Source organism: Argiope bruennichi, chromosome X1, assembly GCF_947563725.1.
Source record: "Argiope bruennichi chromosome X1, qqArgBrue1.1, whole genome shotgun sequence".
NCBI classification, from domain to species: Eukaryota; Metazoa; Arthropoda; class Arachnida; order Araneae; family Araneidae; genus Argiope; species Argiope bruennichi.
The window spans coordinates 65,978,500-66,122,678 of record NC_079162.1 but is presented as its reverse complement, the minus strand read 5'-3'; the positions used below and the strand labels follow the sequence as shown (position 1 = coordinate 66,122,678).

The window sequence follows — 144,179 nt, the reverse complement described above, 5'->3', positions numbered from 1 at the left end:
GTCCTTGTTTAAATGGATATTGTATTTTCATGAACTTTTGTGTAAAATTTAATAACACTGAACACTTTTTTGGTATAATTCATGTTAGAAAGTGGGTAATGTTATTTTGGATTTTGTGCGTTAACAAACCTAAACTTGCATCATTCGAAAGCTGATTTTAATTATACTATTTCTGAGTAACTCTCGCAATTCAGTTTATTGATTTGAAATTTCTTTTGCTGAAGTATAAGAGTCGTGCATTACGCAAATCAGTTGATAAAAAAATTTTAATTATAGGTTCAGCCATTTCGTACAAAAAATAAAATCTCGTATGATAATTTTCAACCAAATAAATATTGAAATATTTACAATCTGTAATAAAATAAATTAATCGCTTCTACCGATAAAAAAATCTTTACAGATATTTATATTTTTACTAACAGGAAACAGCTATCTATTGAATTAAATAAGCATAAACAGTAAAAAGAAAAAAATCAAATTAATCAGGTCGAACTTATTGCCATTTTTTATCTATAATTTTAAAACGTTACGACCTTAAAGATTGACAAATTGTAAAATGAAATGACCATATATTGCTTTGTGCATCAGAACGACATATTTTAAATTCTTCCAAAACATTGTTTTGATATGTTACATCTGCTCTCAAAATTTTGCTTGCGATTTGTGATTTTTGTTTGATTCCACAAAATGCCAGATGTTACATGTGGCTTCAGACGACATTTATTATCTTTTGCAGACGACATTTGAAACAACAGTGTATGTGTATGACGATATAAATAAGATTTAAAATAATCCGAGTACCATAAGTTTTATAAAATTGAATCGAATTCTGTTTATCTTTCTAAATGGAGAGATTTTAAGATTTATCCTCAGAGTCTATGCTTTATTCCATTAGATTAATAGAATCAAGAGAAAAGATCAGCATATCAAATTTACAGAGAATTTTGATGGAATATAATTACTTTTTTGCCTGTGTATTAAATATACATGCAATAACATTTCTTTTGAACGCATATAAAAGCAAAATACCGTGCAATTTTACATAAACAATTTACTATATTTATGTGTATATACAAATAAGACATGCTGTTCCAGACTACAAAGCTTAATGTTGCACCATCAAAAATTTAATTTAGTTTTTGGCGAGACTTTTTGATACCAAATTTAATTTTATTATTTTCAGATTTTGTTTTCTGTTCTTTTAAATTTTAATAAATATTAAAGGAAACCATAAATTTTTAACAGTACTACCGTTTTATTTAACCATCAACCGTTTAAATGCCCATTTCCAAACGAAGAAATATTAAAATATTAACTAATTTCAATAAAAAGTTATTATTCTAGAAATAATTTTTAAAAACGAAACAGAAAAATCGATATTATGTATAGTTCAAATTTTAAAAAATTTGCATGAAAAACATTGAATGCATGTTATGCTACAAGAAGAGGAAAAAATAAAGCGGATGTATGGATGAAATAATGTTAGTAAAAAATCACAGATAAACCATTATTAGCTTTTAAATAGAAATTTTCCATCTATTCACAGAAGAATTTATCACTGGCAATGGAATTACTCAATTTTTCATATTGAAGCCTGCTAAAAATTTGCATATGAATGAGAAAGCTCCCCTTATTTCCTATATGTGTAAATAAATGTTTTTGACTAATCTATATCTATACTTATAATAAAGCTCAATGTGTGTGTGTGTGTGTGTGTTGGCGCTCTACAGGCCAGGTCATTTGACATACAGCTACCAAATTTGGTACATGTATACCTTAGAGGTCGGGAATGTGCACCTGGGGTCCCTTTTTTTGAAATTTTAATTAGAATTTTAATTATTAATTAAAAACTAACTTTCCCGCCAAAAAAATCTTCCATTTTCCCCACCGCCAACTTTTCCGCCAAAATAATCTTCCATTTTCCCCAACGCCAAATGATTTAGGCTTTAGTTCTTTTTTTCTCCCAACAGTAATGAGGCTAGGGTTAAGTTTTTTCGGCGGATTATTTCAAACGATTCTGTTTATTTTCTTAATGTTTTATGCATTTAAAATTTAACATTGTTAATTAATCCATGTTTCAGATTCATTCTGAAGTACTTTTGAATTAAAATAACACTGAACAAAGGAAATTAAAAATGTATAATCTGCATAGCGTTATCCCAACTGGCGTAGAAAAATTCACGCATTTGCGTTACCGTAAAAGACGAAGAAAATTCACGCATGCGCACTGTGTTCTGATTGTTGGCATGGCAACCATTAACTACGGACGATTTAAATTACTTTTAGGTTAGTTGTATGCTTTTGTAAGTAAATTGTATTTATGTTAGTTATATATTTTTTTGTATATGCTTATAGTTTTAAGTACATCGTTTTTTAAGTAGTTTTTTTTAACCTGTTTTCAATGATTTAAATTATTTTTAGGCTAATTGCATGCTTTTGTAATTAAATTGTATTTATGTTAGTTATATATTTTTTGATATATGCTTATAGTTTTAAGTACATCGTTTTTTAAGTAGTTTTTTTAAACCTGTTTTCGACCGATTATTTTAAACGATTCATTTTATTTTCTTAGTGTTTGATGCATTTAAAATGAAACATTGTTAATGAATCGATCCGTTCATGATGAATCTGAGAAAATTTTGTTGACAAATTCTTGAGATATTATATAAATTAAGAAAGATATTCTTTAGTGCCCATAAAGTTTAAACGCTCAGTGACTCTATTATCAGTAATCATATTATTAAAAAAATGCTTTGTTTCAGTAAAAAATATTATTATGTTAATTGCAGATTAATCCTTTACACTTTAATTTAAAGCATAAATTCTACGAGGGGTAACAGAAAATTAGAGAGATACATATCACGTTATGACTGAAGGCCTTTATAATATTATGAGTGAATTATATGACTATCAAAATTTGAAGTTTTAAAATATTTTGCTGAAGAATCTATTAAAGTTGGAATTGCATAAAATATTTAATTATTAAAATTTTAACGAACATTAAGATTGGCGAACCGGCTGGTCGCCAAAGGCGGCTAGTATATAATAAAGATAGTTTTATCTGAATGGGTTATTGGCAATAACTGTACTCAGAAGTTTAAGCTGTATATGAATTTAATCTTAATCAAAAACTTGTTTTAACAATGATCTCTTTTTTTCAATTAGCGAAGGGTTTTTGTTTCGTTGGAAACAAATACAAATGAGGCTAAAAATCAGCATGGAAACAACTTTAAATTGTATTTATAGAAAACTAAAATGAGGCTGCTTATCACGATAGAGACTGTGAAATTATAAAGTAGATTTGTGGCATTGATTTCTTTTAGTTTTCCCTTTCAATACTTATACATCTGAGCATTCTTTTCTAAAGCTGAGTACTATTCGCACGCAATACTTCTAAACACTAACTTAAGTTAAAATGAAATCATGAAGTTTACACAGTTACTATAGTAACTGTTTGGGATAGTCACGTGGGAAATGACGTCATCGTCCATACCATGAGGCAACATCGCCTGAGATGGGACAAAATGCTTAGCTCATGCGCAGTCCGATACGGTAACCTTTTCGTTTTCGATTTTCTGTTCAACATGCGTGCTTTTTTTGTTTAAAAAAGAACAAAAAGATGTAAAAGAAATTGACTTTTTTGGATCTCTTTTAAAAGTCAAACCAGTGATAACTTTGAACATAATTCTGATTTGCATGCGCTTTTGCTTTCCTCTGTTATTATTTTTATAGATTTGTGCATTATAAGTTAAAAAATAACAACTGAAATAAGTGTGTTTGAGTAAGATGAAAAATGTATACGAATAAGATTTCAAAGTGAGCAAGCTAGGTGAATGACCGTTGCTTATCAACAAAATATCCAATTCATTCCAAAAATAATTTTTAAAAAATTCAAAGCATTGAACCCTTTTCCTGATCGTTTTACTGATTATTGAATGTAAACAAAAAAGTAATTTTACTTCATTCTTAATACAATGTTTCTTAAATTTTCTTTTGGCAGTTTTATTTTTATCAAAAACACTTTCTCACGATCTCGTACTAAATATATATAAAAAATAAAACTGACTAAACATGAACACGATTAAAAAATAAATTAAAAGGTTAAAAACCTAATTAAAAATCCAATAATAAAATCCAATGTTTATTAATGTTAATTTTAAAAAATGAATTCTTAATAATTATTCGACAGTTGAACTTGAGTATTATGAATAAAGTATAGTATCTTAATTGATTTTGGTTTCAAATATGGAAAAAGATAAAGAACAAGATGGTACGAAAATTTTAATTAAAGTTTAGTTATATTAACATTCCAATTTGAAACAATAGACAGCTGAACTGCCATACCCTCTTCAAACTTCAGTGCCACATCAGATAGAGAACATGTGAAAGTTTTCATAAAAACCCATGTTGTTCCAGGTAACCCCGTATGGGGTCACGAACCACAGTCTATAGCTCTATTTTATGCAACTGCCGTTATTTAATTATTTGACTTGTTTTCTTTTGTCTCATTACAGCAATAGGATTTATTACTGGAAGCGTTTTCAATTATGGCCTCATTTTTAACTCTCTGGATGGTATCATAAATTCAGTGCACACAATAGCCTGATAAATAAAATGTACACATACATCTCTTCCAAAGCATAATAACTATAATAATTAAGATTTTCACAATTCCTATAGTTTGTTAGTGACTAGTTAATAAGGAAGACCATGGTTGAGGTCTTATAATTTATATAAAAAAGAGTGTGTCTGAATTAATTTGCAAGTAATTTGTACTGTGAAATACGAGAAAGAATTAATGGAGAGATTGATAAAAGTTTCACAGAAAAAGGTGAGAATTTATGATAAATCTGATAATTTTAGGAGATTTGTGTTAATTTTTCCATCGTCTATTAACAATTAATTCTTTTTTATATAAGAAAGGAAGATGTTGCCCATCTACAAAGAGATAGATAATAATAAGCTGTTATTAAATCATCACTTAACAAGAACGTCCCCTATCTCAATTTCCTAAATTTTATGATAGGAAAGAGGGGAATGAATTTTTCGCAACCATTAAAAAATGTAGACGATTTTTTCTCATTTTTAAAGCAAATGCAGAAGCAGGTTTTATGTTCATACCAGATCGTATTCATTATGGGTTGCGAAAAATTGAGTCTTTTTAGTAAAACTGGGCAGCGGTGTCCTAGTGGTAAGACTTCAATCTTGAAGTCTGAGGATTCCGAGTTCGACACCAGATTCCGTTAAAGATTCGAGAGTATTTAAAATCCGAAGCTGTGAGTCAAACGTCCTTCCTTTTGTGTGGAGTGGAAGTTTAAAGCGGGAATAGTAACTCATATATCGTCCTCGTTGTCTGACTAGAGCTCAAAATTATGAGATCCGTCCCAAAATAACTTTTGTGTTGCTTTCAAAACGGTACATTAATATAGCTAAATTAAATAAATCATTTGAAAAATTAAATTGATATTTTTCTTTAAGCGATAAAACATAACAATGTATAAGAAAGAAGATAACTTTTGGATCTGGATAAAAGCTGGCCCATTTGTCTTATGAGTAGAAAGGAATTAGAGAAAAACTGTAGCATGTTCCCTTTACATTTTTATTTTGTTAACAGTTATTGTTTGTTATTCACTCAAAAAGGTCTAAATACAAGGCATTAGCAGTAAAGTAACATATAGTAACTCCATCTATACCTTTGATAAAGTAGCATGCAATCACTATTACTAGTATGTTATATTAACGTCCTATTTTGAATCAACATGAGAGTTGTAGCTCAATAATGTTAAACTCAATAATGCATAAAAGAAAGGATTACCTTTGTGAAGAAAATCTTAAATTGGTTCATATTCGCATTACGTAATACGTGATAGACATTTTTATTAAAACGCGAATTTAATTTAATGACCTAGAAAAAAATACTAATAAAGAGCACTACAATATCACATGTAACAGTTTCCTTCTATGAATAGCCCTTAATTTGATTAAATTATTTAGCAGAATGGAAAACAGAAAAATATTTCTCCAAGTATCAGCTGAGAGTACGATACAGAGACATAGTGTGAGACAGTAAAACTAGTAACATAATGCTGTGATAGTGATGACTAAAAATAAAAACTATATAAGTGCCAAAAATATTCAAAGATCGTTTTTCACGTTAAGTATTAAATGAATAATGTTTATAATGTATAAACATGGAAAGTGCCAAATAATCCTCTAATCCTCTAGAGGATATTAATGTGAATTTCTCTAAAGCTAATGAAACATTTTTTTAGCGATGTTTCAAAATTTTTGCTTGTGACATCTATAATATTTATCACTTTAAGATCTCATTTCACATAACACATTTCGGTGATATTTAACTGAAAGAAAACTTCACGGTGGTATCATTTCTATAAATTAAAGCCAAGGAGGAAACTAGAGGATGTGAAAGGATGCCGAATGCAAGAAGGATAAACTCTTAGAATCTATATAATTTAAATAATGGGCAAAACCAAAGAACTGGACTCCAGCCGCAACCGCTGGTCTGATTTTGCACCTTTTTATTTTATATGAAAGCTCATGATCCTTTGATACGTTATCAATGGCCGTCTGCCCCCCCCCCCCCCACCGCCTTCCATTTTTCAGACTAATCTCCCAAATACTGTGCATTTTCTATGGGAAAGCACCTTGCCCCAGTCCCACAGCCATTGTACCGATTTCGTCAATTTTAATTTCATTTGAAAGCTCATGACCCTTAGATCTGCCATCAAGAGTCGGCTATCCCCACCATCCTCTATCAGTTTCTATGAATATCAAAAAAATAAATCGTTAATAGAAACCTCAGCCTCAACAACGAGACCGATTTCGATAACTTATTTCATCACTTTGTACACAGCTAACCAATCAAAACGTTTTATGTTTATTGGGCAAGTAAAATTTAAAATAAGGCTTTTCTTTATTGTTATAAGATGTAGATCAGCTACACTGGCATGACAAAATTAGTACTGTTAATTTGGTGTGCGAACAGCTGGTCGTCAAAGGCGGTTAGTATTGCATTAAACTTCGGTTTGCAGGGACGTCAAGCAAAATCTATGGATGGAATTTTGAGGTTCTTTTAGTGTTATTTTAAACAATCAGATTAAAAAAATCCACAGATTAAAGTTCTACTCATTATAAAATAATTTTCAAAAGTATTTTATTTAACTTTAATACTATTGCATATGTAAACATAGAGAGTTTAAATTTATGATAATTAGATCCGCCTCTTTTATTAAAATCAATTCGCATCTTTTTGAGTTCTCGTTATTTTTATGTTTCCCCTTAACAAAGTGAGGCCAAAATATTAAAATATTTTGGTGTGCAGAAAATACCCAACAATTTTATGTCATAGCACCATTTGTAATTCCAGCAAACTCATTATTTATACTAATAAATAATTTTGTTGCTTTTTAACAAAGAAAGGACAAAAGTCTGCTTAGCATTTATTGCAATGCAAAAAAGTAATTATGAAAACCTTGTAATTGCAATGGCGCAGGAAATGATTGAAAAGAAATTACATGGATATTTCAAAATCCCCCCCCCCTCAAATGAAATGTCAGTAGAAAAATCTTTTATAGGACAAAAGAACAATTCAACGAAATCGAAATTGTTGCTGACGTGCTGATGAAGCTTCATTTTGTAAATCAAACATTTCACTAATGATGAAAGTTATGTCAGCATGAAATCAGCGAATTCTTACCAGACAAAAGAATAAAATGAACTCAAACATTACTCTCTGCTTTGAAGATGCAGATAAAAAATAAAAGGAGACTTTGATGGCAATAGAATTTAAAATAATTAAATGAAATTAAAAATTCTTTTTATAGCTAATAAAACCTTTCTAAAAATATCTTCTGTAATAAAACAGAAGCATCCAGAAATAGAGCAGTTCAGAGTTTCATCGTTGCCGTAGCAACGAAACTGCTTGTTTTCTCAGTCAATTTGAATTCACAATTTTGAGTAAAAATTAAATGCGTATCTTATACTGCTTTTGGATCTTATTTTTGATTGGAGAACGAAATCTCGCCAGACATGTGACTTCAAATGCGTTAAAAGCTTAAATTCGTCTTCTTACCAAAGAAAATACGTATCTATCAAACCTCTGCAGAAACAAGATAAAGTAAAACGGCGGATAAGGCGTTTCAATAAGGAGAATGTGCTTTTAAAAAATAATAAAAAATATCTTGATTGGGCTGTCTGACAGTCATAAAAATGACAGGTAGATGGTAGACAGTCGAAGGATGTTTCCCAGAATATGTGAATTCATTACTTTGTTTATGTCATTATTTGGCGGGGAGTGAGTATCATATAGAAAAGAACTTTTAAAAGAAATTTATGAAAAGATATCACGTAGTTCAATAAAATATTGAATTTGATACTAAAAATAAAGATTTTGGTTGATATGCAATTAAAATTTTTGACACCATACCTCCAAGAGAATTCTATATTGTCCAACAAGGCTACATTCTTTGTGAAACGATCTACAGTATATAGTATTCGACTTACCAATAGCTATTTGACGATGAAGATGTTTGTTGATTAGAAGCTACTATTTGACAATGGAGATTTTCGTTGATTAGAAGCTACTATTTGACAATGAATATGTTCGTTGATTAGAAGCTACTATTTGCAATGAATATGTTCGTTGATTAGAAGCTATTATTTGACAATGAAGATGTTCGTTGATTAGAAGCTATTAAATGCATTAAAGGTCATGGTTCATTATACTCCGTATACTGAAAGTCGGAAAAGTAGTTTCGTGAAAGAAAAAAAAATCATAGGAAACTCTTTGCATTTAAATTTAAAAGTCTAAAAATTATTTGTAGAACAGAAAAACTTAAAAAAAAAGATTGTATCTGATATTTATAGCGATGTTGCTTAGCTTATGATATAAAGTTAATTAGATTAATAAAATATGTTTACACAACTTATGAGAAACATACGTAGAATTTCAAGCGAAATGTACGTGAACGATTTTCCAAATATAAACCAGAAGAAAGCAGGAAAACGAAAGAATGATATTGATTGCATCTTCGATGAAGTAATATATAATCCAAAAATAACTTTAAGCACAGGGACTTCGATTGCTCTTTGATCTTCGTTGTAAAGACGAGTGTCAGCAACACCGTTACTGAGGATAACTTCTTTCTGTCTTTAATTTTGCTATTTTAATTTGACTTTTCTCATGGAAAGATATGCATAATAAAACTTTTTCAGGCCTAATTCAATAAAAATAAATGATGTTTTTATAACAAGGTTTACTTAAATTGATTTTTAAGAAGATAATTGCGCAACTGGACATTCAAAATTCACAAAATTCCGAATTGTTCAAGAATATCATATTTTTTTAATTATATTAATGTTTTGCATTTAATTTATTCGAATTGCATTCGGGTTAGTATACTATCTTAATTCAATGTATTAAATACAATGTATTTAAGACTGTAAGAAATCAGTAAAATGAAAAATCAGTTACTTTTGTCAAGATATTCTACTTCATAATTCATTTTAAGAAGGAAATATTTCATATTAAAATATTAACTAATTAATATATTTGCGCTACAATAGATTTGCATTTTAATTGAAATATGTGCAAATTAAATCTGAATTTAAAAGTTAAACGTTCTCAGGTAGATTTGGAATTTAGTAAAATAGAATGCCATCTGAAGCATCTTCGTCGTTTAATCGTGATTCAAAATTACATTCTCATGTAACATCAAGACATTTTAAACTAGTAAATTAAATTCGAAGAATATATTCTTGTACTTTAAATATTGGTCATTAATTAAACAAGTAAATGAATAAAAAAATTAAATCTTATTCCAAAAGTTTTTTTTTTAATATTTTTGTGTTCGAAACGAAGATTAACCAAAACATCCTTTTTCCAGAACTAAACGAGAATACGAAAAAACGGGTATAAATAACCCGATTTCCAGGAATTTTACTATCTCTTATATGAAGTATTCAAAGAAATAATATTGTAAACATCAAAATATTTTGTTTCCAGATTTTGAGGAATTACCAAATTTCAAATCTCTCTCTCTCTTTTTTTAAATTCGAAAGAAGCACTTTTGGAAAACTGCCTTTGCCTTTTTTCAAATGCAATTATTCAAAAATAAAGTGAATTAAAGAAGTGGAGTTTGACGAGAGATCTTTTAACAAAAACTGTAGATCTGTATAAATTTTGAACGAAATTCTTCAAAGACGTGTAGTGTAGATGCGAACACAATAGTTCGAAAATGATCAAATCGTTCAACGGTCTAAATGGCCGAATTTCAGCAAACTGTTTTATAGTCGAAATTGTTTATTTTTATCAAAAAGTGCCAATCTGTCTATTTATATGAACGTGATAATGAACAATACAGGCAGCTAAATAAATAAAATTTGACTTAAGGTTTTGACTCCTAGATTGTAGATCTGTATCAAGTTTTCAATCCAATCGATCAAAGGAAAGATGTCCAAAATATATAGAAGTCCAAATTTTCTTCACATTATTACGAAATTTAGGTAATATAAAATGTATCACATTGGGTCAGTAATAGATTAACGAGAGAACATATTCACTAGTTTAAAAATTCGATAGTAGGTCGACAAGAGAACATTCGAGCTGGTTTAAAATTCGACAGTAGGTCTACAAGAGAACATTCGAGCTGGTTTAAAAATTCGATATTAGGTCGACAAGAGAACATTCACGTTGGTTTAAAATTCGATAGTAGGTCGACAAGAGAACATTCGAGCTGGTTTAAAAATTCAATAGTAGGTCGACAAGAGAACATTCATGCTGGTTTAAAATTCGATGGTAGGTCGACGTGAGAACATTCGAGCTGGTTTAAAAGTTCAATAATAGGTCGACAAGAGAACATTTACACTGGTTTAAAATTCGACAGTAGGTCTACAAGAGAACATTCGAGCTGGTTTAAAATTCGATAGTAAGTCGGCAAGAGAAAATTCGAGCTGGTTTAAAAATTCGATAGTAGGTCGGCAAGAGAACCTTCATGCTGGTTAAAAAATCCAATAGTAGGTGGATAAGAGAACATATACTATAGTTTAAATTCATCTTAAAGTTCACACCAAGATAATTTACCTTTTTATTAAATATAAGTCGGGCTTATTTTTATAACTTAAACTCATTTATCGGAAAATCTTTATCTTATTAATTGAAATGCGCTTAAACATGAATTTGTTCTATAAAATCTAATATTATATAACTAAAATAATATTCAATAATATAAGAAAAGAATAGTCAGCTTTTCTTGATTAACATTCTTTTAAAATAATATGAAATTACTATTCTAAATGTCGGTTTTCAATTCTTACTTCAAACCAAAGATTTATAGCATAATTCATGTAGTTTTTAAAGAAACAAATAAGAACCCTTACCTATATATTTTTTAACTTTTATAAAATCAAAATAATTTTGTTTTCAAAATTTATCAATCAAACTGCGATTGAAATAGAAATCATAAATCTAAATTAGTAAATATATAAGAATTTTGAATAATATATTTACAATATTTAATGATTTCTAAAATTATTGTGCGATTTTGTGATTAGTTTATTTTCTACATACTCTTAAGGAAATAAGGACTCATTAAAGGAATGATTTTATATTTTTGTCGTTGCATCATTTTGTAACTGACCATTACATAGAAATACTGAAATAATTTCGTGGTTTCATTTCATGCTTGATTTGGCGCGCAAATCTATGAATTTTTTTTAACAAATCTTAGACAGAACTAACGATGAAAATAGATCAGAATACATTTAAAATTTTCATTTCATTTGCTATATTTAGATCATTTTTAAATTCCTTTTATTAGTACTTTAAGATGTGAACAGTTTTTATTGTATTTTTCGTGCAGATCTGTAAATGAATAACGGTTGAAATTTTTATTCTTTCTTGAGAGACTCTATAAAAAACACTCAGTTAGGATTCAAAGTTAAAATTAAAAAAAAATACTACTACTAAGTTTTTATAAACATTTTTACAAAAAAATAAACTTATTATGAAGTCATATGCAAATCTATAATTTCCAAGTATTACTGCACAAAAATAATTTTTACAAAATTTTGATGAATTGTTTCATAATGACTATTTCAATGGACTTCTTCAAATGAATTTAAAAGATGCTAAAAAATATATAGCTGGTATCTTTTTTTAATGATACCATTTATATTTATCGTATAATTTTTTCTCTTTTTTTACTGAAATTACAACAATATATTTTATTACTGCAAAGAAATTCAAACCGTTTTCATTATTTCATCAAATATTTAATCATGTGATTTACTTCCATTGTTCAAAATTAAAGAAAAATTCTGTTTATAATTTATGCAGTTTATATGAAGATAAAGGAACAAAAGTTATTTTACAGCGAAAGTTGACGCATAGTTAGATTACCTGGACTTAGATGGAATGAGAAAAGTAGGGAAGTCATATCACTGACTCTCCGATCCGCCAGAAGACACACGGATAAAAAACTGAATGACCAGACTGCCGCTACTGCAACACTAGCTGGAACTGTGATTGAGTCATAAGGACCATCACAGGCCACGGTACAACTCTTCCCTAAGGAAGTACGTCCCGTCATCGATAAGAGGAGCCAGACTCTCACCTTTTCATGTACCTTCCAGAGTGGTGAGAACCATCCACCATGCCGGAAGCTTCTCATCCTCATTTCGAAGTGCCCCCGGAGGGGAAAGAAAAGTGGGGAGATATTTTTTCTTAAATCTGCCTTAAAAGATAAAATATATATAAAAACAGGCAGTATAAGTGTTGGACTTTTTAATTTTAGAGATATCAGACACGCTTTCAAGGATCGGAACAAAAAAACTTTCAATTCATTCAAAAATCATCCTACAGAGATTGATACATCAAAATCAATCATTCTTGAAACGATGATAATGTTAATTTCATTAAGCAACTACATCCATCCAATGTTTGCAAAGAAAAAGGACAAATTTCACTGAACAATTACCTTCGGCCTATTTTTACAAAGGTATTTCCAAATTATTTCTAGCGCAGACGAAAGTACTTTGTAAAATTTACATCATATCGAAATGAATTGTTTTCCTCCTAAATTATTCTTATTTAATGATGCATTTACTTTCATTAAAACATTGCACAAATTACTTAATTGCGAGACAGACAAGGAGAAGGAACGATCCATTCTAAGGAACAGGTAAACAATGACATGCCCTATTTCACAGAGGAGGATGATAATAAAGACAAACCACGCAGCTCTTCTGTGTAAACATTAAACAAATTATTTCATTTCTGTTTTTTTTTTTTTTCTTCCCTTACTTCTAACCTTGTTACTTAGATTTTTCAGTAGCAATTAGAAAGCTTTGAAAATAAATGTTCCGTACAATCGTGAGAAAATTTTAATTGGTTTAAATAAGGTGGCAAAATGTACTGGATAACGAGGGACAGATCCTCATTCCGAGAAATTGTCGGCGGTTGAAAAAATTTTTTAGGTTTCCAATTAATTTAAATTAGATTTTTGATTAGCAGTTAGAAAGCTTTGAAAATAAATATCCCGTACAATCGTGAGAAAATTTTAGTTTGGTTTAAATAAAGTAGCAAGATGTCCTAGATAACCAGGGACAGATCCTCATTTCGACAAATTGTCAGGGGTTGAAAAATTTTCCAGGTTTTCAATTAATTTAAATTAAATTTTTGATTAGCAATTAGAAAACTCTCACAAGAAATGTTTCATGTCCTTTTGAAAAATGTTTTGTTATGCTTAAACATGGTGATCAAATGTCTCGGATAAGGGAGGACAAACCCACTCTTCGACTATTTGTCGTGGATTTAAAAAAATTATTAAGGGATTGTAATGAAATTGAATCAGATTTTTAAGCAGTAATTAGAAGGTTTGAAAAGAAACGTTTCGCTTTCTTGTCATAAGAATTTAATCTGATTTAAATTAGGTAACTAAATATTCCGGATAACAAAGGAAAGCTCCTCATTTGGTCTGTTTGTCAGAAAATGAAAACATTCGAGAATTTTGTGATTAATTTGAATTAAATTTTTGATTGGCAACAAGAAAGTTTTAAAAAGCAATGTTTTCGGAGCTTGAGAGAATATTTTCGTTAGGTTCATATAAGATGACTAGATGTATCGGACGGACTGTACCGAGTTTCAACTCTTTAAACAAGACTGAAAAACTATCCCTGATTTATAACTAATTTGATTTAAATGTCCCTGATGTTACCTATAAATAAATGGCTCATATTAAAAAAATAAATTAGATTTAATTTTAAACCCACAGGAGCGTTGTACCCTTAACTACGCTATATAGCTCGTTTTCAGCTTTCTGTGACTAATTGGTTCCTACATAATACTACTAATATACATATACGATTTTTGGTTCATTTAATTTAAGTGACCCGGGTTGCCTCAAATTGCAAATTTTGCTTATAAATAAATGACTCATATTAAAAGATGGTGGATTATATTCAATTTTAAGCCAGCTGGAGTGTCCCTCCTTTGACTTTCCGCGTAAATGTGTACGATATGATGCACTTTATGCCTCTCGATACAGCGAAAATGTCGAATATGTATTTGGACTCTTCTTCTTTGACTAATTAGATTTAAAATGTGAAATACATCTACGATTTTAGGTGTTAGACCAAGTACCAAATTTCATTTACCTTTCTTGATGCGTTATTCTATTATCGTTTTCACATACGCATAAAGAGAGAAATAGACAAACAGGTTAGCCATAAATGTATTTGCTTTAAAATACGGTTCTGATCTTCATTTTAATCATAAATTTATTTTCTAAATTTTGTCTATTTAGCTCGTTGTATGTTTGAATTGCAGGGTTCACATGCACTTGGCTACGCAGATAGACGTACATCCCTATCTCTACAATTTGATAGAAATCTACACTTTTGGTTCTAAAATTCAATGCTCAGTTCTTCAACTTGTTTCATTTTTTCAAAATTTGTTGCATATTCATGCTTTTGATATGAAAACACATAATAAATTTTATTTGTCTGGTTCTCTCCGTTTCTGAAATATCGTGTCTACAAATAGAAAAATAGGTATAATTTCAAAAGTAGTATTTTCGGTTTGAAGGAGATCTGAAACATGGAGATTCCTCAAAATCCCAAGGTCAAATATTTTGATGATAACAATTCTTTTTCTGTGCATGAAAGCCCATCTCTAGAAAATAAAAAGGGGAAAGAGAGATGACTAATGAAGTTTAGAAGAAATTGTTAGATAAACATTTGGACGATTTCTCATTTCGGGTTTGTATTCATTTTTTAAAAATATTATCATTTGCAGGCTTAAATGTATTTTCCTTCATATGTAATATTCATATCTGTTTTTAGTAGTTTAAACTTAACTCACATAGGTGTCTGAAACATCGTGAGATCCTAGAAAGCTATTGCAACGTATTGGCTCTCAGCAGTTCTTTAGTTTCACTTTCCAAACAAAAGGAATTTCCATTCTGAGTTGATAACAACTGTGTCTTGAAAACACATCTATTTGGTGTTGGACTTCACCTTTTTGTACTAGAGTCACTTACCAAGAACTGTACCTGAGTCGGCACAGACTCGCTAAACTTTTATATCGCGTAAGCTGAAAAAATTCGAAATAGGCAGATTTAATGTGTAGCAAGCCTACTCATATAGAGGCCTTTTGGCATAGAATTGCAAGCCCGTCAACCCCGTCTCCAAAGTGGTGACCATCTTCGATTTGTGAAGAAACGGTCTCTAATCAGCTAGGTGAAGATTTATTCAGTGTATGTGACGGTTCTATCTGTAAACTTAAAACACTGTATTTATGTCATAAATGGTGCAAATTAAAGAAAGTGAATTAAGAAGAAATAAAATAATAAAAAATGCTGATGAACTTATTAATCGTGCCCATTTCACCGAAAATATTTTATTGAAATCAGATATGATATAGGCAAGAAATAAATCACAAAAGATATTTTTAATTAACTCCAGTATATACAAGTGACAACTGTTTATCGCGGTTTATGGCATCCGATTTAGATTACGCAAAACCTATTTTATTTTAACTGTTGCCGAGATTCGATTGCTTTCTTATAACATAAATCTTTTTTATTTTTTCAAAAGTGTAGTAAAGTAAGAAATCTTTCAATCTGAAACAGCACAAAAGACAATTGCTGATTAAAAAAAATCATATCCATTGGCGAATGAATAAAACAAAATGCATAGTGTACTCGAACGCTCAAAATTTCAAACAATGAGTCATTAACTTTCATTAATCTTTATGCACAGAAATCGATTGACCCTCATATTATTCAACAGATTTCAAACAACACAATTCCCTTTTATATTGCTTGAAGAAAAAATTTCACAGCAGAAGTACTAAACTATCAACTCAAGTATGCTATTTAATTCCATAACGGCAAGAAAAAGAAGTTAGAAATTTCGTTTCTTAATTGAAACTCAGTTTTTTTCCTAAATTGATGGTGTTAGACTTTCCAAATATTATTAAATTACTAAGTGTGTGAAAAGCAATAAGTTATCATCGAGACATTTGGCTATTTCTAGATTGCGCAGTTTTCTTCATTTTCAGTTCGATGTCAGTCATCCGAGTCGCGTTTCACTTGAGTAAATAGTTCCTAGTTTTTACGTGAGTAATCTTGACTTTTCGGGAGAAAATGATTCTGACTCTGCTTGGGAATTCGCAAATGTATCGTTAAAATTCTTCCTGCACTGAGTCTATCAAAACTAACCTGAGTGCTCGCTTCTCTCTAATCATTTATATGCATACTATGGAGCGGCTTCTATTTAGACAATTGCCGTGATGTTTCGTTGCGTTTTTACGTGAAGAAGACTCTGGCTGGTTTTTGTAGTTATCTTGCGTTTTCGGAAGAAAATGCTTCTGCCTCTGCTTCGAAATTGACAAATGTATAGTACTAATTCTTCTTATCCGTTGTCACAAAAGCCAAACAAAATATTCTTCTCTCTATTTCCTCTTATATTTATTATTTTTTTATAACTAGCCGCGTTTTCTGCTTAGTTTCATGGAGTTTTTACGTGAGTAATTTTGACATTTGTAAAGAAAATGCTTCTGAATTTACTTGTAAGTTTTCTTGTTTGTTACCTATCGGGCCTAGCCACAGTGTTTCTCCTTCGATTTTTTTGTATATTTATATAGACAATTTGATTTATAATGTTTTAAATTTCCTTTATAGGGTTTGTTGTGTTTTTGAGTTATATTCACATACACACAAATAGGTAAGCAGACAGGTAGCCAACTCAGTGATGAATTTGGTTGAAAATTTGATACAGATCAGTAGTTTTTGTGAAAAAATTATGTGTTATAGTTTTTTGTCGGCACATTCTGTTTTTGAGTTGTCTACAGATCGAATTTATACGCTTATTACATTACTTTTTGCATTATTTCTTTCCCCAGAAAATAATACACAGATGGATTCCAATTATGAAGGAAAATTTAATTGATGATTTATAAATATAAGGAATAGAAAATGAATGGGAGAATGCAGTTCGGATATAACTGGCATTCAGGATTATTTTTACTTTATCATATTCGAAATTTCCAAATTCCTGCAACAGACTCACTATCTTTCTCAAATTTTGTACGGAGCAAACATATCATGCCGCGATTTCGCTAAATGTAACTTTAACGATAAAAGTCCACAAGGAGGTCAAACTCTTTATCATTTTTTAAATGTTATTACATCTTCATTAGTCTATTGTTTATTCTGACTAAAGAAAATTTAAAAAAAAAAGTTTTTTGCATCAGAAAATCCTATCTATAATTTTATAGATAAGCACTTCAAGGATAATTTGTTTAAAAGTCAAAAAAGAAAATTTTGTAAAAAAGAAAATACCTTATCAGATTTTTTTTTTTTTTTTTTTTTTTTTTTGTACATTCTCTAAAACATTCTCTTCCTGTTACTAGTTCCTCATTTCTAAGCAATTTTAATAAGTACAGAATTTTGAAATGGGTGATCACAATCACCCCTGTGAGTTAGTGTTTCAAATTCTTTGCTGATAAAGCTGGGTGCAAATATGCATGCATGCATGCAAAGGCAGATGTAAGTATTTTGCGGTCCGAGGCTGTACACATCATGAGGTGCCGTTTTAAATAACTGATCCATTCAGTTTCCAATTTCAACATATTTTTAAATTTAATCAACATGTGCTTGATTAATTTTAGTTCATTTTTTGTTTTAATGGATTTGTACATGTATATATATATATATATAGGAAAATTGACTAAAGTAATAAAATTCTTGAAGAATTATCCATAATTATTAGCTAATGATTTTCTTATTAACAAAAAAAAAGTATTTAAATATTTTGATAAGAAAATGATAAACTTCAAACAAATATATCATTAAAAATAATCTTTTCTTACAGATATTACCAAGAATATAACGCAACTAACAAATAAATAAACAAATTCTTATATATGATAAATAACTAACTTTCTACATTTCAATGCATTTAATAGTTTTAATAATTCAATATAATCACATATTATAGTCTTAATGTTTTTAATTTCATCGAATTTGCAAGTTTTACGATTTTTTTTTTATTTGCAACTAGACTTTTAATGCTTTTATAATTGAACTTTTACCTGCGGCCTCTTTAGTGAGAGATCCTAGACAACTTCCTAGTTGGAAATCGATCCTGTATGCATGCAGATATATGTTCTACATTAATGCACTGAATTATTTAAAATCAGGACGGATTTTTCATTCACCTTAATTTTCAGGATTTTTAAAATAAGGTTATAATCACCTCAATGAGACACAGTGTTAGAACTTTTCATTGTTTTCAAGAATGAAATTAGAAAAAGAAATTATGACTAATTAAGTAATTATTGCATTTACTATAAATTAGTGTACTCATTACAACTCGCTCAACTAAAGATATTTTTAGATAAAGCATGTAGTTAAGATAGAACTAATCATCAACGTATTAATTTATTTCGTATGACAATTTGCGGAAACTTTTTTGTTTACTTCTTAAACTGAAGTTTGCAACAAAGAAAATCGAAAAAATAATTATAAACTTAATCGATTATCATTGCTTGTCTTAAAAGGAAATTAAAATCATTACTTAGAGCAAGCAGAAATAATTGCTTGTTTTTTTTCTGATTTAAAGAATTAAGATTGGGGCTGTTTTTTAAAAAAATATTTCCTTCTTCTAAATTATAATCATTATTCAGTTATTTTTTTCTAAAAAGGGAGTGTTAATAAATATAAAAGTGCTGAATGTTTTAACTCTAAAAAAAGGAAATGCTCAATTTATAAAATAATTGTGCATATTTTTATTTAATCCTACAAGAAGCCAATTATTTTGATAAATAAATTTATGCACTTAGAAATGATCTTTTAAAGTAAATAAATCATAATTTTTGGTATATAAGAGAAATTTTGAGGTCGCGATAATATTTTAGCCTTGGAATGTAAAAGGAAATGTAAATAAATAAGAAAATTGGAGGTAAACATAAATAATTACAAAAATATATCAATTAAATGTAAACTATTTTAAAAAATATGGTTTTATAAATACACTAAAATGATTTTTTTATGTTAATTACTTTCTGCTTTTTAGTTTCTAAATTATATCTAAATTATAATTGTTATTAATTATATTATTATTAATTGCATTAATTATTATTAATTACATTATTAATTATGAAATCTTGAAATCAATTTTCCTCACATTCACTAGCAAGTGACACACATGTATGAAATCAAAATTTAATGGAATTATCGATTAGTTGATAATTAAGTGCCAAAAATATTAATATATGTATTCATTCTGCAATTTTTTCAGGATGTCTTCATTCAAACTCTAATCTTTGATATAATCATTAAACTGATATATGAATGTTAAAAATTGATAACTTTTATTATTTTTTGTAGTGCAAATATTTGTCGAAAAATGAGCCTTAATGTAATAATCAAATTAGTTCTGATTGCACTCATTATCTGTATTTCATAATTAATGCATCATGAATTATATTTATAACAGGAGCTATTCGCATATTTTTCCTTATTATTCGCTTTTGAATCTAACTTTACGGCATTTTTTCATTCATATTCTGAGACGTATACTGCCAAAACTTAGCGTTCTCATGGCAGTTTTTTATTACCACTTGCTTGGAATACGAATATTTTCCCAATCGTGTTTAAAATAGAAATGATTTTAAAATAGAATTATCAAATAGACAAAGTAGACAAATGTCTATGGGCAATTTTGGGGGATCAAGAGGTTTCAAATTTTTTTTCTTTTATTTTCAGAGTAATCTAATTTTGGACTTCCATTTGCTTTAGGGGGGGGGGGAGGGCTTTATTCGAACATATTGAATTTAAATTTGAGAATTCTTTAAATTTCAGAACATTATTCTTGGGATTTTTTTTTATATTTTTCGAATACGGGCCAAGCTGTGTGGCGCAATTTTTCGAATACAAAGGGCCATTTATTCGAACATATTCAATTTAAAATGGAGAATTCTTTAAATTTCAGAACATTATTCTTGAGATTTTTTTTTTATATTTTTCGAATACGCAGCGGTCTGTGTGGTGCAATTTTCCGAAATTGGCTAGATGACTCTTAAGTTAACAGGCCTGATGAATTTTCATTCAAAGTGCTTAAATTGTATTAAAAACGTTCATTTTTTTAATACTATTTTGTTAGAAATACTTTTAAGTTTAAAATAGAAATTTGTTTATACATTTTTAAGAGCAAACATTTGCAAAAAAAAAAAAAAAAAAAAAAAAAAATGTTTATATATTTGTTTTTGTCGAAATTGGTTTGAAAATTCTGAAATCAGTTCTCTTCAAAGTGACGCACAATTAAATGTTTTATTATTTCAATTTGTCTAAAATCTGTTACTTAAATATTCCTTTCATTGATATAGAAACACGATCAATAAAAAATATATTTGTGGAGCTCCTGACGGGGAAAAAAGTCCCTGAAACTCATATTGTCTAAAGACTCCTGCTTATCTTAATCTAAACCTAAATACTTTCCCTGCTATGCTCTGAATAGGGTTTTCCACTCATGTAGCATTCTAACCACATAGAATTTTAAGACAAGCATTTTTTTTTTTTCAAATTAAGTCTCTAATAAATCAAGCTGTCGAGCATCAAAAAATACACACAATTTGAAAAGACTTTTCATTAAAATTGTGTCTTTTGATATTCTCATTTCTGTCTGCATCTTCTTACCTGATTTAATAGACTAATGTCCGTTTCAGAGGTACTCGGAAGCTATTTTAGAAACGATCTAGCCTAAAGTCCGATGGCATTAATGACATCTCCAGCATCCTATTCTCCATTTTCCCGCCACATCATTGTATACATAATCACAAAAAAGTAACCTTCATCCTGTCAAAGTACTCCAGATAGACTGAATGTCTGTCGTCTCTATAGCAAGAGGCAGAAAATTGAGATTGGGCCCAAAAGTCCATTCTCAGCTACGATACAATCCCTCAGTCGGTGATATTTCCAGTCATTGTAGTTGAAGTAACTCGATCTCACAACATTATCTCCGCAAAGGAAGTGAGAATCATACCACTGAACTAGCGACTTGTGGCAAGCGCCAGTGGGGTCATATATAAAAAGTTTCCCAAAAAGTCGGTTAGGAACCTTAAATGGAGTTAGACATACAGAGTCTAGTCATTTTTACAACAGAACATGGAAACGCAAACACAAAGAGGGCCGGTTACTGGGCAGAATTTAATCAGTGAATTAAGTAAGAGAATATGCCGGATAAAGTGCACTGTACAGATTTATTCGTATAACTATGTTGTGCTATTGTAAATTTGCATTCCATCAAATCTTTGTTGTACATTTCATTTAATATATCCTTTTTTTATGCTTAATTCACTCCTAAGGAGCTGCCTATACGCCTCAATTTGCGTTTGCGATCGAAGATTTTATTTTAAAAACAACTTGTTTCCATATGCCGGACATACTCTTAAAGTTTGTAAATGACCTTTCGACACACTCTGTATATATCCCGTTTCGACCACTGAGTTCCAAAACGTGTGCGTGGATGGGGGATTTTCGTATAAATAAGAAGGTTCCCACTCTCCAGGTGGGCATAGCAATGTTGTAAGATCTAGTTACCTCTACTCTAATGATGAGACTTACTTCCATTGATTGGGAATGCGTCATAACGTTGAATACAGTTGTTTAAGTTGTGGCTCTTGGGACTCCAACCTCAGTTTCCCGCTTCCTGCTGTCAAGGCAATGATCTTTCAAAAACTTCGAAGTAATTCCGTAACCCGAAAGTAATTCCGATATAGTATACACCGCTTCTATGCCACGAAGCTCTAATTGCAAATCTGATGAACCAAGCTATCTTGAATTGAATGTTTCCGACCTTTCAACCTTTTCTCGAAATACAGCATGTCAATTGCAGAAAGTATATACATGAGTAAAGTTCTTACATAAACATATGTATTTTGAACAGTTTTTTAAATTTTTTATACAGGTTTAATTATTTTAAATTCTTATCCTTCGATATATCCTCTGATTTACTTCCTATCTTTTCTGAGGTTAAAATTGCTATTCGCATTAATTTTTAAACAAATTTTCAATTTCCCCCCCTCTCTATCTTAAATCAAATATCGTTTATAGTTAACTCTTCCCTCTTATGATTAGGTTTTGCATAATAGTACAGTAATAAATCTTGATCAATAAAATTTTTATGAATAAAGCAATAATTTTTTTTCTTTGTAAAGCATTTATGCTGCTTTCTAAATGATAAAAAAATTCGGGAGATTTTTTTCCTTTCCGAAATAAATTTTCGTAACTTTTATGATTTTTGTAGTGCTAAGAATTTTGTTGAAAAATAAACATACATCTTATCATCAAATCAAATCTCACTTGCTATTAATTTCTAATTTTATTGATTTCTTACTATAGTAATTATTTATTTATAGTTGCTATGCACATACTTTTAACAACATATGTGATCAATAGGAATTATTGTAGAGATTTGCTAAAAACGTCCAACAATGTTTATTGCCTCTCATTATTGTTTAAACAAACCGTTAAAAATTTAAGCACTCTTATAATAATTTTTCTTATAAATAATTTTTTCTAAATAAGCTGATTTACTCGTAATTTTTTCGAAAACAGTTTTAAAATCCTAATATTTTGGAAAACCCATGAAACCATGCAAGATATTAGTTTTAATCAGAAAAAAAGAGTGATGTTTAAAATATTTTGGGAAAAAAGAAAAATATTTTGAATTGAAAGCTGATTTTTAAAAAAAATGAAAGTATTAAGAAGATTATTTAAAAAGACTCTCTTATTTTGTTACTCGATTTAAATGCCAGCAAAATAATGGAAAAGATGTTTAGAGATTTGAAAATGGTAGTAGGAATACAACGAGAGGTAGCAAGAAAAAAAAAAAGAAAGTAAAACGTGAAAAAGAATTAACAACTTTCTAGTAGATTTTCTACCAAATACCTTTTAGCTATGCAAATAAACAAATAGTAGGCATTGACTGAATTGATTTAAATATCTTCCTTTAAATATTGATATTACTTAAAAGTGAGGCTTGTTGGTTAGAGATAGCACTAAGCTGTATATCCTCCATTGCATTTCAAAGCAGTCTTTGTGTAGCTGTTTCGCTTCTAGGCAGATGTTTCCCCGCTTTTTCTAGATTAGAAGCTTTATAGAAGAATAATTCACCTCTGTTTTGCAGTTTCAAACATCTGTTTATTAAGAGATAGCCATTTTTGGTTTACTGTCTTGTGAGTTGCTTTATTTTTAATTAATTTATTTTGAATTGATTTAAATAAAACAAGCGAGTATTCTGGCAGTTCACTAAAATCATTTTCCTTCTCATTATCTTGATTAAAATTCAATACTCTCTTCTTTAAATCGTATCATTGATTGTTATTGATTTTGAGTTTTCATTGATTGACTTTTTATGCATTAATATTAGTTCATCGAAACAAATGTCACGTTTTACATCGCTTATGCACATCTAAGGGCACTTAGGCACTGCAACAAAGTTATTTAATTTTGAAGGTGACATGAACTTCTGCCCCTAAAAATGTGAGTAACTATTATACTATAATAAAACATATCAAAGTTCCATGATTAAAATTATTTCATATATTGTCATCGTGAATTATTCATCATATATCAATTGAAGGCCCTTCTTGGTGATTTTTGGTGAAAATATGGTTAGAGTGAAAAGGGGGGATTGCGTTTCACCTTTTTCATATGTTTGGATCTTATTTCTTATTTTATTATTTGGATCCCTATATATAGAGAGAGCTAAGCCTGAAATGTTATATTTTAAGATCAGTTGCATTCAACTAGTTGAAAGCAGATATTTCAGCAGACTGCGTTTAAATGACAAATGATGTGTTTGTCGACTTTTGCAAGAACATCGGCCGAAATACCAAAATTAAACTAAATTAAGACAAATGTTTTGGTCATTTTCGATAATCGACGAGATTTACATATGTAATAATTTATCTCGAGAGAAATACTGAGTAAAGAAATTTTAATGTACAATCTTAATGTAATAATTATTCAAACTCTATATGACATTTTCGGGATATCTTGTGAAAGGAAAATAAGTTTGTCTGAGGCCCGTCCTGAAGTTATGTGAAAAAAGGAAATCTTCCCTCCCTCAAAAGCCGCCAATTTCGAGAACTTTACAATTATTCGTTCCAAATTCTTAGAAAAACTGGAAAATGATTGGAACACCAAATATAAGGAACAATGTAGTTAAATATAATTTTTAGTGGGTTTATGTTACACCCAATAATTTGAATACTGAACATATGAATAGGTTTTACATATATTTTTATTAAACTTATGAACTTATTTTTTAATGTTATGTATTTTTAACTGAGCACTGTGATGTTGTCTTATTCGTGACAGCATATTTTAAATCCTATTTTAAGAAAGGTGATTTTGAACTGGCATAACTTTTATAAAAATCCAAAATATGTTTTACCTAATTTACAATTTGCGTTTCAATATATACAAGGAAAAAAGATTTTAATTAAAACTTTGAACTACTTTGTCAACAGATTCATTAAAATTTCCAATATTCCATTCTACTTCTTGTTTCATGAAAGAAAAAGAATACATAGGGGTAATTAATAACATTAAAAAACGGACAAAAACATTGTCTAACGATTATGTTTACTCTTTTCCTATTTTGAATTAACTCCAAATGTGTTCTGTTAACATTCACACGCAAAAATGACAAGAAAGAAAAGATTAGATGAATGTCCGAAAAAGTTATTCTTCCCTACCCAAAATACAATTTTAATAAATAAATCAATTTTGAACCATGCTCAGTGGAAATAGAAATTATTCAATCGATGAAAGAAAAACCCACGCTATCGAATACAAAACAAAAGTTTCGAATGACATTCGATGCAACGAATTCTCAGAAACCAATAAAGCACTCGTTTTGTTTTCATTTTTTTTTTTGTGTTTGAGTTTACTTTCAGCTGCTATCATATTTTTCATTGGTGAATGAATATGAAGTGAAAGAACGAATACCACGCCCGCGTGTATCTAAATAGCCTCTCTAACAGTTCGAAATTCTGTTTGACAGCACTGAGTGATCAGTTGTTTGAGCGGAGAGGGGAAAAACTGAGCACATTTTCCGTGACAAGTGGTTCTGAGCAAACAATAAAACGCTCGAATTCATATATCGATGTTATTTCAAACGATCGCCACGCCATCTCAAGAGTAACCTTGATATTGACTAGTTCGTGTCATTCACCTCTTTTTAGGGAGTAACTTATTTTTCTATCTTCTTAATCCGGAATACAAGGGAAAAGAAATATTTTGTATCCTTTCCATCGAGTAGGTAGAAAGAAACAAATGTTTTTAATGGATTCTTGTTTTTCAAAAACAAAATCATTAACTCTTTGATAGTGATAACTGCATTTGGGACGCTGCGAAACAAAACAAAACAAAATGTAATAAATGTTTCTGCATTAAAAATGCAGTAAATGTTTATGCATTATAAAAAATATGGAAAAATACATTTTTACAAAAAATAATAAGAAATAAATTTTAGAACATCAACTTAACCAGTCAAAAGTTTTATTTATTAGTATTTCTAAAGCATAGTTTTTTTTTTTTTTTTTTGTAATTTCCAGAAAAAGATTCATAAGAGTCGAGGATTAAAACTCTACAAGACCTTTTGAAAAATACTCTGATAATAATTTCGATTCAGAAAATATATGTTCAGCTTCAGTCGGATGATTTGTGTAGAGTACATTAAATAAAATTCCATCTTTTCTGATCCTATTTGTTTATGTTGTCCGTGATTATTTTAAGAAAGTAGCGAAATCAAGTTTATGAACAAAGAAGCGTCTAAATATTTGTATATAATGAAAGGATTTTATAAGAAAGTTAAAATATTTCGAGGCTCACTATGTAGCCTAAAATTGTTTTGTACAACTTGATTGCAACAAAGAATTTTGACAACAATTTCAAGCCTATTCTGGCCCTGAAGTGCTGAAAAAAATCAACCAAACCTTCTGGTATAGGTTCGATCAGCGCGAATCTAATCTATGAGCTGCCAATCAAAAATTAAGCAAAAATACAGAAAAGTAGCAGATTAATCAGTAATTATTTTTGAAGCAAAATTTTAAAAACTTTAAAGCAAGAAACGTTATAAATTATGTAGATGATTCGATATAATGATATGCATAGTTCCTATAGATGCTGAAAATTTTCATTGCCACTAATTGGCAATCGCAGCTTCAAATTCGTTTTCAGTTTTATATCTATTTATCTACTTTTGAGTCTTGAGTGAAATGGCTTTTCTTATAATTTGCATTTGCTTTAGTTTTTCGAATTTTATTAATTCATATTGATTATTAAAAGAAAAATGAAATTATTATTAAAGAAATTTGAAATTTAAAATAAGAAATAATTTATTGATGTTATCATTATATTTTTATTCATTAGCATCACTAATAAGTTAAAAACTATTTTGTTTTTAACTGCATGAATAACTACACGAACTTCATGGTTTTTAAATTATTAAAGAATGAGATAGAATGATTTTACTAATATTTCACTGATTCGATATAGTGATATGCATAGATCCTATAGATGCGGCAAATTTTCATTTCCACTAATTGGCAATCGCAGCTTCAAATTCGTTTTCAGTTTTATATCTATTTATCTACTTTTGAGTCTTGAGTGAAATGGCTTTTCTTATAATTTGCATTTGCTTTAGTTTTCCAAATTTTATTAATTCATATTGATTATTAAAAGAAAAATGAAATTATTATTAAAGAAATTTGAAATTAGAAAAATGAAATTATTATTAAAGAAATTTGAAATTAGAAAAATGAAATTATTATTAAAGAAATTTGAAATTTAAAATAAGAAATAATTTATTGATGTTATCATTATATTTTTATTCATTAGCATCACTAATAAGTTAAAAACTATTTTGTTTTTAACTGCATGAATAACTACACGAACTTCATGGTTTTTAAATTATTAAAGAATGAGATAGAATGATTTTACTAATATTTCACTGATTCGATATAGTGATATGCATAGATCCTATAGATGCGGCAAATTTTCATTTCCACTAATTGGCAATCGCAGCTTCAAATTCGTTTTCAGTTTTATATCTATTTATCTACTTTTGATTCTTGAGTGAAATAGCTTTTCTTATAATTTGCATTTGCTTTAGTTTTTCGAATTTTATTAATTCATATTGATTATTAAAAGAAAAATGAAATTATTATTAAAGAAATTTGAAATTAGAAAAATGAAATTATTATTAAAGAAATTTGAAATTAGAAAAATGAAATTATTATTAAAGAAATTTGAAATTTAAAATAAGAAATAATTTATTGATGTTATCATTATATTTTTATTCATTAGCATCACTAATAAGTTAAAAACTATTTTGTTTTTAACTGCATGAATAACTACACGAACTTCATGGTTTTTAAATTATTAAAGAATGAGATAGAATGATTTTACTAATATTTCACTGATTCGATATAGTGATATGCATAGATCCTATAGATGCGGCAAATTTTCATTTCCACTAATTGGCAATCGCAGCTTCAAATTCGTTTTCAGTTTTATATCTATTTATCTACTTTTGAGTCTTGAGTGAAATGGCTTTTCTTATAATTTGCATTTGCTTTAGTTTTCCAAATTTTATTAATTCATATTGATTATTAAAAGAAAAATAAAATTATCATTAAAAAAATTTTAAATTTTAAATACGAAATAATTTATTGAAGTTATCACTATATTTTTACTCATTAGCATCACAAATAAGTTAAAAACTATTTTGTTTTTAACTACATGAATAACTATACGAATTTCATGGTTTTTAAATTATTAAAGAATGAGATAGAATGATTTTACTAATATTTCACTGTCAAGCAGGTAAGCAGGCTTATACCTGGCAATTTTCCATTTATTGTCATTATCAACTTTCATCAAAGTAATAGACTTTTAAATTCATTTGTTAAATTTTAAATAAATGACATTTGAGAAGCTTATATATTATTTATTGAAATGGATTTTTTTTTCAAATCTATCAAATTAGAATAGCATAAAGAATTAAATAAGGAATAGAATTAATTGGATTTGTATAAAGAATTTGAAATGTGAAATTTGGATAAGTGATATTTATAAAGTTTTAAAATAGCAGCAGTACCTCAAAAATCTATTTTTTAACTTCAAGACTGCTGATGCCATGTATTGGAAAAGAAACAGCTACTGTTTCGAAATATTTAAAACAAGTACTAACTTTCGGAATAAAATTTAAATCTTTCAAAGAATTTTAAATCCTGTTTCTTAATTTAAACGCTGTCGGAGTAAGTTACTATAAAACTACTAATATACTTTCTCTAATGTGAGAATTTTCGCCAAAAATAAGAAACTATAGCCTAGATTAGTAATTTCTCTCAGCGGGATTCTGTTAAATACGGTAAACGTGGAATATGTAATGAATTATTTTATCTATTTTTGGCTTGATTGGCATAGATTTGAATTCCCAGTCTCAAAGTCCTCTTATTCAGGCATTTTTCAGTGATTTTTTTTCAGAGAGAAAGTATTTCCAAGTAGGAAGTGATCTACTGGCGAGAAATTCTTTCAACAACTTTTGCTCCGTGACAGGTGAATCGTGAAATTATGCTCCACAACTGCCTTAGAGTTATCCATCATTTCTTTCAGTTCGATTGTTTCTCTGATGAAAACACAAAATATTTCTCGAAATCAGCGAATATTTTCACAAACTAAGTACATGTTTGCACAGAAAAAAAAATAATTATATCTAATAAAGAAGTAAAATATTATTTTCCTTCGAAAGTAATTTATTTTTGTCAAAAATGTCTGCTTACAGTTCGCATGAAAAGGCATTTATGACACATAAATGGAATATTTTAACACTTAGAGTTTTACAGAAGGAAAAACAAGTAAGGTTTGAGAAATTTAAAAATGTCAAGAAAGCAATAAATATTTGTCTTTTCGATCATATTGTTATTTTCAGTATGATTTCTCGAAATGATCCTTTTTTGCTCAAATTCTAACTGTAAATGTTAAAATAAAACAATGAAATATCAATATTTTTGTCAAGAAGAACTATTTCTTTAATAACGTTAGTTAATATTCGAATAATTTTTGTTCTGTAAAGAAGTTTTAATTTCATGGAGGAAAAGTTTCAAGACTCGGTTCAATTTTTTTATAAGTTTTAACTCGGTTAAAATGTTAATTTAAAATAAATAAAATTCAAGATCATCTGAATCACATTAAAAATAACTTTGAGTAAAATACATTTTAAAATTCATAAGTCCATTAGTTCCAAAAATATGTACTTAACTTCTTAGAAAAAATGCAAAAATTACGTTTCAAAGCATATTTATCAACGGAATATACAATTAATTGAATTCAAAATTCCCATTTGATGATATAATTGAATAATAATGTGTAAATATCTGATAACAAGGAATGTTAGTCGCCAATTTAACAACGCTAAGTCTTTTTACAAACAAATCACCAAAACGGCGTTGGGGTTTTAATTAAGGGGCAGGTGTTACAGTAGACTTCAACAAAGTCTCTAAAATATCGTTTGATTGATCACTTCTCTCTTAATCTCCATGTTTAGGCGAAGTACGCGAAACGCTGAAAGTCCATTCACCTATTTTTTTATAATCATCAATTAAAATAACTATTCTCATTACACCTGTAAAAACTTTTCAAGTTTTTCAAAAACATTCAATAATTTCTGTTTAGATTTGTTTAACAAAAGCCTACAGAAGACAAAAAGAGATGGATATGGCTATGAAAACTAAACATACTCAGAGTCTCAGTCTTTCAGTAAATCTTAATCCGTCCAACTTTTTCAAAACTTTCGAATAAAGTGTTTATAAAAAACAAAAGTTCAGGAAACGATCTGAAGTAATTATATTTATTACCTTGGTTTTAACACGGAACGATATAGATTTTGGGAAGCAAAGCCGGATAGTAAATAAAAATTCGTGATTCTGAAACGTTTTGTTCACTATTGACGCTATTATTCACTAAAAGTAGGCGACTATATTCAATGCATGCAAAAACATGTGAAGGATAATCTTCCGAAGTTAATCTTACAAAATCGTATCAAATGAAACTTAGTAATTTTTTGTAATTTGAACTATTTAATTATAAGTGAAAAAGGAGACATTTCAAGATAATTTACTTAAAATTGTGATAAATGTGAAACTATTTTTTTCCAATTCTGTACAAACAACTTGAAATTGGGAATATCCTGGCAAGTCCGGGAATTTGGTCACTTTATTAAAATATTAATTTAAATAAGAAATTTGATCCTTCTGATCGTTAGATGTGAATCTATTACATATTATTTCATCGATAATCTGTTATCAAAATATAAAAATATTATTTACATACAGTTTATAGAATTTACTGTCATTTTCGATTATATTTTAAAAAAGGAGTCTTTGCTATCCAAAATATTTTTTTTAAAGAATTCCATACAGAAATCATTTCTCTAATCTTTAAAAAAATTGATTATATGTTAAAGATTCGCAGCATAGAATTATATATTTTAATCTTGGAGTATAATTTTTTATTTAGTTAACCTTTTTTTCTAAATTTTGCTATCACATGACATAAATTATGATTTAAAGCAAAAATATGTGGAAAAGCAAATTTTTTTTCTGGGAATTATTTATTAGCCATTGCTTAGAAATTTCTGAATCAGCTTTTAATGGTATTATCTTTCCTTCTAATACAAACCTGAGTTATTTACGATACACATTTGTTAACTATTAGTCTAGATTTTAATTACTTAATCCTCTCTCCACGCCCTGTTAATTCCCACTTAATTTATAACTCGACACGATTTTTTTCGAGAACTGGATAATATAAATAGCAAGGATCAAATACAAACCAAATGAATTTATTTTGTAGAAGATTTTTTTTTCTTTCTTTTTTCTTATGAAAATATTTTCCTTTTTGAGCTTAACTAATTTTAATAATGGCCTGAATGTCAATGACCAGCTTATTATTAATAAGCTATGGGTTATTAAAAAGGTACTTTCAATTTCCTATTTGAAATATTGAGAATTAATTTCCAGATAAAATTATATTTGACGGCAAACCGAAGAAGAATAATTCTGTGTTATAAAAACTGAACAAGAATATCTACTGAAATCGTTGTTGTGTACTTGGCAATTAATAAACTTTTTTATTAATTCACGCTTTCTGTTCAGCTCTGGATAAAATTTACAGATACAGTTTTAAATAAAAAAAGAGGATAAAAATATAAAAATATGAAAAAAAAATTAGATTTGTATATTTATTCTTGCTTTTATATTTTTTTCGGCAGCAGCTGATACGGGAAATATCTGTCTGATCACGAGGAAAACAATAATAAGAAATATTTTACTTATGAAAATATTTTCTTGAAACTAATCCTATTTAATTAATGCATAATTATTCTAAATTCATGAAGTTAAATACTCATGACAAGGATAAAATAAGTCAACGTGTGCTTAATTACGCGTGAGTTAGAGAATTAGAAGTACAGTCGATTGAATTAGTTTTATTTCTAATTTGCGAATTTGGATGATAGAAAATTAATTTATTCATAAGTGAATTGGGTCACTAAAAAAACAAAGGATTGATTTAATTTAATCACATATGAATTAAGTCATTACAAGAATTGAAGACTGTTTAAACTGTCAAGACAGTGGTTCCCGACCGATGGTCCACTACACCTCCGGTAGTGTTACGCTGAAAGGTCTGGCAACATATATAAAAAAGCATATAACAAATAAATATATTATAAATGTGCCTCAAGATGCGCTTTTTAGCATCCTTTCAAAACTTTTCAAGGGAAGGGTGGGTATCCTCGTACTCCCTGAATGGTTTTCCCTCCCTTAAGTCGGAAGTGGAACATAGTTCAATTTTTGACTCAGTGGTCCTCAGATTTCTGCGAGTTGGGAATCACTGTTTTAAAGTAACGTATTGGAAGAAGGCCTTTCTAAACAACTTCCGGGTGAACCGATATTCGCATATTTCAAATGAAACATTTTTTCTTCTTCATATTATACATAAAGAAAACTATAAAAGCTTCACATGCCCTGTATAGTTCTAGCGTAATCTATCCATTCAGTCGTACATTCCATCTAAAAGTTTTTCAAGTGATGCTAGTTACAAATTTCGCAGAATCAAACAGATGGCATTCTTCAAACCTGCCAGAGATCCACTTCTCAGTCTTTAACGGTACAGGATACGATCCTTCTCATTCGCGCGTTAATAGTATTATGTACTAAATAAAAGATCACTTGGACTTTAAAAAATGAAACCACCTCATGACTGTTTCTTATATTAATCTAGAAATTTTGCAGAATCTCGACTGTAATAAGAATACTATAATATATCACTCATTAAAAAACTTCTTATATAAGAAATCAATTTTCCTCTTATAGCTCAACAAGTCTTTCCAATACCTTTAAGTTCAGCCAGCACTTGACAAATATATTGCAGACACAACCTACAGCTAAGATATAAGCATTTTTTCAAGGTGCAATTAATACCATAAGGTAATACCTAGGATAATTCTGTTATTTGTTGAAGCGAATTTACTATGAACTTAGCTAACGACGTTGTCTTATATCTGCTTCCTACAATGAGCAAACAAATAAAAATGCTCGACTGTAACAACCAAACACAGAATTTCACATTTTTTTTATTCATTTAAAAAAATTGCAATTTGAAGCGAATCTCATTTTTTTCCTTATTATCAAACCCACTGTACGTTTCCCTTAGTATGTGAGCAATTTTGTTTGAGTTTTCGCTTGTATTTGTGTATTTTATTGTTCCCCCCATTTTTATTTGCATTTGTGCTTGCGTTCTTTATATTTGAAATTTCCTCCACTATCAATTATGTACTGACTTACGTTTGTAAGCCTTGTGGTATGCTATGGCACACAAGGAGCTTATAAATCGAGATTCAAAAAAAAAAAAAAGTAACAAACCCAAAGATTTTTCGTTAATTTCACTCCCAAATAATATCCAACTGATTCATCCCACATATTCAGTTATATTCACCCATTTATATCTTAATAAACAACGTCTTATCTAATATAAGAAATAATTCTCATGTATTGAAAGCAAAATTATTATGAATTTATATAGTAAAAACTTCTTGTATCTGTTTTTTACATGAAACTGAAAATTTCACAGAATTTCCCAGCTGGTCTGTAATATCGTTTATCCGCACATTTTTCTTTTTTTCATTCAGAAACTTTACAGTTGGGAAAACGCCTTTTTTTTTTTTTTTCACAAATCTTACCAATTTCTCTTAGCTCGCACCCAACCAATATCTATTTGAATCATTTCGAAAACTCAGATATATGTGCTCATTTAAAGCAAAATTAATAATATCTATTTAGTATCAAAGTGAATCCTGTTATATATTAAAACCAAATTACTCTGAATTTATATAATAAAAACACATCATATATCCTTTTTATATTAAACTAAATATTTCACAATAGCAGCCATCCACGCATTCTTCTTTCATTCATTCAAAAACTTCGCGAGTGGGAACGCATTTCAGCTTTTTCTCACAAAGTAACAAACAGTACCGATTTCTCTTAGCCCACACCCAACAAATATCCACCCGACTCATCTCAAAAGCTCAGATATATGCGCTCATTTAAAGCACAATTAATAACGTCTCGTCTAATATCAGGGTTAATCTAATCAGAGGCCGTCAATGAATGAGCAGAGAAATCATCGTTGCTGCGAGGCTGGGGAACCGACCTGCACTCAAGACGACAGCAAAGTTTTTCCCGTCACCTACTTACAAAAGCCTTAGATACTGCCGCGGGCCAATGCAGAAATAGGTCTCACTTGGATCGGCCACTGACATCCCCAGCTGCTTCATTCATCCTCTAAACACAGCTGACAGATACTTTAATATCCACTGGGCTGTCGAACCATCAACCATACGCGCAAGCTTCATACGGATTACTATTTTGTATGTCTGGATCGGGTAAGTTCACGCTTTAGATAAATACTTATATTAGGATGTAGATTATTGCTTAGAAAAGCAAGCAGATTTTATATATACTATATATATTTTAAAATTTATCATAAATTTAAAAAAAATGCATAACTGATTGCCTATACATGTTTTTAAAGACTTATATTATATTAAAGATATAATATTGTATGAGATGGATGGGATATATAATATTAATTAAAGGTTATATCGTTTTTAGTTTGATGGTTTAATTAAAGAAACCTTTCAATCCTCATTTCAAAGTTATTCCAAATTTGTGATATCAACAACTTGGAGATTTAATGGGACAGAAAAGTTATTATTAAAAAATTGACATATCAATTTATTAGCATTATGGTATTGACAACATTATAATTCATTAAACTATTTTTCAATTTTTTAAAAATTATAAATATAAAAATTTTAATTTATGCCTAATAAGTTTTTAAAATATTAATGATCTTAAAATCTTAATGATGTTCATTTCATTATTTATAGACAGTTTCTGAAGATATCTGGAAGATATCAATAAAAAAGGGCTTATTTATTTTAATTATATAAATGAATTAAGTTTTGTTAACATCTTGGAATCAACATCCAACCATTTCTTAAAATATTTTATATGTTAAAAAAATGGCAGCTAATCAATTATTTGAAAAATTTTATAGCATTGCATCGGATGACTGTGATTTGGATTATTAAAGAAAAATATTTAATACTTTTAAATAAAATTTTTAGAAGTTATATAATATCGGAAGCCAAACATTTATTGGATATTGAACACCTAATTTTGATGATTTAGTATTGATCAGTGTGATGTTTATATTTAAAATTAATTTTTTATTGAATTAATTTAATCATATGAATCAAAAATTTAATTGCTTTTTATTTCTATTGCATTCACTTTTTAAAATCTTATAATATCGACTGTTTAGCAACCAGTTCGCAAGTTTTTAAAGTATTTTTTCAAGTAAAGAAAATTTAGATTCTTAAATTATGTGATGTCAATTTTGCGACTTTATGTTACTAGGAATTTACTTATATATTTAAATACTTTTATTGACAAATGACTAAAAAACGGAAACCTTTTTTTGTTGAAACTTGATTTTCCTGTTGAATATTATTTAATGGTATATTTTTTCAAGTGATATTAAATTTTTAAACTTTATCGCATTTAAACTTTCTTTTCTGCATCAAGTATGTGAGATTTTGAATATTATTCAATTTCAATGGTAGTTTGTAGGAGATTTTATGTTACTGGAATATAAAATTATAGAATTTTCTGCAATATTCCATGATAATCAATCAAATGAAATACTTATGAATTATTTTAGATGAAGAATGGGTTGTAGATCATTTTATTTAAGTGAAGTATCAAATTTTAAACATGGTATAACTATGTCTGTAAAGTAACATGTTAAATTTCGTATATGCCAATAATAGAAATATAAATTACTGTATAATATTAGATTTTCAGGAATTGGTAAATTTACAGGAATGTTTATTGGTAGCTGAACGGATTATTAAAACTTGTCTTTGCAATTTGTTGTCTGTTTTAATTCATTTTTAACTAAAACGGATACTATAAATAACTTGACTTTCAGATACGTGTTAATAGCGATATTTTTTACTATTTGTGTCATATTAATCCTAAATTGCGCATTTTTTATTTTTTAAATGCAATTTTGTAAATCGATATAAAATCAATTTTTAAACGAAGCAAACATTACAAATAGTTTGACTATCAGTTACACATTTTTAGTGACATTCTCTTCTATTTTTGCCGTATTAATCTTATATTGCAAAACTTTTTTTATTTTTTGCTCTCAATTTCATAAATTTGTATAAATAGTTTGATAAATTCATTTTGAGCTTACATTTTTAATAAAAATTAATTAATAAAAGGACAGTAATTGTTATATTAAAATCTTTTTATTTAAAACATTCCAATTTTGAGTTAAAATTTGAGAAATAAATCATTTTATTAATTAATCATTAGGTTATATAAAATTAATTATTAAATAAGGCAAAAATGTGATTAATCTAAATATCCCTTACAGTTAAATGTAAGGTTAAATACTCTGTAATCAATTTTGTTCGAAAAATTCAGAGTATAATTTATACTTTCTCACTAATTTGGATAGTCCATGCAACTCAATTTATGACTACGGTAGACTCGTACCCGACAGAGGATTATCCATGGTCCACTACAGATAAAATGTTATTGCAAAATTTCAATCATAAATTATAAAGAATTGCTTTAACACACATTAAAGTAAGTAAATAAAATAAAATAAAAACAAAAATAAGCGACTATTTTTTTAAAGGAAAAAATAAACCAACAAATTTGTAGATCCAGAAATCAACTGTTTAGGAAATTATGAATGTATATGCAGCCATTCAGCTTGAAATAAAAATTGTTCAGAAGTATTCTCATGTGGATTCATGTCGTTTTTCGACTATTTTGCGTATTATCTGGGGAATTCGCTAATGCATACTTGCCGCGTCACCCATATCCGTGGATAATTGGGAATTTACGGTATTTAATTATTTTCCTTCATAAAATTATCATCTACTTAATTCTGTAAAAAGACAAAGTGTCAATGCTCTAAAGAAATACGGTCTCAATTCTTCAGATTTTCAATAAACTTGTAGATATTTTTCTGTTTACATTTTCTAATCAGATTTTATTTTCATTTGCAAAATATCAGCTGCGAAAAAGAATTGTAACATACATAAGGTATTACATTAATTCTCAATTGAATTATGGAAAGACAAGCAGCCTCGGCTATACCAGTAAATTTAATGGAAATATTTTGTTAATCACTATGCAAATGTTTAGCTCTTCACTCTCAGTCGAAGATGTGATTTAGAAAAAATTGTGTTCACGGATATTCGTTTTGAAATGTTTTCGACGAGAATAAATAATCAAACTCCCTTTCGGAACTACCTTTTCCCACAATCAGAGTGGAAAAATTTTCCTGAGAAATAACATTGGAAATAAAATGATATTAAAAAAGATATTAAATTTGAAATATTTATCAAATAAAATTAAATGAATTTTTTTTGAAGTTCAGATGATTTTTTAGCTATTTTTACTTCCAAGTGTTGAATAATCTGAAAGAGTATTTTTACCCTCATTACCGTTAAAGGTTAACAATTTGCAATTTAACTCTCCAACACGCGTTAATTTATTACATTTGCTACTTTTTTTTTTTGCTACTTTTTTTTTTTTTGCTCATGCAATAGATACTAGCATGTGCAATAAATGTAGTATAATAATGCAATTAATTCATTGGTATAATCACAAAAGGCAAACGCACTAGCCAGTAGAAATTGAGAGTTATGCAATTGGAGAATTAGAAATCCTTTGACTGGATATTATTTAAAGTACATTTATCTGCATTCAAAGCGTAGTGACCAATGGGAAACGTCACATATTTCTTATTACTTTTCAATATTTTAAAGCGATGTCGTGGTCACTTTCCATAAACATTTAAAGCGATGTCACTTTCCATAAACATTGATTTCATAAGAATTATCTTTTTATTTTAATCTTAGAAAAGTTTACAAAATTATGTAATCTTAACAAAAAAAAATTAATATCTGTTAAACTTTTAGCAAACCAATTTAAAAGTTTTTAAATGTATCTATAATCCATTTTTTTTAATTTTGAATTTTCATTTATAAAGTAATTTTAATAAAATTGAGCGATATAATAAAAATATAAATAAAATGATTGAATAAAATCTAATAATATTATTAAATTAATTTTATGCATACAGAAGATGAAAAGATATTACATTTAATATGTACTGAAAGGATCAAAATTACAGAAAAGTACGGGATATTTGTAAGTTATTAAACTTCTTGTTTGAAAATACTTGTAAAAATGGTTGATTTCAAAGTATTCAAAGTATTAATAATCTCACATCTAATACTTAAAATATCACTAGATAAATATCATTGTATGTGGTCTTTGATTACATAGGTATCTTGAAAATTCAATCAGGCTGCGTGCGACGATTGTACTAATGATATTACTGTTCAATATAAACACAGAAAAGAATTGTAACAAGCAATATAAATTTTGCTTGGTAATTTATTTCATCTCTTAATTGAAATTTATTCAAAAAATTTCCTTTTAGCAGAAAAAACTTTTCTGCTAATTTCTTTCTTTCTGAGTCAATATTTTTTCAACCACAGATTCCATGGGAAACTGTAATTTCTTATTCTTAAAATATTTCCTTTTTTAATTTATAATCACAAAATTTCTAAGGAGGCAAATATCTTCAGCTACAAAAAAAAAAAAAAAAAAAAACGAATTTTAAGTATGCAACCATTTTTTTCTTCTATTTTACTTTCAAATGTAAATGAACTCATTTGGATTCTCTATTCATCGTTGTCTTAATTTAATCTCGTTTTTAACAGAGCTATAAATTCCAAACTATAAATAAGTTGAAACCATAATAAAATAATCATTTGTATCAAATCTGAAAGCCTACACAGTAAATTATGTATTCTCCATGCTTATGCATTTTAAAACTGTCATCTGTTTTGTTAACATGTCTCAGTTTACAAAAAAAAAAATGAAGTGGCTTGACCTTTTTAATCAAACAAATCAAAAAGAAGAACTCGCTTCTACTGTTTTCTTTTGTGAATTTAGCCGTATAAAATAAGGCTTCGCAAACTTTTTCCAACCGTGACCGCTTTTTAGACGGAAAAAGTTTTCGTGACTCTATTTCCGTCAGAAAAACGTTAGATGATTCCGAAATAAGAAACTTTTACGAGCAAAATTTCTAATCAATTATCAACAGAGAGAATTTTTAATTTCATTATTTCTTAAATTTCAAGGAAATATTTCGAAACAAGATCATTTTCCTAATTAATTTTGCTTATAGATAAAAGTTTGTGACAGTTTTTCCGAGTAAAAATCTTTTTGAAACTCAAATTAGGAAAATTTTGCAAATAAAATAAGATTTAATCAGTTAAAGACTTTGCTTATAAATAAAGTTTTTGACACCTTTTCAGTCAAAAAGACTTTTTTGCTACCTAAATTAACGAAATTGTGCAAGGAAACGCAACTCTTATCAATTATCCACACATACACAAAAGAAGGTTTCTGAATTTCATTATTTCTCAAATCTTAAATAAATTTTTAAAGTAAGATGACTCATTATTGACTCTTAATTTTTTGCTTACAAGAATTGGAAAAAATTCGAAGAAGAAATGGTGAAAGAGTTCTCGCAATCCTGCTCTTGTTTTTGACACCTTTTCTGTTAAAAAGACTTTTTTGCTACCTAAATTAACGAAATTGTACAAGGAAATGCAACTCTTATCAATTATCCACACACACACAAAAGAAGGCTTCCGAATTTCATTATTTCTCAAATCTTAAATAAATGTTTAAAATAAGGATGACTCATTATTGACTCTTAATTTTTTGCTTACAAGAACTGAAAAAATTTGAAGAAGAAATGATGGAAGAGTTTTCGCAATCCTGCTCTCGCGTCTATCAGAGCTCGTTTGGGGACATCATTCTGAATATAAGAATGAAATTTAATAATTTAAAAGGATGGTTGATAAATAATTTTAAATATTTTAAATATATTAAGTAAAATATATTAAAATTTCTAATCAAATCACCCCCACGTTTTACAAGTAGACCATTCTAATTTAACTTTGGTATCTACTGCGCAACATGGGTCGCAGAGCAGCATAGGAAAGCGTAGTTATTGGTTAGAAGATATAACAATTACGTTTATCACGTGACTGTGACGTCAAATGATGTGGGCCATTGGGATAACTGCAATTAAAATTTTTAATCAAAAAAAAGTAAAAATATTAAAGTCTGTCTCATATTAAAAATATGAGACTCAAAGAGTATTGAATTGCTATATCCATACTGCAGAAGGGCGAAATGTAAATAAATAAAAATATGAGAATTATGAAAAGTAATTAAGAGTTTTTGGACTAGTACATTAAACAACAAATGTACTAGCCCAAACTTTAAAAAAAAAATTCCAAGATTTCAGTAGAGACACGATTTCAAAATAAAAACGCGAAAAAAAAAATGTTTAACATACGTGATATGAAAAGGCTTAAAACATTTATCAAAAAGTGAATCACTGGATCGAGAAAAAAGGTATAAACTTTGTAGTTCAATATGCTTAGTTTAAATTCTTTTTATTCTTTTATGAAAGTGAATTAGATCGGTCTATTTATCACTCACAAGTGAATGATTTGTTCACAAAAACATTCATTTTCATTTAAAGATCATTTATGGTTTTATTTTTCAAAAACTAGTTTTAACTTTTAGAGAAATGTTCGGTATTCTTTATCTAAACCGTGTGAAGGAAAGAAAATGCTTTCGATTGACATAAAATAGTCTTGGTTTTCGATGTTAATCTCAGATTTGGTATAAGTGATTTTTGAAACTCGGTTCTCACTGTAAATAAGATATACCTGAGATTAATATTCCACTCTTACTTCAAATCTAAACTGTCACGGTTGAAAAGATGAAAAACATAATTTTTATTCTCTATTCTTTTAATTCTTTTTTAATTTTTTGTTTTCACTTTTGATTTTCATTTTTTAATCTGAAATTCTCTGAATACCTTTTTTTTTAATAATAGTGTAAATCTCCTATTTTTCTCAATAAATCCATGTCTGCTAAGCTTAATCGCAATTAAGCTAAACAAAGCAATGATAAAAAGACAAATTAGTTATTTTTATGAAATTTATTTTTATTTTATTTGCATCTTTATTTCCATTTGAAAAAGAAATTCAAATCTAATAAAAAGAATTCCAAAAGAGCATTCAAAATCTTTACTAATTACTAAAAAAATTCAAGCAATTAAAAAGTTTGAAGTCAGGAAATAAACGAAATGTGGCAGTATGAGTATTTCAGTAAAATGCTCATGAATTATGAAGGAATAATTGTAAGCACGTACTGCAGCCATTAGCGGCTTTTTTTAGTTAGGTTTAAGAAATCTTTTGTAATTCTGGCAAGAACCACAAAGTTCTTAGCTTTTTTTTTTTTTCAGAATAGTAGAGCCATTTTTTGGTAGTAATTTTAATTAACTCTGAAACTGCCAAGTAATCATTTTACCCTCAAACACATTATGAAATATTTTAAATTTTAATTTGCCAGCAGGTACCTAACATGATACCCAAAAATACTTACTATTTATAGAATTAAATTGTTTATATTGTCACTGAAAGGACAATCTATAAGAAATGTATTTTTAAAACTCTTAACAATGAAAAAGGTAACAAATAAATAGGAAATCGTTGAGTGAATAAGAATTGCTTTTAAAATTTCTTAATTAAGGGAATTCGTAATTGATGCGAAACATTCAAGTTGAAAATAACGATGAAATAAAAGAAAAAAAAATGAGTGGATATAGCTAGTCAATTTAACAATCATAGTAATTTAATTCAATATTTTCCTTTTCGTTTTTGACAATTTTATTTAATTATAATTAAAAAATGTATTAAATCAAGAAATATTTTCTTAATAAATCTCATGCTTATATTTTCAAATATTTATAATTCAAGTATTTGAATAAATTATCGACAAATTATTGCTTGGAAATAAATTTTTTTTTTCATTGTAGCAAGAAAATTCGATATCATTGAAAAACTAACAAAAGTTTTCTCGCGCGCGCGCGCGCGTGTGTGTGTGTGTGTGTTTTCACGAATGAAACGTAAATTCCACGAAATGAAATTCATTTTAGATTAAGATTACTATTTCTTTTTCAAACAACTGTGGTCTGTTGGAGATTAATACAGAGGTTTCTAAGTAATGCCAGATAATTGAGACAAAAAAAAAGCTGACATTCCATTGTCCAACTGTTTACACAGCATTCGCATGTATTGGATATTTTACACACGATGTAGCTTAAAGCGCCCTAGGCCTACAAGCAATGCAGGTTCTTTGTGGAATGTTTGCTCGAGCACGCAATACTCCAAACAGGAAATAGAGCACTTTAGCAATCTAAAGTGGTCCCCTCTATTTGAGTGAAAGAAAATATAAAAATCCTACCAGAAAGATTTTTATTTTTGTTCATTAATATCAAAAATTTGATAGGAATTTATTGATTTTCGAATTATATCTCCAGTTTCTTCATGATAGCGAACACAGTTAATGTGCAACAGATTTCATATCATATTAGATTTTATGTTTTTTATCATAGTTTTTCCCTCTTTTTTTCATATTCTTTTAAAGCAAATTCTCTTCAACAAGTCGTTCAAATTTACGCTCCAAAATAACACAGTAATGAGATTAACATACTATTGTAGTTGCGACTCAAAACACGATAAATTAGTTGCTTTAGTCATTCAGTATAATGGCATTTTTTTTTATTAGATTTCATGTTCATGTTGATATATTATTACGCTAACAATTTCTTGCAATAATGATAAAATTTTTAAATTGCAGCTTTTAAATAATTAAACAGCACATAGTGATAGTTGCTGCATTTTTCTTGTCATAACTTTTTTCGAATAAAACCAGATTTTTCCCTTCTTGCGTTTTTCTCCTGTAACATAATCAAGACATAATTCTCATCATTGCATATTTTACTATAATTTCAATACAGTTTTATCCGCAATAAAATGGCTACCTTTACCGCAATATACCTTATTGGTTTTTGATTTTCCTTCTGAGAAATTTCATAAGGAAGTACTAAAATTTCAATTTTGTCAGTTTCGATTGTCATGTTTCGATTCTAATTAAATTTTATTAGCTTCAATTGTCCTGTGTTACACAAAAACATCATTTATTCGGCTATCAAACACCTTTCTGCTCGAAATGCCAAATAATTTTAACGGTTCTTTATCTTTTAGTCGAATGTCCTGATTTTAATCACCATCGTATAAGATTTTTTCATGCTTCAACAGTGGACAAATGCTTGTGGGGGAACGTCCCCACAAAAATCTTTTTAAATTTGTAAAAGTAACTGCCTTTTATCATCTTATTTGATATTTCATTTTATTATATCATTTTTTACATCTTGTTCATAATATTAAGAGACATTGCCAAGAAATTTTATCAATTAGTTTCTACTTTTACATATTTTTATATAAAGACAAGTTTTTATATTTTAACCAAATGTCTGGCGCAATATGGTCAGGTATGGCACTTGAGCCACTAAACCTCACAATCAATTGTTCTGTTTCGATTCTAATTAATTTTTTTTAGTTTAGATTTTCATGTTTCGATTCTAATTAAATTTTGTTAATTTCGATTGCCATGTTTCGATTTTAATTAAATTATGTTAGTTTCGATTGTCATGTTTCGATTCGAATTAAATCCCCTGGAAGTGATTTTATGCACTTAAAATTTTTGTCTGTTTTTGTTTTAGGAGATGTACTATCAAATATTTGTGATATTATAAATATTTTTCTTGTACTGAAACATACAAGAAATAATTAAAAATTAAGAAAAAGCGACGTACAAACAAAAGCTGCGTATTAATGAAAGATGTGCTAAAGAAACTAAACTGCAAAAGGATTTGAAAAAAAAAAAATAACTATTTCGTCAGCTTTTACTCAGAACATGGCAAAATGGATCTTTTTCTTCTAAGGTACTCAGAGATGGCATTTAAAAAAAATAAGGTTCAACATTTGACCGACAACATTCAATAGAAATTCTGACGAAATACTGCGGAATGCAATGAGTAGGGAATTCTAAAACCAGCTTGGAGCCTTTTAACGGTTATGCTTTACCCTTGAGTAATTTGTTACGTGAGAAGACCTTAACACGAAGCACTCAAGTATCAGATGAACATCATGGATCATTGAAATATAGCTCTAGGGGCATCTCAGATAGAAGGCAGGAAGAGTATCCAAAAACTAACTAAAATAAAAATATATATATATAAAAAAAAGAGCTTGTTTGAGGGTCTGTTCCTAGAAACAATTTTAAAGGGATTACCGTGTTATTTGCTATTTTAAAGCATGAAATTACTAATCAAAAATATAGGTGGTTTAAAGAACACATAGTTAAAATTTGTTTTACTATGATCTTGTTCGTTTTATTTAAATCCAAAGAATTTTGTTAAAAAACATCCAATAAAAAAATCAGAGTTAAGGATAAATAGATAAGGAGTTTATAAATAGATCTCAATTTTAGAGCGGCATTGGTTAACAAAATTAAATATTAATTTAAAAATAAATTAAATATTTACAAAATCACTTTTTGTTTAATTATTAATTATATCCTTAAAAAACTAAGCAATGCAAGTTTTAATAATTAACAACGTAATAACATAATAATGAAATTAATTAATATTCAAAAAACAACCGCAAAATTTCTTAGACATAAATTTTTGTTTTTGTTGTCCTCTAATATTTAATTTTATATGATCTTACGATATTCTGAGATACATGTTCTTTTGCAGCAAAATGCGCAACATTAAATTGATGTGGCATCTTTGATATGCTTCACAAGAGCATGAATTGATTCTATTTCAAATCTAACATAATTTTTTCAATTTTTCAATCCAGTCTTATAATAACCTGTTAAATAAACTACGTTACACAACAACTTCAAGACTCTCTAAATATTTTTTGATAAAAAATGTTGGCATAAATGTGGATTAATACCTATGATTAAGTATTGTAATTACATTAAATTTACTTGATAAAAAAATATTTACATAGAAAATGAGTGCTTTAGAATTGAGTGAGTGAAAACAAAAGAATTGTGCAAGTATTGATAGCTTATTCAAAGATAAATAAAAGAATTATGCAAGTACTGACATCTAATTCAAAGATAAGATATAAAAATACATTTCCCTCTAATTTTTTTTATGATAAGGTATATGAATAAACTTTATGCAATTTGCTAGAAATACTATGCAACCACGTAATAATCTCGAACATCTTGCGTCATTATTTTTTTATTTATGGCGTCAAGTTGAACATACTTTTAATGAAATACATTCATAAAAAACTTTAAACTCAAATGTCAAGTTCTGTAAAATATGTAATGCGACTCTTTAAGCCGAAAATTCACGTAGTAAAATCCGATTTGAATTATATCAAAAAGTGACTGCTTATATTTTTTTAATTTCAAAAGCTATTTTCTCATTTCTTATTAATATTCAGAGATACTTCTCCAGTTTTTGAATTCAGGCTTATCATTTAAAAGAAAAGAGAAAAAAAATATACTTAAATTTTTTTTCTTGAAAAAATAATGCAAAATATAAAAAAAATGCAAAAAATCTAGAAATATATGTTTAGGCACGTTCCGTTATTTAATTGGTTTTTATTTCAAAATTAATTAAAAGAATGTCAATATAATTCTAAAATATTACTTGATTCTACTAATTGTTACTAACCACGGAGCAAATTTCAAAGATTTCTAAAAAATAAATTGAATTTTTGTTGTACATGGAACGTTATTGAATTGTAAAATAAATTAAAGCAGATTTACATGCCTAAAACTATTAAAATGTTGTTAAATATAAACCTACAGCGTTGAAAGAAATTCCTATAGAATTGAAAGGTTGGTAAATATAAGTAGAAGTAAAGTTTAAATTCTTAAATAAAATCCACAAAAAACATTAAAATAAATGTTTAAGAACAGATAAATTTTGCATCAATGTGAAATAAAATTTTGTAATTACCTTACTTTTTTATAGACCCCTTTTTTCAATTATGAATGCTCTCACTCTTCCTTAGTAAACTTCAAATAACGTAAAGAAAGAATAAACGAACACTATTTGATTTTAAATATGTGATGGAATGAAAAAAGGCAGACGATATTTTTAAAAGAATCAAATATAAATGAAATGCAGATAAAATAAATGAATGAATCTTTAGCAAGTGAAAAATAAATTTCAGATCATCGTGAAATAAAAGATATAATAATTTTATTTTTTATAAAATCCTAGAGATTGCTATAAAAATCATGATTTTATATTAAATTATGTTCTCACAGCTTCTTTTGAAATAAATAAAAAAGAATTCTACTCCATGCAAAGTCTATGATCGGAACAACAAAAAGCAGACGATATTTTTAAAAGAATCAAATATTGGCAAAATTCAGGAGAGATGAAAATGATAAAAAAGCAAAAATCATATTCATGGAATTAAATAGAAGAGAAAACAGTTTTCTCTTTGCAGATACATGCTTTTTTTATATACTTTCCTTCTTAGAAAGATTAAAACAATGAACTTGTGTTGAAAAGTGAACATTAGAAACAATGATAAGATCGTTTTATTTTATCCATTAATCCATTAAAGCTGCTTGTATTTCTTCTTTTATTATAACTTTTATTCATTCTATATTTTTACTTTGAGCATTGAAGGAGTGAATTTCACGAAATTATTCCTTAAACCAGATTATCAGATCTTTCTGATATGAATGCTGTTTTTATTTAAATTAGCGAAAATCAGTTTCTTAAAGATCATGCAACATTTTCCGCAAGCTTAGCATTGCGATTAAATTGGTGATACGACCGATTTACAAAACTTATCGCAGCTAACGAGGATAAACGTACTACTTTAGTTTAAAATCCGTGTTTAAGAGATGAAGAATGATATGAATTCATTAAAAAATACCATGTTACAGATGTAGGTAAAAAGGAATGCTGCACGATCATTTCTCTCGCAGGTCGTGAACAGTAATTGAGGATAAAATTCACTTAATCAAAAATAAAAATAATCTTCGAAAGTTATTTGCATTAGCCACGTAAACAATTTAAAATAACTAGAAAGTCTACTATCTGAATCAAGGGATTGAGTTCTAAGCAATCTAGTTTACTCAAACGGTAAATAAAAATAAAAAGTTTGTAAAAACTGTTTTTATTAAAGTATTAAAAAGGGGAATATTTTTTATCAAAAATATGCAAGCCAAAATAAAATTATAAAAGAATTATGTGCTGACTATGAGAATTTTAATCGCATTTGATAACATATTTTAATTTTTAAGGAATGCTTCGGAAATTTCTTTTGATATTCGTTTCTCATTTAATTTTTTCACAGGATTTTTATCAGAAGTTTATGATTATGATGAAACCTCATTTATGATTTTGTTTCTATGCTCTTATTTTCTCAATATTGTTTTTTTTGTACGTTTTAGTACAATAATTAGATTGTATCTTTAAAGAGCTTTGTATTTTATCTGCTCTCTAGTGTTTAGCATATTTCTTAACTCCTCATTATACCTGTCATGGTGCCCTGTAATTAATTTTCTGAAATTTACTAGTAGATGGAACTATATGTATTGTATCAAAACCCAATAAAGACATTTAATTGATAAAAATATCATATTGTCATGGAGACACGCAGTTACAAATAATTTCAGAACTCAAGTGCATGAAGAAGAAAAGGAAAAATTGGTTAGAAAATTTTATAAATTCTGTATTTACAAACATGAAACAATCCAAATGAAATGAAAGCACGTAAGAACCAATATAAATATCAAAGTTCATTACAAATCAATACCAATACGTATATATATATATAGATATATTATTTAAGTTTGTAAGGAATTTTTTTTTTTCGGATCAAAAAATTTTAGTAGCCCTACTTTTATTTCTACATTTTCGCGTCACAAATACATTGCACATCGCATACATTGTTACTTCAAAACAAAACCTGCCAATGAAGTTAATTAAATAACAGACAAATGAAAAATGACTTTAAAACATATATGAGATGAATTTTAGTGAAAAATTCCAAACCAGATAATCTATTAAATAATTACCAATATTCAATAATCGGATTATAGGCTATCCATTTTCTCTGCCCTAAAATGATATTGATTTGGGGATAGCAGTCCAAAACTGAAGAATCCCTGATGTAAGCGAGAATAAATACAATTATAAAATCTATCAATCCTTACAAAGAATTCAGCCATTTTTATTCTAAATCATTCTGAACGTTAAAAACTAAGTTGAACGTTGTGATGTTTTTTTTTTCTTCTGATATTGTCATTCCCTTATGAAATAGTTTTTCACAGATTGAGTTACTATTGAATTTCCTAAGTAATAATATAGTACGAATAAAATGCCGTTACACTCAAACAGGAACTGTATTGTTTTTAATCTAATTCATTTGAATGCTGAAAACTAAGTTAAATACTGAAACAATATATTTTATTTTTACATTTTCTCTTTCGTCTGCTCAAGGTTCCCACCTTGTGATGCATGTACCCTCTGGTGGTATGTAATGGATTAATTCTGGGTAGAAGAAAGTGGTTTAGGGAATGACGGACACAGATAAAAGATAAAAATAATAATAAAAACATCTAGAATTTTATTTCCCCAAATTCGAGTGAGAATTGAACATAGCTGCACTTGGAAAAACCTACTCATGAAATAAAACCAGCGGTAATGGTCTCTCTAATAGTTACGAAATAACCTATTAAACAGCTATTTTTGGCGATTAAATGTTGAGATGGGGTTAATGCAAAACTATCAGAAAATCGAATGGGGTTTTTGAATGTCCTTTTTCCGACCCATAATTGCAGTTGCAATCACAAAGTCACATATCAAATTTTATGTATTAAATCATTGCATTTTCGAGAAACCGAGAGACAACCTTTTGATGAATAGGGTTTGAAATTTGATACATATTCGCATATTAAGTGTTAAATATACTCAATTTTATTTATCCAGATCTCTTTTTTTTTTTGCAGTTATAGGGTTTACTTATATTCCGATAGCCGGGCACATAGACTTCCTCTAAACTGATTTAAATCAAAATTTGATAGAAATCAAGAAATCTACAAATCTGGAATGAAGATTATATACCAAATTTAATCCGTCTAGCTGAAATCTTTTTTGAGTTATCGTGCTCACAGATAGAGAGAGAGAGGCATATATAATTTCAAAAACGTAAAGAACGTCAAAATCTCAACATCAATTTTTTTTTTTGACAATTACAATATTTTTGCTTTAATGACTTCATATACTAGAAAGTAAAAAAGAAGGGATTAAATTAAAATCTAATAAATGATCTAATTTGCTGCTACTAACCCACTCACCATTAATAATATAGAACTAAAGTAGAACGAGCTATTCTTAAAAACTGAGTAGAATATAATTGAAGCATAGTTTAAAAGAAAAAAAAAACTTTTCTTGCGAGACTTTCAAAAATTTGCACTGCAAGCATCTGAATAATATTTATAAAAATTACCTATGCATCTTTTTCCGATGAACGATCTTTGACAAAAGTAAACAAATGTGTAAGGGGGGATACGGAAGTAGAATTGAAACTATAAAATAGCAAACGAGAGACAGCAAAAGAAAAAAAAATCAAGAGAGCGAATTTAGTTTTTGATATGAGGTAAAATTTGGTCTTTAGAAGTTGTCGGCAAACTCATTAGTCAACAGAGCTAATTATCAACAGTTCAACGATTGAAATCTCTTTTGTGAGCCACATTTTTTAAAACTTAAAATATATAGTTAGTTATAATGTTATTCACTTAATTGGGGTACTCTTATTCTGGCTTTTACTAAGAACGTCCTCAATCAGATCCTGACTCGCGAGCCACGGTTTGCTGACCACTGGCCTATAGCCAAACCTGAGCTGCAAATACTTTTAAATTCTCATTACTAAATTCAAGGGAAGAAAAGCGGTCTTTTGGTATCCGATCTGTCTTTTAGGGATGCGAAGTTAATGAATTTTAATGCTTTCGAGAATACATTGCCATGCAGGTACATGCAGCATGTGAAGATACACAGATTCCAGGCCTGTGTATCTTCACATGCTGATTCATTTTCTGCATTTTTTTTTTCTTGTTCATTGAACTTCCAGTACATAACCCCCCCCCCCCCAAAAAAAAAAGATTAAAAATGAAAGGGCAAGTTTTGAAAGGAGTGAACTGCATTCTCATGGACGATTCACGCTGATTGTACAATTATGCATAGGTCATCCAATAATTAACAAAAGCTGTAGCTTTATTAAGCTCCACTGTTCTTTCCGTCTTTTTCCTTTTAAACTTTATTGCCCGAAAAATTTCGAATTCGCTCAAGGCTTCTTGTTTCAACGTTTTTGCTAAAACACATTCAAAAATTGATAATTGATTATTATCATGAGTAATTTTTCCCAACATAAATACTATTATAAAAATAGAATAAAACGCAGAATCAAAATTAAATCCTGTAAATTTCATTAAGTTCGTTCACGTCGTTTGACCTTTATGCTTACTTAGGCTCGTAGTATTATTAATATTTTTTTTTGTTTTGTTTTTTTTCGTCGTGGGATGGTTTGGGGAGATATAACAGTAGGAGGGTACTCCAAAATAAAAGGATTAATAAAGGGGAAAGGGAGTAAAAAAGAAAGTTTGGGGACTGTTTCCCTGCTAGGCAGTTTTTTTTTTTAAACTTCTTAATTTCGTGGGAAATGACAAAAGAATCAAAGATGAAAATCATCCCTGTAAATTGCAATAACCATGTAATCCAACTGAAATAACCAGAAATTCTATTCGTGAGCAACAACAATGATTTTGAGTAACCCAGATCACTCTGAATATTAAAATCGAGGTTCAGTAATGAAAAACTATTCTTATCAAACATTTTCGGCCATATAAAAATATAGCAATTATTGCCAAACACGATTTAATCGTGCGACTCTAACTTATCAAAATCAAATCTAAAAATAAATTTTCAAAAATATTTATATTATTTACGATAAAAAAAACTAGAAAATCTATCGCCTAGAATAAAGATTTAAGTTCTTAGTTATCCAAATGACTATATATAAAAAACGAGGTTGAACATCAAAAAGCTATTTTAATCAAACATTTTCACTCTCTTACAAGGCAATTTCACTCCGATTGCAGAATAATGAACTGTTCTAAATGTTGACATTATGGAACATCAAAAAAAGAAAGTATTGCTTATTCATGACCTAAAATAATCTGTTGAAGATTATTTACTGCAGAAGCTGATGGTTGCTTCAATAAGGAAGGAGTAACAAATTGGGTATTTACAGGTCATGTTCCAGACGGTAAACTAAAATCTCACAGCTTGCGGTCTGTCTGCAGATGCGAGTTTTGTAGGGCATTCAAAAAGCTATTTTCATTCTCAACTTGTATTTCAAATATTTTTTATCACTTTTATCTTTTGTATTATTACTCTAAATACATTCAATAAGAGATAATATAATTTTAGCCAGAATCAACAGCGAAAAACTAGAGAAAATATGTAGACCACGTTTCGATCATGTCATCTCAATCTTATCATATCTGGTTTAATTTGATTTCATTTGTTAGATAAATATCCCGTCTTGAAGCCAGAGCTTTGGGGGACAAATCTCGTAATATTTTGCTCTTATCATATATCCTGACTCATTTTTTTCAGATAAGATATGGGGTCTTATCGAAATTAAGATATGGGCGATAACGAAATTTTGTAAAATTTTTAAATGTCGCTAACTATTTTAAGTAAACATTTTGCATTTATTTATTTCGAGCCTAAGTATTCATTTAATTCACATAAAATATTCTTAAAATTGTTAAAATATTATCAATAAATTAACCATATAAATTACTTATAAATTATCAATAAATTAACAGATGACCGTTTTCCTTGCAATTTTAATACATCTGTGAAATGTTAGCACTTTTAGGGTAGATATATTTTCAAGATAAATAACATCCTGCACATCTGAAGGTCGAAGTTAAATGTTATGAATATACGAATAACATGAAAAAAACTCAAAATGGCTAGATTTTTGTGATTTTATATTTTAAATGAAAATTAGATTACCTACATAATATTACAAAATTTCGAAATGTTTCACTTTACTAAGTACCAAATGCTGGAATATTCGAAAAGAAATTTTATTAGTTATATAGAACCTGCATTCTGCTGAAAATCCAAAATTAGTATTTTAATCTATTAGTAATTCTGATGTTTTCATTAAATACTAATATTTTAATCTTAATTAAATAATTTAATTTAGATTAAATACTTATTTTAATACTAAACACTAATTTTAAAATATTAAATACTAATATTTAAGATTAGATTAAAGATAATATTAAATATAATTATCGTATTAATCTTATTAAGATAATTATCTTACCATCTTATTAAGATTAATAAGATTTTTTAAATATAAAATTAATATAATTATTAATATTAAGATAAGATTAAATATTAAATACTAATTTTAATCCTAAATTAATACTTTAATTTTTATTAATTACTAATATTTTACATATTTTAATAAATTACTAATATTTTACATATTTTAATAAATTACTAATATTTTAATCTATTACTAATTTATTAGCATTTTAATCTTTAGATTTAAGTACGAACTTTCGAAATGTTTCACTTTACTAAGTACCAAATTCTGGAGTGATGATTACAATATGCTACATATTATATGAAATGATGAATACAAAATTAGGGCTGTTGTTTTCCAAAGCGCATTTCTTTGAAATATTTTATTAAAATAATTAATATTGTTAAGTTGCTTTTTGTCGCTTCTTCTATCGGTCATTTATTTCGCACTAAACATAGCTAATTAATATATAAGAAACATTTTCAAGGTTAACAATAACCTTAACATTTGCAAGGTGGAATTTGAATAGTAAAAATATGCTCATAACAGATAACAAAAGCATTAAGGATGACTAGGTTATTCGTGATTTTATATTTCAAATGAAAATTTGGTTACTTATGAAGTATTGCGAATTCTGTAAACATTTTAGGTAATCAAAAATCAATCGCCGAAGTCTTCTAATTGCATTTGCATCACATTTTCAATGTAAAGTCTTTCGTTTCTTGTAATAGTTTCAATGTTTACAATTCTTCGACAGATAAATGAATGTTTTCAATGTTAAAATGTTATTTCCTGCACCTTGGTTTCATCAACAATTTTGTTTTGTTTTTGTTGCTGTTGCTTTTATTGCATTTTTAAATCAAATAAGTGCTCTTTTTAAAAAACACCTTGAAAGAAGTTTCATATTTTCAAAAGAATCGTCAGACGTATTTACTTTTTTTTTATCTTCATTGAAAACTGAAAATCTCGCACATTTTGCAGAGTTCGTTTTTCGTTAAAATTATGCTTTCTTCCTTTTTTTCATTCTCTTAAAAATCATGCATTCAAATCGCAAATCCAATACTTAATATTTTATTAGCTTTAATTTTTCCAATTTGTAAAAGATTTATTTCATTGCAGTTCATCAAACCGATTATTTTGAATTTCGGCTTATTATTATTTTAAGAAAAAGTACTAATATGTATTTTTTAAAAATCATCAATTTCAAGACTGATATATTTAAATAATACTTTATTTGCATTGACGAAATCTGTAACTAACTCTTTGACATCCTATTAAACTAATGCATCTTTGATAAATAGCTTTTATTTATTAAATTTAATTAATCTTTTTCTTGTGGAGTTTTTAGTGTTCTGTTGCTTATCTTTGAATACTGTAAAAATATTGTTTGAATACTGTAAAAATATAGTTTTTTTTATTACAGTGAAGATAAGTTTTGTAAATTAATTAACTACATCGAGCTTGATTAACTATATACAGCTAAACTTCTGTATATAAAACTTGAAGATTTCTGAGAAAATAAATCCAACGTATAAAAATTTCAATATTCAAAAATGTATATTTTAAATTTTTTATCATTCCTTTATTGTAAACAATCATGCAGAGATAATTTTTATGCTCGAAGAAAATTTAAAAGTATTTAACAATCAATGCAATTTATTTTTCAAAATATTGATACTGTACTTATTAAAATTTCATTCTTTCTTGGCTTGTCTTTTTCTTCCATCCCACTTTTGTTAAACTGAACTTCTCACTGGCTCTTTAATAGTTCTGTTTGGAAGCCATATTTTATAAGAGGATTGAGCTAAATTTTATTTAAACTAAAAATTATCTTAAAATTATTACTAAAAATTTACTATAAATTAGAAAAAGATTTATAGAATAGAAGCTAAGAATACTGTTTGGCTCATTGGTAAAGATCTGTTATTATTTTTTATAAATACTTAAGGTTTTCTGGAGATTTCTACTGCAGTAAGAATTAGTGAAACAATCTTTCTTATTTAATTTATTCCCTTCCTGTGAATGAAATCAACAACCACTTTTTGATTCCAATAGATATACATAATTTTTATGGAAAGAGTTTTGTTTGATACACAAGAGACTGTTGAAAATCCAAAATTCCTGAAGAAAGTTCGATACATAGAGATTTTAGATAAATGGAATTCCACATATGGGAATTCCACTAAATCTAATATCTTCGAACGCATTTGAAAATTAAATACAATGTCATAGAAAAAAAATTATGAAATCAAAAATATTCTGATTCGAAGAATGAAAATCATACTTAAAATTATTGGAATGTGATTTACACTGAAGAAAAAAACAAGGTTTGAATAACAAGTTTCAATATGAATTATCAACCACGTACATCGACTGAACTGTCCTGCATATTACAATAACTATAAATCGAACTTTATACTGACGATTAATTTAGAACACTCTATAAAAATGATTTTATTAAAATTTTTAATCTTTAGAAATGAATTCATATTAGATGTCATAAAGATTTAAAAGCGTTTGTAACTGACTTTTATTTTAAGATAAACTTGAAAAGACCGCAACAAATTTAAACATTTTTTTTTTTATCTAAATGTGCATCTACTTATACACTATTGCCACACGTACGAAATGAATATATTTTTGTTATAAATATGAAAAGAATATAATTGTTGATATACATACGGAAAGATCATATTTTTGCTACAAACACGAAACGATAATATTGTTGCTACTGAACGAAAAGATTGTAATGTTGCTACTAATACTAAAAGAATATATTGTTGTTATATATATATGAAAATATTAAACTGTTGCTGCGGATACTAAATAATTACACTGTTATTTCCAATACGAAATAACAATGATGATAACACTTATATTAAAAATAAATTATAAATCATTAGAAGAGATTATTTATTGGACATCATTAATTATATTGAGTAAAAACACATTATTACTATGGTTATTCAAAATACAATTACACTATTATTGCAAATACAAAAACCACTTACTTTAAGTAGAATTTAATCACTTGGGATTTATTTTTTTGCGATATTTTGTATAAATTCTAAAGAAATAAAATTGCTGTCGATACTTTTTTTTCTCTTTTTTTTTTCAAATTCTATTTATTTAATTGGAATTATCCTTTTGAACTTAATACATTATATTTTTGAAATTGGTAATATTATATGAAATACTTAGTGTCATAACTTGCCAAAACACATCAGTATATCTCCAAGATATTAAATCTATACTTATAATAAAGCTCAATGTGTGTGTGTGTGTGTGTGTGTGTGTGTGTGTGTGTGTGTGTGTGTGTGTGTGTGTGTGTGTGTGTGTGTGTGTGTGTGTGTGTGTGTGTGTGTGTGTGTTGGCGCTCTACAGGCCAGGTCATTTGACATACAGCTATCAAATTTGGTACATGCATACCTTAGAGGTCAGGAATGTGCACCTGGGGTCCCTTTTTTTTGAAATTTTAATTAGAATTTTAATTATTAATTAAAAACTAACTTTCCCGCCAAAAAAATCTTCCATTTACCCCACCGCCAACTTTTCCGCCAAAAAAATCTTCCATTTTCCCCACCGCCAAATAAGTAAGGCATCAGTTGTTTTTTTCTCCCAACAGTAATGAGGCTAGGGTTAAAATTTTTCGACGGATTATTTCAAACGATTCTGTTTATTTTCTTAATGTTTTATGCATTTAAAATTAAACATTGTTAATTAATCCATATTTCAGATTCATTCTGAAGTACTTTTGAATTAAAATAACACAGAATAAAGGAAATTAAAAATGTCTAATCTGCATGGCGTTACCCCAATTGGCGTAGAAAAATTTACGCATTTGCGTTAACGTAACTGGCGAAGAAAATCCACGCATGCGCATTGTTCTGATTGTTGGCATGACAACCAACGGACGATTTAAATTATTTTTAGGTTAGTTGCATGCTTTTGTAGGTAAAATGTATTTATGTTAGCTATATATTTTTTGTATATGCTTATAGTTTTAAGTACATCGTTTTTTAAGTAGTTTTTTTTAAACCTGTTTTCGACCGGTTATTTTAAACGATTCGTTTTATTTTCTTAGTGTTTGATGCATTTAAAATTAAACATTGTTAATGAATCGATCTGTTCATGATGAATCTGAGAAATTTTTGTTGACAAATTCTTGAGATGTTACATAAATTAAGAAAGATATTCGTTAGTGACCATAAAGTTTAAACGCTCAGTGACTCTATTACCAGTAATCATATTATTAAAAAAATGCTTTGTTTCAGTAAAAAATATTATTATATTAATTGCAGATTAATCATTTACACTTTAATTTAAAGCATAATTTCTACGAGGGGTAACAGAACATTAGAGAGATACATATTACGCTATAACTGAAGGCCTTTATAATATTATGAGTGAATTATATGACTATCAAAATTTGAAGTTTTAAAATATTTTGCTGAAGAATCTATTAAAGTTGGAATTGCGTAAAATATTTAATGGTACGACCGGAGTTTAACCTCCTGCTTGCGCAATTTTTAAAAATCGCCAACAACGGCCTTGCGAAATGTTCAAAAGCAAAGGAGCAGATGTTCAATTATAGTGCATAATAAAGATTGCCAGCTTTGGGTCGTTATCGCAACTTGGCGAAGAAGGGGGTTAAACTCCGGTTCAACCTATTTAATTATTAAAATTTAAACGAACATTAAGATTGGCGAACCGGCTGGTCGCCAAAGGCGGCTAGTTATAAATAATGTAACTTACTTCCTATATATAAAGTATATAATGAAATATATACTTACAAAATAAATCTTGCTGAAGCATTAATACTAAAATCCGTTAACCAAAAAAAGGATTTAAGTCTTACTTAAATATTTAAAAAGTGATTTAAATTCCACGTAATATTAAACCTCTTTGGAAATACCTCTATTTTCAATCATCATCCCTTTTAAATAAATAATTGGAGAACAGGACTCTGATTCTTAAGAAGAAATGAAAAACCTTTTTTGCAATTGCTTTGAAGAATATCTACTTATCAAGCATAAACGTATTCTTCTGTTCATAGAATATACTAGAATTGCTTATTTTAAAAAACGAATACTATTGAATCCTGAATATTATAAAATGATCCTAAAAACCATTTAAATCTTTTCAAAATCTGAATAAAACGATTTTCGTTTCACTTACAATCATTTCTCCGGGTTTTTATATATATATATATATATAGTCAGCACTTATAACAAATAATTAGAAAAATAAGCTTTGATTCTAACGAACAAAATCAAATCAGCAGTTAATAAAATTATTGCCATTTATTTAAAAAAATATTCACTTATTCCTAATATTCACTAATTAAAAATCTTCACTAATTGAATTCTTCTGAAAACAGAATATATAATAAAGCACTTATTAAAAACATTAATATTCTAAGATAAATTTACCAAAAAGCAGTAAAGTCTTTCCAAAATATAAATAAAATAACTTATATTCCTCACAACAATCAAATCCCTTTGGAATTCATTTACTTTCAGTCAGAATCACTTGTAAATAATTGAAAATGCTGACGCTGATCATTAAGAGCAATTCGAAATATTAGTTTTAAACTTTTTGCAGTTTCCTTGTAAATGGTTTCACTTATAATTTCAAAATTTAATTATTTTTGATCATAGAATATATTATAAAAGCTATATTTTAACTAACACGTCTTTCTGATTCATTAATTTAAAAAAATGAATTTACCAGAAATCAATTTAAGTTTTTCCAAAATATGAAAAAAAAATGACTTACATTCCACGTACAATCAAAAACCAATGAAAATTCCTCTGTTTTCTCTTATCATCACTTAAAACAAGTGATTGAAGAAGTGGGCCTTGATCCTTAAGAAGAAATCAAATCATCAACAATTAAACTTTTGCAGCTTTTTTGAAGATATTTTTTTCTTATTTAATATTAACGGCCAACTTTTTTCTTAACTACAAAGATTATAACAATATCCGTTATCCCTTCGTTCCTCTCTTGTATATATACTCTTTGACGAGACTTTTATAGATTATGATTTTACGAGAGAAAACATAATCATAATCTTATAGATATTCAGTTTGTGTCTACAATGCGCTTCAGAATTGCAATCCGTGCAGACTCCAGTTCTTTTTCATGCCACGCCAGAATAACACATAATATTACCATAAGATTCTGAAAATCGTGATCGAAGTGACACTCTAAACCACCTATATTGTTGGAGAGAGTGATTTAGTCACATGATTCATCTTTTATTTTCTGGACGATAAAGAAGAAAGGAAATAATATGCCGTACCATCAGGCCTACAAATTGCTAAGTTGCCCGGGATATTGACCTTTTCATTGAATTAATTTTTTTAAGTTAATGTATCATTTCGAGAAGAATATAAACAAGATTCTAAAAACGAGCAATAAATGCTGCAATGGCACAAAAGTTGTATGAAACATAGGAATAAGTTATTTCTTTTTCATTCAGCCTTGATTCAAATTCGCATTGCTTTTATCTTTGTTCTTTCCATTCATTTATTTTATATAATTTAATAATTGATTAATTTAATTATCTAATTACTGCATTTTTTATTTGAAAAAGAATTGTTTAATTCTATTTATGTAATTTTAGTTACATGATTAATGTTCATGGAGTTCAAAATTAATTTGATGAATAATTTTTTCTGCTTTCTTTCTTTCAGCAAAAATTCATGTTTGCATCGCTGCTATTATCCCTCTTTCTATTAATTTACTTTGGAATAATTTAAGAATTTTTTAATATAATTATTTACTTACTACATTAATAACATGAAGATAATTTGTTTAAGTATGAAATTATAGCTAAACGACTAATGTTTTTATTAATTAATTTTAATTTTAATTATTTCCTGAAGTTCAAAATGAAGTTATTGAACTATTTTTATGGAGTTCTAATACCTTTATATATATATAATTACTCAACATTTATTTAAAAAAAGCATTAATGCGGTGTTAACTTTGTGCCATATATTATTTTCATTAAATTAATTCGTAAATCAATTTCATATATTTTACTCTTATAATTTATTGATATTTATTATGATAATAATTTACTGCATTTTTTTCCAAGAGATATATTGGCAACTGTTATAACGTACAATAATGCTGGAAATTGTACCAGATTGACAAAAATTGTGTTTTTATTACCATTTAAAACATGAGAAAATTATGTCCGTTTTGTTCAAAACAAGCATTTTTAATTCTATATTTCACAGTTTTCTATCTTGCAACAAAATTTGTGTGAATCTATATAATCGAATGTAAATAATGCTGGAAAAATATCTAAAATTTAATTTTAAGCTTAAATAAAATTGATTATTTAAAATCAAAATTATTCATTAGAAAATTTTTCATTCTTCAAGTAAGAAAATGTAGTAAATAAATAATTCATTTGTCTACTTCCGTCCTCGTATATAAAGAAATAAGAAACTGGAGAGTTAAAAGATTTTTCCTATTCTTCTCTGACAACAATCTGGTTATTTTTATTAGTCAAATCAAACCATCAGACAGAATCACATGACAAATGCTACATGCACGTCTTTTAACATTTAATTACACGTTGTTCCTTTAACGCTGTTCTTTATCTTCGCGTCCTTTTTTCTCCTATAAGACTAACAATGGAATCAAAAATCAAATTAGCGTGACATGTGCCACATGAGCAGGAATTAATTCCATTAAAATGTTTCTTTGGCATTTGTTATTATTATTTTATCCAAGCGCATTTGATTTGCGTTTGACCTATAAAAATGAATCCTTAAACATACTAAAAAATCTTTCACATTCAAACGCTTTGAGGTGCACGGATGAAATTTGGTATATGTCCTTTACACCAAATTTCTGGACTTATATCCAATCATGAACATTATATTTCTGTCTACTTTAGTATACTTTAGATCATGAAAATTATCTGTTTGTCTACTTTAGTACACTTTAGATCATGAAGATTATCTGTCTGTCTAATTTAATATAAATGAGAATGATAACTACAAAATATAGACAGTTAGATAAATAAAATTTGATATACAGTTTTTGCACCTAAAGTATTGACCAGTATCAATTTTTGAAACAAATCCGTTTACGGGTTGATTGTTTATTGATCTGTAAATTCGCATAACCGTAAAGCGATCAGTCAAAAGCGGAACGACTTTATATACGTAAAATTTAGAATGTGTCCTTCTCGCTAAAATTATAGTTTTGTGTCAAATTTTGATTTTAATTGATCGAAAGGAAATTCTCCAAAATGCATACTTGGTTTTCTTCACTATACAATGAAGTACGAAATGCTCATGTCAGAGACTCTGCCATTTCACACGAGGATCGGGAGAGTATGGAAACATTCCTTTCTCTTTGTCCCGCATTTCCGATTCCTTTTCCAGGCCCACGTGTAGTTCATAGTCTTGCCGGAAGTCTACAGTACAATTTTCATTCGGGAGAGGGCAACACCCTCGTCAGGGTGTATGTGAGAACGTTTCAAGGAGACCATTTCAGCAGGTTGGTTTTGTCTCCCTTTCTTGGCAACAAATGATTGTCTGGATTTGAAATAAAGAAAATTTGAAAATTATGATTTTGATCTAACTAAATTCAAACATTTTCTTACTTTGATTTGCTAGAGAAGCCTATTATGTATAACTCAGCCATGGACTGCAGATGAACATGATGGTAATTTCAAATTATTGTCAGATGAAATTTGATTCATGAATTAATGTCTACCTCTAACCTATACCAAATAGAGGATTTTTTATATCTAAGAAAATTCTCAAGACTTTGTTAAAACACATTAATGATGTAAATTGTATTATTATAGCTTGAGACTCTAACTACAAGTTCTCATTTGAGAAGATATGTAATGTATATGATAACATTCATACATATATGTTTGTTAGCAATTACTTAAATAGAGTTAAGAAGTGTGAAGTAAGACTTTTAATACAAACAGAAAATTTTAGAGTATCATGTCATTCATATTCAATTAATATAAGGAACAATCATCAATGAAATAATAATGAACGAAACCAGTTCGATGAAACAGTGAATTTATATGTTAACTGATATGGGAAAATAGCAACAGCCAGAAAACCTTTCAGATAAATTTTGATGCATCCTCATTTAAGCTATTTATGATAAAATTCTAATGGAAAAAAAGTAAATAAAACAGACAGTAAATAAAAAAGTCATAGAGCATAATATGAAGATTAAACGATGTCTTAAGACATGAATTTTCTCTCGACAGCAGAATAATATTTTTCCACGATCACTCCTTTTAATTGAAGCCAAAAATTCAATAGTAAAGACCCAAATGACGGAATGAGTTGATGCACATCAGTCATTATGAATAATCGTTTGATGATGAGCAAGCAGAGCAGGAATTCATTGGAAAAAAATCCCCTAAAAGTCCTGCAAATGCATCGACATAATTTTCAGCTCATCCTCATTAAAAAATTTGTAGGAGAAAAATATGATTGCATAATTCATTATTCATCAGTCTTTATGAGCTACAAAATTGGAAATACAGACTCAAATGGTCGAATTAATCATTATATCAGCAATCATTATAAATAAATATTTCCGAATGATACGGAACTCAGCGGTTGGTTGGGAATAAGATAAAAGTTCTGGAAATCTTCGGATATAATTTTTGGTCCGTCCTCGTCTAAAATATTTATATCACAAAAATATGATTGCAAAAAGTTTTATCAGAGAAATACAGACTGTTTTCCAGACTGATAATGATTATCTGTCATTTCACGCAATGCTTTTCACGCTTTATATAATTTCACTGGAGAGCTTCTGTTTATGTTCGCTTTTATTGTTTTCCAAATATAGCGTCAAGTTCACAAAGAAAAGGCATTGTAAAAAAATAAATTTAATAAAACCGCTGAATTAAGGAAAGAAGAGCTGAAATTTAAACCAAGTTATTAATAAATATAGTATGTCATTAAGAATTCGATATTGACAAATGAAAACAAACTTTTCTTTTGTTTACCTTTAAAATTCAAATCAATGTCTTTCCTTATGTTTTAAGAACTGATGCGGGCTAATAAAACATATAAGTAGAAAATTTTATAATTATTTTTATTCATTTTAGTCTGTAGTTTTTTTGTTTTCTTTATTAAAGCATTTAGTTACTAATTTTAAATAAAATTATTATTCGAATTCAGTCATTTTATTATGGATACTTGTGTTGAATTATATATATATATTCATGTTAAATTCTTCCGCTAACGTAGCTATTAAATGCCTCAATTATGTCAGATTTGATATTCCTCTTTCCTATCTATTTAAAGTTTTAAAAAAATTATTGCAGTAAATCATTCCCATTCCGTAATTTTTTTTTCTTCTGACTTGATTTATCTTTTCGTCTTCGCACAGTTATGGCCATATGAAAATAAATGGCCATGACTGTGTGTTGTACGTGCTTTTAGATGGAATATTTGAAATTTCTGATGTAAAAGGAAAAGGAAATTAGAAGTTTTATCTACTTCTGGACTGTTTGTGGTTAACCCCTTCGCATGAAATGACGTGTTTGACACATGTATCAAAGGACGCGGTGGCCTGATTCTTTGACTGGTGCTGAAGTGTTCCAGTCTCGAAGCGCAATTTCATTAACAAACTATCGATAACTGATTGGCGCTCGCCGCAAAGGTCATTATTTAAAAATATTTCAAATAATTTCTCTGTAAAATTTGATCTTTTAGTCATGAATTCTTATGTATTTTTGAATATCCACTCGATCAGGCCTGCTTAAATGGCTACCATTTCTAATTTTATACCTCCAATTGGAACCAATTTTTTTTATATTAAATCTTTACTAAGCACGGTAAAAAAATATGAAAAAATGTAACAGAAGCATAAAAAATAGTTATAAAGTTTCTTGATGCTTAGAAAATTTAAGCGAAATGAAGTATCTTAAGATTTTTTTGTATAATCTAAATGTTTTCTACAAAGTTTTATAATTAAAATGAAAATGTTTGCACTTGCTTTTAAGTTAGAAGCATTAAAAATTGTGAATCAGCCCAACGCAGTTTCAGTTAAGCCAAATTGGGTGTTCTTGGTGGAAACTGTAACCTTTCTGTCAAGCAACGACTTGTTTCATTGCCCGATCGCAGCTGAACTAATAAAAGTTGCTAATCGCCCTAATTCAAATGGTATGTCTGAATAGATACTCTACCGAAAGGATATTCTTGGATATATTCGAACCTTTTGTTCTGGCCGTGACTATCCACTCGGCTTAATCCATACCTATAAGACGCTAACTGACGCATTCCAAATTTTAGATCTGGAGCAGTTTTAATCATTCAAGTGAGAATAGATTGCTTCACGTTGCGATCTAGACGAAGATATTAAAAGGACTAATGAGCGCATTCCAAAATATATTCCTAAGTACACTTTGACTAAGTATTCTTGGAGCAGTTTTAATCTTTTGAAGTCAGATTGACATACTTCTCTGTGCGATTCAAGCCTAGCTATCATAGGTTGTTCAACTATCCATTTCAATTGACAGATATTAGATAAATCAGGTTAAGTAATTTTGGAGTAATTCTAAATTCACATACTAGAAAATGGACATTTGATGTATAAATTATTTCATTCTTGAAGCTGTAGCATCATGGAATTCTATATTTTTTAAGTTGCTAATTTGGGCACCATGCCAAATATAGAAAATTAATAAATATATCATCTTAAAGATGCTGAATAATTGAAGAAGAACTAATAATTGGGATTTTCCCCCTGCAGAAAATTTGCTTTGCGGATAAAAAAAAAAAGGATAAGCATGCTGACAGTGAGTTTTCAATGGTTATCAACTTCGTGAAAAAGTTTTAATTCAAAATCACAAACTCGTGAAGAATAATTCGAAATAGTGACTTATTCTATAGCAAATATACAGATAGTGTTTTAATATAATTTAATGCAACTTTATGAGCATGTGGTTTCAAAACTATATTCATCTTAGAATAAGAAATAATATGGCTTTTATCCGGTAATAAAAAAAAGATATAGGAGTTCCTAGACCATGAAATATATCTATGCTGCTCTTAATTAGGAATAGAAGAGTGAAAACGTTTAATTAATATAATGAAAACTTTCAATTGATCAAAACTTTAAAATTATGATAACACGCCATTTTTAGTATTAAGGAAAAAAATTTTAACTGCTCATTAAAATTTGAAAAGCATGTTCGTTAAAATCATTTGCGGACTGGTTTTCAAAACTTCGCGTGTCTCCCAATTATCAAGAATATTACCTGTTCTGAATGTTCATTCAAGCTCAACATTACGGATGTATCGATATTAATTTTGTAAAATTCGTTCATTTTCTAGTTAATTTATATTTTGTAATTAAACTTATAACGTGACTTCTCGCAACACAATCTTTTCGCTTCGATTAACATACAAGAATTTATGTGTAGATGCAATGAAACGAACGTGGCTAACTTTCTATTACGTTCATATCAATTTGATAGCTTGACCACAAACATTTAATGCTATAGAAAGCAACATATCACTTCGTTTTCTAACAAATTTATATTTTGCAATGAATATGATGACACAATTTTTGACAGCAGCAAATTTTCGCTAGAAAGCATGATCAATGCATAAATTGATATTAAATTAATGTAGTTTATTTTCTTTCTGTGTTCCTTTTTAGAGTGAAAAATGGTTTCATTACGTTATAAAATTCGAGGACTAGAAATTTAATAGTAGTAACCATATATTTTCAGCTGACACATAATTGACACTAGTTTGACCTTCGATGTAGTCACGAACTGCTTGCTTCTACTGATCTTATTATTGCTTCTGAAATTATCGAATACCTGAAACAGTACTTGTTGACGGTTTGGATGGAGCGGTCTATCGCTTTAAAAATTCTGAAACTATTAGGTAGGCACTCATGAATTATTTGTTTGCTCTTTATAGATGGGATTTATTCTTGCCCCTATGGTTATGTTGAATCTCTAAGAAGAAGGAACCACTTTGTGGCTTTCGCTACTGAATTGTTTCAAAAATTCTTTTATTCTTACATTCTTTAAAGTTTATTTTTACAGAATGTAAGAATAGAATATTATTCTTATTTATAGAATGTTATTTTCTATCTATAACTTTCTAAATTATCTAAATCACTATCTCAATTATCTATCTAATAATATAATTCTATCTAAATTACTTTCTACCATATGGTGAGGTTTTTTCTCAAAATGATATACACTAGCAAATGGAGCTTATTTGCAATGGATAAATTGTTATTTCGTTTAGCAAAAAAAAAAAAAAAAAAAAAAAAAAAAAGCTGTGGTGGCCTGGTGGTAAAGTCGCGACTTCGAAACCGGAGGGTTTCAGTTTCGAGACCTAATTACACTGAAGAACCGCCCTGTAAGCGGGTCTGATACACGTTAAATCCGTCGGGGCCAAACGTTCTCCCGCTGGTGTGATGTGGAAATTTAGAGAGGGGACTGACATCTGAAGTGGCGTCCTCGTCATCTGACCGCGTTTGAAGATTGTGAGGTCCGTCCTAAATTAGGCCTAGTGTTGCTTTAAAACGCTACGGAAACGCTTTAGCAAAAATTTACTTTACAATTACTTGTTAGTAGTTTCAGAAATGCAGTAATTTTAATAATATCATCCTCACAATTTGCACAGAATTCATACTGAGAGAATCTTTCCTGTATGAACGAAAGCCACGTCCGCTCTCACGAAACGATACGAGCAATTGGCAATCAACTTTAAAATCAAATTGAAAATTAAGTTTAAAGGCAAAAAAACACAAACAGTTGCAACAAATACACCCTATGAATTTTGTTCCATATTGAAAACAATAGAAAATGCTCACTTTCTTTTCTCATATAGTATAAAAAGAATTTATGCAACAGGAAGTGTTTGAGAGCATTAAGGAAAAGAATTTCCCTCAATTAAGGATTCAAGTTTTGCTCGGCCTTTAAAATATCGGCACCGTTTCCTTGAAATTTAATTTATTTTCTTTTGAATTTTCCTCGTATTTGAGTTATTGCTTTCATCCCATTCGATTACTCAATCATGTTATTAGGGTGAAAACATATTTTCTTGCTTCCGGTGCCAAAAGAGATTTATTTCAAAACGAATGTTTATTTTTCCTTAGAGTAATAAAAAGAAAGCTTTTTTTTTATTCATTTTGTTTCTCAGCTTTCCCTTGAAAGATGTGGCTTTCAACAAGGTAGAATAAAGTTAAAGATCAAAACGTTTATTTTCTAAAAGATTTTGGGAATTAAAAGTAATATATATGCAACTCGCTTTACTTTTTCTTGATGCATATGTGGAATGTAATCAAACTTTTCTTTTTCTTCCTTCTTCTTAGCGAATAAAGTTTAAATCAGAATAAGTGAAATAAAGATAAAAACAAGAATTTTCATACATACAAAAAATTATTCGGAATTGAAGATGAAATATATAATACTATTTGATATGATTTTTCTTGATTTTAATGCTGAATATAATAAATTATTTCGAAATAAGAATGTACAAATCAACGAGAGATTAGAGATTCAATGAAACAAATGCAACAAATCAACAAGGTATTAGAGATTTCCTTTTGATTTACTGTTCCGGAGATTAAATTTACTCATAAGTTTATTTTAGACGCTTATTAAAAAATTCATAACTTAGATTTTTTTCACTTCATGTGATTATAAATAAACACAAACATAACTTCTTACTTAGTTTTGGGAAAACTGATAAAAATCATTAAATAAATTATCAGAAATCAGAGCTAAAAATTAACATTCAAGAAACTTTGAAAAAGTTTTATGTAAGAAAACTTAATAACTTTTAAAGAGACAAACTTTACATATTTAAAGACCATCGGGAGTAGGATAAATAGAGGTCTTATTATTTTCCTCACAGCATAAAATTGTGGCCCTTGGGTAATACCACGAATGCTTGCATAGCATTGGTGGATATTAGATACGAAATATAAATCTTTGTCGTTAATCTAACATTTTTTTCTGAAACAATCGTACGTAAATATATTTTTCCGACTGATTGAAATCAAACTTTGATATTTAACTGCAGTTGTAGTTATCAAAACGAAATATACTGGACATAATTGCAGTCAACTACAATTCTGTTCAGTATATAGTTAACTGCAAGCTGAAATTGCATTGCTTTCTTCAGTTGTGGCGTTTACATGCATCCGAAAGTACAGACGGTTAATTCTTCGAAATATTAATTCAAAAGGTGGTAAGAATCTATATTTTAGATGCTAAATCAGTGTACCAAATTTTGTCTACCTAACTATTATACGTTTTGTAGATATCGAAAACGCTAACAACCGCATAGACAGACTTCTTGGGAATGAATTTCGTTCAAAAGTTAACAGAAATTTACAAATTTGATGTTTGACAAAAATAAGCAATGTATTTTAATAATTCCAGGTTATTTTAATTTTCTGCGCTTCAGTTATTTTTAGAAATTGCAAGCAATCAGTTCGTTGAAATCAAATGATACTTGAAAAAACATTATACATTTGCAATCCGTTTCATAAAATGTAGTTGCAATTCTGTTAATTTTCGTTATGATTTTCGTTGTGCATATATTTTTTTAAAGTTCTTACTTTTTTCCTACTGTAAAGAATTTAAATTTGTTTCTTTTATTCGAAAAATACCACATCAGTTAACTGGTGTCTTTAGAAGCTAAAAATACCATTAAAAGTAAACAAAATAATTTAAAGAATAGATGAACAAAAAAAATTGGTTATGATTTTGGTTGTGCATATATTTTTTTAAAGTCTTACTTTTTTCATATTGTTAAGAATTTAAATTTGTTTCTTTTATTCGAAAAATACCACATCAGTTAACTGGTGTCTTTAGAAGCTAAAAATACCATTAAAAGTAAGCAAAATAATTTAAAGAATAGATGAACAAAAAAATTACAGCGATTACAAATAATTTTTATATTCCTCTCGACATAGAAGACATTGAAATCGTCCAATAGATAATGTTAATGCTCAATTAAATGACATGAATACACAACTGTTTAAAAATGGTTCCTTCTCCAACCAGAAAATTATAATATGCTTTGCAACTGCTATATATATATATATATAACAATAGCAAAGCATATTGAATTTTTGAAGACACTTTGAATTTTTAAACTTCGCTTTTATTCCATCCCGGGAGGCATAATATATGTACAAGCAAGAAGCAAAGAGGTACATCAATCTACATCACACATCACAAAAAGAGGAAAGAGAAAAGAGCGTAAAAGGGACATAAATATTTATCCCGATGTTTATATACTGAGAGATTCTGATAGGGATTTCTTTACACGTGTCGATTTAGGTAAGGGAATTATAGGGATCTTTTAAAAGAATTTGTTTAGATGGACAAATTTTTATCCCTTCACTCGGAGAATGGGAACTGCTAACTTAAGCATTTTTACAGAGCATCTGTTGCATTAATTAAATAAAAAACATTGAATTGGATCAGGAAATAAGAGAAAGGTTGAAATTAATTAAGATAGAACTTGTGAAATTAATTTGAATTTAAATTAGATTTTAAATATTATTACATATATTGCAGAAGAAAAAAAGGGGGGATCGACTTTTTTTGAGAAACGATTACTTCCAATTTATAAAATTTTTATTTTATTTTATTTATTTATTTTGTATTCATCACTATTTTCTACATTTTCTGAGTCACATAATTAAACGACAAATGTCATATATGCTAAGTAAGATCACATAACTATAATTGTGCCTACTGAAAAGCCCATTTTATTGGCAAAATACTTCAAAACAATCATTTCAGAAAACCGTTTAGCGCATGTTTGTGAAAAATTATAATTATTTAAAAGATATCTATTTAATCAAACAAAACCAGAAGTTTTTAGTGGTATTATAGAATCCCAATTGTTTAGTTTTGTATTTATATTTTAATTCAATCTTTAATAATCATTACAGTTTTTTGTAATTTTGCATTTAAAACTTTGTGATTTGGAAGTTGAATATTTCCAATGATAAATAAGTTTTCGGAAAAGATTTTTTTTGTTTTTGTTGTTATTATTGTTAAACTTTATTTATTTATTTTGATATTGTGGAAGAAAGTAACTTTTTCTGCATGTAAAATATCTTCAAAAATAACGAACTCTAATATTATTCAATAATTTGTATATTGTTATCTCTATAACAAAAGATCACTTCCATCAGAAGTTTATTGAAATATAAAAGTTTACTAATTCACTGATGTTCTATCAGGGATTGTCTTTTTTATTTTATTAACATTTAAATTACTTTATTATTTTTTTTGTACATTTCCGAATACGATGAAATAAAATATTGTTCAATTTTTTGGTCTCCAAGATCATTTTAAAAGGTATTGATATTTTTGATATAATACAAGAATTTTCTTAAATCACTATTTATAACAAGAGATCACAAAATTTTGAACAGAGGTTTATTAGGGTTAAACACTTTCCAAATTCCTTGAGGTCAAATGAAGTTTTTATGTTTGTTTTGTTTGTTTTATATATATATAATTTATATATATATTTATATATATAATTTATATGTATATTTATATATAACAGAAGAATACATAGTGACAATCAGTGCGATCTCTTCTATCCTTGCTAAATTTGTTCGTTTCTCTTTCAGAACAATATATAAATTAAATGCAAACGAATCATGTCATGGGAAAATGTTTCCATATTCGAGCGAATGGAGTATTTTTTCCATATACTGTTATAATTAAATTAACTATAAATAACTTACAAACAAAGGCATGCGTCACGCGGATTCCAGACTGAATTTTAAAAATTTTTCGATCCTCTTATTTGCTTATGATGATTTCTGTAATTGCCATGTGAAATAGTCTTTAACTTTAACGTGAGAACATAGGTTATGATTTTACGCTCTGTTGAACTCACGAATACTGAAGCGTTTATTGAACTTGGGTGATCTAATTTACGTTCTTTCCTTATGTTTTGTTTACTTAGTGAGAAAATAAATTATTTACCCATCTTCGTTCTTTTATAACATCAATTTACATTTTGATGCTGCTGCTAAAACATTTTTTTATAAACGATAATCTGTCTTTGGCGACCAGCATGTTAGCCGACAATGTTAAATCTCTTACACATAACGTGAAGGTCATGATTTTCTCATAAAAAGGGAGAATTTGTATAATGAAGTTGTGCCCCATGATATCCTAATGCCATTTTAAATTTGAGTGTCTGGGTAATGTATTTTGATCTGCACGTTTCTTTTGATGCATTGTAATTTCACTTTCTGATTCATCATCTAAACTGGTGAGATAATTAGTAAAACCATTCTTCCTTAGTTTTCAACAATTGAAAATTTGCTGCATAGTATTGGATACATATTTGGTTAAACTGTGGAAGCTGCAACGATTGCAAAGACGGAATATCTATTGTTAAAAATCGTGTAGAAAATACTTTTTAAATTACCAAAATTCAGGAAATAAATACAATGCAATTTAATTGGTATCATTAATAAGACAATATTATGAAGTTTAAAATATTGTAAAAATCAAACTCGCTTTGAAATATTTTCGAAAGTTATGGCGGAAAAATTTCAGTGTTTCGCTTAATTCTTAATTAATTAAAATTCTAAAGGAATTTCAAAAATTCACTTTGTTTTCACCTTTTAAAATGTATATGTGGCAAATGTAAAAGCTCTGGTCTGAGGTCTGTCCTATAGAGCACCAACCGACGCACAAACACTTTTTTTATAAGAAAGCTCCATAAAGATAATGTTCATCTCTAAGAATTATTTGTTTGTGTTTGTGTGTGACAAACGCTTATTACACATTATTTATCTGTTATTATAATTATTTTGGATCTCAGATCAGTTGCCTTTGTGAAGTTTGAAACCATTCGTCAAATCGTTTTAAAGACAACACGTTTCATTCAATGGCCTGTAATTTTTATTTCATTTACTTTCTTTTTAAATTATTGCGTTTACATGCATGAGAAACAGACCAACAGACGGTCAACCTTTTGACAGATTTGGTTCAAAATTTGATAAGAATTTTCATTTTAGATGCTAAAATGGTGTACCAAATTTTATCTATCCAGCTCATTACGTTCTGTAGTTATCGTTGTATTGTAGTTTGTAGCTCGTTAGTTTTGTAGTAACATTTGTACTCTGACAGCCAAACAGACTTAATCAGAATAAATTTCATTGAGATTTATAAATTTGGCATAAAATACATACAACAAATTTCATCCGTCTAGCTCAAAGCGTGTAGTGTAAGATATCGCGTTCACAGGCAGATAGACGATCAATTAGTTATAATTCCCAAAATGGATTTTGAGAAATTGGAAAGAACTCGAGAGTCGTCAAAATGGTTTATTATTATTAAAGCTGGATGGTTTATTTATTTATTTACGACTATACTTCGTATACGAGAAAATAAAAAAAGCATCCGAGAAGCATAATTCAACAAATAATATTTTAATTAATCAGCACATAATATGTTGAGTACAAAGTTTTTTTAATTAAAAGCTTACTTGCAGGAACATTAATAGCAAAAAATAAGGTGGTCAAATAAGAAAGGAATGTATGAATTCCCTTCCCTTTATGATATACATTTGATTTTAAAATTTAATTATTGTTTTCAGTGCCATATAGTAGGAAATTAATAAAATTATTTACTGCTTTAAAGCTAATTTGTATTAGCATTAAATTTGTGTTATTGTTTTTAAAATTTTGATTATACGTCTTTTCATTCATATGCCATTTCTCTATAAAGTCCAGGTTTCCTTGGTAATCCCTGAAAAGATATATAAATGTTGGATTACTGCATATAAAAAGAAATAGGACAACATTTGCGAATCCATATTCAGACCATTTTTACCTTCTTGTACATGAAATACATAGAAAGTATTGTAACCTTCAAAAAATTCGAACTCGGGTTTTTAACGAATCTCCACTCAAGATTTTAACGACTTCCCTGAGCTATCGCCTAGTTCTGTCTATTTTGATACTTTTTCTAATTCATTAACTTAACCACCTCCCTGAGCTATCGTCTAGTTCTGTCTATTTTGATACTTTTTCTAATTCATTAACTTAACCACCTCTCTGAGTTATCGTCTAGTTCTGTCTATTTTGATACTTTTTCGAATTTATTAACTTAACCACCTCCCTGAGCTATCGTCTAGTTCTGTCTATTTTGACACTTTTTATAATTCAGTAACTTAACCACCTCCCTAAGCTATCGTCTAGTTCTACCTATTTCGACACTTTTTATAATTCATTAACTTAACCCTTCTCAGATCGTAAAAAGTATACTTTCCATTAAATTTATTATTTTAAAATATACCTAGTAAACTATTTAAAGAGAAAAAAGAAGTATAGACTTCAAAAATTTCGAAAACAAAATCCAAACTTTTCATATGCTAGAATTTGAAGACATTTTATATCGATTGCAAAAGCTAACAATGGCTTTAAAAAAATCTGATAAATAGTTTCATCACAATGCTATCAGTGAAAGTTTTAATAGTACTGATGAAACGGTGATTTAATTCCTTAAAAGCCAGCGGCTTGATTCAAGTCCTTTATCAACTGGGTACCCAAAATAGAATAGAGATATAATGTATCTAGAATTTAGAGGTCACATTACAGGTATATTGACATAGTTTCTTCTCGATGTGTGGCAACCACTCTAATAAAAAAAAAAGCTTAGTCCATTAGGAACTTCATTGTTCAAAACATTTTATTTTTGTTTTCGTCTCTTTTTAATCTTCGTAGTTCAAAATAATAACTTTTGATGAAACTACGTATTTAGAAATAAGATCAACGACAAGATAAAGAATATTATTTTTTGTAAATGTAAGACACTAGATGGTTAACACTAAAGTATCCATTTTCAGAACATTGTAGAAAAAAAAGTGCATGCTAAATATCTATCTTATGCATTTCAGAATAAATGGGTGGGAAAATGCAGGACAGTCAAGATGAAAGTATTCCTTTGCAGAATACTGTAGAGAAAAATAATAATTTAATTAAAAAATTAATATACTAAGTTTTTAAAACTAATTAAAAACAAGTTCCCCTTATCCCATAGTATATTTATAACCCCATACAGATTGTCCTGAAAATTTGAATTGCGAATTTTTAAAAATGTGCTGTATTAATCATTTTTACTTAAATAATTATTTTCTACTTTTTAATCTTGTGTGTGCGCGTGTGAAGTTACAATTGATTTTAAAGTAACTTCTAGATGAGTTAATGATTTGTCATGGCGCTATTTGTCGGCAATGGATTAATCGATTATAAAATTTTAACTGATTAGACAAATTAACAGACAGACGAGAAATATTGCATTGCCATTTAATTCTGAAAAATGTTTAAAGTTTCAATTCTCTAGCTCATCGGGAAGTTAGTTTAAAATCGATTCCAAATTTTCCAAAAATTTCCATTGTATCGAATTGTGCACCGAGATTCTGCAATCTTTTCAAAAGAAGTTTTTTCTTTTCTCCGCAGTTCTCTAAGCACGGAATTTTTAATTCAAATCAAACTATATTGAATAATTTTAATCATTTCTTCTTATTTCAATTTTCGGTTTCTCTATAAGTTATAAAACACATATCATGGTTAAAAATTTTTAATTAGTTTGATTTAGTTAGAAATTAACATCCTATTTTCAACGGTTTATTAATATTTTCATAGAAATATATTGAATCATTTTGCATATTTCAACTGAATTACCATACCAGCATCAAAAAAGGGTTGTTTTCTTTATTGATTTAGTGTATATTACACACAAAAGTTGAAAAATGAGAAAAAAAAATCTGCAAAAAACTATTAGTCAGTTTAGTTTTGATATCATAAATATTTTATTTGTTTGAATTCTTTCTTCCAACACGGTTTAAAAATATTCACACAGAAAAAAATGCTTCACTGAAATGTATTACAAATTATTCGTCGAATAAATAAAATTTTTTATTTGTCAAAATACTTGTCAAATAAAATCTGCAAGAGCCCGTAACATTTGTATTCTGAAGCATATTTAATTTGCTAAGATAATATAATTTTTACTTTGTGTAGACACAAAGCAAACTCTAAATTATGACATTTTTATCAAACTTTTTTTCAATTCTTAGCAAATCAATTTTTCAAATATTTATTTATTATTATCTAATTTTTTACTCTATTTGTAGTTTTGATACAGTAGAAATATTTTTATTTTACAACTGAAGTAAAAATATATGTAATCGTGAAATTCCATAATGTATTTATATTATGTGATTTTTTACATTGTAAAGACTTTCACTGAACATTAACATCGCATATAAGAAGCATTTACAGTTTCAAAAATATATGATGCAGCATCAGGTAAAAATTACTCGAATAATTGTCCGTTTCGCTTGAATTTTAACCAAAGTTGTATTTTATCTTGTCTATTTTTTTATCAAAGCAATTTTGAAGTTTTGTTAGAGGAACCCAATTATCAATAATTTCTCTACAGAACAATTTTTAAAGCACTAGTCAGATTATTATTTACAGTGGTGTTAGTAACTCTTTAAAGTTATTTACTGTTACTGCGACTGTTAGTCATTTACACAGCTGATATTAGCTCCATTTTATCATGTTATGATCAAAGATAATATTTTTCAGGCATATCATAAATTTTTTTGAGCAAAACTTTTTTATATTCTGTATAGTTTTGAAATTTTTATGAACACTAGTTTCTCAAATGAAAATAAAAACATCCGAAACTAGCCTAGCCTATTTATCCTTCAAATGTAAAACCAAATTCACTTGCTCAGGGTTGAAGCTTAAATTTTTCCTTTCGTCCCAATAGAGAAACCACGTGGGTGGAAAATTGATATTTTGAATGCTTGGCTTCCCGATCAATCGATTTTTCGTAAGGGGGATCCATAATGTCAACCGAACTGTACCGTGATGATTGTGCTGGCTGTTGGATATTGTAACTATACTGATCACAGAGCTCCATTGTGCACGTATAATTCTTATAAGTCGAGATTTATATCATTTATAGGCAGGGATAAGTTTTAGGCGGAGTTTTTGTTTGACTGCTCGTCACTTTTTACAATTATATATCCATATTTTTATAAATAAGCTCTGCAACTAATATGAAAAGGTATGAGCAAATGTATATAACAGTAAATCCTTTTTTAACGACACTTTTCGAAATAATTACTGTAACTAACTTTCAGTGTTTAAATCTGTCTCTAGGTTCTAATGAATTCTCGGGCTTTTTCAAATTGCTTTAAGAACTATTTCTCATCAATTGCATTTCGAAATAAGGGTATTCTCCATTTTGAGGTTACAAAAATTTAATTTAACCTACTCGTTTTGAAGATTTGGCGTTCATCGGTTATGCACAAACTTTCTTAGTCAGCATTCCATAATAATCATGTACTGGAACAATATCCTTCGGTCTTTAAATTTCATTGGAAAAAACTAATCAAGTTAAAGCTTAGAATAAAAGAGTGCACTCTTTTATAGAAAAAGACAGGGCCAATTACTTTTCATGTATTTCATGAACCTCCATCTCGTTGTCAAATTTATAGTTTAAAATTCTAAATATGAAAGTAATATTCGAAACTACTTTACAGATTGACGGACATAAAATGGATTCATTGGACGCTCTTCCATCTGCAGATTATGCATCTCTGATAACTTTATCTCCCCCAAACGATGCATCTGAACCAAAGAAGACCGATGCCTCCGACGAAAAGGAAGCTGCCAGAAAATACGATCAAGAACATATCTATGCTCAAGTTGCACAAATAACTCCATGCCCAGAAATTAAACGTCTACCTCCACCATCCAAAGACCATCGGAAACGCGATTCAAGCGAGAAAAAAGTTTTGTTGCACAACACTTATGTCCTCAGAAATCCGTCTGTTAACCTGATCCATGCAAATAGTACTCCAGACGTCAATAAATCAAGCTCAAACATACCCAACTTGTGTCCAAACAATTATGGGTCACTTAATGTTACCAAATTGGAGAGCAATAAAAAAATTATCCTTCAAAAATCGGAAACGACGATTGATCCTTCTGTTTTTTCCATAAGTGGCCGGCGGGTGGTTGTATCCAGTGGATTTAAAGTAAACGGTGTAAAAAAGAATGAAAATGTTCCGAAAGAACTGGATGCCGTTTCAAACCATTCTGAAGGGTCAGTTTTAGCTTTTTTATACATTTTATTTTATATAAAGTTACAATTTCTAAAAGTTGCGAATATAATTTGTGACAGTAATTAATGTTGTTCGATTATAAATTTACTCAATTTAATACAAGTTTCCATCTGATAGACACAAGCTAATCATTTAAATAGAAATTTTTCTTCATCAGAACAGACATTTCTAACATAGTCAAAAAATGTATACATTATACTAAAATAAATACTTCAATGAAAAAGTAAATCTAATATTCCAAATATTGCGTTCCAGAAAAAAAAAAAAAAATCAATTATTCATTATCTAAAGTTTAAAAATTGTTGTTAAAGTTTTTATTTTGGTAATATATAACTCATAACTGTATTGTTTCTTCCAGAAGTGCTAGTCTTTGGTCACAAAGTCCTTCAACTGACAGCCAAATCGAGCTGAAACGCCACAAACTTCAATTCTGTACAGAATGCTGCTCATTATGCCTGTTTGTTCCGGGAACTGTCCTTTGCGTTCTGGGTCCTTGGCTATTTGTGCCTATATATATAATCCCAAACTTTTCAGGGAGCCACTTCCAAACGCTAATTCTGATTACCTGCATATGCTCGGCAATCCTTGTTTTCATGAGCTGCCTGATTGGTAACGTCGTCTGGTACAGAAAGGGGAAAGACTGGAAGTGTCTTCTTCATTGCGGGAAAGGACCTAAAAACCATTATTGGGGTGACAGTTTAACGTCAAGAGCTTTACACACTGTCTAATACAATGAGACTGCTCTACTGTAAAATACCATAATGTATAATAAACGTTCATTTATGTAAAGTTCTTTTATAGACATTTAAATAAGCCAAATAAATAAATTATTTAATCCAGGTTGCTTCTTATTATGTATTTTCCATGCAAATTATCATTTATAAGACATTTTACAAAAGCAGCATGTACTAGCGAGTTTCGGATTAATAACAATAAATTTTTAACGCATTCGCTGCCACTACTCTCGCCTGATATTCAGACCATCTATCTAATAAGATGACCGCTTCTTCGCTATCTCTTAACTATAGCAGAGAAGGGGTCATCTAATAAGATAGATGGTTTGGTGCAATTGCATATTATCTGTAACACATAGGTGCGTAATGCAGCAGTCAATGTCTTACAGAATCTCTTAAGAACAGGTGGAGGTTTCTTTTCGTTGTTAAGTTCATTTGGTGAAGCAAATTATTAGTTTTTTTTTCAATCTACTGGGTGAAAGTGCTGTAACTTTAATAATTTAAAGGAATTAGTCATTTAAAGGATGTTTCAAAAATCATGTTATGAACTTTAGAGAGAGGCAGAACACATCGATACAAATATAGATCATCAAATAATACGAGTTATAGCTCGAGTTAAGCTTCGAGTTATAGAAAACGTTGAAGGTTGTAGTTGCTAAATCTTAAAATGAAGAAGAACGAGAAAGATGAAGAAGGAAAGAAACAAAATTGATAGATTTTAAAGAATATTTTTGTAGCAGAACAATTCAACAGAGTAGCTGCCAATATTGATACAGAATTTACACCATCTGTGTGGTGATTAGCATACACTGGGAGAAACATCAAGCATTTCTATAATATTTTGCAGTGATAGAAATCTTGCCAAAAATTCACTATTAAACTCTATGAAATCGCAAATGAAGCTCTTTATCCGGCCCCACGAGAAAAAAAATACATTCATAAAATATTAGATTATTGTGCCGGGCATTAGATGGGACCAACTCAGATGAATTTAGTTAAGATATATTAACGTCCTGTATTGAAGTAACCCATTTTGGCACGGACCTCACAGTTTTCAACTAAGGTCAGATGACGCCGTCTCGAATGGGAAACCTCTTTTAGCGCTGCAACACTTGTATTACAATCAAGTATTGGAAAATCCTTTGCGCTTTTCTAGATGTGTTCAAAAATCCCTTGAATTCGACACTAAAAGTTTTGAAACAATCTAAATCACAATGATAAGTCACAGATATGCAATTGGGAATCAACTACTACGGCATTAATGTCGGATTCGTTATAACAAATTGTATTTGAGCATATATAATTTTCTACACAACAAACGCGAGTCCATTGCATAACAGATTACGGTAATGTAGTAATTAAAATTCACCATTAAAAGTTATTGCAATATTTCTAGAAAACAATTGCGATTTAAACGGTATATTTTGAAACTAGTTCTCTGTTTTGTAGCTGCGTCCTGTTGCAAGTTACAGTTATACCTTTTAGGGAGACATTTTTATGATAATACATTTTTCAGACATTCTATAAAAGGTGATAAAAAGCAATTATTTCTCAATATCTAGGAAATAACTTGCAATCAGGTTTTTAATTCAATGAATCCATTTGGCAGCTTAATTCATATCATACTTTCACTTATCTACAAACAAAATGATTAGATAAGCTGAAACTTAAATCTCGGCAGAAAACAAGAGCATGTTAAAATGCTGATTGCTAAAGTGAAAATACAAATTACTCTCAATAGGTAAATTAATTTTCTTTGATTTGAAGCTTACCACGTTTAAAATATTTCCAAATAAATTCTTCTTAATTTAGAAGACTAAAAAATTATTTAGTTAAAACAAAAAAGTTTATTCATATTCAATAATAAAATTTCCAGAAAAATAAAAGGGACATTGTATGAATAGCACTTAAGAGAACAATTTAATTATTAATTGGATAATTTTTTTATGAAAAATGATCAAACCGAAATTTTAAAAATCTGAATGGCAATTTATACATCTTAACTAATTCAATGCTATCACCCTGATTTTTATTTTAGAGTTTGTCTCGAAGATTGATGTAAAAATCTTATGTATCAGTAATTTAAAAAATGAATTAAGATATTTTCATCACAAAGCTACAGAGTGTTAAATTTTAATTAAAAGTTAAATGCAAATGGAATGTAACTATTAACAGTCAATAACTTGGTATCATAAATTCTATCAAAAAATTTATTTGATTCTAAAATGCGGAAAATTTGAAATATTGTGCTCATTGTGTAGCATATTCAAGAATATTTTAGTTTGCGAAAATCATGCATTTAACACAATAGGTATTTTTCAATAACCACACATTCAAAAGAGCCTTTTTTATTGCCACATGTTGTAATCAGAATAATATAATTTAGACATCATGTTGTTTCACAACTAGGCACATGTATTATTTTAAACACACACTACTTATCAACATTTGAAGACTATTACAAACTATCTTAACACAAACATTCTCCTAACCGAAGGGCATTATTTGTTAAATTTTCTTTCTTTTCTTGTTTCTCTTGTTTTCAGTTCAGTATAAACATCACTATTTTCTAATTAAGTGAGAAAATCACTTATTCATTTTTGAGTGGAAAAGTCACTCACTCATTCATTATGAGTGAGTGACTATTGTACTATTTGTATTATGCTGTAAGGTGAAAGTTTTCGGTTAAGGAATTGAGATTGCATTTCCCTTTCCTATTCTCCTTTTTTTAAACTATCCAGATTGCCATCTATCCTCGAGCTTAAATCCTTTTTTGAAGTAGGATCATTTGCTATCAAATTATCTTCAGATGTAAACTCAAAACTACGCGCACTTTCGCCATTTGCTTTAAGTTCATCTTTTTCAATAAGGTTGGACATTTTATCAACCTTTTCTCTTACACTCTGTGCATTTTCAGAAACCATGTTCTGGTTACTCTTAATATTTTCTGATGACTCTCCAGTTTCATCATCTTTAATATTTGATATATTTCCTTGTGTATTGCCTTTAACTTCATCATCTATAGCATCGATTAGAACATCAACTTTGATATCTGAATGCACAACTTCTTCTTGAGGCTTTGAATGTTTGGTAGACGGCTTGACTAAAGCATTATTCATATCTGAAAAGTGTTGCTTTGATGGTTCGTGGATATCAGCTACAATATTCATTGTAGCTACTTTATCTGGAGATTTCTTACTCACAAAAGTATCTGGAAGGTTTAAAGTATTCCTCATGTGTTCTAATACTTCCTCATTGGGTGGTGAGTCTTCTAATAAATCGGCAGAGTTTTTTGGTGTTAGAAAAGCATGTCTGTTTATTACAGGCGAATACTCCTCTTTAGATTTTACCTCTCTAGGTTTTTCAAGTGTTTCTAACACATCTGCGTTAGAATTCTGTGGTGTCAAGAATTCGTGTCTTGCATTTCCAAGAGATTTTACAATAAGATTGCTAGGTATGTTCAAAGGAAGCTGTGGGGTCGGTACTTCATTGCTGTCTTGACTGCTAGGGAAACTTGCTGAGTCAATGAAAGAAGCAGAAGGTGTCTGAAATTCTGTACTGTATGTTCCAGAGCTGTTATAGGACTTCAGCAATGAGGCACTAGTTTGATTAACAGCATCTCGTTTTGCCCCTTGCATTTGTAAATCGTCTTGAGTAAAAGAACCAGGAGGCGTCAAAAATGTATCACTTGCATTCAAGAAGTTTCTGGAGCCTTTTCCAGAAATACTTATGGGTTCTGAAGACTGAGAACTAGACGAAGAAGCTTCGTTTGAAGAGTGAGATTTTTTACCATTTCTTGTTTTTCTAGGAGATTTTTTACCATGTTGGTGTTTTTTGTAATGTTTAGAATCTGATGGTATTGCTGTAGGATCAGATCCACCATTTATAGCTTCAATATCTCTTGAAGCAGACTCTCCACCTTCGCTATTAATGAGAGGATTGGAGTCTCCAGCTCTCCTACGAAATACTTTTGTTTCTACTAGGCACATAATGACACCAATAATTACAGTGAATCCACCAATGCCCATAATAACTGGTCCGACAAACACCAGTGGGGGTTTTTTCTGTAGATCACCATAATCATCTGATTTGTTTTCCTCTTCCCGATCCATTCCTATAGCTAACAGGATACCTCCAACAAGTATGAGCAGGAAACCAAAAATAACACTGCAAGAAATCAATTTTCCACTGAAATGAAAGTTGTGCCATCGTGAACCTGTATTGCCTGAGGGACGGTTGTGTTTAGAGTCCTTCTTTGTTCTTTGAGGCATTCTATGTTAACCTAAAACAAATATTAGAAAACATTGGTCAGTTAGCTTTTCTTCGATAAAATGATGAAAATAAGATATGCATATCTAATAATCTATCAACAATCTTTTTTTTGAGGAAATTATTTTTTATTCTGGTTAAAAATTCAATACATGCATACCGTACCATTTTGCAATACGCGATATTGCATGATATAAAACAATGAACAATAATTGAATAAAAATTATACAGTAAGTACACAAAGATAGAATATTTAAGAACCAATTGAAATTTCTCAAATATTAGCGTATGTTTTAGGTTTAGTTTCATTGCATTGAAGTCCCATTTAAAAACAATATGAGCACATGTGCAAAAAAAAAAAAAAAAAAAAAAAAAAAAAGCGTGTCATCTAGTTCCATATACTTCTAATAGTGACAGCTATTGGATGTATTCATTTAATTAATATTTGTCGATAAATAAAATTGCAAAAAATACGAAGGAAATACATTGCAGTTTCTCTCATTAAAAGGAATTATTTATTTCCTGAATTAGCAAAAAATCATTTATTTATTTTCGAATTTAAGTCAAATCTTATATCTTCGCAAGATTTATTTTAGAGAAATATTTTCTTGCTCTATGTAAGAAGCACTTTTTTCACTTGATACATCTAGATATCGAAGGGAAAAATTGGCTTGAAATCATAAAATTATGCTCAAGCCTGATAAAATTATGATGAAAGGACTAATTCTGAAAGTATGCTGAGGTTTTAAAAAATCTTGTAAAGAACATAAAATTATGATAAAGATTGTTGCAAATTTTAAGAAAGGCTTGTATTCATAAAATTATTTTTACTACATTTATTTTGTATAAGGCATATTGGAATATTGGTATAAAGGCAAGCTAAATTGAAAAAAGAGCTTTTTTAAAATTAATTTCAAATTAAAATATTTTCTACGGCTAATTCAAGTGAGATATATTATTGTACACACACACACACACATATATATATATATATATTATTTCGTTAGCTATCATCGTTAATAAGTATCCATTCGCAATTATAAGCAAATAAGGGAAAAAAATCATTAAAAACTAATTTCAAGCTTTCTCTGACATCTGATTATGAAGTTGTTCTTAAGCCATCCCAAATGAACTCCCCACACACATACACAAACGCTCTGTTTCTAGATCGGTCATAAGTCGTCATTTTGTGGAAGTGGTTACTGAAAAGATTTCAGATGGAGATGTCGAATTATTTCCTTTCCTTTTACCACTGCATATGGCTTTGTTTCCTAAATGAATGCATGATCTATACAATTCCATATTTGGAAAACCTCTGTGGTTTCGCACGTGCCCCAATCGGTTGTGATTTCTTCAAATTAAGAGTGCAATTAACTCGTGTGATTATTCGCCTGACAAAATACTCTGGAAAGACATTCGTATTTACTACGAATCACCCCATTAAGAAGTAAAGTTGTCCAAAGGTAGCGGACTTGGTTTACTGAAACTAAGCGAAGCATAAGTATTCAGCATTTTAAGAAATGCATTTCTTTCCTAATTCTTATAAATGGTTAACAAAAGTTGTTTTAAGTAATTACTATTTTAATTTATTTTGTCATGCAACAAATTTAAAAACTGCTACTTTATTATAGAGACACTTTTTTTGTGATAGAGACGTAATTTTGTGAGTGATTTCTCATTCACTCCATGATGTATAAAAGTACCGAAATTTTATCCTTATTTGTGTTCCTAATGTCAGCACAATTTTTTTTCAAAACCTAATTATCAGTTCATAGTTTAATTTTTAAATAAATTTTGATTTCTGTAAGAGAGCACGACCTAGTAGTCAATTTGAGGAAAAAATTTGATTACATGATTTTATAATATTTCAATTATTATGAAACATTAAAAAACTTGAAAGTGGGAAATTTCAAAACTAAAAATGTTTTAAAGCACGCTTTTATTAGTGAATTATAAAGCAAAAGATATCTTTTTAATCACAAACATAAAGGTCAAAACAAAATCGTAAGGCCTACTACGTAAAAACAATATTATAAAGAAATTAATACACTATAAATCTCATTACATTTAAAATTTATTTTTAATTTTGATCAAAAATTCGAAATGTATTTTTAAACGGGATTGAAATTACCGTTTATTTATAATATTTCTATTAATGCCCGACGATTATCATACTCTTTGATTTTCATATTATTTTAGAAAACTATTTTTATATATCTGTAATATATATTTTATATAGAAATATCTTTATATAAAAATATTTTCATTATTCTATCTACTTTAACCCTTAAATTGAAAACGAAAAAAAATTAGAATAACTTCTAAAACGCAGAAGTTTTAATTGAGAAATCGGAAAATGCTTTCACATTTTTGAATCATTTGAAGATAAAACCTGTGATTTTATCAATTATATCCAGCCATCATTATCTATAGATATAGTCATCACACATGAGATAATATAATAGAACAGGGGAGTAAAATTATCTGCAGAGTGATTTCAAAGAAAAAGAGAGTGGTTCGACTTGAACAGTGGAATTTTTATCTCATAATGGTTATTTGATCTACATGTAGACAAAAAAAAAATTGCGGAAGCCTTTTCTTTTCAATGTCCTTGATTATTTCTATAAAATAGCCTGCTCTGTGTATAGTTTTGTCATAAAATGAAGAGATACGAGTATTTGTCTTCATTTTCTGCCTTTTAATTGTTTAGATCTAAAATTTGATATGGTTTTACGATTTTTATTTCAAAATCACACATCAGATTTTATTTATCTAGCTTTTTTGGTTTGTGAATAATCGCGTTCACACACATAGGAATAAACATTTCAAAAGACAGCCAATAAGTAGATAATAACAAAATCATAAAAAAATTCCGAACATAGAAGGATACCTGAAAATTTTTGCATATTTTTATATGATAACAGTACTTTTTGCTTTGTCATATAGGAAGTATACAAAAAGAAAAAACGTTAAAAAATAACTTTAACGTAACGTTAAAAAACGTTAACGTAATAACGTTAAAAAAACGTTAACGTAATAACGTTAAAAACGTTAAAACATAATATAAACGTTAAAAAATTCGTAAACGTTAAAAAAATCGAATTCCAGATTTTGATGAATCTCACTCTTGAGACCTCTCTAAATCCGAAAAACAAATTGGAATTATATCTATCTATGAATAAAGTAACTCAAAAAAACTATGAAGTAGGCTTGACGAAATTTGGTGTCTATCAAATTTTGAATGAAATTTGTTCAGATGAATTATTTCTGTCCAGTTGTCCGAAAATAACTTGAAATCAAATCCATTGAATCAAATCCATTTTGAAATCAAATCCATTGAGGAGACGACCGTCTGTCGGTCTCCGCTTTCACAAATATGTAAACACGATAACTCAAAAAACACGACTTAAATATATGAAATTTGAATTGGAATTTTGTGATCACATTCGTATTTCTGTGTCAAATTTAGGTTTCAATCGGTTTGAAAAAGGCGTCCAAAACATACATTCTATTTTTGATATTTTTGTAATATTAACAGCACCTCAGTAACAAATCACCGAAAAAAAATTACTGAATATATGTTTTTTTATGTATATATGCTTTATCTTAACTATTGTTCACCACTGGCATTCGGTTAATAATTACAAGTACATTTATTAAAGAACATACGAGTTAGTTTTGGGGAGACCATTATGACTAGCTAATTTTTGGGACTCTCTTGATCTAAAATTTAAAATTTTCATGGCCAATTAGGATTTATAGTAATTATGCTAGATCCTGGCACGAAACGAATAAATTTTAAATGTTAATTATCCTTAAATAAGTTCAAAACTTGGATTTTATTGCCTTCGTTGCTTAGATCTCAGATCGTACTGACAAATTTCATGTGCTAGCTCATACCAAATTAAAACCAAACTATATAGCGATTCTTGGTTTTAAAAAAATGTTTAAGATAGTAAGAATAAATTCAAACCATTAATAATGTGAAATTTTCAAGGCAAATTCCTATGTTGTGATATTATCGTATAACCTTTAATATATAATATTGTTTCCAAAAATTTTAATACTTTTATTCTGTAATTAAGGTTTAAAAAAAAGAGTAAAGCAATTGAAAAATTCTTGACTCAGTTCATCGCTTGTTATTCTTGCTTTCAATTCAAACGGATTCAGTATATTTTCTCCATAGACACGATCTTTCAGGAATACCCACAACTAGAAATCACGAGAATTCGTGGCTGGAGAACGAGGAGACCATACAATCAGAAAATGCCTTGAAATTACCCGGTCATTAGTTCCTCCACCTATCGAGCAAATGAGGTGTTGTACCATGCTGCATGAAGACAATAGTCTCTAAATATTCATGGTCTTGTAGGGCAGGAATGACTTTCTGCCGTAGAGGGCACCCGTGACGGAACATCATTTAGGTCCTTGAGGAATGTGGAGGACGGGAGGAGGGCATGAAAGAAATCAACAATAAAGCCACACCATACAATAATGAAATCAGAATGCAGAAATTGTTCATTCACAGCGTTAGGACATACAGTACGTGATACGTGATATACAATAGTTCCGAGCATTCATTGCCCCATCTAGGATAAAATGTCCCACATCTAATCACAAAATGTCCCAAAGTCATGCTCTGCCAATGCTTATTCTGGCTAGAAACCGGTAAGCAAAATTGGTGCGTTATTCAAAGTCTTGAGTGTGCATTTTTTTGGACCATATGATATGTGTATAGCTGGCACTTTAAAATGGACCATAAAAACTTTCGTATTATAAAGTAAGGGAGAGGGAAAAATCACATGACATCGTTAGAGTATCTGCTGCTCTTTCAACCACAGCAATAGCGACTTCTTTCATTTAAAATCTATCCTTATCTTGGAAGCACACCCAATTTCCTGGTCTCTTTAAATTTATTAATCATCTTTTGCAATCCGTCCTCCAACAAGGGCTTTTTCGCTAGTCTTTCAAGAGTTGATATTCTTGAAATGCAACTAAACCACTACTACAACCAATAAAGTTAAGTATTTCTTGCCTAAACGCATGGCGAAGAATGATTTTATGGAAGTGATTACTGTCAATTTTAAACTTTCCTAATTTACATAACGATCTTTCTACATTGCATGGAAAACTTCCCTAGTGATCAAAATTTAAACAATTATTTTTGCAGCTTTCTTTTCCCCATGGTCTGTATAATGTATAGACCAAGTTTCAATGATGTACGTCAACCAGAAAGAGCATTACCTAGGACTGAGTTGGATCATTGTAAATAACCTCCTTGTGTGCTAGCCGTTTCCCGAAAGACAGATTTTGTGTTATCCTTATATTAGTGATAATTTTTATGTTTAAAAAGATCATAAAGCGTTTGGGTATTCAATCTATTAATATTTGGCATTGGCAATGGCATCCAGGTTCAGGGGGGAAGTTTACATCCGTATATCCTACCTCTTAAATCAAAATGACGTATACAAAAAGACAAACAGCAAAACATACAAAATTTTGAGGTAATAGCCGGAACCATTAGCGACAAATTTTATTTTGTAATAGTACACAACAGTTTCAGAGCAGATGTTACTTATATAAATGCTTTAGCTCTATAAAATGTTTTGGAAAATTTGACATACGACATTATGACATAATGGTGACGATAAACTGACCAATATTCTCGGTAACTTATTAGCACCCGATGGAAATCAGGACATTTTTCCATTATTACTCTAATTCAATATCATAAAATAGTCATTTCCAAAATGAGAGATTCTATAACAGCTCGAAATCTGTGACGTTTCTTATGATCGAGAGTGAAGTGTTCGGGTATTTTTTTTTACCCCAACGTATAGAAAAGACGCGAAGAAATAATTAGCTCGGTATATGCATATCTGTTAGAGAACAATCAGTTTATATGGACATGCGGGGGCTTTATTTCTAGAAGGCGCATGATTTTGAAGTATGTACTCTGGGCACAAATTTTTGAGTGTGATAAGTTCTTTCGTTAGGTAAGTAAATGGAATAGATATTCTCAAAGAATCGAGATCAGTCATTGCTGAAGTGAGCAAAGTGGGGTAACTTTTCTTTTTGGGCTATCGTGGAAATAAAATTTATGGGAATTCAAAAATTTCCTTTTGATATTATATGACGGTTTGGAAAAGAGAATGTCGTTCGGTAATCGTGTGCGTTGTTTGATAGTTTTTGAAAAAAAATGAAGCTAAAAATGCTCTGAAGTTAAACTTTTCGTTAGTAAAAACAATCATTCTAAAATGCGTTAAGTAATTTATATAACGAAGGATATCCAGTTAATTTTATGATTTCATATATGGTGTCTGATACATTTCAATCAAAGTTTATCAAGTAATCAATATAAGTATTTGAATCATTTGACTATGCTATCATCACCACTATGCTATCATTCCACTTAGGAGAATCTCACATATGTAAACGGGAAACTTCCATTATGGTAGTTGGCACCCATTTCCCTTTTGGGTACAATTAGGCTGTGAGGTTGAGTTACCTTCACTTTTATGACGGAGTGTACTGCCTGCGGAAGGGACTGTACCATGGCCAGTAATGGCCACGAGAACTCAATCTTAGATCTTACCTCCGTTTTCTTGCTACGACAGTCATTCAGTTGCCTAAGCAGGATGGGTAACTTCAATCTGTTTACACTATTATCAACTCATAGAGGGAGTATATTACAATTATGTGGAGGAAAAGTTGCATGATAGAGCAAGCGGGTTTTCATCTTCCCTGGAATAGAATAATGGTGATGCTGCTTGATTCACGTGCCCATTGCTGATGACAGGAGGTCTGTGCACGGTCCGTCCCCGTAATAGAATCCATTTTATACTTATCACAATATTCTTATTGTTATCTACAGCAACCCGTCATTCAATTTACCCGAACACTGAATCTGGCTGGATGGTCTTTTTGGTTATTCTATGCCATACTTTCTCGATCCTTTTTCCCCCGTCAACAAAATGTTTTGTTATTCAATGAGATTCTTTGCAACCAGCCTCCAAAAATAAAGCAATTTATGAAATACTAGAAGATAAATAGGTGAAAATGGGAGAAAAATTGGTAAACATTAAGTTACGTCTTCTTTTTTGTTACAGTCAAGCAAGTCATTAGTTGCGATTCATGAATTCTATCCGAAGAAGACGATACTTTAGTTGGGAATTTATTGTCCAATCTTCCATTCCACACTAACATACAATGTTGTCTTCACAAAAGAGTAATGCCTTGGGGGATCCAGTGTAACAGATAATAATAGTCATTCATTTTATTGTTTTTCCTGCCCTTAACCACCTTTTTCTTCTGATTTAGGGTCCCAAGATACTGCCCTTCTGGTGATTACGGTCCTGTGTTTTCACCCATTAAATGTGCAACCAACGAAACACAGTACATTTCAAAGTTATAATTATTGTTTTTGCATACTAATACTAAAACAAATAAACATATAAACTCATGTCAAAAAAATAAAGGATGGACACAGTAGCATAAATTTCAGTAGAATTTCCGAAATTGATTGAAAATTGAATTGATTAGCATAAAAATATTTGTGTTATAATGTGCATAGCTTTCCTTCAGTTATTGTGATACTTTTTCAACGCGCAATAAATGCACAGGGTAATTCAAAATTTCATAGACAAACTTTACATGTATTCGTGCAAACAGGGACAAAGGTGATTCAAAAGTTCTTAGACAAAAGATAATCCAGGCATTAAAAACAAGCTTTTCATTAGTGAACACGTGGTTTCAAATACAAAAGGCGAGCGCTATAGGATTTATTCCCCCAGATAATTAAATACAAGAAAGGAATACATCAGAATATAACACAAGTTTGATGTAACATAAATTAACAACAGTGCAACACTTCATTTGCATGAATAACAACTTCCGAAGTGGGCATTGCTTTGGATGGCAAGTCTTACTTTCAATATTTGTATAAATATATTTGCTTTTGATATTGCTTCCTACTTGCCACTGTCTCTGTCATGTTGAGCACTATTGTAAAGTTTTATTCATACTCTTATGCTGCTGGCTTTTGTGAACTTGCAACAACCCCGAGGTGGGGCACCTCGTAATTGAGAATGAGAAACTTCCGACATGGTGGTTGGTTCTCGCCACCCTGGAGGGTACACGAAAAGGTGGGGCCTGGCTCCTCCCATCGATGATGGGACGTTACTTCCTTAGGGAAGGGTTGTACCGTGGCCGGTGATGGCCCTTCGGACTCAACCACAGTTCAAGCCAGTGTTGCTGTTGTGGCGGTCCGATCATTCAAGTTTTTTTCCGTGTAAATCAATTACATGACTTTTGTAAATTTGCATCCCATTAAACCTTTGCATTTTATTTTATCTATGATTCTTTTATATAATTAATTGGCAAAGAACTCCTTGTAGCGATCACCTTTTGGGTTTGACTTTACATTCTATAATAAAAATAACTTGTTTCTGATACCTAGAGTATTCTTTAAATTTATCAAAGGACGTTTGAATCACCCTATATATTTTTTAAAGTTTACGTTTGATTGAATCAACTGGGAGATAACAAAAAAATATGAAACGATATAAGAAATATACTAAACCACTTTTTATATTTAAATCAAGTAATTATTGTAAAAACATTTCAAAGCCTTTGTTTGTTTGTTTTTTCTTTTGTTGCCTAAGTGGTGACTACCTAGAATTACCTCTAAAATTATTTAAAAATCAAACAACTTGGCCTCGTACTTCTTTTTTTTCAAGTTGCTACAACACTGATCATTTTACTTGAAACAACTAAAATGTTCAAACTCTACATTTTGATGTCATTGTAAATATTATTTATTTTATTCTACAAAAATATTTATAGCATTATAGTTCAGCTTTAATTAGCTTTCTATAAAATAGAAAAAAAATCATTTGTCAAGAATATAGATATCAAAACCAAATCGTAAAAACGTGAAGCGTTAGTTGAAATTGCATTTTTTTTGCACATTTTTAATTTTTAAAAATTATCTTACCTTTTGGAATATGCTAATATAAGTGTGCTCTCAAACTTTTTATTTAAATTGTTTTCTTCCCTTTAGCTTTTAATCTATCATTTTTATAAATATTATGCAATCGTATTATAAATTTTTCACAAATTCACAGAGAAGTGATGCCTCTCGTATAGAATCAAAATTTCATTAAAATTCGATTAAATGATAGTTAATAACTTCAGTTCAAATTCAACAAAGTTAATAAAACATCAGTGTATTTCGCTATAATATGTAAGCGCAACTCTACCAAGCTGCAGAACTTTTGTTCATCAAAAGTGATTGGAAAATCGATAACAAAACTATACTTTCATAAACATGAAAATAGTATTTTTAAAAAAACAGCGAATACAAAGAGAAAAATCTCAAATCGGAAAATAAAAGAATTATCAGTTTTTAACTGTAAATCAAGGCTTTTCTTACTTTTAAGAATAGATTATGTGTGGTGGAATGAATATCATTATGACCCGTGCAATGGAAGCAAGAGGAAGTATGTTTTCGGTAACATTTCTTTAATGATCACATTTCACACTAAACAAACACAAAACATGAAAGACAAGACAAGACATTTACACCCATTCCGCTTAGAACAGCATATCATCTCATTATAATTAGAATCACAGTGCATCATGGGATGCGTACCTATTGAGTATCGCCATCTATTATCCAAAAGAGAAGATAGAGTAATGCAACTACTACAACTGTTATATTCCTCTTAATTCATAGTTTTTCAAAAATTCATGCCAATATCCATCTAAAGCAGGATTTCTTATATTTTTACGGCAACACCTATTTAAATGTGGAAAATTTCATTGTACACTTTTCGTCCAAAAAGTACCGTAAAGACCCCACCCATATTTGGAAAATAAATAAGGAAGTGAAGAATTAATCATTAATATTTACTAAAAGGAAATTCAATAAAATATAATCAGTAAGAAAATACTAATGAAAAAGTCAAGAACTTTTCTTGGCTATTTTTGTTTACATATGTTAAAAAGATCTGAACAAAAGGTTCTTTGAGTTCGTAGGTCTGATATTTTACTGTGAATCCACTAAAGATCACAACCCATAATTTGAGAAGCTATGAAAACGAGAAACAGTATATGATGTTTCATGTGAATATCTCTTTTAACTCCAGGTTCTGTTTATCCAATTGAATTATCCATAATATTATAGACTCATATTTAGATTCCAAAAGGCCTACAATGCTATCTAAACTGTTATGAAGCAATTTTTAGATCCAAATGAAAGCAACTGTAACTCCGATCTGATAAATATCGACTAAGTAGTAGCTTTAGTTTCTGGGACGGAGAGTTGCGGTGTACAGAACCGAGTCCATCGAAGTCGTACTTCAGCTTGGTGCTGGATCCAAAAGTTCTGTAACTAATGTTATCCAGATATTTGAAAAAGAGATATCGGTTCAGATATCATCCCTGCTATCTGGCCATGACTCAGAAATATAGTTTCAGTGCTTCTTTACATCTAGTGGAGCATCGAAAGCAGAGAAGAATGTAATCAAACTACATTAAATCATATTTTCAATAAACAATAAATAGTCAGGCCAACAAAGATTATATGCAAAGATGATATTAACCCTTTTGCTGTCCTCTCCTGTCCCCAAAAATTTCTGTTTTTTCTTTGTTTTTAGCAGCATTAGAACAAACAAAAATAAAAATTCAAATAAGTAAACATTTACAAAGCGTTTTAAATGTTTAAAAGTTTTAAAATGTAGAAGAACGCTTGAAGCGCGTTACGGCCACCCTGCAGAAGTTTCACTTGAACGCTCCAGACGCGTTACGGACGATGAAGAGGTTAAAGAGATTTGAAAACTCCATTCGGATCCTTTGATTAATATATAATTTCGAATTCTTTCCAATTATTTGAAGATCACATCGACCTAGTAATTACCAGATAATCTCATATAAACAATAAATCGCAAATCTTAACATGAAACGATTTGATACCCACATACAAATTTTTATTTTCTTAATTTTTTCATTTAACATTCACTTGCTGCATAACCCGCTGGTGTGGTGTGGAAGTTTTGTGAGGGGGTGCCAGCTCTGGTGTCGTCCTAGTCATCTGACTGCAGTTCAAAATTACGAAGTTCGTCCCAAAATAGCCCTAGTATTGCTTTAAAACGGGACGTTAATGTAACTAAACTAAATACTTGCTGCATAAATGTGAACGATTTATTTGAATGGAGAAGTGAGGAGCTAAACACTGGTTATAACATTTATCGACCATGAATGATTCTGTTCTAAATTATCTTCTACATGCATATTGCCAAAGAAATCACTTGTCTTCACTCTCTCCGGTAATTTAAGGCATTCGGCTAATTTTAAATACTTCAAAACCTTTCACTACTATCTTCATAACCTTCCTTTTTTTTTTCTAAATGAATTGTCTCAACTGTATAATTTAAAATTATAATGCCTCATTCGGTTACATCTGGCAGAACATATCATTTTAAAAGATGCATGTAATGTTTTGGTTAAAGTAGGATACTTCAATAGATGATCTCTGTATTCGTTAATTGATTTGTATGCTAGATTAACATTCCGTTTTGAAGAGACTGTCTTTGTCACCAGTTCATGGTATTGACTCTCTAATTCATAAAACAGCTTCACAGTATATAATATCATTCATAACTTTCCCTTTTTTTTCCTAAATGAATTGTATCAACTGTATAATTTAAAATTATAATGCCTCATTCAGTTACATCTGGCAGAACATATCATTTTAAAAGATGCATGTAATGTTTTGATTAAAGTAGGATACTTCAATGGATGATCTCTGTATTCGTTAATTGATTTGTATGTTAGATTAACATTCCGTTTTGAAGAGACTGTCTATGTCACCAGTTCATGATTTTGAATCTCGAATTTTTAAAACAGCTTCACAATATATAATACCATTGGTGATCTGGTTGATATTAAATATCCTTAACGTAAAACTTTGATGCAATGTAAAAGATTAAAGAGTAGGTTACCAGCAATTATGTTGTCATTATCTTTATTTATTTGCGAGTTAAAATTAAGAGGTAACATCCAATTAGACATATGCGGCTTCAAAACTATAAGCGCCATTAGTCAAACAAATCAATCAAAAGCAAATAAAATTTCACAAATAAGTTTCTTTTAACAAACAACTTCCCCTAAGCATCTTTCTATAACGCAAACATTATAATGCGGTAAGAATGCATAATAAATTCACAATTCATTGATTTGTTAGATAAGAATGCCATTTTGAAAATATGCGAGTTACTGGGGACAGACTAAATTGCATGTGATGGATCTGCCTATTCATGCTATGAATTACGAATTTACAAAATTTGTAACTTCTTACAACAAGCCTTTCTCTTTATCCATTCATAATCTTCTGAATTATATGCATGCAATTTATAATTCTCACATCAAATAAGTTAAGGATAAATTTTGAAACATTTTGAAGACACTATAATCACCAAAAAAGTTATCTATAGCATTCTGAGCATGAGTCAAGAAAATTTAAATTCAATAAACTCCTAGTTATCGCGCCTAATTTGGCAGAAGGTTAGACCAAATAATGAAACTACCAGATATGTCTGAGAACCATTGTCACCATATTCATATCTCATGTGCGCAGTTATAAACACTCTTTTTATCCCAAAATCTGTTCACACTTATTTTGGGATAAAAAGAGTGTTTATAACTGCGCACATGAGATATGAATATGGTGACAATGGTTCTATATTTTCAATATAGGCCAATGTTTAATATATGTGTGTTATCCACTTATTGTACGTTAAAAAAGGTTATAGAAAAAGGAAATCCAGGAATAAAAATATTATATATATTTTTAAAAAGATTTTTAGCATTTAACTTAATTGCAGGAAACATAAAACCATATACATTGTGCAATATGAATACATAAACATTTCAAATAAATAAAGCATTAACTTAAGATGTAAGCTTAAGTCTTACAAAAATTTTCTTAATTTATCGTTTATTTATAAATTATAACACAGATACGGAAAATTAGCTCTAAGATGAAAGATTTTATTAAGATAACTAGAAAACTTTTATTTTTGAAAAAGTAAAAACTGTAGCAGATGTCTTGTTATTGCATCGCCTTGGAAAAGTAAATTCAATCATTTTATTAGAGAGAATCATTTTTTAACTTGGCTGGAAAATCAAGAACTTATTGTAATGCAATAACAAAAATAAGAATGAAACAAACTTCATATAAAATTTTGTTATAAGAAGCATTTCGCAACAGAATAATTCCTGGAACAGAATTCAACAATTCAACCAATAGAATAATTTCGCAGCAAAATTATTCAATAATTTTTTGATAAATAAAATAAATTTGTATACTTATACAAATTTGTGTTTATTTATCAATATTTCAATAGTTTTTTTTTAACTTATATAAGATTATTAGAGTTCATTCGAGCTTTTTAAAGTCCTACCCTAATAGTACGTTACTAAAATATACGCTCCATACCAAAATTATATTTCAAGGAATATTTCAGCATAAACATTCATCATTTAAAACTTTTTCAAAATAAATATTTCTCATAATTGCACAAGTCATAGCATCAAATAATTAAGAAAATTTAGGTAATTAATTTACGTCATAACCTAACAATTTCTAAATCTTTGGAAAATTATAGTATATATATAGTAGTTTTTTTTCATTTAATAAATAAATAATTAAAAGCAACTTGACTGCTGGCCAAAACCAAACACAGCCATCAATGTGTAGCTTTTTTAATATAATACTAATTAATAAGGTAACCAAAAAAGAAAAAAAGTTTTCTAGATAAACGTAAATTTTTCTAATAATCATTTTGAATAAAAGGCATTGATATTATAATGCTATATCAGCATGAGAATAGACATACCTGAGGGTTAATGAAAATTAATTGGCTCTTAAGTACCACAGGAATTCATTTAGAAGTTTCTGTGCTGATCAATATTGTAAAGTGGACGAATGTTTCGTTTCTTTAACTACAAAATACCATTGACCCACCCACAATGAACTTCGCATTGTGACGATTGTTTTATCATTTCACGTGTTACTGATTGTTTGACAGCGAACTTTATCATTATCTGGAAATGAATTATCTTAGATTGATAGTTCATACAGTTTTTAGATAATGAAATATCGCGAAACTGAAAAATTCAATTAATGATCTCAGTGTTCCTTTATTTCGAAAGATATGTCTTGGTAAAGAATAGTTTGATTCTCAGAAGCTTTTGTGGGCACGATCTTGAAGGGTCAAGTAACCAGTGAGAAATCGTAATCAAGGGTACATTTCAAATAACAAATGGGGATTCACAATCAAATATTCATTTCAAATACAGTGGAGATTCACAATTAAGTATTCATTTCATGTAAAAAATAGGGATTCGTAAATTAATACTCGTTAAATTTTACCTTATTACTATTGAATATTATATATTAATTGAATCCATTAATTACCTAAATAGGTTTTAATTGGCAACGGAGTTAATTTACAAGGCAAACATCACATGTAATCTAAGAACTAACTGCCTTACCTTGTTCCTTTTATAAAATGTGAGTTGGATTCCAGAATTAAATTGGCGTGTGAACCGTGATTTCATCGTTTTCACTGGACAGGCCATTTTACGTGCAGTTCTGTTGGATGCTGATCGGATGCCGAATCAATGATCTCAGAGCTAGGCGACAAACTTGGTGACTTTGGCGATAAAATAGATAATACTGGAAACTTTCAGAATTTTAGTTATTGAGGCCATAAGAACCGAGATATGCCTGATTGTTCCAGAACCTTTTCTGCCCGCCTCCCGGAATTATAAAAGGCCGGCAGCCTCAAGCCGAAGTCAGTCATGTATCAAGTCGTCGAGAGATAGCGAGCAACGGTGGTATAGTTGGATCAGTCCAGCGAAGAATAAGCGTTGTGCGGAGCTCGAGCGTTTGCTGAACTGAGCTGTGTGCCGAGTCCTGGTGTTTATTGTAGAAGCAGCATCGAGCCAGTCGTGCAGTAGTGAGTCGACATTTGGATACAGCTAAAGCGAGGAGACAATGAAGAATTGCAGACGTTTGGAGAGACCGTAGAGTGAAACTACGTAGATACCCTCCTCCTGCTGCATTCTGTCTGGCCGCTTTGTGGACTGTGGTTATTATTACTACCGATTACTATTTCTGGGCTAATATCTGTTACAATGTGCTGCTGTGTGTTGCCTGTATTCATCTCGACTGTGTATATTTGCTGTCCTTGTATTAGTGTCTTCGTGTTCAATAAACGTCGTCGTTTGTTACTAAAGGACTATGTTTATTTCATCGACAAACAAATCGGAAAAAGAACCCCGTAAAATTCGTAATTATAATATATATATATATATATATATATATATATATATATATATATATATATATATATATATATATATAATTTTATCTGCTGCTGATATGTTCTTTCCTTTTTGTTTCAATAATTCGTTATGAGAGTTTTTATGTTTTTGTATTTTTTTTATTGTATTTTTTGCTTAATTAGTTGTGTATTCTTTTATAATTTTTTGTTTTGTTTCATTTCTCTAAAAATGGTGAATATGTTAGGCCTTAATTTCAGGGGATTTTTAGGTCACGAGTGGCCAATACTGTTGGACTTAGGTCTGACTCCTCACAGAAAAAATCCCTTATTTCGTATCCCTGCCTGAGAGTGACCCTTGAGAAAGTCTTCAGGCCGGATTCTGATTTTATTTGGTTTAATTTTGGTTCTATTTTTTCCTTTTAACTTGGTCATTATTACTAATTAGTCTAGATTTATCTGTGTTTTAGTAGTAGCTGCATTTGCGCTCTCTAAATACAATGATTCTTTTTCTATTTTTATTAGTTTTTAATTTTTTAGTTTCGTTTTCGAAATGTTTTTAGTTTCGTTTCCGAAATAATTTAAATTGTTTCAGAAATAGGTTTTAATTTTATATTGCTTATATTTTTGATTACGTATATATATATATATATATATATATATATATATATATATATATATATATATATATATATATATATATATATATATATATATATATATATATATATGCCTTCCTTATAATACTATTTCAAATGGAATTATATACTTTGTAAGTCATTTCTTTAAATATTTAGAATTGTAATAGACTATTCCAAATTTATTACCATTCAATACAATGTTTTTTTTATCTGTTTATAACTGACATTTTAAGAAGTAGAATTATTCAAGAAAAATATCAAGTAGGGTTTGCTGTTGGAAGGCAAATTCAGCATTGAATTCCGAGCAGGGTTTTTAAAAAGTCAAAGAATTCACAAGAGATAAAGAATTCCCAGACTTCGAAATCACTTTTAAATCGAAAACGTATCACTGCGCGTTTTAGTTGATGCTGATTGTTAAGTCTGGTATCAATTTTATCTTATCTGTTTTGGTTTTACAAATATTGGCTAGCCATTTAATTTTATCAGTTGAAATGAAAACATCAAAGACATAAACACGAATATATATTTGATATATACATGAATATATAATTTAATGTAGGTTTGATATATCGTGTTCTGGTCTGCATATTGTGGGAACACGAATATATTAGTATTACCACAGTATGCAAAATAGTATATCAAGCCTACATTAAATTTAAAAATAAATTTTAAAATTTAAATGTATTTGTACTTTCCGTAAACTAAATACATGACACCGTCTTTATTCAAAAATATGTGCACTAAACAGAGTATAAAAATTTGTACATTTTAAACAGTGAAATAGTCGAGTATAAACAAGATATAAATTCTGAAATATTCAAATTATTTTTGAAAATATAAACGTAGACATGCATTGGTGGACAAAAATTGTGCTATTTTGCTGTGCTACTGAATGACATATTTTTAAAACTTTCCTATAAATAAATTGCTTTTGATTGAAAGAAAATCATTCTTCACCCAACTCTATCAAAAAATATTTTCTCAATATCGGATTTAAGTAATATGAAACTATTTTTTCGTCAATGATCGTGTTCCAATATTAAACAACTGAATCATCAAAAAAAAAATTCTTATAAAGGTGACCAGGGCTATTATTGTTAGGCGGGGCAAGTTATTATATCCGAATTTTAAATCAACTGACGGTTGAAACTGACTTTCCTCTAGCTAGATGGTAGCTCTCATTCGTGTGGCTTCTTCAACGATTTTTCTGCTTCTGCAATTTGTAGTAAAAAAATTGCTTTTGAAAATATTGATTATGGCAGTTATTTACAATTTTCTTTTTAAGTTTTCATATTTTATTTGCGTCGAAATCATTGGAAATATTTGTGCAAAATCTTTCTAAGAAAACCTGTATTTCAGATAAGTGATATCACATTCAAAAATTCTGTATGGCTGTATTATACTACTCAACAGTTATCAAAATATAAAATGATGCTACAAGGGCAAATTGTTACAATTCCATTGGCGTTGGTTGTTAGGATGTAATAACTTGCCTCGGATAAGTTTAAATTTTGTTGTATATGTTTTCTTTTTAACGTACAGGGTGAGGCAAAAAAACTCGGACAAAGTTATTACATCATAGAATAGAAGTTAATTAATTTCTTTTTAATTTTTGTTCATTTCTTTTTGTCTATCACTTCAATTGTAACATATTTTATGATGTATCTTTTAATTTACGTATTTATTTTATTTTATTTTGCAGCAATAACTGATTCTTTAATGCAATAGACGGCTAGCCAATGTAATATTAATTTAATGACACTCCAGAGAGCAATTAAATTTACGAGTAATGGTAAGCTGTAATTCCAATCAGTATAATTATCTAATTTAAATACTTTAAGAAAATAAAATTAATTAAATAAATAAACATGGATAAATTTCATTAATTTTTAAAGATATTTCTCGGAAATGTTGCTTATAAATTACACTAATGGGTCGATTATTGTTCAGATCCAGAATCCATTGTGCCTAACGTTGTCTATAAAAAATATCTCAATGTATTTTCATAGATAAGCATGAGATAGAGTTTCATTTGCACATGGACAGTGCTCCATAAATATATCATGGCCTTTCTAATAAGGAAATAAGCATAACAGTACGCGATTAACAAATCAAATAAAAATCTCAATGAACTCGACTGAATGTGAAAGCTCTGACTAGCCGTCAGCTTCTGTAATGGATAAAGCATAATTCTTTTACGCACTTTGCAGTCGGCTAACCTGCCTATGAGCTTTAATAGACACTTAATAAACGGATATTTGGTAAATTCAAATTCCAGTAACAAGATATTTGCAACGTTGACGAAACTGGATTAACAAAGATTCAGAGGCGAAGAAAGATAATTAATTGTCATAAAAAATACCAAACAGGATGGATCCTAAACATAAGCAAAGGAAGGTACTCTATTAAGAATGATTCTTGCTATTAGGACTGATTACAACTTAGTTCCTCTTTTTCTTGTTCTTTCCAGAAAAATTTTTAAATATTACTTCCGTTCAAACACATCTGAGATGAATGCAGACCCAAAGAATAAATTTGTGTTAAGTATTACGGCAGGATTTTTAAAGATTCATGAAACATTTTGTAAAATATACCAAAGCCACCATAGAAAAGCCTGTCCTGTTTCTTTTGGACAATCAGCTATGTCATCTGGAGTTACCAACAATAGCTTTCGTCAAAAAATACGGAAGAATGTTTTTGCCAAAATAACATAAAAGTACACCACATAAATAACATAAATTGCAATCATTAGGCAGATCTATGCTTAAAAAAGATTCAATAGTAGTCTTTTTGATTCTTGGCTGAAGAATAGTCTTGAAAAGACTGTGACCACGCATAAAATTATTTCTAAAGTAAAATTAGCCCTACTAAACTCTATAACGCCGTAAAAGGTTACAGTAAATTTCTTCGAAACTGAAATATGGCCATTTAATAAGGACATGTTTAGTAATAAAGACTTCTTGCCATAAGCCGGACTGATCGCTCAAAGCTAGTAAATTCGCTTATGGGTCGAGGTATTGCAGAAGATGCGCAAAGCAGTGATACAAAAACAAAAGGAGCTCCTGTCATATCAGTAAAAAATCCCTTTGATATCACAAGCAAGTCCTTACAGGTCTCTATTTCGAACAGAGGAAAAAGAGGCTCATGTCAGCCCACAGGGTACAAGGCCATTTCCAGAAACTTTCGATCAGTGGTCATCAGGAAAGGAAAATAGTCAAAGCAGAAGCAGATAGTGAGTTTCGTTTTAATATATTCACTGGTTTAAAAAAAAGTTTTGTAAACTCAAGTTGCAAAATTACAAAGAGAAAATTATCTATCACTAAACGAAAAGTATCACTAATCCAGACAAATAAACGAAGGAAAAGGACTCCTGAGCAGGCATCTTTGGACGAACAGGACAACTGATACTGCTTAGAATTCTCTGAAGCAGTCTTAAAATTCAGGCTGATTTCAATGCCACAATGGATTGGAACGGGCTTGTGACTATACCTCTAATTTCACAAATTATATATTTATAAATAATTTTACCGCTAATTCAGACATAAACAGACGTTTATCAAAATAACTCCAGAAATCAAGTGCATTATGAACAAGTTTATAGACTTATTGTTGTTCCATAGAATCCATGAAATAATAAAAACATAAATATATGATATTTTTTTATTGTTAACATATTTTATGTAACAATGCCATTCATGTAATGTAAATACATATTCCATTGTGGAACAGTTGTTACAATGTAGTACGTACGTGTATAAATTGTTAATACCATTGAATTTATTATTATTTAATCATATTTAAAAAATATGGATCCTTGATCGAAAACTGTGGAGTAGTCAAATAGTAAATTACTGTGTGGTTCAAAACCAGCTTCTTTTTTTTTTTTTTTTTAAAGTAAATACAATTTAGGAATTACACATCCAGGCTTATAATAAGCTTTCTAAGGACTCTTAGGCAATGTAAATCTTGGATGACTCCTGTTCCTCTTATTTTTAACTTCAAAAACTAATTTTTTTACTAATTTTAATTTAATCCCTCTATAAGATGTTTTAAGTAGCAAATTTTGAAATACAAAAATGACAAAGCTTTTAACTGTGAACCACTTTCTAGCGAACTGGTGTCAATACCTTGCATATAAAACCACTCAAAATGTAAATCAAAAAGTAATTTTAACCAAAAAAAAATAACAACATTTTTAATTTAATCCTACTTTTATTCCAGTATAAGACCAATTTTTTTTAATTATAAAGGAACATTTTTAAAATCATATAACAGAGCAACATAATATTAAATTTGTAAAAAGTAATTAATGAGGAATATTGTTAGTACAGTTTTCCAAAATTTAAACGATATTTGATTTTAATTGAAATAAGTTCAAATACACGACTCTGATAATTTAAATTAAAGTGCCGGCTTAAATTATTTTTAAAATACCGCAAAGAAATATGTTGAAACCTCTAAATAGTTGCCTACTTTACCTATAAGATGTTGCCTAAAGCTGATTAAAATAAAATATTAACGTTTCATAAAATGCAATACTAAAAGATTTCATAGAATTCAACTACTCTTGAAAAAAGATGTCGTTTCACTAACAAAAATTTATATTTTCTATTGTTTCATAAAAATCAATTTTTTTTAGCAAGCATTAGTTGGTTGCAATCAAAATATATTATTTTTTTATGCATAAGAATTTATCACATTCTTTTTCATCACTTTCCTTCACAAAATAGAGAAATCATTTCTTGATCTGGAGTTCAGTCAAGCTTAAGAATCTTTTACTTAGTTATCAGTTTATTGATAACAGCAAAAAAAAGAAAAAGAAAGAAAAGAAAAGAAAAAGAATAAATAAAATAAAAACCTCCAAAATCAAATTCAGAAGGCGAGATTTTTTTTTTTCCCACATTATCGGTTTGTTTTTTAAGTAACTTAAATGTAAAGAGTATAAATAACTGATTTAAGCAAACGTTACACTGAAAAGAAAAAAAAAATATTGATTATTTATTTGTTATTTTGTAATTATTTAATTATTATTTTGTAATTACTTAACGTCCCATTTTTGGATTTATATGCGAGCTATTGAGAACATTTTTCCTTTCAAATTTGTTGCGATACTTGTAAAGCTGTAGATTCATTATTTTTAAACTTTATTTCAGGAAGAGTCAAAACTGTACAGGAGCAGGCGAAAAATTTTCCAAACTTTGATTTGAGATTATGCGAAACGAATTCATGCTCTCTAATTTGCTGTAAGCTAACAGAGTTACGTCAAAATAAACTGATATGCAATCACCGCTCATTTTGATTTTCATTACACAATTTGATTTCCATATTCACAACCATTTCTAAGGAATTTTATATCAAAACCGTCCTATATCCTATCTTTTCACAATCAGTAATCTTTCACCTCGGAATAATTAGAGGGGGACACCTTCATAATCTCCCACACATAACAAAACACTCTGCATATTCATAAAACCCTTTCTTATTGCCTCTGCCAAAAGTAAAAATTAAAATACGTGATTACAATTTTTGTTTATTGAAAAGACAATGAAATTTCTTCAAGGAACTTTGTTATTCTCTGGAATAAAAGGAAAAAGCATTGTAATTGTTAAAAAAATCAACTAAAAAAACGATATTTTGATGAATTACTGTGTCTAAGTTCTCTCTACGCCAGAAAACATATTCTGGAACTACGCCCGTCTGTCAACACGATTACTCAAGAATGTATTGAATTAGGCAGATGAAAATCTGATATCTGATATTATCACCAAGTATCTGATATTATTACCACCAAATTTCTATTAAATTTTCAACAAAACGGGAAAGCTGTCTATCTATCTGTGTGCATGTGAACATGATTATTAAAAAACTACGAGTTGATTACGATGGATGACATTCGACGAAAAGTTTTGTTGTGAGACTTGTAGACTGGTGTTAAATTTTGGATCATATCTACCAAAGAGTTGACTACTTGTTTATTCGCGTATAACGTGATAGTTGGAAGATGCCAGAAGCTAAGTAAGCGAATTTAACTATGTGGTCTTGACACCATAGTTGAAGATTTTTAACCATTATTATGGACAATTTCACAGACGGTTATTTGATTCTCGATGGCAGAAAGTCCAACTATTTTTTTAAACTTTAGCCGAAATCTTTTTTTCTTTTTTTAATGTTACCAATGGTACCTTGCATGTATAAAAGTTCTTAATATATATATATATATATATATATATATATATATATATATATATATATATGCAATCTACACAACTCTAAATATTTTGAAGCTCTAAAGCAATCAATGTGCATGAAATAAAATATTTTCATCATTGAAAAGAAGATTTTGAGGAAATATTGTTATGAATCGGTAAAACTGTTTCCCTGTCATATTGGTTTTATGTTTGGATATAGAGATTTACAGAAATTCAAAATGGATATAAGGTCAATGACCCGGACTTTGGTGAAAAATATTAAAATTCTGGAAAATGCATCAATTATGTCTCTATCTCTGTTAGAAATCGAAATCTAAAGATTCTTTTGGGGCATTCCATGTGACGTCAGGCCTTGTCGGAGACTATATAAACCCCAGAAGGAGCACATAATAGGGTTATCTCCACGGAGGTTTGCTTGAAGAACGAGTTGGTGAGAAAGCACAGTCGCAAAGCACTTTTACAAGTACTGTTACTCTTATTTATTTGTGAATTGTTGTCTACTTGTACTGATAATTTCTACAAGCACTGCTCATTGTGTAATCCTTGTTGTGTTTTCGTATTATGTGCTTAGGGTTTTCTGGATTAAAATGTCGTTTTCCGTTATCCAACTTATTGCTGCTGAGTAGCATGTCGGCATCGATGCCACCGACGAACCATTAAATGGCATCTTTCAATTCAATAAAGTAGCTGGACACGTAGACACGAGACCTTAGATATCCCTACAACCAACAGTCCGCTGGAGTAAGGTTTGGCGATCGTAAAAACCACTTAATCTTACATCCACGGCTTATCACTCGTTCCTCAGCGAATATGTCAAGGAGGAATGTCTTGACGGAAAGAGAAACGTGAGATGTGGCCCCATCCAGCATGAAGGTGATGGCAGGTAATGCACGTCTTTGCTGCAAAGCGAGCACAATGTTGTCTCCCAAAAGCGTAAAATGCTGTTCTGTACTGACAAAACAGATTTTCCAACCGGATACAGAACAACTCTCTTCCAAAAAGAAAGGGCCCATAATGAAGGATGCGCTGAAGGCACACCAAAAATTCACATGGCATGAGAATGTAATGGTTTGGTCGGGTACTCAAGAGGATTTGATGTCGCCCAGATACGATTGTTTAGCGTATTGACGTCACCATGCAGTGAAAAGTGGGCTTCAACTGCCCACACGATTTTCAACAACTGTTGTGAGTCACGTTCCATTTGTATAAGCGCCCACGTTGCAAAGGCTTGCCTTTCACCTGAATTTACTGGCAATAATTGGTGAAGTGCCTGTATCTTGTACAGATGCAGGTTCAAAATGCAAGTGCAGAATGCATCGGATCGACATTTCTGGAATTTCCGATGACACTTTGTACAGCAGGGACGCGGTTCGCACTATCGGATGGTCCACCACTTCATGGATGATTTTCCCAACTCCCCTATTTCTTAAAACGGCATAATAAATTCAGTAACTGATTCAATGAAAATAGGGCTTTTATTCGCCTTGCGTCCTATTGCCATAAGGAACTTTCGCAATACTTTAGTCGAGGATTTACTATTCTTATTGAAAAGTTTGACCACAGATACTCGATCCGGTAACGATAGCATGCTGCTGGCATCGAACGACAAATCCATTTCCAGTCTTGTGTTTTATAGCTATCCTGATTTGCATAAACCGTCCTGGTTTGACATGTGAGCACCATCTATCGGTTATTTTTTGAAGTATTTTTAATGGGAAAAAATCCAAAGACTTTTAGAACATGTTCTTGCAAGGTTTGCACGAATTTATGGTGCACCCTGTATTTATTTATAACACTATGCGTGGCTATACTGGTTTTTAAGGAGGAACTTATTTCAGGTTATCACTTTAATGAAATTAAAGCTGTCCTGGATGAATGGTATTGTAAGCATACTTCATCTTCGGATAATTTTATCACTTATTTCGAAACGTTTTAACGCTAAAAGCGGACTCATGTGCTAAAAGGGAAAATCAGTGGAGTTGTCATTGATATTTATTTTTAGAAATATTTTTTAAAATTGCTTTTATTGCAAAAGATATTGTGTAAATAAATTATAAATAGCCTGAATTAAATTATTTTTATAATAGTCTGATGCTACATCATCTTGATTTATTTAAATCTTCATTTTATATCTTTGATATTTCGAATAAAAAATAAATCTGTATAAGCATACAAGAATTTTCTGTATTTATATTGCCAAATAACATTGTTTCTAGCACCAGAATATATATTTTTTTTAAAAAAAGAACATTTTAGTTAAGTGCATTTATTAATAAATTAAAAAGATTTTTAAATTTTTTACTTTCTACTTTTTTTCAATATTTTATTCATTATTTTGAATATAATGTAATATTGATATGAACAGCTTTTGAAATTCACAAAGAAGTGACAGCTCTAGTATTTAAGCAAGATTTAGTTCTATTTAAAAATTATTTGACAAGTTCTGCAAATACACTACTCAAAACAATTAAAGGATATTGCATAAAATAATGGTATAAGCATTTTTTTTTTTTTTTTTTTTTTTTTTTGCGTAAAATGGAAGAAGAGAGTCACAAATGCAATTTTTTCTTATTTTCAAACTTCGTAGTATGCAAATTTTGAGTCTGACGTCGAAGACGACGCTTTTTGATTTGGCTTTCAACTTAATGTAAGATAAAGCGGAAAAGAAAGATCGACATTCAGTAAGCACGTTGTTTCGATGAGTGCAATGTCTCAACGAAGTCATTTAACCGAATCAGAAGCTTGAAGAGTTGTTGGCTGGTTAGAGGGGCAGAAAACACAAGCCTTAGTAGCAGAAGCTATTGGAGTTTCACAAAGTGCGATTTCCAGGATCTGGAACCGTTTTTTGGAGACTGGAAATGCAGGCCAAAAATCAGGGCGTAGACGTGCAACAAAGCCCAATGAAGACCATTATTAAACGCTAACGGCTCGGAGACACCGAAATATGAATTCCACTCTTCTTCAATAACACCTTCGCTCGGCTACTGGCACCACAGTTACGACACAAACTGTCCGAAACCGCCTTCACGCTGTAGATCTGTATGCTCGCCGACCAATAGTGTGTGTCACGTTAACAGCAGGGCATTATCGCGCCCGCAGGGAGTGGGCAACAGAACATGTGAACTGGAGGAGAAATGAATGGCACAATATTATAGTCCCGTTTTTCTGCTCATCCTGATAATAAGCGTATTTTCATCTGGAGGGAACGTAGCACTAGAAACAATCTTGCGTTCGTGCACGAAAGTGTAAGATTTGGCGGTGGGGTTGTGAAGGTCTATCCCAGCATCTCCATTGATGGGCGCACCGATCTCAATATCGTTCAGAATGGAGCTATGACTGGTCGCCGATAGAGGGATGAAATCTTGAGACCTATTGTAGTCCCTTACGCTGCATCAATTGGAGATGGCGTCATGTTAATTGACGACAATTGCAGGCCACATCGTGCTAACTTGTGAATGATTTCCTTTTGAAGGAAGGAATCATACGAATGGATTGGCCAGCATGTTCTCCGAATATAAATCCAACCGAGCATGTTTGGGACATTCTAGGCAGACGAATTTCTGGACGCCTACCACCCCCCACAAACTCTCCAAGAACTACAAAGAGCTCTTCTGGAGGAGTGGAACAGAATACCCCAGCCTCTCATTAATAGCCTCATTGACTCGACGCCTCAAAGGTATTCAACGTTGCTGGCCATCCGGGGAAACCATACCCTCTACTAAAAATGATTTTCTTTTAAGGAAAAGCCTTTTTTTATTTGTTTTTCTCATATGCACAAATTGTGTGTTTTTCTTTTGTACCCGAATGCTCAATAAAACGCATTTTTTTTCTGCCAAACAAATGTCATTTTTATATCATATAGCCTAGTACGTCTGTCGATAATGTATCAATCATTCAAACAATTCTCCAGGTGCAAGTTTAACCCACAACCACAATTTCTTTTAATTGTTTTGAACAGAGTATTTAAGTAGGGTATATCGTCAAGCATATACATGAATATAAAATTTCCAAAGCTCCACGATATCAAGAAGTGAGAGAAAAATCGATTACAAATTTAATCGATTTTCCAAATTCTACTTTTCCTTACGTTTTTGGGTACAAATACCAAGGATTGTTGAAAGACTCTAAATCAACCTTGGATACTGACATCAATAAAGTTATAACAATAAAGCAAAAGTGGCTATGTAAAGAGATAATTGGTTAAACATATGTTCATCGAAAGCTACAGCAATTTTTCTAACTATAAGGATAGTTTTAGAAGTCTGATTGCAAAAGAAAACTGTTTTTTATCGGATATATGTGGGAAAAAACACTTCTGATGTAATTTTGATGGTGTGAACCAATTATTTTTATTAGTTAGAATTATTAGAATTATTTCTTTACGTCAAGGTAAGAACATTTTTTAAAAATATTATTTTATAGCACATTTGTAGTATCACACACACACTGATATACTAAAAAATAGATATGTTTAATTATTCTCTTCGTTGCAAGGCCTTACTTTATATTTCATTTATATTATTGAATCTTGAAACCAGTTTTTTAAATTCTAAAATACACCACCAGGAAACACCACTTGTATAGAATCAAATTTAATTAATCTATTGGCTGGTAATCAGGTTCTAAAAATACTAAAATTGTGAGTTCCTCCAATACAAAATTTGAAAACATCCGCAAATTAGGAAATGCGTGAAAAATTCCAACTTTAAAGCACAAAACAAGTTAAACAAAAGTGTATAAAAGGATTAACCATTTCCATTTTTGTTTAACTGTATTTACATGTCAATAAACATTTTTAGAGATTATACCATTTAAAACGCTTTCTCTCTCTCTCTTCAAATCAATGAATATCTCTAGAATGAATTTTCAGCCAATATTTATAAATCTTCAATGTTTAAAGAAAATGCCATATTTAAACACTACTGATTTGCAAGAAAACATTTTTATATGAAAATAGTTTTAATGCAATTAAAATTTCAGAAACTATCAAAATGTTTTTAAGCAGTTTTTACTGAATGTTCCATTGCTGACTTAAATGCAAATACACATTTCAAATAAATATGCTTTGAAATATAATATGCAAGTGCCGCATTATTCACAATCAAAAAATGAAGTAATAATTCCGGACACAATCCTAAAATTGTAATTTTCTTTGCTTTCCTTAGTTCCTAAAAAATTAGTTAGCTATTTTGTATCGAAAAAAGAACTTTAAATAGGGTAATTAGATAAATAAATACATCACTTAATTTAGTACAGTGAGAATAAATTCTTGAATAAGGTTAGATTTTACATAATGGTGTTAATTGTATTTTAGTTAATATTTAATCTATTAATTTCAAACATTTCCGATCTGCATATTTCTATAGACTTAATCCTAATCATTGTTACTAAGAAATATGGAAAACTGGCTGCAAGTTCATATCATCTTTATCAGCAGATTTGCAACTCAAAATTAAAACGTATCACTAAATAACCATTGTAATAAGTTCATCTAACATATCAAATCAGTTAAAGCTGAGAGTTACTTTCATAGAAAATAGCACTCATTTTTCATTTAAATTACAAGATTTGAATATATAAATTATATCTACTTTACATCCAATTATTAATCGGATATTAGAGAAACAAAGATACAATAATAACTGTAATATGCTATTTCATAAACTTCTTATTTATCTATTGATTAATTGTGGAAAGGCAAGATATTTCAACTCTTCATCACAAATGTGATTCACATACAGTGGAAACTGGCTACAACAAGTTTCCAGAATTACGATAAAAGTCCGATTTCTATAAAAATTCGAATTAGAAAAAATTGCATCTTAAAATGCAAAAAGCAAGAGAAAATGGCGTATTTGGAACTAAACTGGTCGATTAATTTTTAAGTTTTAATATACAGTTCATAATTTATATATAAGCGTTAATTTTAATAAAGTAAACTAATAATAAATTTTAAATAATTTTTATAAATATTAATTTAAAAAACAGTTTGTATTAGTTTGTAAAAATTGTACAATAAAAATCTCGAAATAAAAAAATATAGTTTATAAAAGAATTTTAAAAATAAAGAGGGTCATTTTTATTGCTTGCAAAAACATTTTAAGCATTAAAGTTCTCGAGCGAATTAAGGACTACACAAATTATAAACTTACAATAACTGAAAACGTAAGGTATGGAAGTTTTAATGAAAAAAAAAAAAGCTTAAAAAGATATTTTACAATTTTTAGCTTTGACATTGAAATAACCAATACAAATTCGAACATATATAAACATATTATTGGCAATTCAAAGAACTAGAGAAAAAAAATTCGATTTACCAAAAATTCGAAATGCTCGTATAGCCTAATTCCACTGCATATGTTAAACAATTTAAAATCTGATTATAAAGATATATTAAATATTAGGGAAATTGATGTCAGTATTGGTTTTTTTACTGATTTATTAATTTCTATATTGATTCTTCATAGAAGTGCACGCAATTTTAACAATAGAGGTGTGATTTATGTATTTAAGTCTAAAGTGTTGATTACACTGATAACACATGCATTTTAACAAAAGTACTCGATTATTTGGGGAACCAAAATAAATGGATACCATTGACATGCAATTTTATATTCATAAAATGTATTTATTTCCCTAAGTAGACATCTTATCAAAAAATGGAATAACTAAATGGATTTATTTACACACAATAAAAATTACAAACACATATGAACATTTAATTAAAATACATTTGTTTCAATTGCTCCATCGTATTCTCTGGACTAGTTACAGTATGACCTATGACAGCTTCATGGCTGAATAGTTCATAGTCGTTTCCTCCTGGGAATGTTTTGTCTCCAAAAAAATGAATGTTTTTAAAGGCATCTCTATCTATATGCTTCAAGCAAAATGTCTTATCCCAACCAGTGGGGAAACAATCAAAGCTTATTTGTCCACCTGTTAAAAAACAAAAAAAGAAATTAAAATTTTATTTGACACATTTTAAATTTTTTAGTTTTAAAGGTGATATTAAGTCCATACAAAAGTCTAAAAACATATGTTACAAGTGAAACACTTTCTTACTTTCAAAAATCTTACTGTCGACAAAAAAACACGTTTCATACGGATTGCAAAAATGATCATGAGACATTTTTGTAATTAATACAGGCATTAAAAAAAAGGTGGAATAAAATTATAGCCTCTTTAAACCGGAAGTTGAACTGATTACAAAATTTTGAAATCCTACTAGGTGAGAGCTTGATCAGCCTGGTACATAACAGAGCATTCACAAATCCCTTCTTTGCTTCTTTCATGTAATCGATGGCATTGCAGGTGGCTCTTTTGAACCATTATTGCCATTCTTATTCATTAATCTTTTCATTCTTGATCTACCCACTTAGTGTCACCTGTTTGATCATTCAGCAAGCTCTATTGTCTTTGCATTCCTTTAAAATTAGATTTCAGGAAACGCATGACTGTTGGTGCCCATCTTGCCAAAGCCTAAATAATGAAAGCAGACTTATAATGACAGCCTACATCAAACGAAGAAAAACGTCAAAACGCCAATTACTAAACATCAGTGTCAAGAAGTTGAAGCTGATTAACAAAGACAGACTGTGGCCAGAAAGCACAAAACATCCGAAATGAAAAAGCTGTAGCTTTAAAAGCTATCTGGTATTATCTTATGTGGTAAACCATGATGTTAAAATAGCTATTCTAAAACTATGGTTTTATAATACAATGTTTTTAAAAGATGAACACTGTAATGCGAGCATACAAAATAGGAAAAACAACAGGAAAATATCATCCAGGCAGACGAATCGCCATTCACATTATTTGGGACTAATTGACATGTTTACATTTGCTGAACATCAGGAGAAATACTTCATGTTGGACAACCTTCATCCCACCGTTAGGCATGGCAAGTCTTCAGTGATGATGCAGGATGCAATGTCGCACAGTGCATTATATTAATACTTTGCCTAACCATCTTCATCTAATAACACAAACTGTGTTTTCTGATAACTTGTGTACCAAAATGATTATGGTTCAATACATACTGCTCTTCCAGACTGGCTTAATGAGCATGGCGAGGTGCAATACTTTATACGCCCCCCCCCCAAGTTCCCCGATTTTTGTGGGGTACTTGGGGCAAGCTGCACATACGGTTTATATTCACGATACTTTGAGTTAGAAATTTTTTTTCAGGAAGAGTGAGTATGTATGCGACTGTTGTGAATGACGTATTTATCCGTCCCATGTTCTAAACAAACTATAATTCATATTATTTTATCCAAATCCTCTCTTTCTGAATATATAGTAACGGTGGAAATAAAATGTAAAACATAATGTGAAACCGGACAATTGATGCATTAGTCGCAGATCAAGGAATGAAATTAATGTGGACCATAAAAGCTATCATTGCTTGCTATATTCCTATAATTCTACAGCCACAAATATGAACATTTCACACTTTATCTGCACCAGTTATAATTAAAAAAAAAAGGAATAGAGCTTTGTATCTTAAAAAATCACAATTCAAAATACGAAAAATTCCACTCCGGGTGCAGATAAAATTCTGGCAACTTGGTTCAAAAAAGATACATACAAGTTCTCTTAAAAATCCTTCTTATCTTCGAGAAAACAACTACATTTTGCTTATATTCCAAAAAAACTGAATGCATGCTATCATCATATCAATTTCAAAGCCCAATAAAGATAAAACTAAAATAACTTCTTATAGATTCTTCAACTTTCTATCAGATTTTTTAATTGCAAAGTATATACGATAATCGATATTGCTCTTACCTGCAACAAAAAGTTTCATTCGAATCAACAAGCATTTATTCTTTTCAGAGATAATCATATTGCTAGCTACAAATTTATACAGAAATATCAGAAGCACACAAAGGGAAAAGAAATTGAAATCAGTCATGATATTAATAGTGCATACGACTCTGTTCATTATGACAAACTGATACATAAATGTTTTCAACTTGCAATTGTTGGTAATATTTGTAAATGGGTGCACAACTTTCTTCAGTAAAGAACTTTTCAAATTAAATGATGCAACAAATATGAAATGAAACCTCTCAATAAATGTTTTTATTTTTTCTGATGATACTTTCATTTACTGCCTGTAACATTAATTAAATTATATCAAAACTAAGCTCCAGAACATTATGGAGAACATCTATAAATAATATTCTAACTGGAAATTATTTATTAGTATGGGGGAAAGTGCAGCAACAGATTTATAAAAAAATATCTACCTCACATAATTTATGCTGGAATTCAACTGTCACGGAATGAAATGGTTACATATTTTTCAATTTAATTTACAAAATCTAATCAAAATTAAACAATTTAAAAAAATCTCAAGATCAAGGCCCTTAGAAAATTAAAGGTCTAAAAATTGTATGCTCCAAAGAAATTGCCCAAGAACACAAAAATCTCATCACAATCACAGCATCCTCAGTCCTTTTTATTAAAATTACCTTATCATTAATATGTTAGCTGAATCACATCTAGAATCCTGCAACATTATACAAACAATGGCTCTTAGAACAACCTTTGCTATACATATATGAAATCTGAACATCATTTCACTAAAATTATTAACACAAAAATATACTTGCCCAATCAAGCATTACATATAATTACCTTTTATCCCAAATTCTTCTTTACAAAAACCATCTGATCATCCAGATTTCATATACTTTGATAGCTATTAACTGCAACCATTCGGCATTCAGGAGGTAATAATCTACGTTACGATATATCCCATCTTTAATTCCTCCAAGTCAAGACAAACTTCATATATTACTTTAATAAACTTTAATTATTTTCATATTCATTTCTTATGAGTTCTGATAAAAAAAATGACAACATTAAAAAGGATTTTTAATTATTTAGAATAGTTTTAATAAAATTGAGATATTATTTTAATATCCTTTATAAAACAAGCTGAAGAAGAAAATCAGATTGAAAGAGACAGTACGGAAGCCAGATATATGCATATGGTACATATTTAAAACTGAAGTGTAATATTTTGTAAGATTTTTACTGGGAAACCTGCTTCACATTGAAAGGCTCTTTTTCTTATCCTCTTAAATTTTCTGCTTTTCTGGTCAGTTTCAGACATTATAAGTTTCTTTCATGACAAACATGTATATATATATAACATCATTTGAATAAATGTGATTATCATTTGATTAATGTAGTTTGATTCAGTATGAACACTTAATAAATTTTATTTGCATCTTTTATATGCATATGCAAGGTGTCCCAAAAATGTGGAGCAAGCACTTATTTTCTTAAATATTTCAATTAGATATACACTTCCAATAAAAAAGATTCAACAAATAATGTCGGAAATTTTATGAAAAACTTTGAATTCTGTTCAAGAGGATTATAAATTTAAAAAGTTATTTTTATTCAGTCTCCAAAACGCAAAATTGTCATTATAAAAATGATTCGATTACACTTGATTAAAAAAGTTCCAATCTCATATCTGCAAAATTTGCTGAGATATAAAAACGCAAGCTTATTGACTTAGACCACTTTTTCACACCTAAGTATAGTGTTTGAAAGAGGGTCTTGTAGTAACTTTGAGGGATAATACACATATAACAATGCATTATTAATTAGACGAATTCAGAAAATAGTTATGCATTTATTAACTCTCATTAAATGTTTGTAATGGCAAAATAATGCATTCATTGAAATTTTACAAAACTTGTTCAAATGAGCACTTTTGATGCATATACATAACTGCATACTTCTAGCAATATTTGCATATGTGCATTCCAATTCATCACTTGTGACAACAAATCAGATTTTTTGAATTCGAAGATCCACTACAGCTACAGGAATCGTGTTATACACTAAGGAACGTTAGCGACCCCATAAATAAAAGTTAACAAGTGTCAAGTCAGGCGATCTTGGAAAAAATTCAACAGGTCCTTATAAGCAAATCTATCTATTAGGAAATTCAGCATTCAGTCATTGTCTTATAACTGAAGCATGTTGAGCAGGAGCACCATCAAATTGCAACCACACTTGTGGATATACCACCAAAGGCAATTCATCCATTAATTCAGAAGCAATGCCATTTAAAACTAACTGAATCTTTCGAATGAAGAATAAATTTTTATCGCACCAAACGTGGTCGATCTGACGACTGATACTATTATCAAGATTAAAGTGGCATTCATTTGTCCAAATTATATTTCTCAGAAAGGATGAATTTGATCCTACTTGAAGTAAAACCCAATTGAAAAACTCTAAGCGTCGATCATGAGCTGACTATAGCAGCCAAATCATAATCGACGTCATTCAGTTCATGAATGTTATATAAATGCCAGTCATGCTGAAATATTCTCTGTACTGTAGTTTTTGAAATATTAAATTCTGAACTGACAGTTTTCATACTACCATGAGGATCACTTGAAAAATAAGTCAAAATGTGAATTTCCATATATTTTTGTATAGCGCCTCATCCTTCCCTTTCATCTCCGGGAAAGTAAAGATTCTGTAATTTGCAACCGAACTATTTTGTAAATCTACTTCTAAGAAGAATGCCAGGAATTCGTAAAACGATGTTTGTATTCTTCCACAGCAAGGTTAGTGTTATGACAGCATACAGAATAAATCAACATTTTAAAACATTCATCATTACTGAAATGCACCATTGCTTAGGAAAGCATAATATCATACACACAGCTGCGAACAAATAATTTTATTTTACAGTTAATAATTGCACTACTTTGACATATCTTAGATGTTTAGTTTTTCAATTTTCTCTTCTCATAATTTCAAAGTTACAGCGGGTGACCAATGAAAGTGATAACATTATGAGTGATTAGCAAATTTTTTTGAAGTCATGATTATTGGATGATGTATTACTAGAAAAATATATATGAAATATTTTCTGCATTGAATAGTTACATTTCTGAAATAAATATTTTAATCTAAATTTAACAATAAACATACCTCTGCAAATTTTATAAATGGGAATGTGAAATTTTGGAGGTATATAGATGAATGTAAGAAATATTTTTCTGACGACAACTGTATACTGCAGAGAGTGCATATATATGTAAGCATTATTTTATGTGAAGCAGGATGCAGTTTTGAAGACAGTGAAAATACTTTTTACCTTTTTAAATTCTTTTTAATCTATTGGAAAAGCATAATTATTTACAAGCAGAGACGCGGTACGAAAGCAAAAGTGGGGAAGAAGCGAGAAATAAATTATTCCTCGTCTAATATAACATGAGATTTTTATAGGGAAACTATTTCTTCATAGTGCTAATATTTTAAGAAGATTCTGATAGGGATTTCTGACGCATGTCAATCACATGTAAGGGAAACACAGGGATCTTTTTAAAAGAATGCGCTTACTGGACAGTTTTTTACCCCTTCACGCCGAGCGTGTTAAAATGTCGGCGTTTAGTCGATTCAGCAATTTTATAAAGTTTCTCTTGAATTAATTAAGTAGAGAAAGTGGAATTGGATCAAGAAATAAGAGAATGAACTTACTATGGGCTAAATTAAGATAAAACTTTGAAATTAATTACATTGAAATTAAGAGTTTAAAATATCATTACATATATATATATATATTACTTTTTACTATCAATATGCTTGGAATCCAAAGTGTTTTCATGTTATTTCCTATCTTATTTAGCTTCCAATTAGAAATATATGTCTGATGCAATATTTAAGAAATAAACGTTTGTTCCACTTTTTGGAGACATAGTGTATATTTGCAATATATATATTTAAAATTTTTTAAATAGAAAAATTCGAAATTTTATAAAGACCAAAAGCAAAACAAAAAAAAAGCTTTCTGGGTGTTTCACTATATTGTTTTTCATTTGAATTTGGCTCTTGTGGGTTTTAAATTGTTCTTCCGACATTAAAATTTTAAATATAAAATGTAAATATGTCACAGCATGGTTTATCACATTTAATAATTGCATGGAGCATTAGCACATCAGATGTGTTGTTTTGAGTTATTTCTATTGGCTTCTGAAGAAAAATTAATTTTACCTTCTGATACTTGGCTCATGATTGGAATGCTTTTTTTTTTTTAATTTGCTATGACAATTTCTTTTTCAAAGGTTGATTATTCTATTGTCTGTGTTCAATAAAACCTGATTGATTTTTTTTTTAAATTTCAGTCATATTTGACTGTAATTAAATCTGACTTTTTTGTATCTCTGATATATATTACCAAAAGGTAATAAAATTCGTAGATTCAGAAGTCTATCCATGAATTCAATTATTTAGAAAACAGCAAAAATCCATTTTTGTTCTTTGAAAAACACTAGAAAGTATATATGTAAAATTGTGATATTGAAACCACAATCTTAATAATGAATATAATGTTGTAAAAAGTTAACATTTTGAAAACGTAAATTTCAAAAATAGAAAAAGGAAAAGATTAGATGTATATTAATATGCAGCAAATAAAACTTAAGTATTACCTATAGTATAAGTCAAGCCTAGATCAGGAAATTCCTTTTGAACAGCCTCAATAAATTTTTCTCGGATTTTATGCACCTACAAATGAATGCAAAAAAGTAACAAAATGTTTGCATAGTTTAAATATTGAAATTATACGAAATACAATTTAATTTCTTTTTTTAATTTAATAAATTAAAATTGTACTTTATCATAAGCAGCAAATTCTTCTCGTTCTTTTTGTGTACAAGATCTCCCAACAGGACATATATTAATAAGACCTGATCGGAATTCTACGAAATTGCCTCTAGAATAAAAATGATTTGAATAAGAAAGCTAATTATTAACTATTTTAGTAAATAATTGCATTGGCTAAAGCTAATTAGAAAGTTAATAGTCCACAGAAACCTATAGGAGACCAAATCATAGGACAATGATTAACACATTTTTCAATACGTCTTAAGACTACAGAAAAAGATTCATGAAATTAAAAAAAAAATTATTTTAAATACACATATTGAGAGCTGGTTTTTCAAATTAAATTATATTCTAATATATCAATCGTTTTAATAATTTACTATTGAGTTTTAAACTATATTAGAATAATATTCATAACTAATTGAATATAACGATACATTACATAACATATCCTATTGTGTTAACTTGTGTTGTCATAGATTATAATAAATTTAACACCTTAAACTCAAGTTTTACATCTGAAATTGCATTGATTTAACTATATATATATATATATATATATATATATATATAATAAAATTCTGCATAATCGACCTAAAATGACAAGCAATTCAAGTAAATAAGATTTGTGGGGAAGAGATGTTTTATAAGTTATATGAACTAACCAAGAATGAAATGACTTAAATATTTTACATAATATTTATGCAACCGGTGGTATTCCTTTTAATTGTAAATATTGGTATTAGTGCGTCGTTTAACATACAGACAAAGAAAAAATTCAAGAAATATCATAAGATAGTTTCATAAGAAAAATATATCTGAATTATTTTTTTAATTAAGCTTTTTCAGAAAATAATTAGATAAAAAACTTTTAGCACAGAAAAATTTAAAATAATTTGATAATTTTGTAAATAGAGGAATTGTTTTTGATAATTATGTTATTTCATTGTTCTTCACAAATAAGGTTAGAAAATTCAATGTATTTAAATTTATATAATTGCATAAATATCAAAACAGTTAGTAGATAGAAAATATAAATAATTAACTAAGGATAAAAAGTACGATATCATGAATATAAAATACAAATAAGATAATTAGAAATGAGTTATTACAAATATTAGCAGTTCTGCGATATTTTAATTACATTTTATATATTTTGCACATTAAAACATGGAATATAGTTTGACTATATCCCTTCGACGGAACATCGCAAAAATATGATAAACTAGCCACATTGAATTTAGGCACCTCAGATAGTGTACAATGATAAATTAACTTTTCAAAAAGATAATTATTATATATACAAGATTCAACAATAAGCCAAAACTCTTTTGTAATGATTGACTGATACAAATATACATGGTTTTAATTTCTATAAATTGAATATGGTGTGATATCCATTACATTAAAATTTTGTTATAAAAAACCAGTTCTAGACAAATACTTCCATATCGGATTTAAACACATCAAGACATTAATGGGATCAAATCATATAAACTCATGAAAAACACAACAGTAAATGTTATTTAACTATAAATGTTGTTAAATCTGCATTGCATATGTTGAACTGCCACAACAGGTGCTCTGTTCTCAAACAGAATCAGGGTTGCCACTCAAATCTGGGGGAAAAAAAATCCCTGTATTTCCCTGTATTCAATATACAAGGAAATGTGCGAATAGCACTCATGTGCTAGTTATAATGGAATATGGTTTTTAAGTAGTAGAAAAAGCAAGGAAAGGAAGCAACAATTTAACTTTATTCGAAATAGCATATTAAAAGAAGGTTTATATTTACATACAGAAAACAGACACACAGTTTTATCTTTATTTATTATCTACAATTTAGTAAAACAAAATTTATATATTGGGGAAGGGGAGAGGGAGATTGATCACTTTTCAGGCTCTGTAATTGTAAGTCACACAAAATGAAGAAATCAGAGGAAATAAAACACGAAACATTTTTGTTATCATGATACAAATCCTTTAATGATTATGTAACAAAAAGGCCTTACAAAGTAAGATTTTTTTTTTATTATTTATTTATCCACTTTTGCCACTTTATGTATTTGGGCATCAATTTCTGCAACTTTTGCAGCCATCAGTTTCATGAACCTAATCCTTAACAAATAAGGTACGACATTTTTGTACGGCCTAAAGTACATTTTTTTTTTTTTTTTTAAACTCTTTCAGTTTCAGTGAACATATGTGAAAATCACTGAATGTATGAAAGGATGAATGTGACGCAACAAGTTTTAATGCCCATAAAAATTCAGTTTTAAATGATTGTTCTTGAATTAAAAATTTCGAAATTGCTTTATTTTTGGACATTAAGTTTGACATTTCCGTATTTGAAGAGCCATCTTTTCTTGTATTCCTTTTAGATTCTAAGTCCAACATCAAGAATGACTCTTTTGAACTGGTAGGCAGTCTTGTATATTTTCCTCTTTTGGCATGACTAGTAAGTATTTGTTTTCCCATATTACTTAAGCTTATTATCTTCTTACAAAGCAAACAGTATGCAGCTAATGATTTTGCATAACTTTCCCCCATTCAGAAAAATCAGGATTGATTTTTTTTTATCCGTCCAATTCGTATTTAATACGGATTTTAGCAGCTCATTGGTTGGTTGGTACGCAAATTAAATGTTGCTACTTCCGCCAGAGAAATGTATCATATTCTTTCACGTAGATATACAAGTCTCGCGCATGCTCATTAGCTACAATTCGGGAATCTCATGGCAAAAGAACAACTATTTCGCAAATCGAAACTGGAATGATCTATACAGGGGAAAAAAAAAAAGAAAAAAACGGAAGAGAGAAAAGGGGTGAATTATCGCATTACACAAACGCGAATGGTATTGTTTCTTTTTTAGAAGCTATGAATATGATCTTTCATTCTTGCAATCTTTAGAGATCGGCATTTTTTAGATGGGGAAAAAATAACTAAGAAACTTAAATTCTCTGAATTTTCCTTGTTTTATGAAAAAAAATTTAATTTTCCTGCATTTCCCAGTTTTTTTAGACGATTTTTAAATTCCCTGTGCTTTCCCTGTTCTCCTGAGTGGCGATCTGAGTTGGCGTAGCAACCCTGAGAATATATAATGGGATTTGAAATTATATTGGTATGATGTGTTTGATGAGAAATCATGTGATTATAAATCGATTTCACATTGAAATGTACTTTTTACTTAGTTTCCATAAACTGAATACTTAATCACAAGTATACAATTCTTTGAGTACAATCCAGAATAATGAGAAAATATATAAATTATATATGACATCTTGAAAATTTTCATGTATTTCTGAACAGAATGAGAAATGGGTAAAGAGAGCAATACTTTAATAATAAAGCTTTAATGCTTAAAAAGGAATAAAATAATTATTTTTATCTTGAAACACTATACACATTTTTTGCTTCCTTTTTGGGGGCTTGATATATTATCAAACTAAGAAAAAAAATCAAAATACATCATGTATTTTTCAGACTGATAAAAAAAAAAAAAATAGCAAACCGTTTTGCAGGCAGATGTAATTTTGACATATATGCTAAGCAAAAATTAATGAAAGGCTGCAACTTTTCTTCTCCCATATGTTCAAGAATACTCTAAAAGTAAAAAAAGAAGAAAATATTATACCATTGAAAATAAATCCAAGTTAATTAGCATAACTTCTAAATCACTAAAATCGCTTTTTATTAATACCTCTTTCCCAACAAGTTTTCCGTCCCTGAATGCAACAAGTCCATTCTGGGCAAAAACATAATCATACGCCTTTTCCACTGAAAAATAAAATGAAACCAGGAAAAAATATTTTGAATTAATTTAATAATAGCTTATTAAACTGAAAAATATTTTTAAAAATATCACTGTTAAAGTGATAAATATTTGCATTAATTCTTATTAAAATATATACTGAATAATTTAGGATTAAAAAACATGCTTTTTTAAACAGGCTGCTATCCTGTTTACAACTTCTTGGATATGATTGTTACAGTTTAATAAATGAAAGTTGTAGTAGAAAATTTCATGCACAGTAGCTTACTGATTAAGAATTTTTTTTCAAAAAATTACTGTTTACAGTATAATTTAGATATAAATATATAGTTACATTAAAAGTTTTGCTTCCTTGCAGTGATGTTCATAAAAATTCAAATCAAAACTAATCACTAAAATTGGTTTAAAACAAATAGAGATCCACTAACAGAAAAAAATGCAATTCCACATACAAAATAAAAATAATGCTGAAAGAAAATATTAGAATATTTTGAGTCAGCAAACTTCAGCTCATTAACCTTCACTACAAGTAATAGAAATAGCTTCCAATTGTCCCATGAAACGAGAATATGATGATCTGACAAGGAAAATTATTCATTTGCCCACATAAAAAAAAATGCTTAGTAACTAAATACGAATGTATTAATTCTTATCTTTTCTTCTTAATAATCTATTTTGTTATGATACATATGCCAATATATAATGGGCTAGAGGAATAAAATGATTTACAGAGTTTAAATTATTAAGATTACAGAAAGAGGAAATCCTAACGAGTTACTAGTAAAGTAGCTACAGTCACCTGATATGCAAAAGAATCTGCTAGTATGATGTTTTAATCATCAATAAGGAGAAGTTCAGAACAGTCTCTGTTCCATGAAATATGTAAGAATGTCGAATTTAAATAAACTGATATCTTCTATTGAAGCTTGTTCTTTGGATTCTTTTCAGTTGCAAGAGTTCAACTATAGAAAATGCAATTGTTTTATTTCAAAGGTATTTTAGGTTTTTGAACATTGTAATTTATTAAAACACACGTTTTAACTATTTGAGTTTGATTTGATGCATAAAATGTAATAAGATTTGAAATTTATCTTAAAATTTTTATTTTATTTGCATAAATAAATGTTTTATTATGCCTCATAAAATAAGAATAATAGTGAGACAACAAATCTTAAAATATAAAGCCATTAAGTCATTTAATTTTAACAAACAGAAAGAGGATTCTGTTTGGGAGGATTACATTCATTTTATTTAATTCAACCATGTAACCAAAAACAAAAGTTTGATGCAAATATCTGATAGTAAATAATTTTTAATACAAGAATTTCACCATTTAGGAAGTTTAAATACAGTAGCAGGTTTCTGACTAGGCAGACTTAGGCTTTTAGGCTAATGAAGACTACAGGTAGTATGATTAAACATGCTATTAATCAAACAGCCAAATAAATAAATTTATTTAAAAAATACAAATTCTTACATTATACAAAATTAGAGCAACAATATACACGTAATTGAATTATTAAAATCATTATCAAATAAATTAAAATATAACTAAATACTTATTTATAACCAGTGGCTTAACTAGGGTGGGGTAGACAGGGTAAGTACCCTGGGTGCAATAACTAGGATGAGCAAAATGATAGAATAAATTAGTTGAATTCTATAAAAAGCCTTTAAAAAAACTCTTATCCTACAAAACTAAAATAAAACTTCTTAAAAACAAAAATAAAAATTATATATATATAGTATATATAAGGTAATGTTTGTTTACTATAGACCTATAAACTACTGGACAGATTTTATTCAAAATTGCACACAGAAGTATTGAGGTATACAGATACTTGGATACCTTCCTAGGATACAGATGTATCGCAGGCAGTTTCATAATAATTAACTGAATGATTTTTTTATTAATTAAAACTCTTTTTCATGCCTTAACAGTTTGCACCTGTACCTTGACTTTTTCTACTTCTTTTCCTATACCGATGGAGAAAAGCAGCTGATTTTTTTTCCCAGACCAATGAGACACATTATTCATGCATGTACTATTATTAAAACTATTTTAAATTATTAACCTATTTTTCCCACTTATAGAATTTTAGATGTTGTGCTGTTTCTTTCTTTCTTCTTCCCCCCCCCCCTCTTTTCCATGCCAATGAAACAAGGCTTAGAAAATGTTTTGCCTATTAGTTCAAAGGAAAATATTTTTTTTTAATGATTTATTATTTTGAAAACTAAAAATTTAATATATTAATCTTTCAGATTTATTTTGGTGTACTTCTGATTCAATTAAAAAAGAATAAAGAAAATTATAAACTTCTAATCTAATTTCATGGCCTATAAAGGCATGAAAAATAAAAATTCATTTTCATGCATGTGCAGTGTTTTATTTACATCCTGATTTATAATGGAAACGTTAAATTTTGTGAAGCTTGTTAATGTTCAGTACTAACTGTTATAATTTTACAGCTATATGTCTTTCAATTAAAAGTTTTTTTTTATTATCTTTAATTTGATGAAATATGAATTGCAATTCCTTATCATTTGCTCTTATTTCACTGATTTGGACATTGTGCATTTAATTTGAATGATTTTGAATTTTTATTTGACACTCTCATTTTAATAAAAAGTTCAAACATTATATGTATTTAAAAGATGTACACATTCAATAGTATTAATCCTGGGCAAAGCCGGGATATCAGCTAGTTTTCATATATTCAGTTATCTCAATTAATTCCCAAATTCAAACCATTACTAAAGTTCAGTATACAAATGAACAAACCATTATTAAAGTCATAATTATTTGAAAAACTAAATTCAATGTAAAATCATAGTTAATATCAATTAGCTCAGAAGATAGATTATTCATCTAATGAACAGCCAAAAACTTATTCGTGTTTTTAAATGTCTAATAGATTGCTTAGAATTTTTATAAACTTAAGTAAATAAAAAGAACTAGGAAAACATTTCATTAATAATAAAAATGAAAATACAGAAATTATAAGTAAAAAAAAAACCTTTAATGTGAAAAAAGAAGTATGGGAAGCACACACACACACACACACACATCTTTATTATAAGTATAGATTTAGATATAAAAATAATTTTTTTTTCTTGAAGGTCAATACCAAATTTATGATTAATTAGATATTTTTACTACTTTCCAAGACTGGAATCTACTTCATAGTAAATTTGTATCTTGATAATTTTTTCTCCATAATATTAACATTGGCTTGAAAATGAATCTTTCAAAAGTGTCTTTGAGGAACATTATTTTTAAGGAGAACATATTCAAATATTTAGAAACTTGCTTTCCATTTTATTAAGAAAATAACTCGGCAATTAATATGCAAAAATAAGAACAGAATATTGATGAAAATATTTACTTTTATAAGAAATTTACTGAACTTTATTTTTTAACAAAAATTTAAAAAAATTTCTTTGAAATTAAATGAGAACAATAAATTAATATATTCCATTTTAACAAACTTGGTATTAAGCTTTGCCAAATGAAAATATTTTGAATTTTTAGGAAATTTATACCTATTCTGAAGTTTAATGAGATAATATAACTGCACAGGAGCTATTTGATTTATAATTCAGTGTCAAATAATGTGCAGGAATAGTCAAAAATATTTTTAAGTCTAGAAGTTGCGAAAATCTCCTAAATAATTTATGTACATTTAATAAATACAACATGAAAAATCTAATCTTGAATAAAAGTTATCATACGATTGCTAATAAAGAGAGAAATCTAATATTTGTAAAATACCAAACCACTTATTATCTTTTCATAGCTGAAGTGTAAAGTAAAATTCTTGATTTAAAAAGTTACCTGAGATACAATAAACTTTTTCAATAGAAAAAAAGTGATTTATATGTTTGGTGAAGGGAGGAAAAAAGGTGAACTTAAATTTCAAAACTGAAACTACAATTGTGAATAATAAACATAAATGTTTTTTTTTTTTTTTTATTTGTTGAAGTAGGGGAGAAATTGCATAATTAATTATATCATTAAAAATATGAGAACTTAAATCTCAATTTAGTGTTTTTATCTCTCCTCCTTTCTCTCAAGTTTAAAATAATCATAGTCGTTAACTATTTTTATGCGAGATAGTATTTTGAGAAATTTTAACTAAAATCATTTAAATTTGCTTCTTTTTGTGTAATTAAAACTCATTCAAAAGTCAAAAAAATTGCTTTAAGGTGCATGTTTAAATCCTCCAAAGTGTAGTGTTTAATTTGGTAACTTTAATTTTAACAGTTTGGCTTACAATGCACTAATATTTCTGCTTTTAATATTTATAGATATAACTCCATAATGAAAATTAAATACAGATAGCAGTTTTATCTAAAAGGCATAATGACATATCATAAAAATGCATTTAAAATTTTAAAATTGCATTGACAGTTTTTAATGAAATCCATCCTTCTCATGAAATGTTTAATATATTAATAGTTTAAACCATTAAAAAAAATATATAAATAAAAAAATTCAAACAGTTATTTGTATAAAAATTTTGATATATTAAAAAAAATATAAAATCAATATGCATTCCATTGATCTTTTCAGGGCTGATATAAGTTTGCTGAAGACCCATGGCACTGACAGTGCTGGGGCAGTGGGTCTCTGAAATAATCACATATAATATTCATTTCAATTTGTTTGACATTACATTTTAAAATATAATTTTAAAGCTTTTTCATTTCTAACTATATATTTGTTATTAATTGTCTTTATAACTGATATAATATTTTTTATAAATAGCTTAATTAATTTGTTTGAAAAACTAAGATGTGTTAATCAGTTGTTAGGCCATATTACTTTAAAAATGTTTTTGTGTAATTGTTTAGATTTAAATTCAATTCTTCCTCCCTGACATAACATTTTTTAGGGGGTGCAGAGTAACAATGAGGATTACAATTTTAAAAAATGAGGTGGTGCAGAGTTTTGCTATTTGGCCAGAGCCCCATTTTATGTAGGTACGCCTCCATTTATAACATATTCGAGTATTACTTATTCATTCAAAAGTTATGTTACATTCCATTGGTTACACCTAATACAATAATTTTTAATGCAAGATTAATTTGGAGTTTCTTATTTCTTTATAATCAATAATAATTAAATGTTTTTATTTGCCAGTTACAAAATTATTAATAATTAAGATTAATTTTTCAAGAATTTTATTACCTTAATAATCTTTCCCATGATATAAATATTAAAAAAATAAATAAAAACAGATATTTTTATAAAATTACTAGAATAAGAAACTAAAATCATTAACATGTTAATTATGTTAAAAAACTTTTGAAAAGTAAAACCAAATTAACAAGTAATTAACAGAGCAGTCACATAATATACACTGCTTACAGATGCAAAATACTGTAATCCACCACTGTTTAGTTTATATAATTTTGTTTCAATTATATACAGTTTATCTAATTGTTGCTTAAAAATTTATCTCTTAATTTCATGAATGTAAAATCATAATGAAGAATTTATTTAATAAGACTAACAGAAGCAAGTACAAAAATATCTATAAAAACATAATGAAGAATTTATTTAATAAGACTAACAGAAGCAAGTACAAAAATATCTATAAAAACTATCAGAGTTAAAAGGAAACTTTAAAAGAATATATTCAAGAGTAAGCTAATACAAGATCAAATTATGAAATTTACCACAGAAAAAATTATAATAATTATTTTACAAATACTTAAACTTATCATGCCCATCATTTCAATATTTAGTAAATTTTAAATAGTAATAATTTATCAAAAGTATATAAAATATCTTCAAAATAAAAAACATAAGTTTTTAATTTTTAAATGTAGAAACAGAAATTATTATAATACTAACGCTGTGGGTCCAACATTTGTTCCTGAATTTTTTTTAAATCTGATCCTCCAACCAAGCCAATGGCAACTTTTTTATGTAGTTCTGTCAAAAAAGCTTTCATATCTGGATCAATTGGCTGTTTTAAACAAAAATGAAACAATGATTTTTAATTTCCAAAAAATTTTAATACCTTTGAACATTTAAAAATATTAAAAGTTTCAATTAAATAGTGAAAAAGAAATCAGAAAGAACTGCACGAAATTAGATAAAAATTTGCAACAATGTTTTTTTTTAATTTTATGAGTCCCGTATAAAATTTATTTTCATAATATTTTTAGAATTTGATTATAATAATAACAATACTTGGCGAGAAAGAGTCAAGGTCCCATCGATATCAAACAAACAAAGATCTTTTCCATCCATTTTGACAAAGATTTTCAATCAAGAAACTTTAAAAAAATTATTTCGTCCTTTAAATTACTAACACCGGCATTAAATTTGTTTACAACAGTTCTAAATGAACGTGTCAATCTCATGTTGCCATTCTCAAACAGTCAACATATATTATTTCTATTTTTCGCAAAATAGATTCTCACCGAGTTCGCAGAATAGCTAAGGAGAGACCATTAACTCTTGAAGAGACCTATTTTCTTCTTTACGAAGTAGTTCTAGCAATGAAATTGCTTCGACTGCAACTGGAGAAGAAAGTTCAGCACCTTGCAATGGAAATATAGAAACAGTGAAATTCGTTGAAGAAGCATATGTCCATAAAAAAGGATTAAATCAGAAAATAGCGACGAAAATGACAATAACAAATATGAGTATATGTGATCCAAGTTAATATATTAGAGTAGTCTTTATCAAAACCAGCTTTCAAATTATTTTTTGGTACCCCCAATGGAACTGTAACTGTGTGTTAAATTACAGATATGGCTAAGTTTTCAAAAAATTGAAGGAAAATCAGTGACAGATTTTGACAACTTGAGGCCAGAAGATCTAAATTATTCTGAGGCTCTTTTTAGTTTCACAAAAGTTAAGAAAGTAATATGAACCAAACTTATTTGCACATTTAAATTCATCTTTATGATTTCTTTATTTATGTGATATATATCAGGTAAATAAAGTTTCTGTCTTTTATCTTCATTTTTTTAGTTATTTTTCAAAGATACCCTGCCATCCTATTCTCCTTATAAAATATTGCCTACCTTCTGTCCAAATGTCCACAGATGCCAACGGCCATTTGGGAGGAGGGCGGATGTTATGCACCGGGGCGCCAACTTGATCAAGAACTAAAATAATGTTCTGAACAATAATAGCGAGGTGGAAAGAGAGAGGAAGAAATTTAACTGGAAAAATCAACGGGTTTGGAAGTATATGAATTTCGCAGATATATTAAAGTCGTGCAATATATTATAAACATAAGGTAAGTATATTTACAGTCGTTTACTTCACCGACAAAGTTATATTGATATAGTATTTTGAAAATTCATGCTATAAAATATATATGTTTAATATTGTTAGGTCTAATCATGTCTATTCCAAGGAAATGTCTCTCTGAGCTTCATAAAAAGCTCATTTTTAGGAAGTCACAAGTAGACCTATTTTCTTCTTTACGAAGTAGTTCTAGCAATGAAATTGCTTCGACTGCAACTGGAGAAGAAAGTTCAGCACCTTGCAATGGAAATATAGAAACAGTGAAATTCGTTGAAGAACCACATGTCCATAAAAAAGGATTAAATCAGAAAATAGCGACGAAAATGACAATAACAAATATGAGTATATGTGATCCAAGTTTATGGCTATGTATTATAAATCATAAGTGTAGAATGCTTTATATTAAAACTGAATCTGTACAACTCAAAGGAGCTTTTGTTAAGAATGTTCAGGATAGATCATTTTCCACTACGTATTATTTAAAGAAAATGTCAAATGGTGAAATTCAGCTTCACAGTTGTTTAATTTATTCAAAAACACAAGAATCGGTATTTTGTTTGTGTTGTATACTGTTTTCCAAAAAAAAGAGAAAATCAATAATCTATACGATTTATAGGGGGCTATAATAACTGAAGAAAGCGCTGTCAACTGTAATTCAAGATCATGAGCATTCTAATTGTCTCACTTTAATTGGTTTAGTGCTTGGAAAGAGGTTTTAGACGACTAAATTTATGTTCAACTATTGATAAAACAAATCAAGTTACAGTAAATACGGAAATAGAACAACTTAAATTACTGCTTCAAGAAATTATAGATATGATTCTTTTTTTAGCATGTAATAATCTTCAACTTTGAGAAACCCATGAAATAGTAGGAACGCCTAATTATAGAAATTTTTTTGTTTAATCAGATGGTAAAGTGAATACGACTCTGTACTAATAGATCAAACAGAATAAAAAATTCGAAAAATAGAATTTTGCATCACTCAGTACATAGATTACAAGAACAAATTATTTTTGCTTACGAAATGAAGTCCTTAAGAAAATTTTAAAAGCAGCATCGCCCTATAGTATCCAAATGGATTGCACTCCTGGTATTTCATTAAAAAACAAACTTCAGTCATTGTTAGGTATGCAAATTTTGAAAAGAAATGATTAACTATAAATGAGTCATTTCTAAGGTTTACTGAAGTAACTGGTGTGACTGAAAGACTAGCAAAAACTCAATTAAAAAGATTTAGTGAGTTTCATTTAGATATTATGAACTGTAGAGGACATGCATACGGCAACGGTAACAATATGAACGGGAAATATAAAGGTGTACAATCTAGAATAATTGCTCTACACCTCACGCAATTTATGTGCCTTGCCTATCACACTCGTTCAGTTTTTCAATTTGTAATACTGCTTCCAGCAGTATATATAGTAAAAAAAAAAATTTGAATACTGCAATGCTTACATTACTTATTTCCAGTATCTACAAAAAGATCGAAAATTCTACAAAAACATTTAAAAATTAGTCTTAAACCATTATGCGACACTCGTCGGGAAGCCAAAATAGATTCGATTAGACGATTGTATTCACACTTTGAACAAATTTGTAATGCCATTGAAGAATTTGATACAAATAACGATAATATAGCATTATATGAGTCTAAAATTCTATTGGATTTAATATAAGATTTTTTTTTTTTGTCATGTGACTATTTAAGCCAAATTTTGTGCAGTAGCTTCTGAGGGTAAAGATCCCTGAGCACCCGAGGGCAGAAGTCTGACTTCTAGCTCAAATAAAAATATCACACACACACTCGCTTGCACAATCCCTTTTTACAGGGGGGGGGGGCTCATTCACGCACGTCACAGAAAGAACACAGGGAAGAGAACAACCATGCCCGAACCAGTAAGAGAACCCGGGACACCTAGATCACGGGAAAGACGCGCTACCGCTGGGCCAGGACGCAGGCAATACAAGAAATGCCATTTATTTTATATTTAATAATAGTGTTTCTAATATTATCCAAAATTAGTACTATCAACAAAATATTTCAATCAAAAATAATTTGTTTTAATTGGTTTAATTTAATTTAGTCAATAAAATTAAAATCGAAATAAAAAATTTAAGAACAAAATTTAACACATTTTTAGACGAAGCAAAAGTGATCACACGCAGTCTGAATATTTCAGAACATTTTCCTCAAAGACGAACATGAAATAGAAAAAAATATATATTCTGAAATAGTAGAAGATGAAAGTATAGAAAAAAAACCTGGTAGAGAAATTTATGTATTATTTTTTAACACTGTAATTGATAATGTTATTGTACAGATAGCAGAAAGATTTAAAAGTATTTCAAATTAATTACTGATATAAAAAATTTTAGAAAACCATGACTTAGAAAAATGTACCACAAACATTGTAAAGTTTTATAACAAAGATGAGGATAAAAACCTAATCCAGGAAATTTGGTTTGCTATGGGCTATGATTTCGAATAAAAAGGATGCAAGTAACACACAATACATACTGCAATACATAATTAATAATAATTGTAATGAATTATTTCTAAATGTATTAACTATGTTTAAACTTTTCTTTACGTTTCTAGTTATTGCAAAGAATGCTGAGCACTCTTTCAACAAATAAAAATTAATAAAGAACTGTCTTTGCCGAAGCATGTGTGCAGAACGCTTAAATGCATTTGCTATATTAAGCTCAAAAAAAAAAAAGTGCAAAAAATTGTAATTATTCTGAAGTAATTAATAACAGAAACAAAAACACGCATTAAATAAATATGCAATATTAATATATGTTCGTGCTTGTAATTTTTTTTTTTTTTTTTTTTTTTTTTACTTTACAAAAACGTTAGGGTCCCAAATGATTTCTTGCAACCAGGCCCCTTTATAGAGAAAGCCGGTTCTGAACAGATGTTTCTTTCCATCAGTAGCATGTCTCTCTTTCATGCTTACTGTTTTGGGATGAATCACATTTTTTTAACCTTGGTATTTAAAAAAAATTCTCTGTCTGCGCTGAAAACAATTAATACACATACATATTTCAAATTCATTATGCTTCTAACTATAAATTTTTGAGCCATGCTGTCCACATGTTCACAGAAAATGAATTAAAACAGACTAATTTTTGCTTTTAATATATTAGATGAAACTTTTAATTAAATTTAATAAATTAGATAAACATTTTATCTAAAAATGATTTACATTTAATTTTTTTTATGATACTTACATTATTTTGGATATATTAAGAAAAATTAGCAGAATTGCTTGTCAAATCCTGAAAAAAAAATTCACTGTATTTCCCTCGGACGTATGCACAATAATAGAGAAAATGTGCTAAAAGCAACCGTGTGTTAATTATAATGGAATAATAGTATTGCAGCTTTAATGAAAGAAAAAAGCAAGGTTATTCAACAAATATGGATTGAAACAAAATGCAGTTTTTAAAACATAAAAATGTTTGTTCATGCGTTCAAATATTTTTTATAGTATTCTTCACAAATATAAATACACTGCTAAAAAACCTCTTTCTCTTTCAGTTTCAGTAATTCCACTAGTAATTAAGTACCTTGTAGTCACTATATCAAAACTAAGAGTCGAATGTTTTTGCTACTTGTCACTGTGCTTTTAATTAATTATTTAACAAAAATGAAAAGATTTTCATATAAGAAATTTACCATTGGTTCAGATGTCTGAATTTTTTAAAAAATGACTGAAAAATATTAGCAATATAAGAGAAGCTAATTTTAGGTGGATTCAATTTATCCTGACAAGCATTTATAATATTAACATACATGGCAGATCAAAGAAGTGTTCTTTTTTTTTTTTTTTTTTTTATGATGTCAAAAACTTTTAGAATACTTCTACAAACACTGATATTTTCTACCCAATGAAAAGAAGAAAACTTCAAAGAAAATTCAGAAGAATCAATAACATCCAGGAAATTGACACATCTAGCTGGACTATCATCAAATATTCTACACATTGCTCATAGAATAATATTGTTACGAATCTGTAATGCTGCTTTCCAGCATAGTTGGTTCCACCATTGGAAAGAATGTTTTACAGTCATCGGTATTGGATGGAGTCCGGTGTCGCGTCGGAGGGTCCCGGAGCTTGGCGACTTTGGCGCCAAAATAGATTATACCCGAAACATCGAGAATTTTCCGATCCGTCCAGTAGGAAAGGAGATACGCCTCGAACGTTCCTGATTGGTTGAGAGGCGTCTAGCCCCGCCTCCTGAGACCTATAAAAGGAAGCGGCCGCAGCTGCTAGGGCAGAATAGTCGGAAACGACAGTAAAGAACTGGCCTTCCAGAGATAAGCGGAGCAGCGACGGAGTGAAGCTAGTGCTGAACTAAGCTGTGTTCTATTGTCTGCAGTAGAGTCTGTTGTATGCTGCACGTCTCGACTGAAGATAATCGTCTTCTGTGCTGTATATAATTGCCGTCTTTGTGCTGTCCTGTGTGTCTTCGTGTAAATAAACGTCGTTGTTTTATTTTCTACTACCGCCTGGTGATTGAGCGTTCTTCACACCATATAACTTCCACTATCCAAACGAACCCCGGAAATTTCGTAACAATATCTACTTACCATTTAATATATTTATGTTCATGTTGAAACGGTGTTAGAGTTTTGACTCCCTCCGGTGGAGAAAAGGGGAAATTCTGTTCCCCTAACCAGATGCATTCGAGACGCCGACGCGGCGACATGTACATACTCTTTCTCCCGTCTTTTGTGTTGTGATGTGTTTGTGTGGTAGCTTAGAAATGTCTGTGTCTATATATGTGTGAAAATAAAACATATGAAAGTTTCAACTCCTGCTTCGTCATTAATGGAATTGTCATGCACTGACTGAACATCGTGGTGTACCCTGGACGTGATACGTTGAAATTTGGAAAGCAGACAATTTGGAGGAAGCGCAGTGAGGAGCTGAAACCAGAGGTGGGCACATTTATTATTTGTTCTAAGCTTTTTTTGAATTGTTTAGTTTAAAATGGATATTAATAGATTAAAGGAAAAAAGGAAAGGATTACGTACTATCTTCACGAAACATTTAACTAAAATAAAAAAATTCCTTAAGCAGAGAAATTTGTAATGAATATACGAAAGAAACAAAAATTAATGAGCTTGTGAGTTTAAAAGCTCAGCTCACGGAAAAATTGAAGGATTTAATTAACTTGGATGATAGTATTCAATTAATTATAGATTTAAGCGAAATGGAAGGAGAAATTGAGGTATGCGAAGATTACAAAGACAAAGCAATCGAACTAACATCTAAGCTAGAAAGACAAATAGAAAATTTGAGGGATATTCCACAAGTAAGGACAAACAGTCCAGTTAAAAATAATGCGGAAAATGTTATCCCCTTAAGAAATCAAAGTGTTAATTTACCGAAATTAAATATACAAACTTTTCAGGGCGATTTCAGTGAATTTATAGATTTTTGGAATTCTTTTGAAGTCGCAATCCATAAAAATGATTCATTAACAAAAATTGAGAAATTTACTTATCTAAAAACGTATCTTCGTGGAATTGCCTTAAATGCTGTATCGGGATTTTCATTAACTGAGCAAAATTATGATGCCTCGATACAGTTATTAAAAGAAAGATTTGGCCGAACAGATATAATCATATCTTCTCACATGCATAAACTTTTATTGATTGATCCAGTAAAAACTTATGATGCAATAGAAAAGTGTATGATGCAATAGAAACCCAAATTAAATCGTTGCAATCATTAAATGTAGCTTATAGTAACTTATTGTGTCCTGTAATATTACAAAAGCTACCCGAAGAATTAAATTTAAACTATAATCGTCACCGTAGGGCAGGTGAATTATTTGATATCACTAATTTAGTAGAATTCTTAAGAATAGAAGTAGAGTGCAGGGAAGTTTCTTTATTATCAGAAAACCCTAAAATTTCTAATGTAAAGGAGTATTCATTTAGAAGCAAACCTGATCAAGGTTACAAAAATAGATATTCGCATACGAATGCCTTAACGACACACGCTGATTCATTTCACCATAAATCTGAATCGAATCGTAAATTTAATCCAAAAAGAAACTATTATCCTTCTTCCGATGACAGAATGAGTAATCAAAATTGTATCTTTTGCACTGAAAAACACATGAGCCATGATTGCTCAGTTAATATTAATGAAAAGAAAAAATCGTTAATGGTTTTCAGAATCACATAAGAAAATTCTGCAATAGTAACTATCAATGTAAGCTCTGTGGTTCTTTTTCGCGTCATTCCTTAATTTGCGAAGGACAGCAACCCGATACCGTAACTAAGAATATTTACCCTCCAGTCGAAGAAGGGACTTCTATCCCCGAAGAAAATAATACAGCTTCTACCATATCTTTCAGCACCGAACAAAATAAAAGAAAAAATAGGGTCCCTGGATCGGTTTTATTACAAACGTTTTCAGCTGTGGTGAACGGACGGAGGGGGAGTAGGACGCACCTGCGTTGCATGTTGGATTGCGGTTGGTGGTCGAGGAATTGGGATTGAAAACAGTACTAGACCTTAGTCCGCGCCCGTAACAATTTGCCAAAGGCAAAACTGCGCATGCTCCAAAAGATGAGCAGCTTTCTCGAGCAGTAAACGCGCCGATTTACTTTTTTGTTTGCCTTATTTTTCGTTTTTGAAATCTTTGCTTTTGAAGAACGACGATTCTGGAGCACACGGCGGAGAACACTCCTTCTTTGTTTTTGAATGTCTTTTCAGGAATCTTCAAACAAACGGCCCTATTAGGGCCTTGATATAAACATTTGAGTCAAATAAATAAATGCATTTGAGTAATTATTCATCTCAAATTTCATATTAATAAATTTTATAGGAATAATAAAAATATTAATAATTAGTTTTTTTCTTTTGTAATCATAATTCTTTAAGGAACAGTATAATATCACTTGAAGTTTCGCATGTTAAAAGTATTTATTTTAAAAGCATTAATTTTCAAACCTAAGTTAAAAGAAATTTCATATTATTTAAAAACTCAAGCATTAATGCCTATCATGTGAACATAGAAAACAAAATGTGCTTTATTAATACAGTCATATATGAATTTAAAAAATATTTGAAAAAATTAACTGTGCAAATAAATAATGTTTGTCTATAATAATCAAGGCTGTTTTGTTTAAAGACGTGTTTTGTTAATAAACCTTCAATGACACAATATTTGGTACTAGACTCTAGAGCCAGCACCAAAATTTTGCTCATAGGGAAAAACCGTTTTTTCAGTCCACCTGATTTCTTTGTCAAATTCCTGAGCTGTATTGCTAATGCTGCATGTTAAAAATGATTGGAAATGTGTCTTTGGAATTATGAAATGTAGATGTCTTTTATTTTTAAGACAGTGTTATTGAATTAAACATAAAGACAGATTATGGCGTTCTTTTTTATGAAAGTAAATGACAATATTTATATGAAAAGCATGATGCTGGAAAAAGTTATGGCCCAAGAAAAGAATACATTATAAATTTCTGTGTCAACTAATTGATTGGTTTATTTTTTATTATTTAATTAAATACCTAAATTAATTTGAGAATAGCACAATTTATTTACAAACATATCCCAAAATACCAAATGCAATGTATGTTATTTGTTTAGGTGGAGTTTTTGTAACATACAGACAAACATTTTTTGTTGTTTATTATAAATAAGCATCAATTGAAATTTTTTCTGTTTATTTAAAGAAAAATATGATTTGATTAATGTACTGTTACATATATTTCAGTGCCAGCATGTATTTTTAAGGAATATTTTTAAACATATAGTTGGGTATTTGGTACTATTAAATACATAGATCTGACAGTGTAATTATCAAGAAATATGAATATATACGAGTTTAATCATTTGATCGTATCAATAAAAAATAAATTTGTATATTAAAATACATATATCTCAGTTGCATTATTTAAATGAATATTATTATCATAGTAGAGATTATTCTTTAAAAAATGGATCAAAAGTGATAAATTTTGTGCTTCCTCCTTTTCTGACAGCAAAATAATTTATTATGTTATTTAAAATAGTATTTAAATATATATATTGAAAGGAAAAAAAATTAATTTAAATTAAACGATAATTAGTTATAGATTATAAAAAAACCCAATAAAAAATGAATTTTTATGATATTAGAGGTGTTCTTTTTTATTATTTAAAAATCTAAACAATACCTTATTTAGAGGTTTATATAAGCATATGTTTTACTACCTGAAGTGTGGAAGTAATATTTCAAAAAAGATTGGCAAAAAATCATTACTCCTCTTCAAATTATGTTAACCACATCAGTTAGGTGAAAAATTAGTGTTTTTTAATATTTATTTAATTGTTCAATGTCTATTGTTTATAAGTTTAAATCTGTAATAGTAATAATCTTTGGGATCAAAATTTGGATGGCTTAAGAAACTAAAGAAGTTATAAATGAAAATGAAAGCTATAAACCAAAGAAGGATGATGGCAGAAAATGTTTTAATGTGTTTACTTAATCATAAGTCTGTGATCTATCAGTCACTTAGTAAATTCTATTAATGTATTTAACATTGAATTTTTTTTAATTCCTTCGGGATTTTAAATTTTAAGAGCTTGGAAAATGCTACATTCCCCAGAAATATATTTACTGTGAATAAATTATTCCCTCCTTTTAAATTCATTATAAAAAAGGTAAGGAAATATTAAAAATAACATACTTTATTAAAAAGATTATTTTTTTTTTTAATATTTGCTTATTTCTGTATAATATAAGTAAATCTATATGTACAGCACTAATCTAATTGGTGAGGCATGAAAAAAGAAAGGTGAAATATTATAAGAAAATTTCTGTATACTTTCTAACAAATAACCGAAATATGACTTAAATTTAGAAAATTTATTCTCATAAACACATCTATTAAAAATTGTCTTGTAAATGTGCTTATAATTTCTATGTGCTTAATATAAAATTTCTAAGAAATCAGATTACAAATAAATACTTATTTACTTTATAATTTCTTTCAACACTTGGGATGAAAAATCCTTTTAAAAAATACAGAACTTTAAAAATAATATTGTGTATAGCAAAAGCAGTAGTAGTAATAATGATGAGAATAATCTTAATTATATTGTATACGTACAACATTTTTTATGAGAATTTTTCAGAAGTATGCAAGTATACATTTATCATACAAGTTTGTGAATTCTATTACTGAGTGATTTTAGAAATTTCAGGAGAAAGAAATGCGAACAAATAATTTATTTTTAAATTATCACATTTCTTATCTCTCAGAGCCACAGTAAATATGTTAATGGCCAGTAGCCATATTAGTATATAATAAAATTGTAAATAAAATGTTTTTATTATAATTTTTAAAATTCTTAATTAAACTCCTTAATAGATTAATTTCAGTAGAAACTGGATAGTATGAAAAATTTACAGGGAAAAAACATTTTGTATAAAATATTTATTATGAGTTGTATATGAAACAAGTTTGAGGATTTAAAATCCTTCGAAATATAGTTTTATTGCATTTCTCTAAATTTTCTCCATAGATATAGAATGTATATTTCTCAAACAGGTTTGAAAATTGAAATATAAAGTTATTTCCCTGTTTTGAATAGCTTATAGATATGAAAAATTATTTTCATTTCACATGAAATAAGTTCTCCATAAAATGCAGAATTACTAATATTCACCTTGCATAGAACTAACATTTAATCCTATATCTGCTTAAATGACATGGACAGTTTCACAAACAGAAATATGTGATGAATCGTACAAGATTCAAACTATTTAAATTGTGTACAATTTGCAATTCTTGCATTCATATTAAATATTAATTCACAAAATATATATATTTATAATTGACTGAAAGATAGTAGTTTTTCAATTTTCAGTTATCTATAAATTCATTTATAAATAACTGAAAATATTTCAAATCGCTAATACTAAATTATTAATGCTTTTTATGCTGGATTTTATATATGAACACGGAATAAAAACCTTTTTTAATTAATCATATACATTGACATTTCTGTCATGCTTAAAAATAATCGAAACTACATTCAAAATATTTTCAACACAAACAATAATCCCCTCGCAACTTCTCCCTGCGGAGCAGAATTTTTGGAGCAGCCCCTAGAAGCTTCTACATTTGGCTCGATAGCGCCTTATCCAAAACAACTTGGCACGTTCGAAGCTTGAGCATGCGCAGTTTTGCCTTTGGCAAATTGTTACGGGCGCGGACTAAGGTCTAGTGAAAACAGTGGGCAGGGAAGTTCTAGCTATTCACACTTTCGGTAGTGAAACCGCTGAGCGTCCTGTTTACGATATAGTGGAGATTACGTTAAGGAATGTACGTACGACTCGGTGTGTTAAAATACAAGCGGTTGTAAATGACTCGATTACGTCGGCGAAAATTCATACTCCATCGCAGTTTGTTAGAAACATAGCGTTAGAAAAGGGAATTGATTTAGCAGATGTTAGTACTTCTGAGAGGATTGATGTTTTGATTGGTTCGGATTATATTTCAGAGATTTTAGGCGAAAGGAATATAAGGATTAGTAAAAGATTAATTGCAGCTGATAGTTCGGATATTTGCTTGTCAACTCTCCTGATCAATGTTTAAGTGAATTTTTAATTTCAGAATCTATTGAATGGAAATACATTCCACCTAAATCACCGAATTTTGGAGGTATTTGGGAAGCCGGAGTAAAATCCTTTAAATTCCATTTAAAACGCGTACTAGGAAATCAGAAACTAACTCTGGAAGAATTTCTAACAATTTTGGCTGAAATTGAAGGCGTCCTAAATTCTAGACCCCTTACTCCGCTATCTCCAGAATTCGACGATTTTGAAACTTTGTCACCTGGACATTTTTTGATTGGCAGACCAATTAATGGAATTACCAAACCATTGTTAATTAATTTAAATGGAAATCGATTATCAGAATGGCAAAAAATTACAAAATTTTCTCAAAGTATATGGAAAATATGAAAACGTGATTATCTTTGCAGTTTACAACAACGTTACAAATGGAAATTCAATAAGAATGATGTAAAACTCGGAACACTTGTTCTGATAAAAAATGAAAATTTACCTGGAACTAAGTGGTTGTTAGGAAGAATTACTGAAGTTTTCTCCGGTAATGACAACCACATTAGAGTAGTTAATATTAAATTACCAAATGGCAATATAATAAAACGAAATGTTCGTGATGTAGCTATTTTACCCTCTGGAAATGAAGTGTATTAATGTTATTGTTATTTGTTTTAGTTTATATAATATATATATAATGGAATTTAATAATCAGAATTGTATTTGTATTTATACTAATTGTATTATTGTGAACTTATTGTTTTATTGTATCTATAGTATGCAATTTTATGAAGGTCTTCAACCGGGGGGTGGATGTTAGAGTTTTGACTCCCTCCGGTGGAGAAAAGGGGAAATTCTGTTCCCCTAACCAGATGTATTCGAGACGCCGGCATGTACATACTCTTTCTCCCGTCTTTTGTGTTGTGATGTGTTTGTGTGGTAGCTTAGAAATGTCCGTGTCTATATATGTGTGAAAATAAAACATATGAAAGTTTCAACTCCAGCTTCGTCATTAATGGAATTGTCATGCACTGACTGAACAAACGGGCAATGGATTATGCGTAGTCCACAAGTACCTAGATCTAAAATCTTAAACAGGGCTTCCACTCAAATCTGGGAAAAAAATCCCTGTACGTCTATTCAAGATACGAGAAAATGAGCGAAACATTCATGTGCTAGTTATAATGAAGTATGGTTTTAAGGAGTGGAAAAAGCAAGGAAAGGAAGCAACAATTTAACATTATTTGAAATAGCCTATTAAAAGAAGGTTCATATATACATACAGAATTTTTTTTCCCTTTATTTATTATCTAGAATTTAGCATGACAAAATTTATATATTAAGGTGGGATATATGACCTCTCATGCTCTTTAATTGTAAGTCACACTAAATTAAGAACTCGTGTGAAACAAAACATTTTTGTCATCATGATGCAAATTATTTAATTACTTAAAAACATTACAAAGCAAGATTACTTTTTTTATTTATTCATTTTTGCCAATTCAAGTATTTGGGCATCAATTTTTGCAGATTTTTCAGCCATCAGTTTCATGTAACTAATGGATCTAATGCGTGACAAATAAGGTACGACATTTCTGTACGGCCTAACATATATATATTTTCTTTAGCTATTTCACTTTCAGCGAACATATGCGAAAATATTTGCGATATATCATTGAATACATTAAAGGTCGCATGTGACGCAACAAATTTTAATGCCCATAAGAATTCAAATTTCCATGACTGTTCTTGAACTAAAATGGTTTCAAAATCGGCTTATTTTTGGACATTAAATCTGACATTTTCGGATTTTAAGCGTCATTTTTTCCTGTATTCCTTTTCGATACTAAACCCAGCATCAATGAAGACTCTTTTGTACTGGCATGTAGTCTTATATGTTTTTCTCTTTTGGCATGACTAATAAATGCCTGTATTCCCATATTACTTAGGCTTATTCTATTCTTTCGCGCAGTTGCAAAAGTCTTGTGTATGCTCATTAGCTGCAGTTCGGGAATCTCATGGAAAAAGAAGACTCGCAAATCGAAACTGGAATAATCTATACAGAAGGAAAAAAAAAAAAAAAAAAAAAAAAAAACGGAAGAGAGAAAAGGGGTGAGTTTCTTCATTACACAATCACGAATGCTATTGCTCCGCTTTTGGATGCTACGACTACGATCGTTAGAGATCAGCCTCTTTTGGATGGGAAAAACTAATTAAGAAACTTAAAATTCCCTGTATTTTCCCGGGTTTTATGAAAATGTTCAAATTTCGCTGCATTTTCCGGTTTTTTTTAGATGATTTTTAAATTCTCTCTGTTTTTCCAGTTCTCCCGGGGGCGTGATAACTCTATTACAGTCATTTTTGCACGAAAGTTTTTTTTTACACGTTTTAAAATTTTTAATTTACATTTGGTCTATCCATACTAATTTGTAAAATTAATTGTATGTCCAAACTTGATATACCTTCTTTAAAATTCTCAAACAAATCTTGAAGAGTGGTATTTCTTAAAAATATTGAATTCCAATATTTTGTGGAGAATATTAGTCGATGCTTACTAATATCTTACCATAAGATCCGTTAGACACTTTTGTGAAATGCGGTTTAAAGTTTCTTCAACGCATATTACAAATTGTCTTTATTATTTAAAGATTTCCAGAGAGATTGTTAAAAAAAATGGAGCTAATCCGTAACAAATAACGTACGACATTTTTGTATGACCTAGAGTATTTTTTTTTTATTTTTTTTTTTTTTGTGCTGTTTCACTATCAGTGAACAGATGTGAAAATATTTCTGATATATCATTGAATGCATTAAAGGATGAATGTGACCCAACGAGTTTTAATGCCCTTAAAAGTTCAGCTTTAAAATGATTGTTCTTGAATTAAAAAGTTCAAAATCGGTTATTTCCGGAAATCAAATTTCACGTGTCTTCTTCTCCTGTATTCCTTCCAAAGTCCAATATCAGTTATGACTTTTTCGGACTGGCACTCGATTTTGTATATTTTCCTCTTTTGGCATGACTAATATATGCCTGTTTTTCCATATTACTTCAGTTTATCATCTTAAAAAGTGAGCAGTACGCAGCAGACGGATTTTGCAGAACTTTTCTAACACTTTCAGAAAAGTTAGTTCATATTTTTATCTGTCCAATCTGTATCAAATAGGAATTTTGAGCAGCTTATTGTTAGAGAAAATTCTCTAATCTAATCTGAAGCTCACAATTTCTCAAATAATTAACAAACCATTCAATAAACTCATATGTGAGTGACCAAACATCACCGCGATGCTTTCGTAGATTAAACATAGTAATTCCATCAAGAGGTATTTATTCATACTCTCCCATAGTTTTATAGCAGTCTCGCCCATCCTCATTAACTACAATCCGGGAATCTCATGGAAAGAGAACTGTCTCTGAAATCAAAATTAGACTGATCTATACAGAAAAAAAAAAGGGGGGGGCGAGTTCCACGATTACATAATTGTTTAATTTTTGGCGCTACGGCTAAGATATTCTATTCTTGCAATGTTCAGAGGTCAGCATTTGTTAGATGAAAGAAGGGGAAAAAACCAACTAAGAAACTTATAATTTCCTGTATTTTCTCAATTTTTATCGAAATTTTCAAATTTCCCTGTTTTTTAGATGATTTTTAAATTTCCTATATTTTCCAGATGCCATGGCAACACTAATAAGCGAAAAAGTAAAAAGAATTTTGTAGTAAAGCTTTCTAATTTTAGTTTTATATTTCCACCCAATACGCCTTTTACAAGAAAACCAACACACTATACAATAACACTCATTATGATCTATAATGGTTAAGACCCAGGCTTTTGTCAATTGTTTTAATCGCTCAACTCTTTACTGCAATGTTTTTCAGTCAATTTCGCATATTATTCACAATTTATAAGCTGCTACCCTCCAACATTTCCAAACATTTTACGCATATACGAAAAATCAAACTATGCTATGATTAGGAGAGGTCAGCAGACAAAAATAATGAAGTTGCATCACTGGAATGAACTGTTACAAATTCTTGCTTTAGTTACATTAGGCTCATTTGTCTTTCATTGTATTTAATGCAATAAATTATTTTTTCCTAATTATTATGCATTTTCTGTTCTTAAAATAGCATATAGATGGTTTCATTTCTCTATGGCTGTTAATTATACAATTATTATGTCACCGTTTAAATTTAGTATTCACAAGCGAATGATTGTTGAGGAATAGTGTTCTATGATCGCTTCATCTATATATTTTAAATATTCAGTAAAACCAAAGAGCCAGTCTCAACCAATAGTCAGATATGGGCATTTTTGTTTCAAATGAAAATAATTTATTATTTCCAGATATGTCTTCAAAGATCGCCTCCCCCCGCCCTAACCACTTCATTTTCAAGAGAAATCTCAAAAACATTTAATTCTTTGTGCATTCTCAATGGGGGAAAAGCCAATAGCCCTAGCCTTTAAGTCCTTCACCCCCAAACCACTGAGCTGATTTCAAAATTTTGTTTTATATGAATGCTAACTATATGTAGATACATTATTAATGATCGCTTGCTGCCCACTGTCTTAAATTTTTAAGAGATATCACAAAATAAGCATTTGGCAAAGCCCCTAGCCTTAACAACTGGCAGATTTCAATAATTGTATTCACCAATCAATTTCATTTACCACAATTTCCTGCATATTATATCTGCAGCGGGATATAATCCACAGGTGCTAGTTTTACCCAACAAGAAAAAAAAAAGAAAAAAAAAAAAAGCTAATCAGAAAAAGATGGTTCCATGTTTACTTTTCAAGTTTAAATTATAATATTCTTTTGTTGTAATAAGATGTAATTCATCAAGGTTAGTCGACGTGACCATATTAATTCTATAAACATGGATGATGGACACCTGGCCACTGAAGTAGACTACTAATATT

At 29.2% G+C, this 144,179-nt stretch overlaps 3 protein-coding genes across 4 annotated transcripts; 1 reads left to right on the top strand and 2 right to left on the bottom strand.

Annotated features, from left to right (window-relative positions):
- The first annotated feature begins 34,410 nt into the window (after positions 1-34,410).
- Positions 34,411-77,500, top strand: LOC129959253 (uncharacterized). The gene is made up of 3 exons (XM_056072075.1): positions 34,411-34,542; positions 76,188-76,753; positions 77,131-77,500. The coding sequence occupies exons 2-3, from the start codon at positions 76,203-76,205 to the stop codon at positions 77,498-77,500; spliced, it is 921 nt and encodes a 306-aa protein (XP_055928050.1). The 5' UTR covers positions 34,411-34,542; positions 76,188-76,202.
- Positions 77,501-79,838: 2,338 nt separating this feature from the next.
- On the bottom strand, positions 79,839-95,811 carry LOC129959496 (uncharacterized). The gene is made up of 2 exons (XM_056072348.1): positions 95,674-95,811; positions 79,839-81,788 (listed from the first exon to the last, which is right to left on the bottom strand). Exon 2 carries the CDS (start codon positions 81,775-81,777, stop codon positions 80,221-80,223), a length of 1,557 nt encoding a protein of 518 aa, XP_055928323.1. The 5' UTR covers positions 81,778-81,788; positions 95,674-95,811; the 3' UTR covers positions 79,839-80,220.
- A 14,823-nt stretch (positions 95,812-110,634) lies between these two features.
- Positions 110,635-127,751, bottom strand: LOC129958782 (phosphomannomutase 2-like). 2 transcript variants are annotated; one of them, XM_056071458.1, is made up of 8 exons: positions 127,597-127,751; positions 127,255-127,369; positions 121,323-121,399; positions 121,134-121,225; positions 117,632-117,731; positions 117,448-117,523; positions 113,618-113,720; positions 110,792-110,911 (listed from the first exon to the last, which is right to left on the bottom strand). In XM_056071458.1, exons 1-7 carry the CDS (start codon positions 127,654-127,656, stop codon positions 113,638-113,640), a joined length of 603 nt encoding a protein of 200 aa, XP_055927433.1. In that variant the 5' UTR covers positions 127,657-127,751; the 3' UTR covers positions 110,792-110,911; positions 113,618-113,637. The 2 variants fall into 2 exon arrangements, with proteins under 2 accessions (XP_055927432.1, XP_055927433.1); XM_056071457.1 differs by lacking the exon at positions 113,618-113,720 and having other exon boundaries at positions 110,635-110,911.
- Between the last annotated feature and the right edge of the window lie 16,428 nt (positions 127,752-144,179).

Coding starts and splice junctions, on each gene's coding strand:
- LOC129959253 (XM_056072075.1), top strand. CDS start 76,203: ATGGATTCATTGGACGCTCTTCCATCTGCAGATTATGCATCTCTGATA. Junction 76,754..77,130: donor GTTTCAAACCATTCTGAAGG/GTCAGTTTTAGC, acceptor TGTTTCTTCCAG/AAGTGCTAGTCTTTGGTCAC.
- LOC129959496 (XM_056072348.1), bottom strand. CDS start 81,777: ATGCCTCAAAGAACAAAGAAGGACTCTAAACACAACCGTCCCTCAGGC.
- LOC129958782 (XM_056071457.1), bottom strand. CDS start 127,656: ATGGATGGAAAAGATCTTTGTTTGTTTGATATCGATGGGACCTTGACT. Junction 121,400..127,254: donor ACAAATGTTGGACCCACAGC/GTTAGTATTATA, acceptor TTTATTTTTCAG/TGGAAAAGGCGTATGATTAT. Junction 121,226..121,322: donor GAAAACTTGTTGGGAAAGAG/GTATTAATAAAA, acceptor TTTTACTTTTAG/AGTATTCTTGAACATATGGG.